This window comes from Anopheles coluzzii, chromosome 2 (genome assembly GCF_943734685.1).
Source record: "Anopheles coluzzii chromosome 2, AcolN3, whole genome shotgun sequence".
Taxonomy (NCBI): Eukaryota; Metazoa; Arthropoda; class Insecta; order Diptera; family Culicidae; genus Anopheles; species Anopheles coluzzii.
The window spans coordinates 14,685,596-14,810,380 of NC_064670.1; the positions used below are offsets into that span (position 1 = coordinate 14,685,596).

General features: G+C 46.1%; 2 protein-coding genes across 5 annotated transcripts; both read left to right on the forward strand.

The window, feature by feature from the left end:
• The first annotated feature begins 56,690 nt into the window (after positions 1–56,690).
• On the forward strand, positions 56,691–106,280 carry LOC120951496 (zinc finger protein rotund). 3 transcript variants are annotated; one of them, XM_040370262.2, is made up of 5 exons: positions 56,691–58,070; positions 82,653–83,225; positions 90,054–90,140; positions 90,392–90,718; positions 103,129–106,280. In XM_040370262.2, the coding sequence occupies exons 1-5, from the start codon at positions 57,942–57,944 to the stop codon at positions 104,521–104,523; spliced, it is 2,511 nt and encodes an 836-aa protein (XP_040226196.2). In that variant the 5' UTR covers positions 56,691–57,941; the 3' UTR covers positions 104,524–106,280. The 3 variants fall into 3 exon arrangements, with proteins under 3 accessions (XP_040226196.2, XP_040226194.2, XP_040226195.2); XM_040370260.2 differs by lacking the exon at positions 56,691–58,070 and adding an exon at positions 80,104–82,254; XM_040370261.2 differs by lacking the exons at positions 56,691–58,070; positions 90,054–90,140 and adding an exon at positions 80,104–82,254.
• A 2,173-nt stretch (positions 106,281–108,453) lies between these two features.
• Positions 108,454–121,654, forward strand: LOC120947454 (glycerol-3-phosphate acyltransferase 3). Of its 2 annotated transcripts, none has more exons than XM_040362781.2 (6): positions 108,454–109,237; positions 113,846–114,487; positions 114,843–115,079; positions 117,719–117,834; positions 117,912–118,052; positions 118,129–121,654. In XM_040362781.2, the coding sequence occupies exons 1-6, from the start codon at positions 109,085–109,087 to the stop codon at positions 118,424–118,426; spliced, it is 1,587 nt and encodes a 528-aa protein (XP_040218715.2). In that variant the 5' UTR covers positions 108,454–109,084; the 3' UTR covers positions 118,427–121,654. The 2 variants fall into 2 exon arrangements, with proteins under 2 accessions (XP_040218715.2, XP_040218716.2); XM_040362782.2 differs by lacking the exon at positions 114,843–115,079 and adding an exon at positions 117,287–117,520.
• The last annotated feature ends 3,131 nt before the right edge of the window (positions 121,655–124,785 follow it).

Consider the following 124,785-nt stretch of genomic DNA (forward strand, 5'->3'; position numbering starts at 1 on the left):
GCGGTTGTCGGGTTAATAGCTTGGGAGGCTTTTTTTCCTTCCGACTGAGAAGATTTGTGTTTTTTGGGTGCTTTTTTCAATGCTTTTTTGTTATGTTTGGTAAGAATGCATTTCATTCCGTACAGACATCCGTTCTTCAGCGCCACTTGGTTGAGGTAGGTCATTTGAATGCCAGCGTTTATTTGGGGGACCCCAACTGTTGGGGGAAAGTGTGGGCATGAGATGTCCTTGCAGGATCCAGTTCCTTCCTATCCATTAGCTCACCGGGTGTTTGTATGGGGGTGTTGTTTTGTTTTTTTCTTTGTTTTCACTCCAATTCTTTCTTCCTTCCTTCCCTGTATTCTGTATCATGCGTCCATCGACAGGGTGGAAGAATTAATGGGGTATCATACCAAAAAGTCGTGTCCTGGAACTGTCGGAATCAATCAGCTCGTGTGCGTGGTGCCATGTGTGGCACTCGGGGTGATGAGCATCGATTTCGAAACCGGCTTTGATGGCAGAATCGAGAAACGAAGGCGTAAAACCGGGGGGTTTTAATTATTCAACAGGAGCTCACACAGGGTTCACATTAATTGATGTGGGGAAATAAAAAGCAAAGGAAGCGTCTTTGCTTTGCAACTCTTCCAGAAGTGTTGGCCGTTTAATGTTTTAAAACTGCATGGTGTGTATGTGTGCAAAAAAAAAAAACAAACAGTCCATCCGTACAGCTCACCCATCATTAAGGTGTGCATTATTGAGCGGAAAAAGCGTAATGAAAATGTTGGAAAAAATTGCTTTTGATTTGTTGTAAATTATTTCGATCCCCTTCGATCGTTTGCTGTGAGTGGCAGGAGAGGGGGGTTGGGAAAGGGTGATTTGTAAACGAGCTCTGCTGTTAATTGTTAATAAGCCAGCCGCGGTGGTGGTTGATGAATAGTAAATGTTAAGCAAATAGAGAAAATTATTTTAATCGAAGGCAGCTAAATGCGATGATGTTACTACATTTTGTTCAACAAACTACCTTTCTAAAGTGTACACTTGCAGTACACTTTTCCCTTTGCCAATAGAGTTGTCTTGCATTTCTGCCTCATTTTAACTACTTTACTTTACCTTAAAGCTGTTTATGTTGATGAATTGTAACTATCGTTGGAGACACCGCCGAGCCGAGTGAAAACATCGCTCTACACGGGCAAATAAAACGAAAAATGTCGCTCGTAAAAGAAAGCAACTACATCGGTTATTCACCTGGGTAAGGATACAAAAGCACTCTTATACCTACGAGAGAAATTCGTAACATACCTCACATGCGGCACCTGTTAGGTCAGCTGTGAGGTCCAGTGACGTCTTGGCTAAAATGTATAAAACTACCATCACAAACAACCATTAGATGGTCAGTTTCACGGAGGCAATTTCTTCGCCCATCCCTTTCCATCCCCCACGATCGCCCGCCCATTGCTTCATCTTAAAGTACGGAGTGTAGTGAATAAAATGTAATTTTAATTAAACCCCATTTGCCACAAACACGCTCATAATGAACACGTGTCAGCAGTAAAGTTGCGGCCGCGATCAACTTCACCGAACGGAGCTTTTGATGGCTTTCGTCAGGATAGCGGGGGATTAAGTGTGTGCTTTTTGGGAGGGTATTTTATGTTGCTTCCCCTCCCCCCCTCTTGGAAGCGGGAGTTTGGGGGTTTCATCCAAACTCTCCAAAACAAAACAAAACAAAAAAACAACCCTTCATCCCAGTCCAGTTCGTCCAAATGATCTTTCCCTGATCTAATAGTTTTAGAGTGTGGTGCGCACGAGCCACGACGCAAGGGTCGGTAATTAGCAATTACCGGTGACCTCTATTAATAGATTCCTTCTGCTGGGGGGGGGGGGGGGGCACACTAAGCACGCTTCTAATTTTCCTCCCGTTTGCCGAAACTGCGTTTTGTGGCCGCTCGTGCGCGTTTTGCGTTGCAGGTGGTTTGATTTTTGCGCGTAATTAAGATTGTGCGGAGAAGCTTGACCAGGAGGTCGGAAAGCGACTCGGCCCGTCAGTATTGCCTTAGAGGGAGGGTTATTTTACGGGTCACCAGGCAGATCCTTTCCGCTTTTGGTTGGGTTTTGGGGTGGAGAGGGTGGTTGGGGAGTTGGAGGATCAGTTGAACAAATTCATTAGCGCAGCGATGATTAAAACAGTTGTTCTAGGGATGAACCTAAACTACTGGAGAAGAGGTTGTGATTTGGCGGTTGGTAATTATAAGTTTACAAATTTGTTTTGCTCTCAGAATCTTAATGACTTTCAAAGGTTTGAATAGGTATACATCAGTAGAAAAGGGTATAAATTGCTTTGTTTGCATTATGTTTAATACTTAAAACACATTCTAAAGTTTATATTTTTTACTATCGTTCATACATCAATCCGCCAAAGACTCAGTTTGACAGCTAGGCTTAATGTCGTTAATAATGCACTTCAATAGTTGCTCTATATTGTAGGAATTAGTATTTAATTCCACTACAACTAACACCGTGCGTAAATGTCGTCCTCGCGAAACAGACTCTATTAAATAACTTAAGTATTTCTCCTTGCTTACAAACACATTTCCTACCATCACCCAGCGTTGCTTTAATGGAAACGTGCAAGACACATAGAAAAAAAAACTCCTAATTTAATTACCCGACTATGGCACTGAAATGTTTGGCGCGGAGTCCAGAGCCCAGAGTCGGGCAGCATGCCTCACCATGAAGCATTTCCGTCTCGTGCAACGACGTTGAGACGCCAAGAGGCAAAGCTCGAAAGTGTGTCCGTCAACCGAGATCCACACTGGCAGCACGCGCTGTAGAGAATCGTTTTGTAAGCCGTCGTCAACTGTTGTTGATGGTCGTCGCTGAGTCGTCTTGGGTGATGGGTTTTTAACGATTCTGCTGAACTGCCATCATCGCTTGCCTTATCTCGGGCAGGATCAAGCGGTTAGAAGAAAGCACCCGGTGGGGAGTATGAGGGGTTTGGAGTATCACTTTGTCCCCATCAAGATGACCTTGGTGAACTGCTGGCGACCGGGGAAGATTGCAAAGGCAGATCGCGAACTATAAAACCACAGCACTGATATGATTTAAATTCGGGAAATGGATTTGAACCCCGCTTATTGTGCAACTCTGGTGTCAAGGTGTAATGAGATCATTCCAACCTTGCCGGGTGGTCTAGATAGAGCCTATCAATTTATTCTACCTTCCTCGCATCATGCGCACTGCAAACGACTTCCTTTTGCGAACTCGTTCCATTGCAAATACAACTGATCCCGTTAGCCTTAGGCTTGGTTCTCCTCTTTTCCTCCAAGCAGGGGGACTAGAATATGCGTCAGAAAGATGGAAAAAGACCGATACCGGTTAAGATGTTACGAAAGATGCTAAATAAATGGGACCTCAACTCATTCTCCTTACAGCGAAGGTAACGCACACACACCGGAGAATATGCGGAGGGAAGATATCCTTCATCCGGCAGCCCATAATGAAGCCTGCAGCCTGCAACGAAGCGAAAGCCTCCAACGCATGGGAACGCAGGTTTGCACCGAATGCATCGAGCGCATCGGCACTGCACCGAAAACTGGTTTGCAATCAGCGATGGAAGCGCAACGGAAATGGGCAATGGAATGATGGCTTTCGGTGGTGCGGTGGTTGGTTTCTGTTGCTGCGTTGATTTCTGCGGAAGTAATTTCTCACACCAACGACCAGCCACCAGGCACAACACGATGAAGATGAAGCACAGGTCAGTTGGGAAACGCTTGCAGGTTAAGAGGGAGGATAGAGTAAAAACATTGCTGTTTTGGTAAAGGTGTACCACGCCCTGGGGTGGAATTGAATGTGTTGCGATTGTTAAAGATTTAGACGGCTCGTTCTCAAATAAAGTAGATTCAGAAGTGTATTTTAAGTGTGTATATATGAAATGAATAAAAAATAGTTAAGAATCTATTGCTTTTTTTATTTATAAAAAGTGTTTCTAAAATGAAGTAAAGGAAGTTCTAACAGAAGAACCACCGTTCTTTTTTAAATTCGCATATGAATGCTTCGAGAAAAAGCCTGCAGATGGCAGTAGCGAGCTTACAACTATGACGTATAGATGGCGCTATCCGTTACTCAGAGACAAATAGGCTCCTCCCACTTTTTTCTCAATAGTCGGAAGGCACTATGGAAAACTAGCTGACAAATGTACAATTTTGATATTAATTACTGGTAGTGTTTAATGACATATTATTTTTATGATACTTACAAACACTTTGCTTCAATTTTACACATTTAATAAATATTTTGGAATATTTATGTTTTTTATATTTAATAGTATTATTCAATTAAAATACATTAGTTTGTAATTCATGAAGATGAAGAATAAAATCAATATCATTCATATATATTTTTTTCAAACACCTAACTTTTCACAAAAGTCTGTCCTGTAAGATTGATTTCGTCGAGTATAACCTACCCCTTACCTTTTACCCCTTTCCATCTAATGTGCAAAGCAGTGAAAGTCAATTTGCCTATGATTTGCTGCCGGAAAAATCCCGTCCAGTCATGACGTTCATTAATTTTTAGTTTAAAATTAGTCTAAAATTGTTTTCCCACTTGCGCACGGAGGCTGTTGGCAAAATTCATTAGGCAAAATGCCTACCGCTTGATGCGAGCATGCCGAGATAGGGGAAAACTAAAATCATCCTCTGTACGGGCGTAGAATGTGTTATTAGCATCATTCTCATACCCCCACGTGCGGCGAGTGAAGAATGACAGTACGAAAAAAGGGGTATCACCACCACTCGAGCACTTTTCCGTGATTGATGCTGGGAGGTAAACAAAAACCTTCCTTCTTACCTTGCGTAGTACACGCGGGGGAAAAGTCACCTTTGCGCAATGTGGACAACAACCTTCACCTCAGGGATGAGTGTCAACAATTTTTAATCCAAATCCCCACAATTACCTTACACTGGTTGGTTTTGCAAACTGTCCGTCACCCGTAAAGCCCCCTCCGCTTGGGTTTAAAGAAGCCGCAGCCGGACATCTCACCAGCATGCTCTAATCAATTCATCTTTCCGTCAGGCTAATCCGTGACCCAGTGCCATGACACGCGCGTGTGGTGTGCTGGAATTACATGGGGATTTTTTTGTTGTTGCGGTGCTTGTGTGTCCCAAGGTTTCCACGTGAATTGGGAATGTCAAATGGTAAGTCCCCCTTCTAGGATATACTGAGTAGGATTAGCTGTAGGCAGACAGAGAAAGAGAGAGGGAGCAAGGGAGTGCGAGAGAGCCAGACAAATTATCTATTAAAGTAATTTAGGTTAAATGTATTTGATTGTTCACTGTACTCGCTCACCTCCCTTCCGGGTGCTGCTTCCGGGAGATGAACATGTCCTTTCGAGCATCCAGCGGTGTTTGTACACACAGCAAGGAAACTTGTGCAAATTGACCGCTCGAGACGGTCAAGCAGGATACCCAAGTGTGTTTTCCAACCGACTCGAGGTTAGGACAATTGCAGGCATGTTTTGGAAGGGGTGGTTTTATTTTTCCTCCCCCAGTTAAGGGTCCGTTCGTATACGAAACGAGGGATTCCAGGCTCTAATGACACAGGCTCGATACGCTTTTCCACTTTTCCCCGGGAAAACTCCGAAGGGATAATGATGCTGGCGGGATGATAAATGAAAATGATATACGAAAAGCACGGTGGTAACGATTTCGGATCATTACCTGGCCAATGACCATCAGCCGAAAGAGCGTAGGGGTCGAGCTTAGGAGGCAGACTGAAGTGGTGGTGAGAAAGTTGAGCATCCGGCAAATACCGTACAGGTGTAGGAAGGGTAGGGTAACATTTTTGGATGATTTTATTTGTGGCCATTTGCCATTCTTTCCTGGCATCCTTGTGGAACGGCTTCATCCCTGTAGATGCTGAGCAAGGAGGTGATGTGCAGTCGCTGGGAAAAATAAACATTTTAATCATACCCAACTGAATTAGCAGCCAAGCGTTTCCAGCCTCGACTTTTATTTATTCGAATAAAAGTCAAACCTCACTAGAACTGGTGTGTGTGTCTGTGTGTCACTGGATGCGAGGACGTGATATTGGGCAATTGGTGGTCATGTTGAGTTTTTATCGCCCATGTTCTTCTGTTGTTTGTTTGGGATATTTTGGCACATCTACATTTTTTTTTTTGGGTTGTGTGTGGACCTTTTGGTGGTTAAGTTTGAGCGCTGATTGTTGGCAGAATGTGAAATTGCCGTCTGTTTTGAAGTGGTAGTATCATGCAGAACAGAAACAACCGTTTACCGAGAATGACTAAGAGTTGAAAATTCTTGATTATCGTCCGTTGATTAGAAATTCAATTAGCTTTAAATGGCTTTTATATTATTTTATCAAGTATTTATATCGTGTTTAGCTTGTTTGTTCTAAATGATTTAATTATACACCAAAAGAGAAGATTAGGTTCAGATCTAGGACATTCAGGACCGGCCCTTCCCTTAATACCTGTATATTCTTAGTGACAAGTTGTTTAAACACCTCATCGAGCATTACAGATGCACTACTCCTTCCAAGAGTGGCTTTAGAGTTCGTTTCAATTCTTAACGTAAAGTTTGGTGATAGACCTGAGGGAAAAATCAAAGTAGATGTTCAGATAGTAGATAGTTCAAAGTAGCGTCAAATATTGTCCTTAGACATCAATCATTAGTCAATCTTCAATGGTGAGTTACAGACACCATTATGAGGTATTAGTAAAGCTTTTATCCCTCTCATCACCGTCTCAACTGTTGCTAAACCGGTTAAAATCTTGGCTTTCATATCCCTAACTGATTGATTTGATTGATTGATTCGTGTTTCTTGTTGTTTCGATGTATTTTTTTAAAATAATTTCTGATATTTCAATTTTAGTTCAAGCTTAACATGAAGTGACTGCAGCGCGTTAATTCTTGAGACTAAGCTTAGGGAATTTGAATCCATAAATAAGCTTTTAGTTTACTTCTTAGGCTTCAATTCTCTCTAAAAACTGCAATAGAAGAGACCTCGGGATACACCAGCTTCAGTGAAGCACCAGTAAAGGTTTCATGTTATACGCGGTTAGTTCAGGAATGGATCCGCAAATTGCGTTTACCAATACTTCTTCTTCTTGGGCTCAACAACCGTTGTCGGTCAAAGCCTGCCTATACCACTTGTGGGGTTGGCTTTCAGTGACTTATTCATTCCCCGCCATAGCTAATCCTTCTTATGATGGCACGGTCCATTTGGGGCTTGAACCCATGACGGGCATGTTGTTAGGTCGTACGAGTTGAAGACTGTATCACGAGACCAGCTCCAAGTGTGTTACAGATACAGATTGCATTAAAGTAAACCCTTTTGACCATTAAATTTTAAAATTGCCCAACTCTTTTCACTACCATCTTGTAGTACTTGCAAACCAAATAATGCACTGGCCTCGTTTCCCACATTAAAGCAACTTATCAGTAGCCCACCCTTTTGTCCCGTACGGACAGCCGGCAGGGTCAGAGATCCCGTCAGATCCTCGAATCCTTCTTTTCGCACTTCTTTCATAATAAATGGGCCCCTTTGCACATGGGCCACGGGAGCATAAATCATCATAACCATCCACACGCCTTCACACGAGGAAGTAAAAAGGTCGTCCAGAGTTCGGGCCTTTCGGTGGTGAAAGTCAGAGTGCCACAAATGCGCATAGTAGCAGCAAACAAATCTGACCATCGCATATCGTACATATTAACACACTGTACGGTTTCTCTTACCCGAAATCTGAGTCCTTTCTTTACGTGTGTTTGTGGGTTTTTTTTGTATCATGCTGATGCTTCCTGTTCCTTTCCCGTTTAGTGCATCAAAAACGTGGCAAAGAAAGTCATTCCGGTTAGTTTGAAAGACACAAACGGGGGAGGGGGGAGGAGGGAAACCCCCATCCCACAGCTGGGCCATGTACAAATTTCACACTTTCATTCGTGCGGGAAAGAAAGTTGGGATGTTTTTTTACTCTCTCTCTCTCTGTCTTTCCTGATTTTCGTGTTTGTTCTTTGCAGAGAGTTCCCGGCACTGGACAGTGGGTGTGTGTGTGGCAGCAAATTTCCCATGGCAATATGTGCGCGTTTAGGGAAACGTTTTGTGGTACGGTGTAATAACTACTACCGCCATTTAAACATAGTTTGGACATGTTTGGGGTTTTTTTATCCTCCTTTTTTTCTCTCTTTCTATTGTTCTTACAGGACTCTTCTCTTCCTTTCCTTATCACTATTGGTTCGGTCTTGACCACCAGCATTGTCACCGGATTGCCCTTTACGACGTGGAATTCTTTTCTTTCCTGTAGGGATGCTTTTTTAACGAGAAGTTTTCCCCCGTTCAAAATACATTTTTATCGGTTTTCTTTTGCGGAAAGTCATGCGACAGACCGATTTTTTTTTGTCATTTCGCTTTTTGTTGACTGTTTTGGTTGTGGTGTGGCTTAGTGTTGAAAAAATCCGCCCATAACGTACATTACAGTGAGGAGTGATATTATAGGACAAAAATACTTTTGCGTTTAAATTTCAAATACAATTCAACTAATTCTGTTCTCTTTACTCTATGTGTTTGTGTTGTAATATTTTGTTCCTCCGATACTTCTATAGTAAAATGATGAAACATACATTATCATTACATTTTTATTAATTTTCATTTTCTACTAGCATGATGCCCCACACTGTACTGAACCTCAACATCTTCCAGCGTCCTTTTATCAACCAATATAATGTTGGACAAACATTTGTCCCGCAAATGGTGCAAAAATATGTGGGAAATCGCATTCACCTCAGCGGTCAGTGTTCCTTCGCCCTGCCCTGCCCCGTGCTTTGTCTATTATTCATTCTGTGTTGATTTTTTTTTACCGGGATTGCTTCTTTTTTTACTTTCCCAGAATTTCCCGTTCGAATTTGTTCACACAAGCTGCTGCTACTAAGCAGCTCGCTGAAGGATATGAATCGATGGATGTATCGCACGTGATGTGGTTGTGATGATACGATAAACAGCAAATCAAACGAGTCCCTGCATTCCTCCCTTCTTCGTACCATCTACCACCACCTACGGGATCAAGAGATTTGCTGCGGTAAAGGACTGGAAAATCATCCGCAACCTCACACAACTAACCGCCGTCAGCTGGGCTGAGCTCGGCTGCTTATAAATATGTTTTAACTTACGAACGATACACGGGGAGTGTGTGTGTGAGGGTGTTTTTATGCTTCTTCCGTCTTCACTAGGGTAGGTGCTGTGGTGAAAGTGGTAAGTCCTGCATGATCGGTTCTTAAAGATTGCCCACTTCTTTTTGCGCCCGAAAGCGAAGAATTTTGAAGTGATTTTCCGCAAAAGTTGTCTCTTCTTTAGTGACTTACTGACCACACATATGACAGGATGGTAAGTGGTGGTGGAAGTTTGTCTTGCGGCTACTAGACTCCCCGCAACTGGCTGCATGATTTATGAGTGTTTGATAATCCGAAGGACAGGGAAGCGGATGCCCTAACGTGTACGTGCCACGTAATGCAGCCGAACCCAATATTATGATTGATAGCATTAAAATCTGGTGCCCAGGGTTTGAAAGCAGATTAAATCGGTGGTCAGCAAGTTCTTAAGATCGTCCTAAGAAAAGGCTTTTGAGTTTGGGATGTGCGAGGTTTGACTTTTTGTGCACTTTTAAGCTGATTAGTGTAACTTACTCAATATTTAAACAAGCCTGCTCTGTGGGCCTGCTGCCGAACGTACGGAACAGAGGCGACAAAGACGATGTTTTGAAATTCTAAACTCAGTGCAATACATTCCCAAACCTTCCAAGGTTCTGCCCAAGATGGAAGACGACGACAAGAAAAAAGCATAAACACAGTCAGAAAGGAACTCAAATCCCGCTCCTTCTATCTCTATCCTTCCTCGTTTGCAATTGATTCCCCCAATTGATTGCTCGAATTTTGCGGCCCATCAACGATTCACGTGACATGTTTCGCTCCCTTCCTGCCACGACAAGTTTTGTCGTTTCTGCACTTGATAGCACCAGAGCAGCAGGGAACACTCAAGGGGAAGCAGGGAAGAAAACGGGCGAAAACGGTTGATGGAATGCCAAGTTCTGACGCCAAAGTGAAGCCTTGAACAAGTCTTCCCCGTTGGCCGGAGAGCCCCCGGAAAGCCGGGTCATTTACAGCTGCTTCTGCTGCTGCTCGTTGCTGCCGGTGTCTGCCTGGTGTAGAAATTGAAAGTCCCGTCCCGGGTCAAGCGGCAGCAGAAACCGGTGCGGACACGTCGAACGACATCCTTGATCGGCGCGGTTTCTCGATCGATCCCGCTCTCTCAGGGGAATCAACGGTTGCCTCCGGGCCAAGACGATACGCCGCCTCGCGCGGTGGCTTGCGGTGTACACGGGGCAGGATGATTAATTATTGAATCACATTTTTCTGCACCTCCTACCGGTCTTTCGGCAGCGTTCGAGGTTGACGGGCGCAAAGGAGGAAGGCGGAAAGAAGCGACGAAAAATGGGAAGAAATCGGTTCGGACAATCGATATCGAGCTCGATGGGAGGACGTTTCGCCTTTTCGTTTCGTGGCAGCCGCGCTTAAAGACGCTCGTCTGCGGTCGTTACTGTCCTGTCTTAAAGCAGAAGCAACAATTGCCAACGCCAAGATTAGTATCATTTCCCTTCTAATAAAATTAGCTGTTTTTCCTTCCTTCGAATGGTTGCTCTATCACACACAGCGTCATAATGTATATCTCTGATCGCTGCACGATCGCTGTACAGTGTACAATTGTCTGAATGCCGCACAATAAAACAATGTACGGGACCTTCAGCACAGCAAAATGGTCGCTCTGCCCTGATTGCTGATATCTCCGATGTTCTCCCCTTCGTTGCAAGCTGCATCGGGAGCAGATTTATCGCAAAATTAAACAACGATGACGACGGTGTGCACCGGTGCGGCAAAGATGGCGACCGCGTTTGCAAAACGGGCATTGGTCGTTTGGCTTTAGTCTGGTGTGTCCTCCTCCGCCTCTGTGCTGCACCACCACATTTCATGGTACACAATCGATACCATTCGATCAACGGCAATCGTTCCGCCATTGAACGGCATTCACGTAAAGCCACCCAACCGAGCAATAGCAGGGAAAGGGGTAGACGGGAGGGTAATGCGTGGAAAACGGGTGAAAAATTTAAAATTCATCCATTTATCAATCAATCAATCTCGAGACTCGTCCGATGGGGTGGACGAGAAGAAGAAGAAGGCAAACTCGATGCGACAGTGACAAAGATGATTTCAACGATGAAAACTGCTCCAAAAGTCCATCTCTCTCTCTGTCTGTCTCTTTCCCCCTGTGTCCCCCTTTTGCTATGGACGATTTCCATCTAGGGAGAAGCGCATCCAAAAGCGCATCCGCACAAAGCATGCTCGAGGGGCGGTCGACGAGCTGGGCCCCTTTTTCGGGAAGCAGAAATCTGCCATTATTCTGTCGCTGCGATGCGCGATTTTCTAAAGGACATTGGGGCGGCCACGGGATTTCAGCGGGATGACCAAGTTTGGCAAATGCGAACAGTTTTCGGTTCGTTAGCGTTGTTAAGATGTGGGTTTGCGATTGGGTTCTGAGGGGAGGATGGTAAGGAAACTCCCTGGAAGGGGGTAGTCTGGGGGTGGAGGAGGGTTGGGTGGAGATTAAGGAATATTTCATGGTTACGCTGGTTGGGGTGTTGTTTTCTTATATTTTGGCGCATTTTGGTGTTGCATTGGATGGCGACTTTTATAGCAAGTCGATTGTGTGTGAATATGGGATATTAAGGGCTGAGTGAGTGCAAGAACGTTGCTGTACTTACTGTATTAACTTAGAGCTTACATTGATTAAAACACAGTATAGCTTCAAAAGACGATATTACATGATTTAGTTCAAATACCTGTATGCATTTTAAGGTATTGCCGGTGCAATACCTTAAAATGCATACAAAGACAGGCCAGAACCATCACAGTCCGTTGTATAATGGAGGACGCATTGACTTCTATAAAGCCTAACGTTCACGTACGTACGAACATTATTGTAGAATTTGGCTCCTTAGGACGTTAAGTTTGCCGACCGCTCGTCTAGTCCGATCTAGTCCGATCTAATCTGTGCCTATCCTAAGCCAACATAAGACGGATTTTGATATCCAACCAGAAGTAATTAGAATAAGAAATATAAAAAATCCAATTTACTATTAAATTATTTGTATTTATTTTGGCTATTATTGTCAATATTGCACAAGAGGATGATGATGAGGCTCACGTGTGTCACTGCATCCAAATACCACAAGGAAACAACTCCCAACGGTACACAAGTATGCTGCGATGAGACGTACAAAAACCAACGTACCCAACACTTTCTCCAAGTGGAACACGCAGCGCATTCCTGTTTAATGTGATAATTGACCTATAAGTTTCAGAATTTCGCGTCCAACCAAACCGTGTGTCATAAGCATCCTTCCGGGCCGGCTAGAAAGCGCTAATGCTCCGTTCGGCGCTTTATTACGCTTCCGGAAGGGTTCCATTTCCCACCGGCTGGGTGCGGAGGTGCAAAAAACACCAAAAGCGACATGAACTGAAGCCAACACAGCATGCAAAAACTTCACCATCAAATATCTCGAATTATTCAATTACACTCAATTGCAGTCGATATTAAGCCCGATGCCCCTTTGCGTTGTGGGGACCCCCGGCAGGGTCACCAGCGAGGCCCGTGGTTTTCACTGTTTCGCTTCTTTTTCCCCCATTAGCATTCCTGCTAGCCTTGTTTGTTTTGCTTGCCCCAGAGCTTCCAGTCATAAGTCGGACCGCGGTTCACACTGCACATGGAAAATGAAAATGTAGCCAACGAGCAGACCAGACGGACCGGGGCTGGGTGGGAATTATCGGGGAGGCTCGGTCTTTTTTTCTCTCACACACAAGCACATACCTCGTCCCCGGCATAATACGAACCGGAAACGGTTGCATTTGGCCGTACGTCCGTGGCACGTGATAAGCGACAGCTTGGACGGTTGAAAAAACGGCAAACTGATCCACTGCACGGTACCAGACGGCGGAAGCTATTGGAGTGCAAAGAGGATGCAACAAAGGCGAGGAGAAGAGGGTGAATCGAAACGTGTTCGGCGCACGGACGAAATGATAGAAGGTGTGTGTGTGAGTATGTGTGTGGGGCATCAAAAGTGCATCACAAACGCACACGCGCACCGTCGCGCAGCTGCGACGGGACGACGACTGTTTGAACTGCACTTTCGGGCTGCACCATCATCAAAGGCGTGCAATAAAAACGAGGCGTGGTCAGGATGCACGATTCACGGGGCTTAAAATTGCATTCGCCCGTAAGGCTGGCGCTTAATCCTGTCGCGGTACACATCCGTCGGCCGTTGCCGGTGCATGGCGCTGGAGTGCAAGTGGGCGAGAGGGACAAATAAAAATTCTTACCATATTTCGTAGCCTCCGGTGCCCTCCGTTTGTTGCCGCTTTCGGTGTGCCAAACGAACGATGACAAACGGGCAAGCTTGCAATGTCTTGGCGAGGGAGAGGGTGTGAAACGTTTGCCAATTCAATTCCCTACCGGTGGCCGGTGAGCACAAAAGGGGTTGAAAAACAGGGGAAATAAAATAATTTTGAAATTATTTTTATTGGCCCAGGCGCTTTTTTGTTTTGATGCCAGTATAAGGACGGGCAATGGGGGCTACTTTTGGGGTTGCCGCATTGCATACTAGCTAGTTGCATGCACATGCACTTTCCTGCCCATTGTGTGAGTAGGAACCGGTGGCCGCAAAAATCAACAAAACGGGACAAATGAATAAACGAAGCAAAAACAACGAACAACAAAAAAAAGCGACCAACCCCACAGTAATGGCTGCCATTTGGACCATGGCGCTCTAGAACGGCGAACGGCGAAGGGGCAGAGACAGCAGCAAGCATGGGTTATGGTAGACATCAAAATGCAATTTCCCTACCTTGCAACCGGGACGATGGCAGCAGCAAATGGGCCACGGCAAACTGTATCAGCCGCGCTGGGTCAAAAGGGCAGCCGCTTTGTTGGCGAATGCGTCCCGGACATAATGGACATCGTTAGGTGTGCGCGTGGGCTGTGGCGAGGATCGTTAACTCATTTGTAGCTACAAATTGGCACTGATGAGGGACGCATAGACGCATTGCCCGGGAACGAGTGGACAGTGTGTATGGAAGAGCTGCATGAGTGGTTTATAAAAGCTTTTCTACTAATCAAACTACCAAAGACGGACAATAAAGACGAAATACATACATACAAAATACCAAAGTTGGTTAAAGATACAAAATACGGGTAAAATTAGTAAATTAGTAAAACCAACGGCATTTAAAATGGAGCTTCAACATTTCAATACTTCAAGTAAGGTCAATGTAGTTGGTTAGTAACCTATTAACATTCAATGGTCTATTCCTAGTATTGAGTCATCTCGACATCGATTTATTGAGTGATTGGTAAGGAAAAGCTAAGTTTGGAGTTCAAATATAATCGTGTCGAATATCACAATACAATAAGTCTGACTACCCCTTTTTACAGGAAGAATCTCTGAATTTAATATGTTTCGATCGGACGAAGTACTTCGAAGTGAGCCCTACACAATACGTTAACATTATGTACGAAGTCTGAAAGAAACTCCATTCTAGAGCTAGATCGACATTAATGTGTGTGGTGAAGAAGTTCGTCTGTAAATAGCAGAGTCAAGTCACTAGAAAAAGAGACACACTGAAACATTCGAGGACGGTACTAAGAACAAAGATCATTAGGAATCAATACAAACGTAAAGTTCAAACTCAAACATTTCCATTTTAATATCCTTAGAGCATTAGATACTACAAATCCTCCACAGTAAACTAAAGAATGCAGCACTCACTACTTTCCTCAAACAACTGGCACAATTTCAGCATTCACTGCAAGGCTCTTTAATTAAGCCACAAATCTTCTCCCAATAATATACTGAAACTGCAACATTCTGCCCATCTGCTATCATCATTAGCACTACCATCATCACCATCATCATCATCATCATGATCTTGAGCGTCGTGTCCGTTAACCCCAGACCAAGGCCAACAGTTTGGAAAAATTCCAATAAGCCATTAGACACGCAGAGCGACATTTTTCCCAAACCCTGGCTTGGCTGGCTGGCAAAAAGTCCCACAGTAGATACTTCCTTTCGGGTAAGTAACCTCGGCAGCTACTACCGTCACACTCCGCGCCGCCAGCTTACTGGCGGTAATTGTTTCATTAGCAAACGGGCAACGCACCTAGAGAGCTGTCCCATCGACCGACCGACCAGTGCTCGGCGTTGTTTGCTAATGGTAGAAATATGATAATTATCCCCAACCTTGCATTTTGTTCTGCCCCTGTCTCGCATCTGTCTGGTGCCCTGTTTGCCCTTCTAATGGGTAGGCCCCGAGTTTGGAGTTACCCCACCGCACCCGTTTCGCTACGTTGGACTATGTTTCTGGTGACTATCGGGTGCCTTCAATCTGTCTAAAGCGGGCCAGCGAAGGTCCAGTAATGTCGCATTGTCGGACGGTTATGCGGCATCTGCGTGTGAGTGTTGTTGCAGTGCACCGGTGACGGCATGTCGGCCGGGTTTGCTGGTCGATAAGGAAATCGGCTGCATACTCTCGGGCCCTGTCGGCGGACCATTCACGGTCGTTGCGCTGCTCCAAACACGGGAAACTGTGAAAGCGCTAAAGCGGGAGCGAACAGGGTTACTGCGGATTCCATTCGCTTAATTTAATGAGATGTATCGCCGGAGGAACGGTCATAATGCGTCGCGCGGATAAATGGGCGAGGTTCGGCACGCGAATGTCCTTGGCATAGGTGGGCTGAGAAATTCCGCTGGGGAAATCGTGACCAGAATGCAAGCACGCTCGGAGAGGTTGGGATATAGTCTTCGGGATGTTAATGGGGCGGCAAGGATATGTCTTATTTGAATTGAATTTCGGAGTTATGAGATGAGAAATGTAGTTCAGCGATCGATTTTAAGTTGCCTATCTTAAGGCCCTACCTCCAGCCAGTCGTCCAGATGGGTTTATCTCGTCCATCACACTATCCAAATGGAGTCCAAAGTTTGACTCTTGCTTCATGTAACGCGCATAGCGTTTACTGTATCGGACAGCTCATAATGATCCCCTGTTGCCATAAAGAACAGCGCTCCGATCGGATCTGTCCCAGCCCTGCGCTCCACACAAGGGCAATGGTGAAATATTTCAAAAATGTTCCACCCTGCTGCCCACCCTGCCACATGATCGTACCACCGTTTCCCAATTTGTACTGATTTAAATAAAAATCCCTTGCCAAACAAATTGTGTCCCGTTTGCGTCGTGGGCCCACGGGTTGTACGATGTAACGACCCAAAGACGTACCCAGTTGGCAGGTGACTGCTTTTGGAAAGTGTGTGGCCGGTTCGCCGGTTGGAATGTTTCGCCGTATGTTACGCCCCACCTCTTCGTTCCCGGTCCCGAAAATGGGCAAACGTTCTTGGGTCACTCGTCACTCCCGCGGTGGGCCAGTTGACATCCGGCGAGGTGCACGCGCGCGCGCTCGCACTCTCGTTGACGCAAATGGAGCGTGGAATGTTTCCGTGTTGGGTCGTGAAACGTGAGAATAGGCCACGCCGAAGAACTGGGTACATTCACACAGACACACTCACACCCATGCTCACGACACACCGGAAAGGAAAGATAGGCAACACACGGCTCACTTGTGACGTGTCGAATCCGCAGGAATCCCGGTGGCAAAGAGCGGGTGTTGATTGGCTCTCTAATCACTTAATCGGAGCACCGGAGAAAGGTTTCGCGGCTCAACTCTACGCGGCTGTCTGTGCTGCAGCTACGGGTAGGGTGGTGTTGCTGATTAAGCCATTCTGGTGGTGCTTTACGGAACCGAAACGGAAGGCTTCCGGTCCGGTACCTTCCTACCCCGGTTCAAAATCCGTCGTTTATCTTGGCTGTCTTGGCCATGGGATGGTAGTGCGGGAAAGGCAGGCGCAAACAGAAGTCAATTATCATTATCGTTAACAAATCGCATCACAACGCAATCAACGATAATCGAGCCAACCATCATTACTCCCTCGCGGGCACTCGAGGCACACACACCATCCGCCACACATGTGTCGGGATACAGGGGAAACTTAATCATGCTCCACAACTGAACATCTTAGCACCTATGAGCACAGTGTGTGTGTGTGGGGGGGTTGGTAGCGCGGGAGTTTCACAGCAAATCTATCTTTCATTGGGCAAGGTTAAGGATGAACTGCTGTGCAACGGTGTTAATTATTGCGGCACACCTGAGCCGTCTTGGAAGACGGTTGAATGTGAGTGTGATGATGTGGAGAAATGAAGGAGATAGGTAATGTTTGATCGTTGGTTTGGTGAATGTTGGATTAATGCTGGAAATTCACTTATCAAAAGTTCTACAAAAAGATATCTTGGTTTGATCATATGAAAATCTTTGTTAATGAAATTATGCATGATGTTTTTTATTCAGGAGGAACGGCATTGCCGTATTGTTAAATTCATGAAATTGATATTTATATAAAATTTGATATACGTTAACTATTAATCATAACTCATTAGAAGAGCGGTAATGGTGAGATTTTGTTTGATAAAAGATATATTAAGTATATGCATTGGTTTTTTCTCGTTTGTTGTGAAGTTATTGATTTGTTGATCGCATTTTTATTAACTTTAACAAGTATGGAAACAATTATCGATGATTTAATTAGTTTTTATTACTTTGTTCAACATTTTTGGTAGAAAACATGGCATTTGAAAACATTATTCTTTAGTTTAAGTTTAAGGTTTATTCATCTTTTCAAATTTAATCCCATTAAACTCATAGCCTTAAACCAGCAAGCTCTCTATGATATGTATAATTTTTCATCAATAATTAGAGTTTAATTCGGCTATCGGCTTCCAATTTAACGTTTTGTCAACAAATACTCAAAACGAATGGTATGTTGCATGACTTTGTTACATTAAAATATTATCCAAAGATGAGGAATCATTCCTTACTGTCTAATAAGTGTAACAAAACATGGTTTGGTTATCCAATCTGATGAAACCCAACCTCTTCCTCGGTACGATTGTATCGCTCCATGGTTCTGTACCGACCGCTGCAAACAAACAATCAAATGCACGCAGATGCATCATCATTAGAACGCAAGTCCTTCCACCGTACAAGCATTACATGACACTCCGGAGCGCTTTAAATCTCGCCACCGTGTAAGTTCCATCTCTGTTCACTTTAAAACTTCACGCCGCTTTGCACCACCTTTGAAGGGTACACATGCAAACGGGGTAACGGATTACAAATGTGTCGTCATTAGCTACAATGTTGCATTCGGTGTTGCCGCCCTCCAGAGCCACCCGGTGCACGGTTCAAGATTGGGCTGCTCAACCAAACGGAGAAGGTGTTTGCACTTGAAATTGAAGTGCAATTGCATCGCAACTGAAGGTTTTTGAAGAGTATACAGTAATCCTGTGGCAGGGGGAGGGCCACCCAGTAAGCCTTTTAGCTGCAAAAGTATGGTTGGAAGAACACAAACGTGAAGCCACACAAAAAAAAGAAGGAAAAAGGTAGATTAAACGCCCAACGAAGGATAGGTATGCGAGACTCCCTTGGTAGAAGATTAAAATGATAAACCGCCGTTCGGCGTTGTTGACGATCGTACGGGGCGGAAAACTAGGAGCCATTTACTGTGGGGGCTAGTTGGGGACCACCTTCCAACCGTCCACCACCGGCAGCTCTGAACCATCGCATTCGTGCGCAGACGCAGACGAACCCTTCCGGCCCTCTCCCCATCACTAGCAGACCCCAAACGGGGCTGCACCCGTGCTCGGTGGAAGGGTTTAGCATCGTTTATGCTACCTCCACGCCTCCGTGACATCATCATCGCGATAGTCGTGTACCGGTTTTGGTGCTGGGCTTCGTGCCCGGGCATGGGGACGTCGTATCATTTTCCACTCCGGAGCCCGCTTCTGGCGGCCAGGAGGTTGGAAAACAGCAGTAACAACACCCGGAAACATTGATTGTCTCTGTTTCGGGTCGGCCGATCGGCATTGTTCAGCCGGTGGGGGTTTGGTTGGAAAAACCCGAGCCAGCCAAACCGAGGGGACGAGCCATGTAGCCGTGTCGCTTTGCTGCACGTGCTGGAACGGAACGGGAACAGCTTTGGGTACCTGAGTTTTCCCCCGAGTGCTAAGGTACTCCGCCCCCAAAACTGGGCGACGAGAGTAGCCCGCTGGTATGGAATAATCAATTGAGTGCTTGAACGGGGGGAATAGATAAGCGTGCTCGGGTTAGGAGAAAGGTAGATTGGAGAGTGAGATGTGGCGCATCGGGGAAAAAACGAGGAGAACCAAATGATTCACAACGACTTTTAACAGGGAACTAATAAATTGATTCTAGCTGGTGTGGATACTGTGCTCCTTTGCATTAAATACAGTTTTAGTATTTTAATCATGCATCGTTCCTACACCTCTTAAGATTACTTATCTAGAGAGTACAATCAATCTCACCTCAACTCATGCACGATATTGAATGATGTCCACTAGGAACTCCTGCATCATCGCAATTCCCATTTTTAGCCCGCAATAATCCAATTTCACCCTCCCCTAGCCCAAGGCGTCAATGAAATTGAAGACTGACCGTAGTCTTCCCTTTTGAAAACCTGCGACTCACACCGGACCATTGTTCCACCGGAGGAGTTGTAATGAAACGCCCCAAGGGAACCAACATGCGAGCTTCCGAAATGTATCGCTTTGATTACCCAATTTTCTCGCGGAAACTCAACCGCACCAGCCTCAGTGTGAGGCTGGAGCCGGGGCCGAAGGTGAATTGAAGACGGCCGCCAAGAAGCCGCCGCTATTGAACGATTACGCTTGATTAATTTCGATAATGGTGACCGCGCGGCCAGTGTACTGCTGCTGCTGGTGCTACTGCTGTGGGCCAAGCAATCGATCGATCAAGTCGAACGAATTGGCTGATGCTTTCGGTTTTGGGGTGCTATTGTCGGTGCTGACTCTGGCTTCCGGTGTTGTTGCTGTACTGTGTGTGTGTGTAGAGAAATTTCGGGGTCACGGTTAGGTTATGTTCACACTACTCTGTGTATGCCTTTCCCGGGTAGATTGATTCACCAACACGGTGGCAAAAGCACACACAACTTGAACAATTGGGAGAAGCAAAGAGGAGACGAGGTTATGTGTAGCTGATTTTCTGATGCGCCTAAAATAAAGTAATTCAATCATTTTCTTATACTGCTGTGTGTTTGATTTGAAGAAGATAACTCCATCTTCACTGCAAGGTGATCTTAAATGCTCAGTTCCCATAATTTGTCACACAAAATGGTCCAAGAACGACCGCCATCCAAAATTGCAATAAAATAAACACAGAACAACGGCATAACCACCACTCAAACTAGAAGTTGGCACTTTATAAGGCTCTTCCGGGCATTAACTTGGCGCGGGAGAAGACACGCAACCCCACGCATCCTCCACTAGCGTGTTTACGTTTGCGCCTCTACCGTTGGCATTTCCGATCCGGCGATGCTCAAAATGCTTCAGAAATTGTTTTCAATTAAATTCTAATTAAAACATTCCTCACCCTCTCTATCTCGCTCTCTTTTGTTCTTGTGATGGCTACAGAAGGAAGGAGTTTCCCAACGCACCTCTCCCTTGTGCCAAGGAACCACTGAACGGGAAAGGATTTGGCCCATTTCGTCCGCCGGCGGAACGTTCGCTCTTGAGCGACTTTCACCACGAGCGCCGGCCGTTGTCAGTACCGTTTTGTCCTTGCTTTAAAACAGGCCACTACCGTTAACTTCCGCCGTGTGCGTAGAATCTTCCCCCACTGGACAGGCGAAGAATGGAGTCAGTGGTTTCGCGCCGAAGCATCGAAGCATTTAATTGTTCTGCTGAAAACTATTCCACTGGTGCGAACGAATAGGTTGGAGATGGGCAGATGAGTTGGTCATTTTTTTTTGCTTTTCAATGCTCACCACCGTTGCTGTTGTTTCTTTGCGAACAGGCCGGTCACACTATCGCGAAACAAGTCGCTCGCGAGGAAACTGCAATCGATCGGCGATGACTTGTCACTTGCCGGTGGTGCAGGAAAGCGAACGTCGCTGGGAACGGAAATGACTGGGCTACGGCGACGGCGACGGCTCGCGACAGGAAGTATCGGTTGAGAGTTTCTTGGTTTTCTTTTTCATTCTTTTTGGTTACTGTTTGGAACTGTTATTTCTTTTTTAGCGCTAACTATCTATCCCATCTTTGCGGCAGGAATTCAAGCAGAACGGCATTGACAGTATGACACCATTTCGGCCTCCTCCCATCCCGGGGTACCACATTCCAGATGTGGATGTTGAGCAGAGCGATAACATTAGACCAACAAACGATGAATGACTGTGAATTTTCCTTGATTTGATAAGAACCGAAGCCACCCACCACCGGCCACGACACTGTACTGGAATTTGTGGCTTAATTATTGGCCACCGAGAAATGAACTTCCCGATCGATCGTCGACAGTTCAACCAGCGTACCAGGGCAATCGTTTCCTCCAAGGCATGGGCGTAACTTTATAATCAGTGTGGGAAAATCCAAAAGAAATTTTTGTTTGTTTTTTTTTTCTTCTGTCCAAATTGTGCCAAACCGAAACTGACAACGAAGAATGTTGATATGAGAGTTTGAGAAAAGTTGTACTTTCCGGCTATCGTTTTGTTTCCGGTTTCCATTGATCTGATTTCGTGTGTGTGTGTGTGGCCGTGGGTTGGAGAAACTGCTACAGTCTTATTATTGGAGCCAAACAGGAAGGCAAAGTGGAAAAGCCAAAGCGCAAAACGTCGACAAATCGAGATGGGAAGGAGTCGTTTTGGTACTACCAGCAAACAATTGGCAGTGGGAAGTTATTTTTCTTAAAAGGGACTTCTTCTCTACGATTGTATGCTTCTAGCAGAGATCTAACTGTGTGATTTGTGATTTAGGAATGTGTCTTGTTCGTGGTACAGCTTAGATTCTCTCTTCAAGAACAAATTATAACATCCCGAACACACCATCCTTCTATTACCATTCGAACTTTGTTTGTCTCTTTATAGGGAAAACTATTCAAGTGTAGAGTAAGAAAAGGAAAATACACTTCTCAACACCCAAAATACCCTTAACCATATCAACTCTTCCCCATCTTTCACCAGAGAAAAGGGCAATTTTCCTCATAGCTCATGGCGTTTATGGCCGCGCGGATCAATGAGCGGCGATGGTTTACCCTCACGCGCGCCCGAAATGTAGCCAACTTGTTGGATAACTTTTTAAACTGTTTTATTGACTTTCGATAGATTTTTTATGGCTCTGCTCACTCCACACACCCGGGAGTGTTTGAGGTGGAGGGAAATGGTGGTCTCCTTGCTACAAGAAGGATGTTTCCATTTTATCGCATCGAAGCTACACAGCGTCCCCTAGTTTGATTGAGCCGCCTTGATGCTGTGTGACAGTGCGCTGAACGGGCAAGGGGATTACTGCCGTTGGTGTGAAATTATTCTCCCAGGAGCTGTAAATCCCAAGTTTGTTTTCTTTTGCAGGCAAGAAACTTCTAGCAAAGTGTACCGCGTACGCGACCTTATCGGCGGGCGGTGGAATGTTGAGCGTTTTGGGGTTGGAATGTGAATGGATGAGTTCACGCCGAGGACACCATTAACCTTCAAAACGGGTAAAGAGACGGGAGAGTTGCTACAGCGCGCAATCATGAATGTGATGACATTCCATTGAATGGGAGTTGATTGTGTGGAAAAACATTTCCATTTCGTCTTTTTGCTTCATTTACGCCTTAAAGAAACAATCGTGTTGAGAGATGGGGTGTGTGTGTGCGAATGTGTTTGCTACTGTGAGGCTGGCTGGTGATCTTTTAATTCTTCTAAATTAACCGTCTGTCAACCGTCCCCCGCTCTTTCCGTGCAATGTGAAAACATAATCTGTACGTTCCTGGTTGATTTTCCTTGCTTTTGTTTTTCAGCTTCTTTTCAGCCATCTTCATCCACAAGGACAGCAGCTGGGCAGCGCAGTAGAAAAAAAAAATCCCCGAGTGACGAGATATCACACACGCAGAAAAAGTGTTGAATGCTCATCAGATGAAATGCTCAGGTGGTTGCAAGTGCATGTACCGTCATACCATTAGCTCCCCCGGTATCGTACATGCTTTCCCTCACTTTCCGTGTTCGGGGTGATATACGGATGGCGAGCGTGGCCACGACCCGTGGTCAGTTCGATGAAATTTAATGAATCCTTCTACCTCCAGATGGGAGCTACCGGGAGGAGGAAGGGCGAGTGCCGATGAGTGCAAGAAAGATGAATGAGTTTTAAATAATTATCACTCACTGTGGAAAAACTCGTACACAAAGAGCAGCAGCAAAAACCAAAGAGTTTTGAACAAATACGCCCAAAGAAACCCAACCAAGACCGGCGCGGCGTATGGCACGTGAAGGGAACAAGAACAGTGTTGAAATGAGAACGAAAAAAAAATGGACAGCATTCCACCGCTAGTCGTACGAACACGACACCGCACGACATACCAACCACTACCGCGTGTGATGCACCACTCCCCGCTGCACTTGATGCATACGATGGATGGGTAGACACACCATCACCAAGGAGTAGCTGGTGCCAAGGGCATGGCTGCGGGAGGTTGGACCGCGCAATTCCAGTGGCATAAATGAAATATTAACGTTAAATTGAGGCATCGCATCATAATTTATCATTTTCTGCGCGGCTCAGTCTGTGCCATCACCACCGTGTCCCGTTCCCGGGCCACTCGTGCGCGCCAGCAGCAAGAAGCGGTTTTCCCTTCGCTTAATTTTTGCACTACCTGTACAACACACAAAGGCGCTTTTCTTCTGTCTTCGCTCGAAGGAAAATCAACCTGCTGTCAGCGCATGCAGCATCAAGCCCTCGCCTCCACGGCCTGTCTCACCTGGGAAAGAGGACGGCACCGAATGGGGAGCAGTATGCAACACACTCCAGTAATGCATTCATTCATGCTGCCAGTGTCGTCGTCGTGCAGCAGAAGCCACAACAGCTCTACAAGCAAATGAAATGTACATATTTATTTTGCGAACTTTTGTTTCATTAAACTCGATTTTGGCCCATTCCAATTAGGCTGAGTTCCGTCCAGGAGGAAGAACGGGCAGCGAAAGCCCTTGCTGAATGGCCGATTGTTCCTACCCGACACCCCTGCACATCGCCCGGAAGCGCATCGTGCATTCCCCGAAGCCATGCGTTCGAAGTGAGTACAGACGAAGCGGAGAACGGGGAAAAGAAAGCAGCAGCATGAGTGCATTTTTATCATTTTACCTTCCGTGCGAGCGTAAAGACAAGCGAAGCTTAATTTATTTTACAACTTTCTGATGAGCTTCACACCACCACGGCAGCAGGACACCGGGAGCCTTTCGCTGACCTGACCAGCGGTGCTTGATTTCTATTTATTTATTCGATTAATCAACAGTAATTTATTTTAATTTTTAATTTCATTTTTATTGACCAACGCACCAGCAACGGAAAAAGCACCGTGTAGAAACTGTAACCATTTTTTGTTTCGCCATTTTTTTTGGTTGGGCCACCCATCATTGAAAGGGTGAATACTGCATACATTGGATTGCCATTTGCCAAAAAGGGTGGAAAATTGGTAACACATAACAGTGAAATTAGCATTTCCCGTGTGTAAAACCAACAAGCAACAGAGCAAAAAAGCGAGCAACAATCAAGAAGCCTTAGAAACGGCGCGGTAGCGCAGGGAAAGCCGGGCCAGTAATTGAAACATAGCAGACAGTAGTGCATCTTGGAATGCATATTGTTCTTTTCAGCCCACTCCAGCCCGAGACCGCCCAGCCGTGCCGTGTAAGGGAATTAACAATTAATAACGATAAACGACCGTTCCCATGGCCCGGGACGTATGCAAATCCCAAGTTGTTTGAGCGGCCGGCAACACAGCGTCGTCTTCGGCATGGTCTGCTCTTGTACCGCTGTCATGTAAAGTTGAAGCTATTGTTTTACCACAGCCACCCTCAGCAACGGTAGGTAGCCGTGTACTGCTGTGCCGACGACAACCCATTACAAGTGACCCGGATTGCGTTACATGCAAGATTCGCTGCGGAGCGGTAATTGTCGTCGCACACAACATAATCTCCACCAAGTGCTGTGCTACAGAGCCCGGCTTCGACACTAGCATTGAAAGCGGCATGGCATGGGAGTTGGTGGTGGAGCTCTCCCGAAACTCCCGAAAAAGCATGTCGATCTGCTCCGATTGATCTGTTAGTCGCGAAAAGGGGTAAACAACCGGCCCAAGCAAACCGCAGCAGCGCGCAAAACATAATCGATTTACTTGAAGGCACAGCACAACGGACGATTACCATACGATTTGCCAGCCCGGGCCCCGCATCCGTTTTAACTGTGGCCATTCACAGCTTATCTTATCGTGCCGTCCAATCGATCGAGCAGGGCTGGAAAGATGTTCTGGAACCTCCGCGCGGTTTGCCGATTTCCGGATCTTCCCCCGGGTTGTGTGTTGCGTGCAACAATCGCATCCCTTTGTGGTGCGGATCCACGGCGGTCCCCGGACATTCTCTACTGGTGGCGGGTGATTATTGCATATTTACGGCTAGCGCCATCGCGATTGCCGGTACGGATTACGGGCCCCCGTCTTAATCTTGCCCTGAAAGGCGGACGACCACGACCAGGGCAACGATGCCTGTGTAGGGCCGTGTAGGGTGGTTCCCTTGGCTCATTACACGCAGCTCGCGATGGTGTCCGACAACATCGCGACGCAAAATGTGTGGTTCTTGTGACGGTTTGTTTGGCAATGTTTGTTTTCGTTCGTTCGTTCGTCCCTTGCGGGGTGGGAGTTGGAGGAGGGAAGCGAAGAAAGAATTGCAAGCCGGTTGTGGCAGTTCCCTGTTTTTTGTTACAATCTCGCTTTCTGCACTTACATCTCTTCTCGGGTGATGTTCTGTACGAGGCACAGATTTTGTAATGTCACCAGATATCGATCACCATTGATGGTGATTGGTGGTGGATGAGCCAGAACGATAAGCTGTATGTGTGGGGTGAGCCAACAAACCAACATTGTTTGGATTTAATTGTTTTGAAAGCGTCAGAGAACTGTTTCTCTGTTATTTAATTAGAAACTGTTTAATAACTTAAACAGTAAATAAGATATTCTTCTAAAATAGCACATCATTAGAATGAAATCGGATAACCGCAACAATGTTGATGGTTGCTCACATTTGCTAAGCATTTGTTCACAATCGGACCCTCTTCCTCTCGAAATTACATAATTTTGCAACGACTTTTCAAGAAACGCCCCTCTAAAAAACAAAACCAAGCAAAATGCACTGATGAAGGAGGGTCATATCCGGGTGGTTTGCGTTGCATCGTCTGGGCCAGTCGTTTCCTTGCCGTCATTAGAACGCGGCACATCTTTTTGAAGCTGCACAACATCACACCAAATGGGCACCAAATTTACCACCACCAAAGCCAACCGATGGCACCGAATAATCGCACACACACAGATGACACCGACAGACAGACGCACAGACAGAGAGCCAAACGCCACCGTGGGCATATAATCGCACGGCGTTATGCCTTGGAGTCTTGTGATCGGGGCTGACTGTCCCTGGCCGTCCGCTTCCCGCTCGACTGCTGACGATGATCGAGTGGCGTTAAAAATGAGACAAATAGGTTTTTAATCACCACCACCACTACCACCACCACCACCACCGGACTGTGCACGGCAAATGCTTGTTGTCAGTCAGAAGATGGGAAGGCATTTATGGCTCGTTTTCGGCACCACTTTGACATTGTTTCGACGCTAAATTGAACTTAATTTTCCGCCTATCCATCGGCGCGGGCCAACCGCGGGAGGGAAAGGTGGGAAAATCTCCCCGTCCGCGGTGTGAAGATGGCATGAGTTCCGCTTGTACTTGTGTGACGTTTTTTTCCCCATTGACAATTTTACGTACCAAGTGCTGTAATGTCTTGCCAGTTGAAACCGTTCCTATGGATGGCGGGGAATTCACATTGAGATGCAAAACTACTCGGCGGGCTCGGTGGGACGTAATAGCGTTCATAAAACGTAAAGAAAAGTTTCCGGACCCGTCCAAACGCCCTGTTACGGTTCAATGATTTATGCTGCCGAGCATGAACCAAACGCACCAATTGCTCACGCACACACACACTAAGGTCGAGCCCTCCTCATTCCCTTCCTTGCGCACAGGTCGAGCGAAACGGGGAACCGTACTGCTGTGTCTTGTGACTCTGTGCCCTGTACCCTTGGTAGATGGGAACTTATTTACCACCACCCACCCATGATGCTGGTAGAGTTTTTTGGGGAGAGCTAAAATTTGAAGATTTATTTCGTTACAATCAAAAATAAATAATCTACAACTTTCATAAACAATCGTCGCTACTTCAGCTCTTCCTTTCCGGATATCCCTAAACGCACGGAGTAGTGGCGTTCGCTTCATTTTCTTACGATGGAATACGTATCATGGCAAAAAGGGCTCCCTCTGGGAAGATCCGGTCCTGGTAATATTGATCTAGCCACGGTCACGTTTCAATGGTAAGCAAATTCAATTTGCAGCACAATGCACAGCAACAACCTGCACACTAATGGACAGAAACGATTGTAGAAGTAGGAGTCGGAGTGCAAAAACCAACACATCGCCCGAAACCGAAGTGGGTGGGTGGGTGTTGCTGCTGGACTGATTTGTTCCCGCTCGGCATCTATCCTTGACACGATCTCGGTCAGAGCAGAGAGCAGATAGAAATTGGCCCGATTCGATACAGTTTGCGTCTGGCAGGGCTGATAGATAACCACAGCACAGGAGAGCAGAACCCGAGCAGAAGGATGGACGGGAACAAAGTTTCTGTTTTGCATCATTAGCATTTTGCACGCAAATTTTATGCAAATTTTCGTTGCCGAGTTTGTGGTGCATCTAACAGTCAACTGACGGTGTGCGCGAGGACTCCTAGAGGAAGCAGGGAAATCCTTAAAAAGCTGTGGGAATGGGTCGAATTTGTTCATATGATTGTTAACTTAATGTCTATTAACTATAGAGTTAATATTAATAAACTAATTTCCCAGATACAGGAGCGTATCAACAACTCTTCAATGCCACATTTTGTCAAAAATTGAGTTTTTCTAAAATTTCACCAATTTTCTTCGTTCCACAAAGATACAAAAATCGAAATCAATCGATGCTTTGCTGCTTTGCATACCACGAGAAACTAATTCGTAAGTAGCACAGACAGAATGCGCTTTAAATTTGTAATTTGTTTACATTAAAGCGATCGGCCGAACCGCCCTCCTCCGAACTGCAAATCGCCCAAGATCAGACAGGGAGTTGATTCGCTGTGTGCTTTTGCGCAAAATCTTGGAAAGCCAAAATTATCTCCAATCAAGCATCGCCTTCAGGTGATGCAGCTTTGCCCAAAATGCACCTGAAATGCGTTCACGTCTAATCGTTTAGCGTCAGCGGCATCGCTCCCAGCTTAGGAAGAAGAACGACCGAGTGCCGAGAGGTTTTCGGGCGTTGGTAGCTAATTTAAGATAGCGGTGAAAAGCAACGGTACTTTTATGTTTTCGGGGCCAGTTGTTTGGCTGGACTGACTGAGGACGTATTAGCTCTGAGCCAGCCCTCCCTAATTTGGAACCTGATCGGAGCGAATGATCATTAATTGTGTCTGGTAGCAGAATCGTAAGACTGGTGCACTCTCCGCTCGCTGCTCATTATGATTTTTTGGTTGTGCGCACTGCATCCTACAACCGGCAAAACCATTCCTGATGCAGTTTTCGGCAAGCGCACGAGAAAGCCTTCATCACAAGACGGACGAGGGAATCGTCGCATTTTGTTTTCTTTCCCGTTCGCTTTGGTGGTTGCATCAGACACGTCCCGGTATCTATCCCGAAGAGAAGGGGTAACGATCAATCTAATCCAACCGATTGATGTATGGCTGCGGTGGCCACCTCGCAACTCATCTTCCATCATGCGCACGAAAACACGACGTTCGACGACGGCTCGAAAATCGTTTCGGGAGATTAATTTTTGGTGCTGTTTTGGAGATACATTTTTGGTCCGGTAAAGACATTCCGCCGACAAACGACGGTGACAACTGAAAAATGCTACCGGTTTTTCGCTACCGTTGCGTCCACCTGTGTTAGAAAAAAGGGAAGGGGCGGGATCATGCTCCAGATACGTTTGGATGCGTTCTAGACGGGCATCGTTTTTCGACCGGCCCGGTCTGTTGTGCGTTTCTGTTCCGAACGGACAACACATCCTACCGCGTCTAAGGCAAATGGTAAAGAATGTCAAGGTGATTGCTGTATCGATTAGACACGATTAGACGAATGGGTCGCCACTGTTTCGCGTCTCTAAATTCTGGCTGGTGCTCCCGAAACTCCCTTCACAGCTTCACAGCGCAAACACACAAACACAGCAATCCGCTGTCAAAGGGCGCATCCATTCCATTTCCCGCTTGCGATCCGTCAGTCATCTTGAGCGCTTCGTCTTGGCCGCGCTTCTTCTGCACCCCGTGCGATGGCGGTGACTAATTCCTTTGATCTCGTACCGCATCCCGCGCCAGTTATACGGCGCGAGTTGCATTCGATTTCCTTTGGGGGTCGGCTTCGTCGGCGGCCCCGGTCCAAATTTGGAGCAGCCGCCCGGGCAGACGGTTCTGACCCGCTGACGATGACTTGAATGCACCGCTTGCTCAGAACCGGAGCTGCAGGAACGGGGTGAATTCATAAATAATTACAACATAATGTTCACCGTGATTCGTCCTGCCGACGATGAGGGGTGTGTTTTGGTGTGGGCTTCGTCGTGGGACTCGAGAGATCTTTTGCTGCTGGAGCTGCTCAGGTAGGTAGGTCCTTGATTTCTTGTGGCATCGACGGGAAGGTTGAATCTACGCGATGCACACAACCCGACCCGAGTGATGATTTTTCGCGATGCTCTCTTGCCCCGATCCCGGTAATTAAGATTCGCCACAGACAGAAGCTATCGTGCCAGGTGGTACATTATCCCCTTTTTGAAAATAAGACCCCATCGTCACACAGCCCTGTCTGGGGATATCGCGCAAGCGATGTGGACGATCGAGGCATCGATCGGAAACACACATACACACAGCCACACACATGCATACACATCTCAAACAAAGAAAAAAACGAAACTCACCAAATGACTTTATAATGACTACAAATGACGAATCGGCCGTATAATTATCATTTGCTCAGTTCGATGGATGATCCTTCCCCGAAACGGGAACGGCGGCGCTCACGCTAGCCACCGATCGATGCGCGTAAGTCCGGTAGTTCGCCGTCTTTCGATCGCGTCTCGTCCTGCGAAATGGAGAAATGATATAAAAACAAAACTCGTGCTTCGTGCGCTTCGTCTGTAGATCTCCTCTTCGGTATCGATTAACGGTTCTCATTAGGGTGCTGGTGGCAAAAGTTCTAAAAATGATGGTCCGTTTTTTTTTACAATCGCACAAGATCACGGATTCGTAACATGGGCATGCTAAACACACTCATTTCGCTGTTTCGCAACAGGATTATTGGTGTGTTAGGCCGGTCGAACGAAATGGTGGAGGTGCTACAGATTACGTCAATTACTAGCCTTATGTGATAATGAAGTTGAACGCCGATCGTTATATTATGGATTGCACCCGAGGGATGATGAGACAGTGTGGCGATCATGGTATTGATCAGAATCGGAAGAATTGTGATCCAACGTGCGCTTACAGATTTCCAAAAAGATGTCTGTAAGGCAAAACTATATCAAAACAGTCATAAAGTAGTAAAATCATTTCATTCCTTAAAAAAGCCCAATTTCCGGAAACAGGGAAGCAGCAGCTTAAGAAGTTAAGAACGATCAGGCGTTAAAAATGAAACGAAATAATTCGCTCCCGATTTCGATTATTTCATTAATGCTTCCTGACACATCCAACCAGCTTCCTCGCTTACTCATCATTCGGGTAAGAGAAAGAACCGTTCATATCATGCTATCAACAGCATCCCTTCAACCTCATGACAAGCTTCATCTCCGGCAGTCATACTCCTGCAGTAGTAGTAGTTGTGCTCCAGATGAAATAGTTTATTTTCGGCAATCAATAATTTTTAATGATGCGGACGTGACTTGAATGTTTTCCCGAGCCGGAGATGAAACGTGACGCCAACCGCTTTCGGCCACACGCTCCCGGTGTGCTTCTGGTGGTCGCAGAACCCACCCAAGAGAGAGGAAAAGAGAGTGGGAGAGCGCCGCCTCCGGATCCGGACCTAAAAGGCGTCTCATCTATTGAAGTCTGCGTCTTGCGAAGCAAAGCACACACGTTGGTGCGCACGCAAGTGCGCAAGCACATGCTTCAGGTGAAATTAAACACTTAATGTTCGATGCCAAAAGCCAGCAGCAAACAGTGCGTAATAAATATGGATCACGGAGTCGTTGGCATCCGGGGTTCGATAAGAAAAAAAAAGAAGCAGCAAACAGCGTTCCATTAGCGAATCGAAAGGTATCAATTAGTGTAAAGAACGTGAACTTTTACAAGTGGTAAATTCGTTTCGGGACGCTCAAATATGTCCGGTCCGGTGGGCAGGTGGGTTCGCTTTGGAAGGGAGTGTGTTTTCCTCTTTTTATCCTTAAAACAAACTAAGTCTGCACCCAAAAACACCTTCTGGCGGCTGACTTCGAACGTCGTACGCCCTATTTCGGTCGTCAACCCACACAGCAGGTCGATCTCAGAGGGGCGATGAGTAGGTATGCAAATGATGAGACGGCTCAACACCTTCTTAAGAAGCCATTATCAACACACATATACGTCATTTATCTTGTGTGTGCGTTACGCCTCCCGCCCGACACAAGTGCTCTGTGTTCACTGAAACTTTACAACTTTCTTCAAGAAGTTGGCCAGGGAGGAGTTCTTCTGGGGTGTGGTAGTTGTGATTGTTTGCAGAGCATTATACTGAAGGAAGGAAGTGTAAACTAGCATCCTGTTTACTAGGGGCAAACAATGTTGGATCATCATCATCATCATCATCATCATTGCCATCATCGTTGCAAAAGGAATAATGTTGTTTTGGGAGACGATTACGATCAGATGATGCGGCTAAGATGGGAAAAAAAGAGCATATCACTTACCGTTTCGTGTGTGCGTTTAAAGTTAATCTTACCTACAGTTGAAAACAATTCACAAGAATAGTCAGACGGTTAGGAGACCGTCCAGAATCTTGTAGCATGATAACTAAAAACATTAATAAAGTAGATCCTTTTTCAATCACAGGCTGTGATTCACAGCATTCTCACGCATTCAGTAATGCTCGAAATTGGGCGCATATTAAATTCCTCAACAGATGCTTTACAGCTAATATCCTTTGCAAAATGAAGCAGACCTGAACAGACAGGAAACGTTCCAACGGGCCAATATTGTTCCCCGGTCAGCACGCGATGCTCGTTAGAACGACGCAAGCTAACGGTATCAAATCATGTTCTGCAGCACCTTCATCGACACTCCAGGAATACCCGCCAGACACGCATAAACACAGGTCGACAATCGACCCGAATTAATAACATCAATTCATTACATTTCCCGTTCCAGCCGGTCAGATTCTGAGTCCCCTATCCGCCCCATCGTCCTCGTAAGAAGGTGGTTTGCGTGTCAGCAAGCGGCTGAACGGTACCTTGTTTTCTGCCTCGAAACGCATCCTAACTAGTGATGGGAATGGTTCCAAAAATTGTGGAACGGAACGAACTTGACAATCTGGAGAAAAAGAACGAAACGCGGAACGCAGGTGCAAGATAATCTGCCATGGTTTTGCCTTTTTCAGATGCTCACTTTACATATGGATAACTTGAAAGTTTCCATTCAATATTTTGTAATACATGTTATTTTAAATAATCACCCCGTTTCAGTTCAAACAGATCTAAGTAATAGTTTATCGAACGCGTAAATATATTCTACTACTAAAATAAAAACGCTTAATTTAAGCGACCCGCTATACATTGCATTGCAAGTCAAATCATTCTGTGGTTTTTGTTTTTAACACATTTCGATGATTTTTTTCCTTTTTCAATAGTAATAATCAGGGCTGCAGAATGTCACTGTCAATGTCATAAAAACTCTGACTGAAACAAATTCCATGTCAGCGTACGTACTCAGGTTGGTAGCGGTGAAGTTGGTTGGCGAGCTTAGCACGTTTGGAATGTGAGGTTAGCGAGTTTAGCGAGTTAAGCGAGTTTAGAAAATGAGATTGGCGAGGTTAATTGGCGAGGTTAGCGAGTTTGGAAAGTGAGGTTAACGAATTTCGTGAGTTTGCAAAGTGAGGTAAGTGAGTTTAGCGAGTTTGGAAAGTGAGGTTAATGAGTTTAGCAAGTTTGGAAAGTGAGGATGGCGAGGTTAATTGGCGAGGTTAGCGAGTTTGGAAAGTGAGGTTAGCGAGTTTGTAAAGTGAGGTTAGCGAGTTTAGCGAGTTTGAAAAGTGAGGTTGGCGAGGTTGGCTGGCAAGGTTCGTTGGCAGTAAACGAGTTTGAAAAGTGAGGTTAGCGACTTTGGAAAGTGAGGTTAGCGAGTTTGGAAAGTGAGTTTTTTGAGTTCATTGAGTTTGAAGAAGTGAGTTTTTGAGTTTATTGAGTGTGGAAAAGTGAGTTTTTTGAGTTTACAGGGTTTACCAGCATAATAAACAACTGTCCACTTGTTTATAACAATAGTCGTTTTGAATAGACACCGCTGTCTACCACTTGCTCACACGTCAGATGGTGTAAGCTACTCTGTCCTATTCAATAACACACAATGCCCAAGTGTTGAAAAGTCCGCTTCGAACAAAGTGTTATTCTACCTCGATATATGTAAGCGAAACACTTTACAGCAAACCGGCTCATCAAATCAAAGAGAGTAGAATGTCGAGCGTTCTAAGCCAGATCGTAAAGAGCATTGAGAACAACTGGCCCAGCACAGATCACAGAGTACGCTGAGAACGGCCGGTTCAGATCGGACCGATAAGATCGTTGATAGCAGCTGGTTTAAGTCGGATCGCAAAGAACGGTAGGAGCAACCGGTTCAGTTTGAACCTACTTGGATTAAAAATAAGGATCGTGGTGTGGATGCTTGCATGCTGGAACGGATCGCACCTGGCAGGTTCGGAACGCAACGCACATCACTAATCCTAACGCATCCCCTTCGGCCCAGCCGGCCGGCGAGAAAAAGGGACGAAGCAAATATCCGGTTCCCCAAAAATCGAACACCCCGCAGGAAAACATCACAAACAGGCGGGCGTTTAGGTTTTGGGACGCTTCTCTGGCATTACCATAACGGGCGGGAAATTAATAACAGGAAAATCCTTAAAGTCTTGTAGACAGATTGTTTACGGGATTGTGCTAACGACAGTGAAAAGTGTTTGTGTTTCGGGGTCACGATTAGCGAGCGGGAAACGATGTTTAATGGGAAAGGAGTTTATGTCACTCGAACGGCAGCAGTTTGTTTTTGTTGACTTTTTAAAGTAATCTTGGAATTTGTGAGATTAATTGAGTGTTTCTTCATTCAAATAGACATTTGATTTTTACACACATAAGAAACAATAGTTTTTATCAAAAGAAGATGTAATCAACATGCTGACGATGGCAGCTTGCCCCAGAGCACCGGCAGAACATCCATATATCCCGTGTAATGGTGTGTCAGAATTGAGTGCTCTATAGCATGATAGATAATTGTTAATAGAAATGTACAGCGAGGATATTTATTGGACACGAACGATTCCGCGCAGTGCCCCCGCCGTAAAAGTATTAATATTCATGAACGCACACTCACTCACACACCCGTCTTGGCGTATTTGGTCGTGAGCACGCTTTTACGTCACGCGGGATCAGCTTAATCAAAGCGGCGCGGCAAACAAATGACAAACGTGCACATGAAAGGAGAAAAAAGCAATCCCTCTCCATCACATCCACTTTTCCTCGTAGATGAAAAATCATGCGAACGCAGCATCGCCTCTAGTTTCGGCAAGCGCGGGCCAGCAACGTCCGCGGGTTGGAGGTGGATCAGCACGCGTATCAGCATATCTTATGCATTACTGATTTATTTCGTCTTCCGCAGCTGGACGCATTTCCAAAACGGCCTTTCGTTCCAGTGTCACTGTCACTGTTCGTCCGTCTGGGCCGTACCGTCTTCGGCCGCATGAATGCGAGAAAGGTTTCGCACCAACGAGCCAACGGGATCCCTCCCCACCAGAGCAGGCAACTATTGGCAGTGGTGAAGGTTTTTGGGAAACTATCGCGGTGGAAGGGAGCGGTGATTTCGCACTCGGAAGCCGATGGCGTCTTGATGCCGACCGATGCGACAGAGACAAATTCATTCCCTATTCAATTGGCTTGGTTTATCCTGGTTGCGTTTTTCGCCCGGACCGGGGCTGGTGAATTGGTGGCCGATTATGGGTGGAAGGCCCAAATGGTGGGCGAATTTGTGTACTACGGTTTTGCCTACTTAGATGCTACACTGGTGGGTATACGATTGAGTGGAAACGTCGATTTACTTCAGCATCAAGAAAAAGGAAACCGAAGCCCTAATTGATACTATACGAAGATATTAATTACGTCAGTGATACAAACATTACAAGTCGCTAACAGAAACAAAACACAATAGAACCTCAGTTTATGTACCCAAGGTCCAAGCTTTAGAATTTAAAGGATTTTTACTCCTTCGTGTTGATATCTTCCGCTAAAAGACATCAAGTATAGGGACAATCTGCTACTCGTAATCGAACATCCCACACTGTAGAAACGGCGCACGGGTTTACATTTGATTCCCTCGATGATGTGTGATTCACGGCACAGTGGTTGTTTACTCGCTTTTGCATCCATTCATGCCTTCGTTTCGGTTCAACTATTCACAAAAGTACATTCACAAAGCCCATCACCCGTCGGAAACGACATACAACTCTCGCGCGGTGAAAAAAGAATAAACTTTCCTATTGATTTCTATAAGTATAAGATTCCCCATAAATAATGCCAATCCTTAAAACAGTGCCTTGATCAGTGCGCCGAAAAGCAGCCGGTATCGTCCCTTTCTCGCTCCAAAGTGGCCTGCTGCTGCGGTTAACCGGCAAATGTCGGAACAAATAATTAAACCGATAAGCGAGTCCTGCTTAAGGATAGGACAAATGACCTTTTGCCCCGTACCACATCACCAGGAAGGGTGGATGATGAGAGTTCAAAAATCCCTGCAATCATGTTCCTTTCCTGGCAAGGTGCTGACCATGCTCGATGGGTTCGATTTGCACAGATGTAGCAGTCCCCCCTTTGCTGGGAGGTTGCGATTTGCGATTAGTTTCTCTGCCGGCCACCGGTCAAGTGATGACCATGACAAGGGGAAACTCCTTTGGGATAAGAATATTTATCACACCAGTTACTTAGCGACAAGGGGGTTAGTGGAAGGATTGCCGACGTCTGAGGTGGGCGTCCGTAACGCACTATCACCTTGTAAGACTGCTTGTCTTTGGAACGGTCAAGAAAAAGGGTTAAGCACTGACACTATCCAGCCGTCCGTACAGCCTTTTGGAACCCCTATGTAGCTGACTCCTTTGAGAGGTTACTGTGGAATTTGGAAACAAGTCACTCTTCCCCTCGTGGATATTCCTTTTATCGGTAGTGATTTTTGTGCGGTCATTTAAAACATCGTCCCATTTGGGACAGCATCGGGTTGGTCAAGCAGCCTTGTAGATTGGGAAGAAAATTAAATCGTCATCCGGACGTAGATATTCTGTGCATAAAAAAAACCGACACAAGCCAACCCCCAGATCGATTGTGATACCGTAACATCGTGTTTAATGGTTTAGTGCGTAAGCTTTTTCCTAATGGAGCCGGGCCGGGGATCGGACTGGTCGGGAGTTTAATTAATTGTAAGTGATTTGTTACTTTTTGTCTGGGACGTAAAGGAAATCGTTTGGATGGTTGTTTATCGAATATGACCTGCCCACCCGGGGACACTCCGGAGCCACTCAAGGGGTTTGGAGTGTTTACAGTTTAAACAATTCCTTTTCGTCATGGGAGATTGTAGCATCCGGATATCGTTCGGTGGAATTTTAAGCACCTCAGCGAAGCGATGATTAGTGGCAGCTGTAATGGCGGTCTTTTAGCGGACGGAAATATGCAAATCAAGTGCTATGCTATCGTTGCCCAAAACCATTGGTCTGTTATTCTTTCCATTTGGAATGGTTCTAATGTACCATAATTGGGATTTTATGAAAAAAGTCGCACTCAATTTTCTCGTACAAAAGCGCAGTTTCACAACGATTATTTTTCACGATTTACTACGCGATACTACGCGTGTAAAGTAATATCATGTTCAATCACCCAGCCCCAGCCGCAACGTGCGAACACCGTTTAACTTTCTAACCCAAAAACATGACATAACAGCACCCACAAAATTTGGTAAGACATATTTTTATCATCTTTCCTCTAAACTATCAGACACTTTTGCTTGCGCTCCTCCCCCCCCCCCCCCCTCGCAGGAAGCGCAACATGCCTGGGTGGGTTGTGGCAGCGATCGGTGTCAGACCGACCGCGTAGAACTCTTCCCTATCCCTGGCAAAAAGGAAAGGAAAATTTATAGTTTTCCAGTGTCAGTTGACAAACTCTTCGCAGTCTGCTGGTGGAAGCAAACAGCGAACCCCGGTGGTGCCGGAGTGTAAAACACTTTCCCTTCCAAAGCGCCAAGCCACGCCAAGAAGGATGCTGCGTCGAAGGTAGCACTACACACACAAACACACACACTGTGCACGACGCAAACCGACCCCGCAATCATCCTGAGGGTGATTTATTGCACTCGGCACGTTTTATGAGATAACATTCCCTGGGTGTCCTGGCTGACATGTGTGAGGCTCCGGCCGGCGGTGTAAGCGCCCGATGAGGTTGTGCATTTTCCTTCGACCTTCTTGAGCCGCATTGGTGGTGGAAGAGGGGGAGACTAGAGAAGGAAAATTGCTCAAGACGTTTCGGGAAAGAAAAATTTAGCGTGACATGACGGGTTTCTGTCTTTTGCACTGATACACAAACATTACTCTATTTCAGCTCTCTTTCTATGGCTTTCTCCGTCCGTGCTAGAGAAGTGTCCCCCTGCTCTCGAAGCATCCCTATCCTCCTTGTCGCCAACGGCTAACACACCGCACACACACCGTTGGAAAGTGGGTTTGTGCGCCCTAAATCATGCCGGGGACTACCACCGTCACACCCGAAACGAAATGCGTTTGCTTTCGGCTGGCCGAAAGCGCACGCCGTAACGCTGGCGCTGACTCTCCTGACTTTAATAATCATCATTTATAAACATCATTTTTAATGTCCTCTGGCTTCACTCAGCTACCAGAAAACGTGTGGCAGCCACTGGACGCTGGCCGGACGATAAACGGTCTCATGGGAAGAAGCCAGAAGCAGGAGAAGGAGAGTGTGAGTGTGAAAAAACAACAAATGCCAGCGAAGGGACAACAGTTTTCTATCGTCAGGCTGACAGTGTTGTTAGCCTGGTCATACGGTCGCTTTTTTTGGGGAGGATATTTGTTTTCCTCTTAGAATGTAGGAGTCGTTGGTTGGCTTATCTTCAGCCGTTGGTTGGCCTGAGGAGGCGAGTGATACGCGGGGGTGCTGTGTGTTTTGTTCCCTGTCCAAATGTTGATCCAATGCAGGCTAATGTTGATTATTTGCGAACACCATCTAGATGGAAGACGTTGCTGTATTTTCTCCTTTCTGGAAAGGAGGCCCTTAATGTGGAAGTAAAAAAGTGTGAGTCTTAATTGGGTTAATAATCACGAGTTTTTTTTCTACGCTGTTTGATTAAATTGTGCAAAATTTAAACTGTCAAGAAGAATTACTCAGACTGAAATGTTACTGAAATTACTCAGATCAGTTCTATTACTTTCTCACAAGAAACAAACGTGTTTGGAACTATTATTCTAGTTTGTTGAACATTTGTTTGTAAACATCAAATAAACTCACTGCAAAAATAGAAGGCAAAACAACACGTCCTAACAAGTTTATGAAAACTTTGAAACTCAATCGCCCCATTTTTTACTCCAAACTTTACAATTTTCTATCAAAAAAACTGATTCTGATTCCCCTTTTGCAACCAATCCGGCACAGCACGGAACTACTTCCACCCAGCGCAAAACACATCTTTTCCGGGCTCAATTATTCTAATAACAGTTTCCCGCTTGTGTCAGCAGGTCGAGTTTGCTCGGTAAGTTGGCCATCGGGTTCTTTTTTCTTGCTTTAAATTTAAAATTTATTGCTTTTCCCTCGGGGAAAATTTTCTTTAAACACATATGCACACATGTGCACGCTTTGAGACACGTTGGCCTCTTTGCGCTGGTTAGGATTTTCTTGGAAATGAAAAAAAAAACTCTACTCCGCGCCAGTAGTTTGCACAAGTTTTTGTTTGCTTGTTGGGTTCGTCTTTTGCTGTGAGAAAAGAAAAACAAATTTGAAAAGCGATTCAAATGCAAAATGGATTGTGTGCTAAATTTTTCGCCCGAGTTTAAAAAAACACACACACATCGAGAAAGAAATGTCAGCAAAAAAGTAATTGAAAATTGGATTGGATCAGAGCGTAAGATTCAAGAATCAATGCTTGAATCTTTTTAAGGCTCTTTCATGCGCATCACAATAATTCACAATAATACGTCTTTTTGTCAATTTTCTGCAGACAAACAAAACTCCTTCCGAGCGCCTATGTCGAAAAGAAATGTTGTAGTAATTAAAACCTTCTTAACTGGGACTAAAAACGTTACACTTTAAATCCTCTTAAACATTCACCTGTCCTGTGCTTTGCATTTTCTCCAACCCACCCAGGTGAGAGAAACATCATATCAGCATCATTTTCACCGTTTCCCTTTGTGATGTATGTCTTTATTTGTCTTTTTATGTGGTAGGATTTACCAAAACAACCCCTTCCGATCCGAAAATGCCACCCACTCCAAACCACTTTCTTCCTCCTTTCCCCTTAGCTACGGTAGATTAATCCAATTTAAAGAAAATATCACTGCCAACCAACCCGTTTTTCACCCCTCGTTCCCAGACATCCCAACCATTTGATGGTCATTTGTAAGAAGAATTGTTTTCACAAAAACAGTTCCTTACCATCGTGCCAACAGGAACGACGGAGGGTCGAATTAAAATCCCAACGTTTCGTTTTAGGCCATTGAAAGAAAAATGCCTCAAGCAACAACAAAAAAACATAGCACCAAACGGGGGCAAAGAGTAAGGCATTCTTCTACAGGCAAAGAAGGGGAAACAGCCTCAAAAGAATGGCACAAGTTCTAAGACGATGTGATAACATGTTTATTATGGTAGTAAATTAAGCAAATGAACCGTTCCGGCAACTGCGTCGAGAGCGTCGTGCGAAGTGAAATATGTGAGTATGCCATGGCTTGGTCGCAAGGATTTATCTGTTCGGTCGGTTCGGCTTACGGAACAGATTTCACCCAGCCTGTGTGTGTGTGTGGCGCCTGGAGAAAGAGAGCTTAACTTTCTTTGCACGGGGATTGAGTGAAAAACGGGTGGCCAAAAGGACACGAACGCACACACACTCACCAGGTAGCGCGGTGTAAATCTTCTGCCGAAAGGATAAAAGAAGCGATATTTACATCCCTTTTCTTCGAGGTCGTCCGTGTGTGGCTATGGCAAATGGATGAGGAACTCAGGCAGCGGATCTGGTTCGTCTCATTTGGTGCAGCATCTACTCTACCTTCCGCAATAGAGAACGCGCACCACACCACAGGATAAACCATTCATTTTCCACTTCAATGACAATGTGCAAGACGTCTGCAAACGGGGTCTAAGCGAAGAAAAGTCTACCAAAACTCTCTCCAACAACAGAAGGCCAAAGACAAATATTTATCGTTCGTGCCAACGTGGCTCCACTGCGCACGCAAAAAAATAATGGAACTGGGAGCAAAGTTCACCGGGCCTTTCCAGCATTGAAGCGATGGGAAAAGGTGGAACCTTCCGACTCCCGATCCTCACAGCACGATCGGCTACGATCGACGCGCGCTAAAAGAGTTGTGGCAGTGTGGCCACCAAGGCACTCAGTCATTGGCGCCGCGCTGGGCCATAATTTTGTTTTAACTGCAAGGTGCCTCCAGCAATCAACAGATGAACGTTTGTCGATAACTTTGCACATGATTTGTGACTTTGCGAACAAGCGGGAGCTCGGCTCTGCTGGGATAGAAGGGTTTTTCATGTCTTCTTCTCTATCAACGGCTTTTTTATGAACTTCCGCGCCCGGCTGTCGGGGTTTTGGATGGGTTTGGAGCAATTTTATTTTCCCTTCCAGTTTTTGGCCAAAGTGTTGATCAGCGTTAAAGGCTGCGTCTCGTGCTGATTGTGGAAGGAATTCTGGATTTTTTTTTGTGTGTGTTCAGATGGTTGCTGACTTCAGATCGTTACAGCCGGTGAGAACTTACGCCCCTGCTCAACTGGTAGCAGCTGTAGCCGTTGTCTACTGTAGCATAAATCACGCACTTTACGACGGGTGTAGGAAACTTCATCACCAACTGGTTCCCAGGGTTCGATTAGCCTGGCTGGGAATTGATGCGGCGCTCAAGTGTTGATTTCTTGGAAGCGTTACAATCCCACTCCCCCCATAACCAATAGCGATGTAAAACAAAGAGCAAGGATATGGGGTTGGAATTGTTGAAGATTCGTTTTGCGAGGAGCACAAACCACATTCAAATACAATAATCAATTTCCTCTTGGGGCCAACTTTGCTCCCCAACTATTCCTTTTGTGCTGATCAATTCAATGCCTTTTCTCCAAAGGAACTCCTTCCACGACAAATCAGATCCATTTTTCATAGCTTTATTATCATAACTCTCAATTGTTCTTTTCTTGCGCTTGCTCATGCCCAACGAAAGGGTTACAAATTTATAGCATTGTTTGCGTGCGCCCGGGGTCGACCGATAGCAGCAGGACGTCCAAACCAGGACGAATGTGCCGATGATGAGTTGGCAAACTATCGAACGCTCGGGACTAGCTTCCGTTACAGCGGACAATCGACTCCCACTTTTCCCGTCTAGCCCGCATGGACAGGCGTCTTTTGCGCCTCGCTGCCCAAAGACAATCGTAGTCCTCTGCGCTGCATGTGGTCTTTAAATAAACATTTATTCTACCACCCAAAAGCAGTCGCCTCGTCAGCATACAACTGCGTTTGGCGCGCGTACAAACATACACACACACGCACACACAAAAGCGCCAGTCAGAAGGTGTCACATCATTTGGGACAAATTTTGCTTTCATGCTGTAGCCACATCCAGTGCTCCTTTTCTCGCCGGGAAGCTGTTCCGAGTTCGCCCGGATACACTGCGACGAAGCAGCTTGAGTTTGGCGTCTTTGCTGGAGGGATTACTTCTTAAGGAGTCTAGAGGATAAACGGTTTCGGTGGTTGCTCGGCCAACCTTCCGCTTCTACCAATGCGTTTCGTTTGCCAAAAATTTGTCTTTAATAAGTGGTAATATATCATTCGTCTTTTGCCAAGGCAAGAAGCAGACGCCTTACGTTTGCTGGCGTGACACATCTGCGAGGGTGTAGCCAGTAGTTGGTGTATCATAGGGCAGAATGTTTCCAAGCGGAAGGAGCAATTTTGTGGCAAATTGTGGAAACATTCTTTCGCTCCGGATGAACCTTTAAGATAATATTGCAACATAAAATGAAAACTTGTTAAACATCCTCAGTAAAATAGTAAACATACACGCTCATTTACGGATTATCAATTTCCTGAGCAAATTATTGAACTCTGCAATTGATTAGCTAATCCTTCATGCTATCTTCCGCCAGCTCCAAAAGGCTCCTAGCTGGTGAGATGCCACGGCGTACCTTAGCAAGAAAAATGCTTCCTTCAATAATTCTCCCAAAATCCCATAACCAGTTGCACCGTTCGCCGGCAGCCCTCCCCAAGAACAGCCGACAGGAACGTCTTGGCCCACCGCAGCTACACCGCAGCACCGGCATAACTCTGGCCGCCCGTTCGCGTATGGGAAAATTCCTTCACTAATTAAATTTATGATACCGTTTTATTTATGTGCAGCGGCCGTTTAATTTATTTGATGAATTGTTATTATTATTGTTTTATTTGCTGGCTGGCAACCACCGGCTGGCCGGCGGTTTGGCGCAACCTTTAACTCTCCGCAAGCACAAAACCGAACGCTCTTCCCCGTCCGTGGACGGCGATTGTGACGTTTCGATTTCGACTGCTCCCGACGTCAGCGGGGCGATAAATTAGTCTAGAAAGAGATACTACCTCGGGATCGGGCCCGTAGGACACTGTAGAAGGACGGAAGGAAAAAAAGGGCTCCTGATGCTGAACGGGCCAAAAGAATAACCAACCCGACCGATAAGATGTAGAGCGAGCTTACAAGCGGTTCTAAATTAAAATTCAATGTCTGCGGCTACTAGCGTGAAAACTGTGTGCGCACACGCGGCGATCCAAGATCGCGATCGACCCGATGTGTTGTACTTTGCTCGCTACTTTGGTCGCAAGAGGTTGCAAGCGGTTGGTTACAAAAAAATTGATCCCAAGATAAGATTTGTCGGCAGTGAAGGCAGTAAGGCTATGTCGTCGAAATTGGCGGCAATATTTTCGCAAGCATCGCGCGTACACACACACACACACACACGGCAGTCAGTCAGCGCCAGAACGGTAGCTTTATTTCGACTGGACAGAGATTATAAATATGGATGAAACCGATGGAGCATCTTCGTGGGACGGTACGAGCGTTCCCATGATAGGGACACATTTAGAGGGTTTTTAACAAAACGTCACATGCGTAATCTTGAGACTAGATTTTTTTCGTGTGTAAGTCACTTAGCTGACAGTGTGTATTAGTTTTTAAGAGTAGTATTTCAAGTGTACTTTAAGCGTAGAATATATCGAATTTACTCAATATCCAAAGACTTAATTTTATTAGTTATCAAATTATTGATTTCTACCAAACATTTTCACCAAAAGTCAAGATCAATAATGCACCCTTCTCGTGTCCGTTTGCGGTTTCTTTCATTCCATAAAAAAGCAACTTGCGCTTGACGATTTCTTACAATAAAGCGAATAAAAGAAGCAGCAACAACCAACCAAACAACCGATCGATTCATTGTCAACTCCAGCAAAACCACATCAAACCTAACCCCCAATGCCTGTTTGATGTCAATCAAGTCGAAAAGGACGTATAATCGCATCCCCCCCCCCCCCCGAAAACGAGCGAAAACGTTAGTCAAACGCTACCAAATGAACGTCATCCACGCTGCTAAAGTCTGCAAATCCTCGGTCCCGCTCGGGGCAGCTGAACGCAGCAACAACAACAACTGCAAAAACTCATCCCGAAAAAAAACTACGCATCGTTAAACGATCTACCATGGCGTGAAGATCGTCCCCGGGACAACCACGCGGTAGCCCAACAACACCGACCGGTGCAGGACGAGAAATTGCCAGCGAAAGAATGTTACCACTGGCCGCGCGCGCGATGCAACCGCAAGCTGACAGTGAATGATCCGTCGCTCGGAAAGCGAAAGTCGCTCCATTTTCGATCACCGATCACCGTTTTTTCAGGTTTTGTTCAGGCCTCGGGTATGTTTGTTTGCTTGCCCTGTTTACCCCCTTTTGTTTGCTGTATGTTCCGATCTGCCCTGCGATTCTTTTTTTTTCTCCTTTTACGGTCCCACCACCAGCAAGAGCATTTTGCACCCAAAAATCGCCAAAAAATTGAGCGCGGTGTAGAAGAACGAATGGAGGTGAATTTTTTAATTTCACGATCGAGGAACAACCGCTTTGACGCGTAGCTAAAATATCGTCTGGCAGAATTTGAAGCTTCGCCGTCACTCACGAGGATGCACAAAATATGAAAGACGCACGGACATTAGACGAAACGGTGAAGAAGGGATAATAAAAAAAAAAGCCTCTGCAAACCGGGACCGATGGGGTTGAGGTCGAGCCAGAACATCGGGAGAAAAAATCCAAAAACCCCACACAAAAACCCCGCGACGAGAGCCGGATTGTTGCGCTTCCCGCTGGCTGGATTCTCGCTTTGATTGCCGATTCAATGTTGCCGCCGACAAATATTTGACATATTTGTGTTTTCTAGAAGATATGAAATCAATGCAAGGTATGTTGGTTTTAGTCGGGATTTTTTTCCCCTTGCGCCCTCGACTCCAATCATTAGAAAAGCGGTACCGTGGCGAGAAGGTAAAAAGGGTTGAACATGCATTCCCTGCACTATTGAATCGCCTGCAGCGAAAAAGTCAGTTATGTTTACAGAAATCATACAAAAATGTTTTATAGCGCTTCGGTTTTTGTTGAAGCTACTGTTTTTTTCCTCCAAAATAAAACACACACTCACACACTCACACGAACGGTAGGAACTGAAATAATGTGCCTAGAGTAACATCATTAGCAGCTCGGTGCATGGTGTTTGCTAAAGTCGAGACGACGTCGACGACGACGAATGAAGCGAGCGTGTCGATGTTGCCATTGAAGCAATTTATCAAACTGTATTTTTTCGATTAAACCGCCTGTCTATCATTAGTCGCTTTCCACGACTAAAACCAAGGCTTTCGAGGAGGGTGGTGGTTTAGCAGATTTCCTCCGCCCGTTAGTTTGTGCGAAGAAATTAAGCAAAGCCATTTAAGCAGGGCATCATTGACGACTGGCCAAATGAGCAGGGAAAGGAATGATCTGCTTTATCGTGGCGAAGAATGTGAGGGAAACCATTTGGTACACTTTAAGATACGCTTCAATTTTACTCATTTTACGCATACTGCATCGCATATCTTTACTCGTTTAGTTCGCCGTTTTAGATGTCACATCCGCACAAGGCAAACACATACAGAAGATCGGTTGCGTTCGGTTTCGGGTTTCGAAATAAATTAATAATTTATATTCGCACTGATCTGTTGAGGTCAGCCCGAATGCCTTAACACAGCACCCCGTGGCCCCAAACCCACTCCAGACGGGGGCAACGCTCGGGCGAAGGGAAGGGATACACTAACCAACCATTTTCGGGCAAAACCACTATCGGGCAGGATATCCATAACGACTCGCCGAGTCGTCCGAGGACGGAACATGCAATGAATAGCTAATTTGGATACATTTTAATTAAATCCAACTCGCATGAAGGGCCGCACATTCGACAGCACATATCTCGGTGGTCGTGGTAGTGTTTGGGGGAAAAGGCTTGCGAACAAAAAGCAGGCAAGATACAGCAGGAGCAGGTTTCTTTTTTGCTCCGTGCACCGTTTCCCAACGGCAAACGCCATCAAGTGAGGAGTGTTTTTCTTGCCCCCGCTTTATGGACTTGCGGGTAAGTGTCTCGCCTCCTCTGCTAACGGGATAGTGAAAAAAGCCAATAAACAATAGATATCTGTGAGTGTATGTAATCTTAGGACGAAGAATTAGTGCCAATGTGAGTGCTTGCAAAGGTCATGGAACATACTCATGGAACAGGTTGGTAGTTTTGCGCTTACATGTTTTGAATTAAGATAATGGATTAGGCTCTTGGTTTTACAACTGTATCGCTGGTCAAACTTCCCAATCTTTAAAACTCGATCGGAGAAGAGTGCGCAAACTTAAATGTAATGACAAAGGCATTCAGGCATCATTGCTACTCCCCATTGGCGTCTGGAGCGATGAGTTATGATTACCACCAATGTCCAAAAAACTCTGGATTTCCCTCCTGAATGTAAACTACTTCAAACAAGAACAAGGAAATTTGGATATGAAAGCTATTTATTCCAATTTAATTGGGGATTGAAATTCTTCTCCACATTGGACGCTTAAATCAAATGGTCATTGCTAATTATATTATATTTCACACAAATTTCACCCTCACACTTGCGCATCCTCCCTTTAATGAATTGTGTTTTGACGTTTCGGTCGACAAATCAAGCAATGTCGTAAACAACATACTTTATACCTTCTCCGTTGTATAATTGGCTCTTAAGATTCTGATACACTCGAGCACTTCGGGAATCGGGAAGCAACGAAAAAGCAAAAGAAAGTAACAACCCGTTGGATGGATTCTGTGGGAGCTGCATTCTGCAGGAACTCGTCCAAAATGCACACACCACAGGGCACTGGCAGAGCGATCAAAAGCAGAACAAAAATTAAGAAACGACAGTAAAAGGAAAACAATTAACCCCGCACATGGGGAATCCTTTCCCTGCTTTCCTCAATCCACACTGCTACACAGCCACAGCCAGATTGATGAGCATTGGCTTTGAGCGATGGATGGTCAGGAGCAGTACCGAAGAACCGGAGCACAACCACATCATCTCCTCCCGTTTTCGGGGGAGATCTCCTCGCGGGGCGCGTGAAAACACTGAAAATCCGACAGTTAATGAAATTTTTCGTTGTGCGCTTTTAATGAAACGCACTGTGCAGCAACGGCACCATTGAATGGACGTTGTCGGGGTTTGCCTGCCAGCGACGGAAACGGCTACCGGTCGTGGCAGTATCCCTCCGGTGTCTTGGAGGGCGCTCGGTCATACCGGGCAATAGATAGCAATCGTAAAAATCTGCTCAACGCGAACCACTTCATCCCGCCCTGGGAGGGAACGGCTATTCGTCTTCATTTCTCATTTCGGTTCCGTGTTGGAAAATTAAAGCACGCGTATGTATTGGAACGGAGCGAAGAAAGGACGTGCAGTTTCAGGCAAAAGAGAGGAGTCCGATTGTGATATGTTTTTTTTTTTCTTCAAACCATTTGTATTGTAAGGGAATGAGACATCCGGGCAGGACATTCATCACTTTCTTTGTGTTTTAGCTTAATTGTATGATGCACAAATGTGTTTGATGTCTGGCATACATTGTTTCATGTGATTTTAAAACTGAAGTTCAGTAAAAAACAATCTCCTTTTTCTACATTTTTAAAAGTTCAACGTTCTGTAGGAAATAATAAACTCAAAAATGACCAAATTTCCCCCGCTGCAATTACGCTTCTAACAAGATCTCAGGACCACAATGTGTATAGCCCAGAGAGTTTAGCGCCAAATGGCTCCAAAGAGCAAAACCCCACACGATGCTTTCGAGCGTGGTAAAAAAGCCCAGAAGCTTCACAAAAAAACATAAACATGTCTCCTCATTTCTCTCTCTCTCTCTCTCTCTCTCTCTCTCAGCAACTTCCCTCCATTGGCGTGACTTTCACGGCGGCCCGGGTCCCGTGTGGATTATAATTAATGAAAAAATTAGTTAATTACTATTGTAAAAATCACGTTCACGGGTGGCCATTCCACTCCGCACCGAGCAGAGAGCCAAACGAGCGAAAATGAAAAATTGAAACCGCACTGGCTGCATTTCCGCCAGCGCGCAATGGGAGTGACACACTCCGACCGCCATTAATGAGGGCCATTTGGTTTGCAAATAAAATTAAATCTCCATCATCATTACTCCGAAACGACCGAGCCCCGGGATGCCGCTAACGATCGAACGGGGTTAAATCAATAGCCATTTAACGAACGCAGCGCGTTTTCAACGAGCATTCGGTGGACTGTGGGGTGTAGTTTGTTTTGTATGGTGTTGTGTGTTGGTGGCCATGCTTCGTGCGTTTCATTTACTGCACTCACTTGCCCACTTGCTGTACAGGTATTTTCAATGGCATTTTTTTTAAGGGATGCAAATATTTATTGTACTTGCATTAAGGGGTATAAACGTATCGATTTCTTCAGACAGTAATCCGGAAACGAATGGATGCGATCATAAAACTGGAACCCAAAGACAAACAGATTTCCTCGAATCACTCAACCTACGCTTCTTGCTTCCTTCTAACTCTCAAACTTACACAAACACATAGCCTGCATGTGACCGCAGCCTTGAATCCAGATCCCCGAGACAAACTTCCGAACACGCTCCGACCAGCGCCACAACATATCAATCAACTATGCCAAAAATTTCGACCGCAACAACTCGGTCTCAGGGACTCATTAGCTGATTGCTGGTGGCTCTGATCTGCCGCACACACAAGCCAAGTGAGAACAACCCGATGGACATTTATTATACTCTCCACCCCACGTTTTCGCCCACCGTTTCGGTTATTCTTTGTCGCCGCACAGAAGTGGGAAGGATTCTCAGCAGCAGCAGCAGCAGCAGCAAAAACTAAAGCTTATCATGATGGCAAACGTGAGATTTTGGCGTGACTGACCCCGCGCGAACAGCTTCTCGAACACACCAGGCTGTGAGATGTTGTCCGCACGGTGGCATCATGGCAAGATGCGCTGCAAGTAAATGTCCCCACGTCGGCTCTCCAGTACCTTCCCGCAGTGATCCCACCCGCGAGCCACCGTGTGAGTGAAAACAGAAGCACCCGCAATTTGGGGTAATCCGCAATTTGCACTCCAGCCGGGTCGAACCACACGCCCCGCCCCAGCAAAGGTTCCCAGTACGGGAAACATTTCACTCCACCAGCCCGCTCTCTTGGGCTGGTGAAAAATGAGATAAGAGAGATAAATGAGGGCAATCAGTTGGACGTTGTTTCGTTCAAAAATCCTTGCCAAATAGTGCAGCTGATGGATTAAACCGTACCCGACCCTTCCGTTCGCAGCATCAGTGCGCTCTCTCCCTCTCGCTCTCTGCTCCGTACCGGGCGGGAGAAAATCAGGAGAAAATGCCGCTAAAAGACAACACAATTTACGCTCGCTGTGTTTGTATAGTTTAATATCGAGGCCTTTTTTTTGTTCTCCTGCCCTCCGGGATGAAGTGAAAATCTGGCCCACTACTTAACCCCGCACTGGGTGGGGTTACAGAAAATGGGCGCCCGGTAGCTAACAAAGTTCCCTTCTGGTCCTTGGAGTTAATCTTTGCCGATAGTGGACCAGTGGAGGGCACAGGAAGGGGTCGTGAACTAATCAACGTGCAACAAAGCTCCAGAGCTCATCCCGCCGGTCAGCGAGCGAGGTGTTGCTTTTGATGTTACGGCGCCCGGCCGCACTGCTCTTTGAAAGTGACCGCTGCCCCAAAATTCTCCCCCACCCTTCCTTTGCCGGGCTTAAGGAAGGCGGCCTGGAGCGGCTAATCCGCCACAGATTATTACCATGTCGCCGAGAACAGAGAGCTAAACCGCATGCAATCTCATCCTGCGGGCAGAGCAGTGTTGCCAGTTGGAGTAGAACATAACCTTACGAACTTAGACCTGACGTTAAGGTTAACGTACAAAAAAGAACTACTCAATTACATAAAAATCTATATAAATTTTCACGAAATAATTTAAAAAGCTTTGCAGACAAAAACTCCAAAAGTCTGGCAACACTGGTCCAGCATCGCACTGCACTGCAGCTCTCCATTCAGCTTTAGAACGAACCGGCACCAACCTGCCCCTCTCGAGCGGTAGCAACCAGCACCCGGCCGACACATTCGGTGCGGCAATGAATGAATAACAATTTTCACTGTGACGAATCTATTTCATGTTTAATTTCCTTATAATGGAACCGTCGCGCGCGCGCACGCTCGTGTACCTTCACTCAGATAGACATACACACAAACACTTGGTGGTGTCGGTGTACGGCGTCAGATCAGAGCAGATCGATCCGGATTGATCACTTTAGTGCCGCGGCACACACACACACACACACATCCGCTCCACTTTGTCGGCATCACCTTTTGGCCACTGGCCGCCCGGCCGCGCCTTGTTGCAAAACGTATTAACACCGTTAACTGTGCAATTCATTCAATGTGCCCACCGACCTCACATTCGAACCATTTCATTCATACGCGTCTTGGGTGACTTGACGGTCTGATGATGATGATGACGACGACGACGACGGTGATGCTGATCGTCTTGACGATGATGATGAAGATCGTGCTTGAAGGGGCAATTTTTTCAACCAACCGATCCTCTCATCACGATCGATTCCGAAACTGTTTAGCGAGCGATCGGTGCACACACACACACACACAGACCGCGGTGGTGATCGAGAGGGCTGGGTTCGGAAAATGATAGGCTCTTTAATTTTCCCGCTCGGCTCCCTGCCGATCGGTGTGCGTAATACTTTTAATACATTTTTTACAAGCTTCATAAAACGAAAAATCATGCAGGCGCATGGAGCGCCCGGGAGCCGGCCACGTCCTTTGCTGGGTGGTTGGATCGCTTCCACGTTTCAATCTCCTCGCCGCGTTTTTGCTGGCGTGTGTGTGTGTGCGTGTTGGCAAACTGCACGAAACAAAGCCGCTAATGTGTCTAATGAAAGAGTGGCGCTGTTGTTACCTTCCCTCCCTTATGGGTGAGGTTAGATGAACATGTCGCACTAATAGCCCTGTGGGAAATGGAAGTTAGATTGAGCTGCTCCCGGAGACAATCATACGTGACAGACTGGATGGTTGGTTCCTTCCGCACCGACACACACGTGTCCGCCACAACTTATTGGATTTCGTTCAAAAGCAACCTTTTAATGGAGGAATATAGCAGCGCAGGGCGTATTCGGGCGGGTGGTTGCGTTGATCCATCGCAATGACTTGCTCAAATGACCCCAAATGCATTGGTTGGTCCTTATCGGCCAACGCAAATCTCGTTCGAAAAGCACACTTGCTTTGTTTGTCTGCTGCTGCTGCTGCTGCTGCTCGGTACATGGGGCAAGTGGTGCCGATGTTTTGACAGAATTAAAGGTGGTCGAAGGAAGTCCGTCTTAAATTGTAGCACGCCGAACAGTGGCCCCTTCAACCAAACACACCATTCTCACGAAATTTACCATCATTATCCTTGTTCTCGTCGTCATCTTTCACCATCTTTAGTGTGCTTTCGTCTCTCTCTCTCTCTCCATCACATATCACATCGTAATGATTGCAGAAACGCGACCAGAGCGCTGATGTGATTCACGTGCGCGGGGTGAGTACATTCGGGTCACACAGGTTCCAATGACCCAAACACCTGAAAACGGGCTGACTCATGCTCGATTCATTCATTGCCACCCCGTGCCTCGGCAAGGAGTCTTTGAACCGCCGGCAAACAAAGCGGTGCTTTGGGGCTGCACTTTTCATTCACCAGGGCCAGTTCTCACTCACTATCGATTCTTACCGAGACACGCAAGTAATTAGTCGCTGCGGGCAAGTGTATCAGTTTACATGCTTTCTGTACAATTTAGAAACAGCTTACGGAAGGCATTTGTTTTTTTTTCCTCTCATTATCCCATGAGGTGTACACCTAGCAAAGCAAACAATTCCACATCGCTTTAGCTACACGCTTCGATCAATAAATTTGCTCGACTCCATTTTGTACCCTCCTAATGAATGATGCATAACATCAATTTTATTTTTATTTAGAGATCCTTTCCTTCGATAGCGTTTAATAAAATTATGCACCGATACACCTCTCCCCCGGCCCCACGGCCAAGCTAGTTCCTTGTCCGCCTGCCAACGATGTATATTTATGTCGCCCGAATGCATGGCGCTCGGTTTGTGTGTGTGTGTGTGTGTGTATGTGTGTTTTTATGTTTAATTAAATAATTGCTTTAATTGCACGCCCGATGCGATTCTTTTCTACTCATTACGATAGTGTTGCTTGTTTTGTTCTACCGTGTTTTGTCTGATCGTACTCTTTTTTTCTGCTTGCAACCAGCCGTATTGCTTCTATGTCTGTTTCAGTTTCCTTTTTTTGTTTAGCCGTGCAGCGTTTTATACATGAGTTCGGTTTTTTGCCACTGTTGGCTGTTGGTTGGTTTGTTTTGCTGCTGTCTTTGCTGATGAGTTGATGAGCGGACATTTTTCCTTTCGGTTGAGTTGGCGGTACATGCTTTCGTATGCAGCAAGGCGCCGCCTAGCAGCAGCCCTGCTCAGTGCGCTTTGCTTGCAATGCTATGCAACGGGTGTGCCAAAGCACTCAACTATGCAGGGTTAGCGATGCAAGCTTCAGTGGAGTGCAATTGAATTTCAATGTACTGCACTACGGATTGCTCTTTTACGATACATTTGGTGAAACAACATTAAATCTCATTTTTATAATAATTCCCCAATCAATACCACCAAAACAACGAACCCTGTCCATGGTGCTGAATGCAACAAGAGAGACTTCATCGTCTGCGAGAGGCTATAGAGATCTCAGCCTCGGCACTCAACTAAGCTGACCAACACGGTCCCTTGTTCCCCTCCTAGTTACCCCGTTACCCCCATGACCAACCCCATTGAAGCTCCCCTTTTTTTCTAAGCTTCGGCTCTCTTGCCATCCCGCTTCTTCCTAGAAACAGGTTTGCTCTGTATGTTTTCAGCCCTTCTTTTGTTGTTGTTGTTGTTGCTCTTTTCCATCCCACGTGTTTTTCCACCCCACGCCACGCACACACCCCGTTGGCGTGCGGCGCAAAAAAGCGACCAATCGCAACTGGCCACCATATCGGGGCGCTCAGTTTCGGAGGCGGAGTGACGTAACTCATGCGACTGCGCCGTATCAAATTGCCGTCGGAAAACGTGCGGCAAGGTTTGGAAAATTCACGTTCATCCTAGCGGTTCCACACTAATTTTACAAAAAAAGTAAAAACAAAACATTTTTGAACCTTTCCTATCGTTTAAAAAGCATAATTATTAAATGTTTATGTTTATGTCTTACACATGTAAACACTAAGCAAAGAGATTAATAAATACATCTGTTTGTTAAATTAAAGATTTTAACGATAGAACTGAGCTGTTTCTAAAGTAATTAATTTAATATTAAAAATTGAGCTTTCATTTAAAATCATAAGCTAATAAATATATTTATAATTCCAATTGCCTCTTCCCTTGTTTCGTTTTGTCCTATCTCAATCCCTCTATTTTAGAAACACAACCAATGCAAGCTAATGAAATTGTTGCTTTCGGCCAAACGGCCCAACACACAACAAAAAAAAAACCAACAAACTAGAAATAATGTGTTAGTCCTAGACAGCTTTAAGAGTGTCAGTGACACCGATCCGGGCTCGAAAGAAAAACTGCAAACATTTAAGGGGCATAAAAAATCGATGATGACTGCTGTATGACTGATGGGACCCGGTTGTGGTCTCACGTCCATGGGCTTTTTTACATTTTTGTTTTGTTTGGTTTATGCTTTGTTTTTATTGTACCACAACTTTTCCCTCCCTTCAGGGGGGGAGGGGCTTCTTTCGCTAATGGTTTCTTCTTTCTTCACAATAAAAAGCTCGCTCTTCTTGCTGGCCTTTTTTGCATGCTGCACAACTGCACCAAACGGTGGTATGGAAAGTACGGCAGCCGAATAAACTGTCTGACACTGAAATGTGATCAAGCGAGCTTGAAAAAGGCGTCTCAGTGAAATAATTACATTGTTTACCGTAATCGCTTAACTATCGCCATTATTATTGGAGGTGAATGTAGTGCGGCTTTTTTGTGTACAGTCCCGCACAGTTCCGAGATGAATATTTTATACACGATCTTCTGCTGGCACTTTCAAACAGAAGCAAACTGTGTGACAGTTGACATGTATCATTTTGCTCGCTTCATTTGTTAGTATGTTATCTTGTAGATCAACTTTTGCTGCAATAAACGTTGCCAAACGCTGCATTCATTTCTGGAATGAGGTTTACATGCTTCAAATAGTCCAATCGAACCAGTTTTAATACCCCGTGCTGATGTAACAAAACAGAAGCCTCCTAATTTGTCCAACGATGTAATGGACCTCCCATCACCTCCCCTCCAATGTGTCTGCACGTTAGATGGCAGATAAACAAGCAAACAGACAAACAAAAACAATGAAGCAACACTTTATTCTCTCTGTTTTTGCACTTGCACGAAACACATCGTGGAGAAGCAAATGCTTCCCCCGAAAAAAAGCCCCAACATGTACACACATACACTTCCATTACTTTTCGCATTTCGTCTCAACATTGCAATGAATTCAAAGCGATCGAAACTGCCAGACATGCCCCAGCCTCGGGGAGAAAAACAGGCAATCTCACGAAAACAAATTCCAGCGTGGCCAAAAAAAATATAAAGAAAGAAACAGCATCGACGACCCCTCCCGGCTCGTCATTTCCTGGCGAGCGCGTCATATATGAGGGGTAGGTCATGACCATCAGGTCAGATCTGGCAGGGGATTGGGAACCGGTTGGGTGGTTGGACCGAAGCAGAGCCGGGTTGGATGTGCAGGGAATTTAGTAAGGGAATTTTGATGCACCGATCACAAGATCGGCCAGCCCGCGTTTGCTCCATTTGCATAGTTGATTGTGTGTTTTGAGGTTTCCCGCACTTGTGGCAAAAAGGGCAAAAGGTGGAACGAAAAAAAATTGCATTAGGAATGAAGTTGTTACATGTTCAAATTTACAATGAAATTGCTTAAATCCTTCACCTCTGTAGTGCTGCTGTTAATTTCTCATTCCAATTCCTAATGTTCCCACCAAACATCCCATTGAATGCCGTCGCGACACAAAGTCTGCTGCACATTTCGCAGCCACTGCCTCGAGAGATAACGACTGGGAGGACGAATTAATGCCACCACATTTTGACAACGGATGGCAAATTATGCGTCACTTTAAAGAAGACACAGTCCCTGACAGTTGCTGCAATGCCCGACGGACGATGAACCTTTTACCCGATCCCGAACCCCTTACACACACACGCACACACATCTGGAGTTAAGAACAAATGCTGCGAAGCGTCATTCCTTTCTGGGTCCAGGCTGCAGACGAACCCCTTGGCTCATTAGTGGCAGCCAGTAACGTTCTCCAGATGATGTGTGTTTGATAATGTGCAGCAAAAGTGAGAGATGCGAAACGAAACGCATTTGTCGCTACGCCAAAACAGCATCCGGAAGCGATGCCGGTGTGGGAAATTTGCAGCACCAAACCACAGAACCGATGAGTTATGCCGTGAGAAGGGAGCGCATCAGCGCACACATGTAAATGGGGTGGGAATGTTCTGGTTCAAGTTCATATGGACACGGACAGCGAGTATCAAAGTGTCCATATGCCTGATCCACATTCCGAACCCACTTTAAACCGCGCATTGAAGTGTTTAATTGATCGTTTTTAATGCACTGCTGCTAGGCTCCATTTCCAATACTAGGTGGCAAATATTTCACACCCGCGGTATGATGGGTTTGATTCATAATTTTCAGCCCAGCAAACTAGCGCACAAGAACGCAATGGCAGGTGGGATTGATTTGTGTGAGCAGGGCACCTGCATTTTTTTATTCGCTTTTTTTATATTTGCAATCACAATACGCTATTAACATTCTTAAAGTATGTGGTGCCATGGAACCGTGCGCGAAACAATCTATAAATGCATTAAAAAATCCATCCAACATTAAACCACACATGAAAGGGGGTGGCTGATTTGTTTGTTGCAGAAATACGCATAAATAATAGCTCCCGACTTGTTCCCTACCATGCATCTCACACTCTCTCTCTCTGTTCTTTTTCCTCCACCAACCGAGTCAGCAGTCAGTTCTGTGATTCAGCACGAAGCGCTGCGAGTTTGCTGCTCTTGTTTTTTTTTGTACTCCCCAAAACTCCGAAACACTCAGAGAGCTGTGAGAGGCTGCGACGGAACCTTACAACGGAGCGCAACGTGATCCCGTGAGCGACTTCTTGGGGGGGACATACGGTTACGAGCGAGAAAGCAATATGCTGAGCCTGAATGGGTAAAAGAGTACGGCCCTGGTGCGCGCTACAGAGCCTGCGCCCCACCAGAGCTTTGAACGCTCTGGCAAACCCGAACTCGCGCGGTGGGTTGTTGTCAGACGTCCGCAACAGCCTTGCCAGTCGCACTGGGGAGCGCGTGCTAAAAAAACGCCTTTTACCAAACGGTGTCCGTGTGTGTCCGTGTCGTGGAGTGGAGTTTTTAGTCTGAACTGCTGACTCGACGTTGGCGCGCCGGAATAACCGCTCCGGAACCGGTCCATCGTGCATAAGGTGTGTCTGCCGTAGCAAGTGACAAAACGTGACACCGTGACACAAACGGGGAGAAAACGTTTGCGGCGTTTCCAGCTAACCGGAACGAAGACGTTGTGGCGGTGGCGGTGTAAGAAGCGTGACACGAATAACGCAAAAAAAAACGTCCCAAAAGGAAACGCATAGTGGTGTATAGTGCTACTGGTGGATGGGAAACAAGTGTCCAGGAGCTAACTGAAAATACGTGTTAATTAAGCCAAACCATAAATAGTGACATCGGAGCATTCAGCTCTTTTAGCCTCCTATGCAATTTATAATTGCATTCCCGTTCCATGACGGCCACCTATTGTTCTTGCCCAAGGCGATCCCGCTTAGCCGTACCCCTTTCCCTCAAAGTGTCATGTTTTCTCTGTGTCCGGCGAGTGTCATGGTGAAGAAAACAGGTTAGGGTGTGTACCACAAGTGCAGGCGAACGTGATCTAATGTCAACACGGCTAGCAGTAAACAATTTCCACACATTTTCCCCATCCTTCTGCGGCGAGACATCATGCTGAACCGGGTGAGCGGTGCGTGCGTTTTGTTTACACAGTCGATTTGTTGCTAATATGTTTCGTGTTTCGTGTTAGCGTATACTCACTTGAGGGGCTTGAGGGTTCGACTTCTACCGCAAACAAAAATTAACCAGCGCTAATCAGCGAATTGCATGTACTGAACCTATCTGTTACCAGTGAAAATTGCGCACAAAGTGTGTGTCGTCAGGAAGCGGCATTGTGAGCGTTATGATACGAATGTGTAACTTGTGACAAAACTCAACGGTATCTAACCTTTTCGTACTCAAAAGTATTGCCGAAGAAAGTGTGTAGTGTCGTTCAACAAATAGATATTATAAATTGTGTCCATCAGGTGAGGTACACCGTACACCGCATCTCTCGTTTGAAGTGAACGAGATTCTTGTCCCATTCGCCAGGTGTGTGGCACTCTCGACAGTGGCATCGTTTTAAGGCACGATTACAGTGCATGTGCATTCAGTGCAGTGGGTGGAAAATGTTCTTGTACGTTCGTTACCGCCAAGCGCCAGCGTACGTGAGCTATGTATCCGTGGTATAGAGAAGCCCAGCTCAGCGTTGGACAACTCTGCAGTCCCCTCGCCGGACCGACCCCCATAAAGACCGAGAACAACTACAGCGACTGTATGCTGGCAGTGGATTTCCCCAATAAGGTAGGCGAAATTGTGTGTCTATTAAGGATGTTAGCAGCTTTTATTCAGGATCTATTCTAACCTGGTTGATAATACCTATTATCAGGCAATGACGGTATTTGATAAAAAGCAAGCCTGTTCTGTTAAATCGCGCACATGACAGGTGATCCTTTCGTTTTCTAATGTGCAATTGATTACAGCTCTATGCTTACTGATGATATTGTCAGCTCAACCTGCCAGCTGTTTTGGATGTTATTTGTATCAAAGAATACTGAATCGACACCACCAGTCAATCAAGTGATTCATCAGAATTGACCACCTTTGAAGTGCAGAGTTCACCTGTTCCGTTCCGTGCTAGATCAGATCGTACTTTAATGGGACTTCCTTTCATAGCCACCACGATCCACACGATCTTTCCCGTTTCCCAAACTAAAGATGATGGCTCCACCAACAGCCATCGTGTTGCGAGGGCTATTCATTAGCGAAAGGATCCATTTCCGTTGGCTACACGCTACGCCTCTTGCACAGGATGATCTGACAGCGGCCATTGCCGCGGCTTATTAAGTAATGCAGCCAAACACAGCCCCACAAACACACTCACACACACATACACCGAAGCAACGCGCCAAAGGATTAATAAAAAGCCTATAATTGTGGAGAATTAAAAACGGATCGGGCGTGCGTGCACCGATCGTGTGGAAAAATTCGCGAACGCATTGCGCGTCGAGCCCATGCTGGAACTTGGGATGTAGCTACCAACCACTTCTTACTCTTCGCCCCGGTCCGGGGACGGACGCCGGATGTTTAGCAGCGTTAAGGTTAAGGGAAAATTATTACCCTCTTCATGTTGCAGCAGTTTGTGCATGTGTGTGTGTGTGTGTATGTTACTTCCAGTAGCGCCCGGCCGTCGTGCCCTTTTGGATAATAAACGATCGCGAAAGGTAAATCCGCGTGCGCGCGACTGCGGTACAAATGGGATTTTGAACATTCGTGGATCGTGCGTTCGGTGCAACAACAACAAAAAAAACAAGCAAGGCAATGAAACAGTCAGTAGCAACGTAGCAAGTGGCCCGTACGGTGGCCGGGCGGACAGGTAACATTACACAAGCAGTACCCAATTAAAGCGGGGTTTTAAGTATGGGGCGATTAAGCGATGGTAGGCTCGTTTTACATGCAATGGAAAACTAATTTTCTAAAGAGCACCGCTTTTAATGCACAACCAATTATGGTTCCGGGCCCAGCCACAAAGGTGGTCAGGTATCGGCACCTTATCGTGCGCTGGCGGTAAAAATCTAGAGCATGACCTTCCGAGGGTGTAGGATTAAAACCGGATTCTAGAACGCTGCCGGTACGGTCAATTTTGTTGTAAATTTAACTATTTCATTGTTATTTCCCTCTTCAAACAAACAGTAATAGTGCTGCTTCTCTAGTAACAACGTCACTTCCACGATGCCACACAATGACATTGGTGGGTCGGTCACGGTTTTTACACTCGTCATACAGATGCCAAAGTGCAGTTCCGGCCATCCACTGGTCTGTTGTGAGACATCGGGTGCCTAATGAGCCGGATGGTACCGATAAAAAAACTCGACCGGACCACTTTTATTCACACCTAATGGCAGTGTTTGGGTTGGGCGAGCGAATTGCTCAGATCCGTACATTGTGTGTCGCATCTGATTCTGATGTCGATAAAAAGCACTGCCTACACACACACACACACTCACGATTATGTTATTCAAATAAAACTCGCCCCAAATGAGATGATAATCACGTGTGGAAAATGGGTACCGTGCTTTGCGATTCCCCCTTTTTCCAGTTGTGCGGCGAGTAAACACGGCTCAACCGCAACGTCGCAGTGATTTATGATAATTGAATGATGGAAAATAAGCGACGAAACGAGACCATCTAGGCACAGAAACATGGTACAGCGTGGCACAGCTTTGACAAACGCTTGTGGAGCGTGTAAATGGGTTGGGCTTGGGGTTCGTGCGCATTAACGCATTCGCAGCCTTCACACAGTGCGTGCGACGGCAGCTGGCTCGCGCAATGCAATTCAATCGAGTCAATTATTTCCATCACACCTCATGGTTGCGCAATCGGACACTCCTTTTCGGTGAGCATCTACGGGAGAGTACGTTTGTGGCTGTCTTCATCATGGCTGGCAGAGCGTTGCTTAGGACGGGATATCCTTGGCGTATGTGCTAATCGTACGAGTTGAACGCCCATTTGACGCGTGGCACACCTTGCAGAATAGTAAACTACTGAGTGTGCTCTAAGCATCGCCGAAGGATTGCGCTCGTACGTGTGCTATGTAAATGTGCAAAAAAAAAGTGTAATGCTAAGTGAGACAATTAACGTGCCTAGGATTTTACGTTACTAATTACTAATATGGAACGGCATTTATACAAGCTTATTTGCAATCGTGAGCATAAAATCAAACACGAAAGACACGCCACTTGCTACCTTATATATTGTTCCATGTTAATGGAGTGGTTTGTTATCGTTTGAAACTTAAACTCATATATTCCTATCAATTAGCTAACATTATTTTACTCATTATCCTGTTCTAAATTAAAATAGCTACATGGTCTTTACAGTAGATGTGAACATGAAGGAAACCCCTCCCAGCATACACAGGTTTGCTTATCGTTTTACCCCATGTACACTATTAGAGCAATGTTTGCCATTTAACCCTGCTTGACTGGGTTGGCCCTCCCGAGTGGCGCTTACGCTATCCCCAAGCGACGTTTATACATCCCTCCACCTTATCAGACGTCCAACTAAACGTCGGGCGGCGGCGGCGGCACAACACAAAACAGCCCCGGCGAGGACATTGCGCGAGCTCGCGTAAAGCGTATCGATACAACCGAACAGCCGCAGAACAAACGAAGCGCTAACGAGGATTTACCAATCGACCCGATAAGATCTACATCGCTCTGCCATCGGTGTACATGACCAGCGGCAACCCCCGCGGCAACCTCCTAACACCCATCCCCCACTCGCGCAAGGATCTCTTTCGGGCGGGCCAAAGCGAACCGCGTAAGGAATTCGCCCGCACTTTCTAAACCCCTTCCTCGACGCGTACAACACCACGCCAGCCAGCTCCTGCGACCACTCTCTGCTGTGGCCGCAGGGAAACACACCACGAGTGCCCAACCTGGGCCAGCCTGCAGAAAGAGGAAGCGATGGGAGGGAGGAATGTCCAGGTAGAGGTTGAATTGAACCATAAAAAAGCCAAAAACCGGACCACACATCGCGGGGTGTGTGTGTTGGCGGTTAGCCAAATGGATATGTTAATTGTGTGTAATACGGAAAAGGGGGGAATGGAAACACCAAAGGACAACCTAAATAGTAGCAACTTGTGAAACTGCAAACTACGTACACACAAGTACTTCCCTGTCACGGCACCACCACCGGTGCGAATCGTCATGGTTCTGCTGCTTTTACACTCGGACTGTTTATGCATTCATGAGTTGCATGCAGCATTAAAAATTGCAAACCGACCTTTCTTTGGCAGCCGTGCTTTTGGCAGGCAGGAAATCGGGCAGGGATTGAGAACCAGACCCTTACCCCGCTTTTGGGAAGGTTTTTCGGCTCGGTACGACTCGGTCATTGGTGGTGTACGCTCAACGCTGTCTCAACATTTGCGACGCTACCAACCACAAGGAAGTGGCCGGGGGGTTGGATTACACACGTTGGACGTATTTCATGGTGTTGTTACTGCGCCTTAAGATGGAGTGTGTCCAGCGGTGGGGTTTCGAATGCAGTTCATTCTTAAATTCTGCAGCATTTGTGTAATGAGACATGCATGTTTGTCTTTGTTGCTAATAAATGGTTACCAACGACAGCAGTAAAACTGTAGGCTATTGCCAAAATACTGCAACATTATGCTACGAACTTGTTTGCAAGCAATCATTATATTTTAATTTGATAATTAAAGCAAATGTTCAGTGAAGTGTCTCGTTATTTCCTTCATTGGAACTCATGTTTTAAAGCCAATTATTGCATAACCTCTGTAAGACTTCTTAAATGCATGTTATGTTAATAACTAACGAAGCGTAATGGTTCAAACATTCCTTGCTTTCTTCTCATGGATTTAATGTTTTTTGGTAAAACAGATTTTTAAGGAGTTTTAATCTGTAAAGGAACGTACATGTACCTTTTCCCTCATTAAAATACCCAAAATATTGTCTAGACAGCTAAATAATTACCAAACGAAATGGGCCACCCCCAACCGACCGCCGACCAAATGTACTTGCCCAATCCCACTACCACTGCACTTCATTCTCATTGCAAAACGCTCCAACACCATCAACACGCACCGGCGCACTAAAGCGAGCGAAACAAATCATAAACATTAAGCTCGCAACGGACGGTACGGCGACGCACATCGCTTTCGCGTGCGCTAGTGACACCCCTGTGTAGTGCAGTGCGCCGGCGGCTTGTGAGCTAAGCGCGCTAAAATGCTCCTGCCGGCCGGCATCGGCCGGGGAAGATACGTGGGGCGGCACAAATTAATCCTGCCCCGGCCCCGATGCACATAATAACAGTCATTTGCCATCAATTGACCGCACAGCATTAGTGGCGGTGGCGGCCGAAGGAAGCCACCGCCGCCCTTACACGATGGTCGGCGAGGTGTCTAATGAGATAGTTGGCAGGTCCAACACTTGTAATGACAAATTCGCCCGGCGGGCACAACAACACACCGGCACGGAACGATTTTGTAGGTAGCTTCTCGCCGATCAGGGCTTGCACCGGATGTGCATCGGAAGCATAATTTTTGACAAAGCGAGGGCCCCCGGTCATTGTGTGGAGCAGTTTTGGTGCGTTTGTCTGTTGTGTGAATAAGCGAATTATGCTCATGAGTGTAATGAGAAGAACGATTTTCAAAGCAAATGCCGTTGCGGGAATGAGGTGTTTTGCCGCCGCAATTGCACCCATCGCTCGTTAGCTGTTTGTAGTGGGAAAGTAGTATTTACATTGTTTCATTTGCTGTTAAATTTGATAATCATTCACCCCGATAGGCAATACAAAATTGCACGTGTTGTTTTATCTATATAATTTTCAAGTAATTCTGAATATTACATCTAATGATATACAAATACAGTTCGTGCGAAGGTTTATTAGCGTTCATAATAGTTCTACCTCCAGCCACCACTGTCACCTACACTGTCAAAGAATTATGACAAATGTGTCACAACACATCGGTCGCGCTTGAATTTACGCAGCGAAGCATCTTCCCGCGCGGCAAACGTCATTAAAAACACTTTATGTAAATGCTCGTCGTAACGCGCTGCCATGCTACCGCGTACAAATCGATTTATGATAAAGATGTCAAAACTGAAAAGAGGCAAACTAAGGACCAAGAACCAAATAATCTCTTTCTCTGGGAGGGAAAAATCATGCACCGAATGGCATAGGCGGATGTACGAAAATTTGTTAAACCCATTTGTCAAAGAGTTTGCGAATCGTTTCACGTTTTCGGAAGCCGACCCAAATTTTGAATAAAATGCCAGTATGCATATAAGTAGCATAACAAAAAACACACACACACACACACAAATGCCCTTTCGACTCCCGTGTGCAGCGTACGTGTGGATTCACATACATAAACTCACATAAATCATCGCCAAAGCGCGTTTTTTTCTTCTTACGTTTGCTCCTTTACCCGTTCTAACTTTTTTTTGTCTTTTTTATGCTACACAACGCCGGCTCCATCTCTTGGCCGGTTTTCTGGGCCCGAGCGTCGCTCGAGGGCTACGTCGACGTGGCTTTTCAAACGCGACGCGAGGCGCGGGAGCGGGAGCTGCAATAAATTTTCTCAACCATGTCGCCCGTAAATGTGTTGATGATATGTTAGAAATTAATGAGCAGCTCTTTGAGCCGGTGGGAAAACCGCTTCCCCCCTTTCCCATATCAGCAAGCCATACGCACACGCATATGAAAGCAATAGCTGCGGCACTGGGCTTGTGAGCGACGCATTGATCCGTTGACATCGTGATTGCTTACAGATGATGTCGATGAGTGAAGGCGAAAATTAAGTTAAAAGCTTCTTATCAATTTACGCTTTTTTGTTCCATTTAAGCGATGCTCTTTTATTTTAAACATTATGTTCTATTGAGCTACAAATTGTCACATTCATCTGAGAGGAACCTCCTTAACCCGGCGCAGACCACCTGCTAGCATTATTCATTATTTTTTTATGCACGAAAACAACAACCGACTTTGTGGAACATCATCTCCACGCGGTAGAATGCTACGCGTAATGTAAGAAAGCATCAGCGCCCCGACGCAACGATGCGCAAGCAAAATGCACTTTTTTTTGTTTGCTTGCATCGATCGTTCGATGCTTCGTTCGGTTGATTGGTAATCGCCGGTAATGATGGTCATTGGCGGGTGCAGTTAGTTCGTGGCGGCGACGGCAAACTGATTGCCGAACCAGGGGTGTGTGTGTAATACATAGTCGTGCGGCGTCATCTCGTGCCTGATGACATTCGTCGTTAAGCGGGCCGTTTACGCGGTGACGCAATCAGCAACACCACGGCCTGCCGTTCAATGGTGATGATGATGATGAGCAGCATCAGCAGCAGCAACAGCAATGAGTTTGATGGCATGTTCTTAAAGACAACTCAATCGCCGAACTAAAGTGCGCAGCAGTGTGGTTGATTGGTGGTGGACTGTTGAGCAAGTGCTGCTGGAATGATGTAAGGATGTGGCATTGTGGCAGGATAACGAGAGTACAGAAGATGAAGTCTGGAGTCTTAACGAAATGGTTTACAAAATGAGATGAGCACGATTATTTTGCTGCTGTAAAGATTGGCAGGACTTGCATTGTTTTTAATAAGCTGCTACTTTCATCCTAAATATGTTGAAGATTTGGTAAATATTCTGAAGGATATTGAGCTTTAAATGATGAAAGTTTTATGCAAATTGAAGTCTAATGCAAAATCCTTGAAGTTTGTTGTACGATAAAGGGCGAGAGCGCTTGTAAGAACAAAATTGAATTAAACGATACAGTTTGTTCCTATATTCACAATAGTATTAAGAAGTCTAATAGACCGGTTAGGTTGCAAAGAACATTATATTACGGTTTAAGAAGAACTAACGTAAAATTGTCCTGCTGTTCAAGTCTTTTAAACGTTAGATCTATTTTGCATCAAAGACATGAAAAGTTTATTCGTTTCGTAAAGGTCGAAATTAGCTTCCGATACTCTAATAAGGCTCTAAGTTTTGGACTCTACCGTGAACTGTTACCAGCGCTGAAAAGACAGACGTTCTGCCAGGATATTAATTCAATGTGTGTGGAAGGGTAAAAGAGAATACGCAAACGTGACGGTATCTATGAGCTGAATCCGTCATCAGAATGACACCGGTTGGTCGTAGCATCGCTTCTTGGGTCATTTTTAAAAGGGTACGATGACATCAATACATGCACAATAAGGCTGACTGGCCCCCCTAACAAGTCTGCAGTGTCCGGATGCTGTAGTGGTTGATAAGTGAGTCACTTGAACGATAACTTTACTGCGTGTACCCTTTCAAAGCACACACAAAAATACATCTTTATTTGGTGTTCAGACACAGTTCATTGTTACACCTAAGCTTGTAATTAACTTATCAAATCTATTCTACGCTACCCTTATGGGAAACGCTTGTAATCTGATAAATCAACACTGTCTCAACCAATGTTACCGCGCCTAACAACGTTACCATCGACCGCGCGCATAAAACACAATCCGAAGACACATTTCAACGCCTCCGGACGAACCCGACGATTGGCCGGAATGCTGCTGGCCGATCGGTAATGAAACTACACCACTCCTACCCCGCCGCAGCAGCATCAGCATGCATGCATGTGAGTGTGCAGCGGATGCGTGTTGCAATTATCGATTGCATTCTTGCACTAATTCCAGCACCGCCATCTGCACTGGTTGCGCACTTGCGCCTGGGGTGGTGGGCTGTGTGTTTTTCTTTCTACGATTGCCAGCCTCCCCATTTCCAGCGATCGCAAGTAATTAATCAAAACTGTCTCAATCGATCCCGGGCACTCCATAAACGGCCAGCAGCCGTGTACCGTTGTGGCCACTCCATCCCACCCCGCCCTTCGCTCGCCGTAATGAGTGGTCGATTTTTGGTCAGCGAACGGTCGGTCGGATGCCCACCGATGGTGCGAAGGAAAACCTCGGTGGTGCCCAATCCGGTCCACCCGATCGGTTCGACTAGATCATGGGTATGGGTCGCCCTTACCGGGCGGTTCATTTCGGTCTGCGATTGATTTGATCACATTGTCGAGCTGTAAAACCCCGATCCCCATCCAAGATAGAGAGAAAGAGAGAGAGCCAGAGTGAGAGAGTCACACTCGTAGGCGAAGGTGCCTTATTCGGGATCCGGACACTGTTCACCAATCAAAGACAGGCGAGGGTCAACCGCGCGTAATGATATCGGATCGGTTTCGGTGCGCGGCCTGTGTGGCCAAATGCAGACATTAGCACGCAGCGCGCACACCAACAGACCACCACAAGCGCATCACGGTGCGAAACGAGATTGTCTATCGGTGGTGCAAATGCATTCACGGTCACTGTACGCAGCCGGAGATGGACTCCAACGGCTTCGCACGGCAGATGCGACATCATGGGTGACATCCATCCGGCATTCTTCGCCCGGCACCACGGGGGAGTGGTAAACGGGAGTAAAATGTTCTCCCATAACCCCTAAAAAGGAAAACACTGGCTCAATTAATTGACACGCACGTGTTTGCTCTGTACGTGTGTGTGTGTGCTTTTTCCCCTTGTAAGTTCCCGCTTCAGCCCATGCTCGATTGAACAGAGCAATTAATTAAAATCGCGAGCACCGTCCCAAAAATGGGAAACCACCGTCCACCAAACGAATTGCACAGCTAATCATCAACCATCGGGAAGTGCATCCCCCGATCGCGATCACTGGGCGGCAAACACGCACACACACACCATCGAAGGGTGATTTGATTTTAATTACCATCAAACTCCCCACAAAGTGTCAATTGTACATGGGCTCAATTGGAAGTGCCGTCGTTGTGCGGTGGAAGTAAAAACCGAACCCACTAATACCGCTCGGTACGGAATTGCTCGGCTTTTTAAGGCCAAAGCAGTGTTTTGCTACACAGTGTAAGTAAAGAACGCCAGCGTCTGCAAACACGCACAAATCTCAATTATGGGAAAATAATTAGTGCGCGAAAAGGGGCGATAATGGTTCGGGATGGTGGACAATCTACAGGAAGCCACTCACACTCGCCACCGATACGCAACCGAGACTCTCGGGGCTCGTGCTCTCCGAAGAGTTAATTGTGCCCGGTGCTTATTTGGCTGGGGCGAGTGATGTCCTTTTTTTCCTCCCCGCCCAGTGATGGCTCGGAAAGCTCCAGAGCAAACCTTCCTGGGTGGCTCGTGACCGAGAATCTCCATCTTTGGCCAGAGTCACACAATTGAGGCGGGCTTCCATCACCAATCCTCACAACAACAACAACAACAGCAACAAAAACAACGAGAAAATGGACGCGTTCTGTGCGCGGTTCGGTTGTGTTTTGTGTTGCGTGCAAAATCACGCGCACGTCACGTGGGGAATTCGGTGCAAATCGCGCTTGTTTAAGGTTCGAACGGGCATTTTTGCACCCCTAATTAGCTCTTCAGCATCCTCGCCAAACCGCTCTCTTCTCACTCCACCCCAACAGTAGGCACAATGGCGGTGATGTGCCTTTTGCTAACGAGACACATTTTGAGCCTCGGACTGCGGGGATGTTCGCAAGATGAAGTGTGCATTCTATGGGCGGTGAATGCATTCTTGGTCCATTTTCGGGTACTGGGGGAGTGTGACCGAAACTGCTCATTAGAATGTTGCCCGTACCGGTCAAACAATTAGCAGGGTAGGGCACTGAGCAATGGGATATAGAGAGAGGCAGAAGGGTTGTTGTTTTTCTTCTTCTGTGGCATAGCCCATTGGTCATTTGGTTGAACTCGGAGATTGGTTGTGATGGCGAATGTTTCAAATCGTTTGCCGTGAAATAAATGGTTGCTACAATAGAGCAATTAGTGGACATTGCTGGCGTATTCTAACCCCAAAAATGGCACGGAATGTTTTCCGGTGCTTGAGAAGCCGTCCATCAATTACTGTGCGAAATGTAGTGGGATTGCTGAAGGTGAGCGTTTGCTCCATTTTTAAACATTACATTATTATTAATTTTATATTTTAATAAACTTTATAAAACTTTTGGCTATTATCTGTTAAGGCTCTTTGATCATTTCTATCAATCTATCAAAACTGAACCTTTTGTCAACATAATCAAATCTAAGACATTCTTCGTGCTTCATACTCGGAGCCATCTAATTAACAGCTTGTAGCCAATCAATATCATCTAGATTATTAATACTTAATGACAGCAATGCAATCACGGAATCACACACACACACACTCACACGTTAAGAGTACCGCCCCGCTCATTAGCTTGACACTTTTGCATTAAAGCTCATTGCGATCGCATACCGATTATGCAAATGGATTGCGATCAATTTTGCATAATTGTGCCATCGATTGCATGTTCGCGAGATGAGGCGACACCTCTGTTGCCCACACACACACACACTCCACAAACGACGATGTGAAGTTAATTTTCCTCACCTTCGATGTACTTGCCCAGGAAAATCAGGTCCATAATCGAGCACGTGTACGTGATAAAATGAGCCTCATTTTAGCACCATTTTGTGCGCCTCGCCGCCCGATTAGTGGTTAAGTGTGGGATTAAGTTTTAACCGTGCACAGTTTCATCATCGACATGCCGGCACACATCAGAGCAGGGCGGTAAATGGCAGTCTGATTGAAACTGGACATATTTAGTCCTTGTTTGCCACGCCGAAACAAAAAAAACGAGCTGACATTGCTCGAGTTCATCTGCATAAAACAATGTCCATTATTCTTCTAAATTGCACTTACTTAGCACCCATGTAACAGTTCCACTTGCCCTTTTAATAGCGCAACGATTGCGTTCCTTTCGAAAGTCCCACAGCTAATTACAATAATCATTATCGTGAGCGGCAGCAGCAGCAGCAGCACCATCATCACCATCATAATTATCAACTCAGCGTCTGCGAGAGAGAACAATTCGCCGCGATCCCGTCTCATCATAACACTATCGATTAGCAGCCCGGAACTCGAAATCAGCCGGAATTTGTGTGGCCTGTTCTGATTAATTGTTTTCCACGCCACCACCATCCATCGGCAAGGTTAAGGATAGTATGCCCGAATGCCGTGAAGAGTGCACAATCCGACCGTAATGCTCGAGGCATTGCGCGTAGCTGTGCAAAACTGGGGGCGCACCCCGAACCAATATATCATTCCGCCGGGCAATCCGCCGCGTAAATCCGTCATCGTGCAACTGTCATCGATTGACGGTGGGAGGAAGTTAAGTATGTGGTGGAGGGGAGGGGGTGAAGAGAAGCAACGAGAAAAGAAATTTGTCTTCTTATTTTGCACTCCTTGCGTCGCTCCGCCGCAGGGAACGTATTCGTGTGCAAACGCACTTTACGTAATGGAGAGCTGGAACACCACGGATGGATCGGTGATGGGTGCTGGCGGATTGTCAACGTCATTCACTCAATTCCGGTGAGTCGTTATGGGCGTTTCCAGGGGCTTTCCGCGTCGTCCCGATGCACAAGGTTCGTTAATCAAACATTAAAGACGTGGCCCGACGGATGCTGCTGTACTGAGCTCTGCTCAACATGACGAGCGCGTATCGTTGATGTTGATTGTTGCCTTACACTGTTGGTGTTGATAGGACACTTCTCGTACGTAAGGAATAAGGTTAAAGTTAAATTTGCAGTAAAAAAGAAAAAAAGAAGTCATGATAATTTTGTTTAATTCAAAGATCTGTAAAACAGTATTTTCAAACAAGTATTACACTAGCTTATTCTGAACTGCTGTTCTGCATTGTTCTGTATAGAATATCAAACAAAAAGACGCACATAATTGCTTCCATTCTCGAAATATCGATTAACATTCTCAATGTTCTATTTTCTTGCGGGAAACATCTTTATCAACAATTTTCCAAAGGTGCATTCTGCGTGAATTACTCGACCTAACTTCTCAAACGCACCCTGACTTTCTTCCCCCGAAAAAAGATGGATCAACGACCCAGAAAACCCAACGCGCTCGTGCAGCGATTGTTTCACACTGGGCAAGTCTCTTCAAACAAAGCATCGTATCATTAGCATCGAAGACAATTAATCAAATAAAAAAGAAAACAGGAAAGCCCATCCTCATCCTAATCCACCCCAAACAACCCCGGCCCCGACCAAAGCCAGAACATTGAACAAACATTATCTCGCCGCTCATCTCATCTCATCCGGGGGTTTTGTTTTGTCAGCGTGCGAAGGGATACCGGATTGCGTAGCCCCGCGTGTAGGGGACGCAAAAACAAGGCGACGATGGAAAATGGCACAACGTCCGAAAAGTGAAGCAACTCCGCACGGTGGGTGTTTCTGCAAAGAATGGATCCCATCGATCGCCACTCGAGCAGCGGCGTGCCATCTTTGCAGTGAAATTTTGCTGCCTCACTTTTGGGGGCTACCAGTTTGATGCCCTGCCGTAGAACAATAGGGGACACACAATGTGTAAAAGCCACAGAATATCACAATGGAGTGGCTTTAGAAATAACTTTGGAAACCGAACCCAGGGACTATGACATCAACAAAAGAGCCAGCGGAGGGAAAACAGGAACAACACTAATGTCGCCAATGTCACCACAGCTCAGAAGTCACTCACCCTTGGTGGTGGCTTGGGTGAAGACTTGTTAAACAACGCGTCCACAAATAAGACGTTGCCGCGTGTCGTTACACACCAAGCACACCAGTGCCGAACGTCAGATGCAGTCGCAAATCTTCATGCCGATCGCGTAATTGCACGGCGCAGCATCTGTCCTGTCCCGGTGCGTCAGCCGCTTCCGAGCGACTTCATCGTGCGAACGCGCCTGTGCTGCGCCTGCACGGTGGCCAAAACGACGCCCTGATGCACCTGATCGTTCAGCGGAGAGGCTCAATGGTTGGATCCTGCGCATGATTTCGCCAGCTTGCTGCAATGTAACGAACGGGAACGGCAAAACGGCCTGGCCCGCCCTGGCCTCTCATTAGGCCACCCGATCGAACTTTTCCCGCCGGCCGCACGGTGGAGTTTCGTAAATTGCATATCGTTAGGAACGGTTTAAATACGAATTACAATAAATTGGCAATCCTGAAAAGACACAATCTCACTCCACTGTCGTTCGGGGGTATGCAATTGTCCGTCCTCTGCCGGTGTACGTTCTACGGCGTCCTTGCATTTCGTTTCGCTCTTCCGGACATTGGAAAGGAAAAATGCAAAACCAATCCGCCTTGCTTGCTTATTGCTTTGGTCGTTTTTTTTTTTGCAATGCTTCTTCTATTCCAAAGGGCTTCCTGTTCACTGCAACTCTTCAGTTTCTACAGAAGACGCAGAATTGATTCGTTGTACGTAACGTTGTTTTTCTCTCGTTTCGGGAATCCGTTTCCTGCTATCCCCTTCGGTTTCGGCAGTTCTCTTCTGCCTCCTCCCTCCAAGGACGTCTAGTTTGTGCAAATGTAGTGGTGTGGCAGCGCCACTGCCATTCATTATTGAGCGTTTTATTTTATTGAATAATGATAACCGTACTTCCGGCCGTGCAGTTGAAATGCAAATCCACCGTAGCAGCAACAGCAGCATCAGAGGAGACGCAGTTAGTAAATTTGATACACTTTCTTCGTCACGTTTGCTTGTTTGATGGTAGGCTTTATTTCACCAGTGAACCAATTTTTGGCCGTTTTCTTGTGTGTTGTTGCCTCAATTTGTATTCGATCATTATTTTTGGGTCACCGAAGGGACAGCCAAAGAGATGGAATGAAAAGCATGTGATAGAACAGTGTTCTGGCAATGCCGACGAAGATCCAGGATTTCACAATCCAAAGCGCAATAAAAAGTGCAATGTGAGGTGATGCTGTTATGACATGTTTTCCCATTGTAAGGAAATGACTGAGGAATCTTCGAATTGAATTAGTGGACAACATCACTTCTTTGAAACTACCTCATTATTCCATTGAGAATTGGCATCTTACAAACTATCCTTGGGTGTTTACAGGGCTTTTCACGATGCATTGGGCGTTTTACAGATTTTTTGGAACAATTGTATTGAAATCCAGAAGGACGATTCCAATATATCGTGGGAACGATCCAAATATATGTGAGAAATGGTGAATAAATCCTGAGACGAACCCGACAAATTACGGGAAGCAACCAATAAATCGTGAGAAATTCTCAACATTTCATCAAAGTCTTGAGTGCTTAAATCATACTTTTCTTCGTTGCCATTAGTGTGATCACCTCTTTGGGAAGTGTTATTAAACTACGTTTATTGTATCCAACCTAATATTGGTTTTCATCAAATGACTTTCATGAGCATAGTTTAATTGCTGATAGAGTCTAGAAGATTAATTGATTTGTCAACTCAAAAGTTGCGTTCGAGATACTATAGGGAGGTTTAATGTCTGATCTAAGTCTCTATCCAACTCCTGAAACCTCTGTACATTCGACCTCATACACAAACTTACACATTGACCTAACAATTAAATCTGATTTTTTTTAATGAATAAACAAAGCTTTGAACAATATATAGTTTCAGTAGATTGTTTAAGAAAATGTAGATCGATATGAGTTATGTCATCATTGAAATTTAATGGCATAGAAATTCTTAGTATTCTCTTAACAAAGATCATCATCTTCACTATTCTAAACCATCTTTATCTAGTGATTGTAGGATACGATTGTCTCGCTACATCACACTGTATTTGAAGCTCTTCGAAATCATTGTATCACAATTTGATTCTAAAACAAACGTTTGCACTACAAATAGATGCGTTCCGCATGTGTAAACAAGCTCCATTCTGTTCAACTTTATCTTTCAATCACCATGAAAACCGAATCACAACTGTAGTCGAACAAACAACGGACCCAACGTCATCACAACAGCAATTTGCGGCCAACAGTGTAGGTATTCGTTCGCATCCCACATTCACCCCAGACCGGAGATGGTGGTTTCGATGCATCCATGAATGAACCGTTCCTTTCACAAACACACACACACACACACACACACACACACACACACACACGCGCGAACAAAACAATCAGCGTTGTATTGCATCAACCCGCTATACCTAACTGCATCTACCCAGTCCCCCACTTTCAACGCTCACATTGCATCCGGAGCATCATTTAGATGAGGATGCTGCTCACCGGTAAACCGCATTGTTTGTCGTCCCCGAGTGCACATCACCACAGCTCCACCGCCGAGCCAATTGCATCGCCAATCGAACGGAACACGGGGCCAGCCGATCGAAAAATTGCGCATGATTAGTGCACGGACTGATCGATCTTGTTGACCGAAACGTTTAACCGCCGCAACCGACCGACGACACGTTTTTTCCGCACTTCTGACCCGCTTCCAGTGCGTGGTTCCATGAAATGATGATTGTTACTACCCACTACCAGCCCTCCTCTCGCCTTTCTGTGGTCTGGTTTAGTGGTTGGTACCGTTTTCCACGTGCTGCCGGATTGAAATGCACCGGAAATCGGAAGCCGTCTTGGATGACGCTTCCTGTCTGGGACGCTAAAGTGTACCGATTTCCGTGGAAAAATGTGCACCACACACGGTTTATTAGCTTGTGCCACCTGGCAATACGTTGGGACGGCGAAGGAGATGGTGCGGTGTAACGTGACAGAGGAATGCAATAATTGTCACAAAGAAAGTCCCGTCGCTGTGCACGACGCTGGCGAGCACCGTACCCGGGACATTCGGGACGGGAATGCGCTCTTAACTTAAAGCGCCAAACTGTGGAAAAGCCGTGAAAAACGTCCCCCATCAATTATTTCCCCATTTCGGTGATTCGGAGTGCTACCCCTTGAAGGCCTAGCCATCGTTAAGCGGATGGAGGAGAGTTGTGGAAGAGTTTGCAATGGAAAAACAAATGCACTCTTCAAGTTATCCCCGCCGATGGACGCGTGTTGGTCCAACGAGCACACGCCTCGCTCACTCTCTTTCACTCTCTTCGCGTCTCGGGAACTAATGTCTTCCGTCTGGTGTATAAATTATGTCCCATTCGCCAACTGCACGGCGCAACTGCACAACTGCACACCAAAGACACCATTGCAAGCGACACCGGGGAGTTGGGGACGTTAGGAACTGATTTGAAATTCAGAGCTCGGTTTCCGCCCCATACCCTACGGTGGTGCCCTGGTGTCCGGAGCCGGTTGAGCAGGATCCTTGCGGATACAGGGGTCCCCATTGCCGGGTGCGCTCGTGCTGCCCGACATGCTTTATTGTGGAGCGAACGTTTCCTAGCTGCGCAGCTACACCGTACTTTCGGAAGCATTTCTTGGACATTACTCGTTTGCAAAAGTACCAAACCGCAATCATTCGCCGGTACCAGTTGCTTGGAAACGTCCAACGGTCGAAAAATCCAAGCGAACCCATTGTACTGGACTGGGCACCTGTGCTTGAAAGGAGCTGCTGGCACCAGCCAAAAACCACAGAGCTGTTAAAAGCGTTCCATTCATTGGGCGGGCGAGCGGTTGCACGGCGTCCAGAAATTGGTGTACTTATTTCGAAAAATACCAAACCATGCACATACACACATTTCGACAGCTCATTTAGCAGCATTTGCCCATGTGACCGCAGCATCTGACAGACAGCTAATGATACGTGGAAATACCGATCGTTATGCTACTGACCGCTCATTGAGAAGCTTTCTTCCTAAACCATGAGCTCTCCCACTCGAAAAAAGCGGGAAACAAACGTTCACGAAATTGTGGTCTTTTTGGGTAGAATTAAAATCACTTCACACAGGGTAACACACACGCACACAAAACAACAAGCCCAGAGATAAGAAAACGGAAGCTAAATGCTGCCATTCTTTATTAACCCCGTAAATGGCGTGTCGGTTTGCTTGTAATGAGTGCAAATCTTGGCACGAAACCAAAACCTTCCCAGGTCATGCCAGGTGCGTGCCGAGGACTCGCTGTGTGCAACACATCCAAAGGAGCAAACGAATACAGGGGATACACACAGCAGGAGACAGAAACAGTGGCGGCAAATGCGCTGCAACTGCAGTCAGCAAAAAAAGACACCCTCCTTTGTGCGTTGCATGCATCCTCATTTGCTGGCGGCATTGTTCGGTTAGAATTGTGCATGTTCGCAAATTAGTGAGTTGCGAAAATAAAGGCGTGGTGCAAATGGGTTGCAAAACCCGGGGTGCAACAGTGCCAAATTGTTCCTCTGCCAGGACACGTTTCCTTTCGGGCATAGCGACCAAAAGCAATACGCTTTGGGGTGAGTGTTGATGTTGTTGTTTTTTTTGGGGGGCCTTTGCAAAATGAAAAGCCACGCCCTTAGTTTAGACATACGGAGAAAGAGTCACAAAAGTGTGGTGAGCTTTTCCCGAGAGAGTTTTTCCGAGTTTTCCCCCCGGTGGGAATTGAGAGAGAATGTTCGTTCGGCTTTGGAGCAGCAGCAAGTGCCCAACGAATGCTTAGGAACTCACTGAGTACTCACTGAGCAGGATTTGTACTAGGAGATGATACTTCTATTTTCAATTAAATGTCTAAATAGTTTATCAATTGTGTGCTAATATGTTTTGCAAGTAAATGAAATCCTTTGAAGAAATTTCTCTGAAGCTAAGGGAGAATGTACATCTCACTCAAATGAAGTTCAACTGATATGCTGCATTTGAATGCATTTTTCTTCTTCGCTTTGCGTTTTTGCATACATCTACTTTATCACCGTTTACCCTAATCCTTTTACATCTGTATTAAACGCATAACGTCTTCCCGTCCGAGCCAACGGACCAAATGGAATGAAATCATTATGTAACCTAGCATGTCTCGCGCATACAACTACGGCTTTTGATTAAAATGTAAATACGATCCGAGCGTGCCGTCTGACGTTCGAAGGGATTGTAGTTGAATGATGGTAAAGAGATTCTAAAGTAGCATCGAGAGGAAGCAGGGAAAAAGAAACAACCAACACACAGCTGAACGCATAAAATAGTTACAAACAGCACCCCCTTTCTGGACGCTCCAAATCGATCGAAGATAAGACGTACCATCAACTAAGAGTGTTTTTTCTCTTGCTCATATTATGTTACGATTGAATTGACGAACACAAAAAAAACACTTACTAACATACACACACATCGAAAGGCACTCGCTCCGTAGGGATGATGGCGCCTACCGACGGCGACACTGGGTTCGCGTCCCAGCAACAGGCACAGGTGAACACAAGTGGCGATCGCGACGTTTTGCACTCTAAATGCACTGCACGCATCGTATCACGCGTGGCAAACGGGGCAACTTTGCTTCGTAACATAAATGCGGAAGCACGGGAGAGCACAACGGCAGGGTGGGCACCCTAAGGAGAGAAAGAGGGATTCGGGACGAAACAGAAGATCGCCAACGCCTGCCTAACGCACCACCGTTCAATTGCATCGTTATTTATGGTGTTGGGTAAGACAGTTATCTTGACTTGTTTTTGTTTTCGTCTTGTCTATTTGGTTTGTTTTCTCTCTAAACGATTGCTGCTGCTATCTTATCTTCGTGGATCGAAAGGAAACTGCTTTATGTTGAGGTGGCGTTTTTCACCCTTGATCGCGTATCGCGCAACAAAAACAACTCCAGCGAATGATTTGAATTTACATCCATATAATGGATGCATTTAAACATTGTAATTAAGGTGTCTTCTATCTGCCTGCAAAGCATGCATGTTTAATGTCAACAAAAAAGTAAAGTAAAGACGCTGATCCATTAAGGAAGTTGTGTCTATTTGTAGCATAGGATAATAGAAAAGGGTGATGTAAGATAATAAAAGGCACAGTAACATTTAAGCAGAAGAGGTAAAAAAAACTCATTTTTCACATCGTGGTGAAACAAATTGGTCCTTGAATTGTTCACTTTCATTTTGAATTGTGCAATACGCAATCGAAGTTGAAAATTAAAGTAAAAGGTTAATATTAAACATACTATTTTGAAAGTTAAATGAAGTACCATCTCATAATGAGTTCCCTCAACGATGACGAGAGCCCCTGCCTGGTAGAAAACATTGTATAGCAAGTTGCATACCATCAGGCGTACGTGGGCTGTTTCATATAAAAATCAATAGATGGCGCTAACATACATTCAATGTTTGGCGCGTTTAACGGCCGTTGAACTTAACGGCAAAAGTTAAATTTTAACATGTATACATACGTTATTTACATGTTTTAAAATTAATTTACATTTTTAGATTAAATTATACCAAATTATTTTGATAAAAGTGTTGCTAATATTAACTCTAGTATGCTAACTCTAGTATGTTTCAACTAACATGTGTACGATTTAGCAAGTAACCAAAAATTTTGTGCATTTTTTTGTTTGATATCTACGCATTAGTAAGACCATATAAAAACAAATAAATGGAATAGATACTTCTCCCCGAATTTGTATTTCAAACTATCCTCCACCTCATCACAATCTTTGTCCTCACCTCACTCAGTTTGGAGCGCAGAATATGTTTCATTTTTACGATTTTTCCCAACAACTCCGAAATGGGATCTTTTTTTCTTTCTGCACACACTACTACCTCACGCCACTACCAAGCCACTTTTTTGTTCACTGCTCTTAAGCTTTCCATTTCACGTTCGTGTTTCTTCGTATGTTTTTATGAGCATCTTAAACCGTCTCACAGGGAAACAGTGGTATGTACCAAGCTGTAGCTAGCTTGCTTCGGTTTCCCGTTGCTTCAGTCCTGCCTGCTGCCGAGCGCTCTGCAATCTATTTTTGGTTCGATAGTGTTCACATCTTCGTATCCTTCTCGGACACATACACACGTGCAGACAGACAGACAAGCAGAAAAACACACTATATCAATGCATTTCTTGATTCTTTTTTTCTTTTTCTTTGGTTCCTTTTTTATTATTTTTTTTTCGCTGGCTAAATGCACATCGGTGACTGCAGCACATAAGGATTTGCCGAACCAATTTTATATTTTATTTTACTTCCTGCTTTTTGAGCTGATTCCTTTTGGTATCAGTACTATTATTATGAGTTGTATCATCGGTCTGAGTTTTCGAACAAAACGCCAGAAGTGTATCAAAATGCAATCAAAATATTATTTGAAGGGCATTTTTTTCAAAACATAAAATAATAATATCAAATTTATACTTTAACCAAAACTAACTTTATGATGAAATTTAAAAAAACGGCAGGCAGGAGACAACTTCAGCGGAAAAAGTAATAGCTGAATACAAATACACACATTGAAACATTTTGTAGTGATACTCTTCAACTCGCTCCACAAGAAGCATGTGTTGGAAGCTCTTAGCAAAACTATACAATAAACATATCCTACAATGTAATAATGAAAAAAAACATAAAACATTCTTCCCACCATCCTTCAGGGGAGGGGGGGGGGGAAGCAGTGCACGATGGGAAAAAGGCGCGCAAATGCAAACGTGCTCTGCATGCAACAAGGACGAGCAGCCCGTGTGGAGGAGAGTAAAAATCATTCAGCAACAAGAATAAAATAACCCTCCCCCATCACCACCAACCCACCCACTCGGACCAAGAAAAGAGCTTTGTAGGAGAAGAAGGAAAAACAAGAAAACACAAGCTCCCTCGCCCTACACACATACAGCCTCGGGACTTGCACACACATACACACAGGGGTTGGTTGGTTCGACGAGTTTTAAATCAACAGCTTCTGGCGGCTGGCAAAGAAGCGTTCGTATCGATGGATAGCTGTGAACCGATGGACCACACGGAAGTATAGCAAAACGAGCGCGCTAAGCGCGCAGAGAGTGTGTGAGAAAATGCGCGCTTTACGGTGCAGCGGGACCAACCAAGCGCAAGGACCTGCCCGGGTGGAAAGGCAAGTCGGCGGACTAAGCAGAGAAAAAAACTCGTAAAGAAAGCAAAAGAACCTGTGACAAGTGAGTGTAGCTTAAGCACACAGACACACACACATAGAGACACACAAGTCAACATGCAAAGAAAAAAAAAAGCGCAAATCGCCGACAACAACAAAAGAAAAGGGAGAAGAAAATGAGAAAGCCCTAGAGAAGAGCGAAAGCAAGAAATGAGGGAAAAACGCGTTCATCCTTTTAGACACATACAACACATACACAGTCGCTGGTGAATGTGGTGTTATGGCTTCTTTTTTTTTCGTGTGTTTTGCTGGAAGTACAGAAAAGATGCCCGGCACACCGTGCACGCGAAGGAACCGCGAAGGGCATCGTGGGTGGCCAAAGCTAACAACACACCCAGTCGAAAGAAAGCAGCCGTAGCAGCAGGGAGTGCAACATACGAAAGAAAAGCGCCACAAGAGCAGTGCCAACAAACAAGGGAAGGAGGGCGGCATAGAAGAAAAAGAAAAAAACACATCATACCCGGGTTAAGGACTTCGCAGCAGATCGGCAAAGGATTGAGGGTGGAGAGGATGAGGGATGGGGACCCCGTGGAACACATATCCTTCCACCTCCGCCTTGCCCCTATTCAGTCAGACGAGCGCGCGCGTAATACGCGGGAGTTAGCTCGTACATGGAGATAGTGAAGCAGCAGTAAGCGAAAAGGAGTCATGGTGTACAGAAAGGAAGAAAAAAAAACACACACACACACATACAAGCTCCGCCAGTGCACAGAATGTAGCGACAACGTGGCCATGGACGAGCGAAAAGAAATGGGTAGTGTGGAAGGAAAGCAACAAGAGGAGCAAATAAAATGAACACAAAAAAATAAAGCACAGCCACACACCGAACGGAGAGAACCGTATATCCTCAAACCCGTGCACCCCCCTCCCCCCCCCCCCCTCCCACACACGCTGCGCGAGAAGGGGGAAGGGAAAACGGGAAGCTCGAGGGAAGCGGCCCCATCCCATCTAGCTCCGGAGGCCAGTCCAATACTGTGCATACGGCGGGTTCCTAGTGAACACAAAACAACGGCACATACACACACACACAAAAGAAAATACACGACCCAAGAGCCAAGGGGAAGACGGCGGTCGTACCACACACAGTCGTCCGCCTTTACTGGGTGGCTGCGAGCAAGAAGAAAATATATGTGTGTATATATAAAACTTATATTTTTCTCGCAGCATTTTTCTCGGTTTTGTTTGAGCAGCGGCGAGCACCTTCTTCTCCCCCCAAATGGCAGGAATAGAAGTAGTGTTATGAGCGTCAAGACGTTTGCTTCGTTCTGGTCGTCGTTGCCGTGGTCGTAGTCGTAGTCGCCGTCGTTGTCGTACTGGTCGTGGCCGATGCTGCTGTTGCTGTTTCTGCCACTATTGCTGCCAGCTTCCGCCGATATGGACAGCATCGCGGTGACGCTGCGCGCTCCGTGGCCGTTTGGCAATTGTGTCAGAGCTCGATGTGCAAGGATGTGTGCGATCGGTCGTACCCGGTGATCGACAAACTACGCGCGCGTGCTCCACCATTTCCACCATCGCCAGTCGGTGCCTTAAGCTGTGGCTGAACGGAGACGCGTAACCTGAACCCGGCAACTTAACGTTCCTACTATACGCTCCCTAAGCGAACCGTGTGATACTGCGAAGGTGAAGTGACTAACCCATGCACACACACACATAAACGCGGCCACTGATCCACAGCAAGCGAAACCAACAGTTCCTAAGTGTTACCCAACAAGCCTTTATAGTTTATCAATCAACGCTACCCGTGCGCTGTTGTGACGGAAATAGTTTAGCACACATCTTCTGTACTGTGCTCAGTTAATGCGGAAGCTAATCTGGGGCAGAAACCTTCATTCAACATGCGGAAATAGAAATTGTGTCATACGCTGTGCCCTCCAGGTCCACTAATACCCGTGCCGCAAATGAAACGCACTGGGATAGCCGAACTGCCGGAAGCCAAACTAACTTCCTGCAGAAGCAGGTCGGTAAAGTTTACCAAAAACTTTCAACGAGGAAAACTTCCTCGTCCATGTGCGAAAACGTGAGAGAACGGAGGGAAGCAACCGAAAGGATTACGCGAGCCCGACATTATTCTAATAGTTTTACTCTTTGCACGAGTAAATCGTAAGAAGTGACCGGAAAAAGCGAAAGTCCTTATCCTCCCCCCCCCATTTCTGTGGTCACTTTGAAGTGTGGTGAATGGTGGTGTGTTTATACAGTGGGGGCAAGGAGAAGCATCTTAAAATGCAAACACAACAATCGTAGGCTGTTTGGTGAGTTAGTTCCTTGGTGAGCCAGTGGTGAGTTGGTGAGTGTGAAAAGTGAGCGAGTGTTATTAAGTATTTTCACCAGGCGTGTGGAATCGTGAGTAAAAGTGAGTTTGAGGGAGAAGAAAAGAAAAGGAGAGAGAGAGAGAGAGAGAGAGAGAGAGAGAGTAAGAAAGAGATAAAGAGAGAGAGTGAGAGAAAGCGTGAGATTGTATTTATAGCTCAGAAATAAAGTGTGTGGGATCGACCCTGTTCGATCTCCAACGTGAATAAATAATAGTTCCTACAAGTGAATCCAAGGCTCGCGCTATATTCTACACCGATGACGTCGTCAAAGCTGCGCATTAAAGACGATCTTTACAATCGCCTATCTCCCGTTCAAACCGATGAGATGCTGTACAAAGAAACCACCAAAACCAGAAGTAGCTATGGCTACGATCATCAAGATTCTTGCGAGCGTCCACTGCGCTACGCAGAAGAGTGTCCCACACAGACCAAATTCAGCACGAAACATTTAACCAACACCTCCTCCCACCTCCATCACGACGCCGACGACGATGATGGTGACGAGGACGACGACACCACGGACACGGAAATGCCACCCAAGTCGGCGTTCATACTGCGGGCCCAATTCTACCAGAACTTGTTTGCCGCCTCGGCCAATCTGCTCAAGAAGCAACGGCCAACCAAGCGGCATCGTGTACCGGCGCCCGCCTCGGACGGTTTTGAAGCCGACGCGTCCGGCGACGACGCCGGAATCGACGAGAAGGCGGAAGATTTGTCCAGTCCACTCGAGACGGCACTTGCCGGTGTGGGCCAGCTTCAGAAGTGTTTGTTCCCAAGCGCGCCCGCTCCGCATGGCCGGCAGGAAAGTAACGGTGGCAACGGGGCCGCTTCGGAAGTGGGGTGTGATGTTGACACGGCCGATGAAATGCTGGAGGTTAGTTTGAGGTTACTGTGGTTTCCGAAGACAATGATGCCAGTCGGCTGTAATTGCTCCACAATTGTTGATTTCCTTTCAATAAATAAATGTTTCGTTTTTGGATCGTTTCTCCGGGTTTTTTTTTTGTTACATTTTATCGATAAGAGCGCGAAAAGCAAATTAAATCTGTCCATTGTGAAATTCATCTTTAATTCGTCATTCTCCCTTTTAAGCTCCATTATTATAATGAGCTTAACAGGCTTAAAACACCCGGTCCACACCGCAGCCCACCTTTTGTGAGCTGCCAGCAGCAGCATGTGTGAATCCCATCATTCGCCAATTGATTCCCAGCATCCAATTAACCGCACACGCACACATTAAACATTGTTTTCATTCTCTTCCCACTCCGTCTTCAGAAACCGTCGAACGCGTTCCCGTGGCTTTCGGAGGCAACGAACAACAACGACTACACGAAGGGCAACAACAACCACCACGGTACGCCGCCCCATCTGCATCATCCGCACCATCCGCACCACCATCATCACCACCATCACCATCCGCACCATTCCCATCATCTGACCCACTCGGCGGCGGCGGCGGCGGCAGCAGCAGCGGCAGCAGCGACATCCTCTGGCACTCAGTCCAGCGTAGGGCCGGCGTCTTCGAGCACCGGCAACTGTCGGCACCCGGAAGACACCAAGTGCCGGGCGCTGAACTGTGGTGGCGGTGGCCCACCGCAGTCACCGTCCGCCGGTTCGAGCCTAGCGGCCAACGAGGGAGCCACTCCCGATTCCAGCAGCACGACGGCGACCGCCACGGCTATCCCGAACTTTAACCAGATGCCCGTGCCGGGAGGGGTGCAGGGCCAGAACCCGACCCAGGGCCTGGTGCACTGGATGAGCGCGGTGATGGCCGAGCACATGACGTCCAACCCGCACCACGATCCGGCCGCCGTCGGCATGCACTACATGTGGAATGGACCGGTGGAGGTGAGTCCCGGCTGTTTGGGCCTTAGTTTTTGTACCATTTCCTTTGCTGTCTACAGGGACAGGCCAGCAGTTTAAAGCAAAGAGCATTGGCGTTTTCAATCAAGAATTCCAATTTCGCGGCTGGTGTTGAACTCCCAGTTTTCCCCGGCTGTTCCGAGAATCAGCCTAATAATGGACCGAGATTGTCTGGCTTTTCCCAGCAATATTGTCTTGTTGTCATCAATTGCTAACATCAGCGCAAGAGAAATATTTCTCGTGAACGCTTTCACCGCTTTTTCATAGGAAACAGACTTCTGCCCTCCTTCTTTGTTTCCCTCCACTTGCCCCGTTTCATCCACAAGCGTTACGATTCCCATATGCGCATGTGTTTGGCTTCGTATGCCATCGTCCGCATCCGTCTCTGGTAGAAGAAAGAATTTCCGAAGGTGCGAGAGAAAGTTACCTCAGCCATCACCCACAACAGGAGCGGAAAATCTGCCCGCAAAAAAAGACGTTTCCCTTAAGAATCTCTCCCCCCGCTGCTGTTGTAGAGCGTACTAGGTGAAAGCATTCCTCATCCCACAAGAAGGCTGGAATGTCCTTGTGATTCTCTTCCCTTTTTTTCGCTTCCAATCTCTATGAGATTCTACGAGACGGTTGATTACGATGGGCGAGAAAGCAGGCTCAGAGGATATGTAAGAAGGTAGCAAAAAGATGAAGCAGGGGCAGGACCAAACCAACCATACACCAGCGTAACAAAGAATGTTTTATGAAGTAGCAGCAGCAGCAGCAGCAACAACAAAATGAAAACAAACACATTCATGCCATCGTCCTCTCGCCTTTCTCCCTCTTTCTCTCTCCGTCCGTCCGCTTCTGCGAGGTTTCCTGGAGGGTGAATGTGATTTCAACTTTTGGAGCCTTTGCCAACCGACGGCTTCTTGGGGATGGTCAGGATTGTTGTGTTTTGCTTCTACATTTTTTGCCCTTTACGTTTGCGGCTGTCGTTCTGGTTTGTAATTTTTCCTGTGTGTGTGGCCAGTTTATGGAATTAAATTTCATTTCAACCATTTCTCGTCGGTTTGTCGTTCGGTTGCAAAATTGACCGTGAAATATTTTTATTTATTTTACATCGTTTGTAGATGATTTTCCTTTCCATGTAGTGCGGCTTTTTCACAGCGAAAATGTGTGCCATCGCTCAATGATAACGAAATTGGTGTGAAATTTACAATTCGTAAACATTGCCCACATTGCCCAGAACGAAACCGAACAAACTACCATGCACCTCCACCACAACCAACGGCTCTCGACGGTACGAGCACTGCTCACGAATTTCTAACCACGTTCACACCAATACAGACGCAGTTTTTATTGCTAGCACACAAACACAAACAACGCTGCAGCATTCAACCAAGTGCGCACGCTAGTAATATGTAGGAGAAAAGCGGGAAACACAACAGGAATTGCATCGGATTTAGTTCAATTGAACATTAGGACATTTTTTCGAGCTCTCTTCCTCTTTCTCTCTTTCTTTCTCTCTCTCTCTCTCTCTCTCTCTCTTATTCCCTCTATCTCCTTCTTTCTCTGGCACTTGCACTCTTTTCGTCCTAATACTTCTATGTGTTTGTATTGATTTCCCCGCTTTTTTTTCATCACCATGGTTGAATTGAAACCGTTCGATTTCGAAAAGAAAGCAGACCAAGGGAACGCGAACGATTCCGTTTCATCTCGCGATCTGTTTCATTTTTCCTCTCGCTCTCGCGCAGAATGAAAAAAAAAGAAATGAAGAAAAAAAGATATTTCAGTGGCGGGGAAAAATCCACCGTTTTCACTGTATCGTTCCTGAGGCATCGATAAAAAGGAAAAACCACGAAACACTTAAAAAGAGAGGAAAAAAAAAAACACGCTCACTTGCACACTGCCCCATACGCGTCACCAACACTAACCTGCCAACAAATGGACAGTTGTATAGGTGGCCTTTCGAGTCTTGCCAGCACGATACTTTTGCGCTTGGATTTACAGACATCCAACACACGCCGACAAGCTGAAGCGTTCGTTCGAGGGTCGGGTTGCACTGTGCAGTGTTTTGTGTTGTTAGGATATGTACAAGCGATTCAAACCATGCCAAGGGAAACATGTGTGAAATGGACACTTTTAAGTTAAGTAATTATAATTTTAAAGAACAGTTATTATTGATGCTTCTTAGCGATTTTTTACGGAGTGTCGAAATTGTCCAATAATAGTCCCTTCGGTCATTGTAATGTAGTTCGATTCCTATCCTTTTCATTTTCTCATAACAAGAACCGTTCCTTTTGCATCCATTTAAATCAGTGGTTTTCAACCTTTTCCTCCAAGTTTTTGAGCGAAAAGAGTGTTATTAATCATGACAAAAGAGTAAATTTTTTAAAAACATTTTTGCCAGTTATCAAACTGCATAAGTTTCAATGTAAAGAAGTTTAAAATTATTATCTGAAAAAAAATGTTGCACTCTTATAAACGCTTGTTTGAATAAACCCTGACAGATGCGTTTAAAAGATACGCAACAAACCACCCATCGCCATCTCATGCGGAAACAGACTCATGAATGATGTTGGCTGTCATCTAGCACCCGACACAGCCAAGCAAACGTGAGACAAAGCCACGTGAGGCTTCGAACCATCGGCAGCCATTGCTAGCATGCATTTTGAAACCCCCTACATGCTTCGGTACGGGCTGCAAACCTCCTGGAGCGACTTCAATTGCGTCTCCAATTACTACTACGACCGTGTAGCGAGCGAGACGTACACCCGGAAGCTCCATACGAAAGATGACGATTTTTCATGCTCTCCACCTTTTGTTCCAACCCGAACATGGCATGTGATTTGGCCACGGTGCCACGAACCAGGTGTATGTATCTGCCGGGTGCGCCGTATCATGCCTTATCCCTTATGCACCGTGAAGCCGGACAGTAGCGAGCCAAAGCGCCACGTTTTCGGAGGCTTTGATTTCAGAAATTTGCTCTCATCCAATGATTTATGGCCTGCTCGAAGCGTCGAGGATTCATTACATTTCACTGGTCTATTTTTCAATTTTTGCTACCATACGTACACCCCTAGCACCCCTGTGTTTGCTTTTTGTTTTGCCTTTTTTCCCCCCTTTCACCACCTCAGTAGGATCTGCGACCATCAATACTTGCTGGCCGCGTTGGATCCGCATCCGTTCGCGGGCGTTCGGGTGGTACCGGTTCGCGGCGTAACAAAGAGAAAGAAAAATAGACTCCCATTTTTCATGATTAAATTCAAATATTTGTAGTTAGCGAAGCGCTGAGACGCTGTTTACTAACCCCTCCTAGCTGGGTGGGATCATTTTCGGCGCGCTGAACGGTCCCGCGCAAATCGCGATTCTTTCCGGGCGGATTAATTTGTAGATGATGGGTTAGGTTGGCAGTCTAAGCTCGTTTTTTTTTGTATAAATTTTTAAGAGATAAAACTATTTTTTTTAGAGATATAAACTATTCAAGAAATAAGAAGGACATTAAATAATTTGATAATTCTGTAATCTAATCGAAACAGTGGACGGTCCTTTGGAACTGTCGTCAACTCGTACGACGATGCCCGTCGTGGATTCAATCCTGGAATGGACCGGACCCAAGGACTAGCAAGGTCTAGCAAGTTGGCTCAACAAACATTGTAGATCAAGGCCTACCTGTACCACTAGTGGGTTTGACTTACAGCAACTTATTTATTACCATAGCAGGATAATCAATCCTAGGTATGGGAGCACAGTCCATTCGGGACTTGAGCCCATGGCCCATGTCCGCATAGGACGTTACGCCAAATAGAAGAAGAATTGAAAGGGTATGTAACTTATACGGAACAATTGGCTTTTACTGTAAGCTCTGATTCGATTCTGATAAGCTAGAAGTCTTTAAGGTCTACTTCAAACAAGCATAAATGTACACTCAAACATATCATAAAGATCTGCAAAGATTAAATCTAACATTAATTTGCTTTTATTCATGTCAATGAACCATGATTAGTGTGTGATAAGTTGTCATTATGCCTTGAAAGAGCCTTTTATGCAATTGTGGTGTGTTAATCATTGTCACTACACTGTCACTGCAACTGCAACTGTGGAATTACATTCCACCTATTCATGTTCCTCGTGCCATACCATGCTTGTTATTATCATCGCCACACAATTTTTATCATTATCCAAAACTTTTAGTCCGAAACTCGCTGACAGGCCGAACTGGCCGGGGCGTGTATGGCGAAATGCAAAAAAAAATCTAATTAAAACTACGAATTTCAAACGAGTCTGGAGCAAATATCGTCCTGGACACGCGCTCTCTCGCTCTCTCTCTCTCTCTCTCTCTACCTTTCTTTTCGCGTTAATTCCTCCTCAAAACACACGCTGATTGCGTTTCCCACCGGGAGTTTCCGCCCGCCGTTCGCAAAAATGACGGCCGCGGTCGTTCCGGTTACCATCGCCATCCTAAACCCCAGTCACGGTTTTGTGTGGTTGTACGTGTACGCATCGCCATCGTTCGGTTCCGGCCGGAAAAGCGTAGCTGCGAAGTAAATCATTTAATGTACAGCGTACATCGGGTCCAATGCTATTGCCCGGTACGCCTGCAAATGGGTTCCGTGACTACTGTCCAACGTTCCCTGTTGCTCCCATTACTTTCAGGGACAACCTTCAACGGCAAACATACAACACACACCCACACACATAGGCGTGTGTGTTACCCGCCGTCCAGGTCTCAATCCCACGATGATGACGATGATGATCGTTGCCTTTCTCACACAAACGCACACACACATAACGCCAAATTCGAACTACAGACACTGGCGTTTCGCTTCCATTTTCCAATTTTGCTTCGCTAGTACGGCCCACCGAACCAACAGCGTCCACCCTTTTTTGCCCACTGCCCCGTCACCCATCGGTGTGATCGTGCCTTGGTTTAGGTGAAAAATTGTGTCCGATGTATCGTATCCTGTCCGACGCACTTTCCGTGTCTGCCCGGGAGAAAGGTTTCAAAAACTAGAGAATGCTCGGAAAAATGGCGAGAAAGGATCGAAAAAAAATGCTTCCACCATACCGAACCGAAACGGACAAACGCGCTCAGCAGCAGCAGCAGCAGCAGATCCTTTCTATCGTTACCATAGATTCATCAACACGTTTCAAACTTTCCCAGCTCCGCTTTGCCCCACTAAACCCCGTAGCCACCGAAATCCTGGTACGGGGAAGCTCTCCTTCTCTCGTTGCATCCTTGCTATCCTCACCCTTCCATACGGCCAACGCGTCGAACCCTCCGTCAAAGTGAAGCAATCAAAGCGGTGGCGAGAAAACGAGGAGACGAGAACACTGTTCGCCCTTCTGCCCTCGAGCCTTACTGGGCCGGAACACACTAGAAACCCTGAACGCCCCCCCCCCAACCCCCCCACCCTCCTCTCACTACACGGGAGGCAGCATCGAGGTATGGGGAAATGTCGGGGAAGATCCTTTTGGCCACCTTCCAGTTCCGGGCCTGCTTTAGCCGGTTTAATTTTCACCCGCACAACACGGCTACCAAACGGGTGAGTGCGGCCCCCCATGGCAGCACCCCGCAAGCACAGAGAGCGCATAAAAAAGCAGCACACACACACGCGCGCGCACGCCGGCACCGAGGCCGTCAGAGAAAACTGTGCGAAAACGGCCCGCGTTCGTTTCCGAACGCGCACCACGAAAGGGAGGAAAAAAATTCAATTAAAAAATAACTTTGATATAAAAATTTTCCACCCTTGAGCTAATTTTTTCCAGTATTTTAAATAATTTTTCCACCCTCTTATGCTCGCCACGGTCCACCTTTTTGTCCTTGCCCCCCGCTTCCCTCCGCTTTTCGTCAACGCGTGGTAAAAATGCACGGGGTTTTTTTCGCTATTTAAAGAGAAGGGGCGTGTCGGTCCTTTGCCTTCATTTGCAAGGATTCTGTCCCCCGTTTCCGCAACCAAACCCCCGTTCCCCTACTTGACGTGGGGGGGGGGGATCGCGGCAGGAACTTATCTTGGCCGCGCTTGGAAGGCTTTCTTCCGGTTTGTTTTCATTTTTTCTTTTCTTCTTTTTTCGCTCGATCTTTCGCATGGGAAAATTATTCCGCACTCCGTCATCCGCCCATCCGCTTGCAAGTGGACATCATTTTACACAGCGCACCAAAACCCGCGGTTCAGTTTCACTCGTTCGGTGTTTGAGCTCTCTCGACACGCTTTTCTGCGAAGTGCCAGCCCAGTCCTGGCGTCCGTGAAGGGGTTTGGCGGGTGGGAATAATTTTAAACACGAGCACTTATTTAGCGTGTGCAAATGTATGGAACCAAGTGTTAGCTGGAAACGGTCATCTTGATTGAATAATTGTGAGGCGGCCTGTGAAGCTCTACTTACGTTGGCCAATTTTCTATGTTGGGAAGGGTTTTTGGAAACGATTGGATCTTATTATATGTTTTTAGGATTTAATAGCAATGCTTATCATCATTGTTTAAATAAAATATATCAATTTCAATAATTAAAGGTCTTGTTTTGCACATTAGAACCGGAAAGATAACCACTTGATAACATCATTCAAACATCACGCAAAAGATCAGATCAAAGATCATAGTATGAACAATCTTTCACATAACACCATTCCTTTTCTAGCATTTTTACCGTAAGCTGACTAACAAAACCTTTGAATTTTCTTGTCTCTTTTCCTTTTGCTAACGCTTTCGGATTATCAACCGTGGCATACAAATCGGATCTACCAATCTCTATATTCAAATCATATCTGTGCAATGCTTACAACGCACGCCTGCCTCCGCAATTTCCGCACGGTTGTTAATGTGCTGCGATACCGGACGCTAGCAATGTGGTCAGCACACGAAGGACATGGACACGTACGGTGGTTGGCCGGCACCGCGAAACCCAATGTCCATGAAGCAAGGATACGAGGTAGTGTGTGTGTGTGTGATGATGCATCGCATTTCTAGCTCAGACGACTGAGCCATACTTTTGTCGTTCTGTTTGATTGATTCAGTTTTATTATTTATTATATTTATTATTCATTATTATTTAAAGAGCATGTTGCGAAGATGAGTTTAATTTCCCTTAATTTAAATATAATTTATTTTTTTGGTTTTATTGTACATTTCTTCTATATTCATTAAACCATTTTTATTTGCTTCCCCTTTTGTTTTTGATAGGCGAAAATGAATCCGGTCGATCATCACCACCATCACCACCATCACCATCACAACAACCTGCAGAAGGGTCACATGATCGACGATGGCCGGCTGCTGGACCACCACACGATGCAAACGGGCGCGGCCCAGATGAGCCAGCTGTACGGGGCTCGCGGTTCCTCCAGCAGCAGCTCGCCGGGCGGAGGCCTCGGCCATGCCGGTGGCGGACCGACCAATCCTGCCGCCGCACTGCTCGTCGTCCCGCAGCCCATCAACGCTACCAAGATCGGTGCAACCGGGCTGCCGAACGGAACGGGCCGAAAGTATCAGTGCAAAATGTGTCCGCAGGTAGGTAGCATTCCACATTCCTTTCAGCCATCTCTTGCATAATGAGCTACTCTCGACAGGAGTACGGTTTGATCCGCATTTGGGTGAGCGTCAGTGCGTTCACAGGCGCGTCCATACTTAAGCTTCGAACAGACGTCGTTGGTGCCTACGCCAGGCTGTTCGGGCTGGGCTGTAAATAATTAACACGCTTTCTACCGTCGGCTTGAACACAGGCTTGTAGAACGGCTAATTAAAAGCGACCCGGTTAGTGTTAGGTCTGAGGCAAACATACATACGTCTCTTCCGGTGTACGGAAGCGTCCGACGGGTCCGGCGACGCTGTCGACGTGCACCGAAGAGCATGTACTTTAGATGTGTTTAAATAATTATGACGCTCTTAGCGAAGAGATTTGCCGGACAGCCGCTGATGTAATCTTATAATCTACTTCTGTTTCGTGGCGTTACATTAGCTGGCTTTCTCTTATTGAGCGTTCTGATATTAAAAAGAATTTTCAATTATTCAATCGGGTGTATTGGTAATGAAATGGAGCAACATACGTTCGACTAGCCTCACAATATTCAAAGCTTTACCCGCGATACCAGTACAAACCCGCTGTTTAGCTTCGGAAAAGCCTTCATCACACCGTTTTGGGTGTATTTTTAGACTTGCCAGGGAATATTGTCTCTTCCCCTTTTTTTCGGTCTATCCTCTTTCTTTGCCTATAAAATGAAACGGTCCTTCAATTTCTGCACTCGACGCCCGCCAACAGCCCCAGCCGAGCAGCCGAGACAAGCAGAAGCAGGAAAAAAATGAGAAGAAACTCATTATCAACTAATTACAAACACTCAATCAAGCTAATGAAAGGAAACGAAATATGGAGTCCACTTGGCAACATCTTACTTACACTCCTTAAACCCTGGACCGTTTAGCGCAGGCTTCCCCAAGCCAGCGTTGACCGAAGGTCGATTCAAAGCCCATCCCGCTTCCCGTTTTGCTTCCCCCTCCCCGTACTACCCTCGTCCGATCGGTCGTCCGGCCAGTTCGCTTTCAATTTCACCACTTTTTCACGGGGGTTTGTGTGTGTGTGTTTTTTCTTTTCTTTGTTGTCCTTTCTTGGGTTGATTTTCGGTGCCTTCGTACTGCTGGTACCACCCACCCACGTGGAATTGTTTTCAAGATTTTTTGCCCGTGGAGTTGCTTACATTCTTTGTTCGTCGGGATAGGTTTGGGGTGGTCATTTTTTTTGTTGTTGTTTTACTCGAACAAAAAGGAACCCTTCTCCGTTCGATGCAGCCAAGGTGATGGAATACTTTTCTGCAAGAACAAAGAGTGTACTATTACAACGCGCTTTCGAGCGGCAGCGGGGAGCCGGCGTTTCATTGAAAAATGAAGCGAAAGCGGTCTTTGTCGGAGCAAAACCCCAGATTGGGAGGGGGGGGGGGGGGAGAGCCTTTTTAACTTCTTGCTGTCCGTTGCGTTAGAAAAATCAACTTTTCCCAAACGCTTCAAACGAACAAAACCGAACAATTTTGTGCATGTTCGTGTTGTTCGTCCTTCGTTTTCTTTTGTGTTTGTTTGACAGAAGAGTGTTGAAAAATTACTTGCCTGAAATTGAATCAGGTTTTTTGCTTTCTCTTCAAAACGATTTCTTTTGCAATTTTTATTCCGTTGCCAGCAATCGTTAATTGTTGTACTAAAATTGAATAGTTTTGTGCGTAAAATTGCACTACAAATACATGCTCAATTAACAAATAAATGAAGCTTTGAGCCCCTTGAGATAGCACGGCAAAGGTTCCAATACCTGCCGCTTGTTCTCTGGAGTAAAAATCATTTCTAGCACACTTTCCCACGATCCATTCCGTTTCGACACGTTCGTGCGTCACTTGCGCGCCATTTTTTTGAAGGAAAAGTTTCCAATCCACCACACTCAGCATCCACACCCTTGAGATGGGGGGACACAATATTGAAATCGGTAGCAAAGTGTCCAGCAGCAAAGGCGGTGAGTGGCGACAACAACTTCCCTAACGACAGCCGGAAGTTGGTGTCCGGTTGAAAGTGATGTTTCAGCACAAAGCGCAAAGCGGGAAAGGTGGTAGTGTGACAAAACAAAAAGCAGAAAAAAAGATTTCTAGAACCGAATCAATTGTTTTGTGCCCGGGAAAAGGCTACGATTCGGGGCAGCAGTGCACACATAGGAGAAAAAAAACCCTTAGAGCGAAAACTTTCCCCTTTTCATTAGGTGACGGGACCCTTTCGCCCTTAATGTGTGTATGTGTGTAAGTTCATCCACAGTTTTGTTTCAAAATGCAAGGACAGAGCAAGGTTTTTTGTCCCCTTTAATTGGACAAGTCAGCACGTGTGAAGCGTTTCACGAAGACTTTAAATAAACAGAGAGCAAGAAGAAGAAAAAAACAGCACGTTAAACCAAAACCTGATCGACTAACAACCTGCTAAACAAGCTAACTCCGCCACCTAACCCTGCCAAAAGCGGGCAGCGAAATTTATAATTCATTCAATTCATTTTGCCCCGGCTGCATTCGCGCGATTCGTTGCCGGAGGTTTACTACTTTTTCGCGGCACACGAGAGCGGGAGCAAGAGAGAAAAGAGTGTTATGTAAAAATCGTTCTACTGATGCATGTACGTGTAAGGACGGTAAGTCGATGCAGCCAAAACAATTGTCAAAAATTCATTTCATCAGCTGGAGAAAACGGGTGGAGAAAACGGAGCGGGAGAAAAGCGCTAAATTGAGACGGGACAAAACCGCAAATGCCCGGGATGGAAACAGCGCTGGGATACATTTTTCCACAGCGTTTTCCATCGTCACTTTATGTGGTGGAAATGCCCTTGCCAACCAACCACCCTTTCGGTAAGCGCAACGGAATCTGCCGCTGGCTGATGAGGTCCTGTCGCTTTCCTTCTACCCCTTGCTTTCGAAACTCATCGCTTAGACAGGGGCAAATGGAGAAAAAAAGCTAGCAAAAAAACAGAAAAAACGCTGCTCTGTATCGAACTCTTTTCCGTCTGCTTTCTTCGGGGGGCCGTTGATGTTGCCGTTGCGCGGGAACACTTTCCACGAGCTAGAAAGAGCTAAAATTTCCACATCGAAACGTCCCGTGCACGATGTCCGCGGTCCTGCTGGCGTGGAATGGGAAGAAACGTTGGCAGAGGAGGTGATGCACAAATTTGGGAAACTTCTACCAATTTTTCTGCTTCGTGTTGTGCGTGTGTGTGTGTGTGTGTGAGCGCTCCCTTTTCCCTGCTTTCCCATCGTTCAGCTTCCCGAACGGTTTCGGTACCGCGTACGCCGATGGCTGTATCATTTAATCAACTGCCCCGTCCTGTACCATCCCTCTGCCCAAACTTTCCATACGCACGTACATGCACGTATGGAAATTCGTCTCCGGCGTCCAGCTCCACCAGAATGGGTATGCGATGATGAGACGATACGCTCGTTTGACGCACTGGAGCGAACGCACATAGACGCAGGCGAGACGGTGCGTATGGTCCGGTCTCCAACAGCCCCAAAACGGCGAGTGCGTTGGGTACAAATTTGAAATTGCATTTTTTTTCTCCCCCAGCATGCTATTGCACACATTTTCCGCACGCCTTTCTCCTTGTGCATTTGCTGTTTGTGTGCCCAGGGAATGTGGCCGTTTTTGCGTTGCTTTGTTTGACGAACTGGGTTTCGATTGGAACTGCTTCGGGGCAGAATTTCTAGAAAACGGAGAAATATCGGCAGCTTGTCTTTTGTGCTGGAACGCATGATTGCACCGCCGTGTGTGTGTGTGTGTGTTTATGCTGCTGCTGCTGCTGCGCTTCAGATTCGGATTTAGCTTGCATCTAATTTTTACCGGGATTTGGGTTTCTTTTTGGCTTTTTTTTACAGTATTCTAGAAAGATCAAGCCGACTAAGGGCCTCCAGCTAAGGGGCCTAATTTTGGAACACGATCGATTGAAGAAATAGATTGCACCTCGGCTTTTTCGAAGGATTTGGTTGTTTTTTTCTGCTATGAAACTATTTCAACACTTTTAAAAACTGTTTGGTATCCCTTTTAAAAGAAAACAAGAGAGTATTTTTTTTAAGATAGTTGAAAAAAGTGCTTATTACATTATGTGTAATGACATTATTGTCATCCATTTTGAAGGTAAATAACAAAAAACACTTTCATGTTAGATTCGATTCCGTGCTGGATATTATTTCCCATCTCAGGAACTATCTCGACAGTAGGACAAAATCTGCGATTGCTTTATGAGGTTAAATTAGTTAAGTGAAGTTTGTACTCCACACTGTTTCCACAGCATAACAGACAAGTATGCTTAACGTGTACATAAAGATAGTTTAGTTAAATTAACTTTTATGTTTATTTTTGTATATTTTATCACATTTTGGTTAACCTAGGGATATTATGTTGTTCTTATGAACTGTTAAACAGCTAAAAATTTATAGAATAGTTTCCAAATTATTGCACTCACTTCAAACCCCGATTCAATTGCTTAACAACACATACACCCCACCGAATGTGTGCAAGAGAAACACGATGTTTCCCCGTCCCAAATCGTGCTAGTGTGCTGTTTTGTCTAGGCAGCGAGCTAGTGTAGTAAATGGCCAAATAACTACCCCCTCCTAGACCCCCCCCCCCCCCCCCCCCAATTAAAATCCCCACGGAGCAAAACACACATATGCAGCCGGCAATCAATAAGCGCAACATGCACGCGGCAAACGCATCCATCGGCACGCACCGCCATGCGTCGTTTTCGTGCGTCAAACCGAAGCCACATAGAAGCGGACCCGTTTCCCGCAACCCATTTCCCTTCCCATGGCGGACCAGGCCATGGCACCCACGGAAGGGACGCCTGTGTAGAGTCGTGGAAAAAAAGAAACCCAACCGAAAGGCGAACCACGCCAGAATTATCTGTGTTGGTGCAGGTTCGGAGGTGCTGGTACAACCGAGTGCCGCTTTCTTTTGCTCGCTTTGCCTTATCCTTTTGGAGCGAAAATAAAAATTCGTTTTCCCTCCCTGCCGCGCGTGTGTGTGTGTGTGTATGTGAGTTACGGATTGTGTACGAGTGTGTGTGTGTGTGTGTGTGTGTGTGTGTGTGCATGTATTTTTATTTTCTTCCCGCCCGGCACAGAGCGAGGCAGGTTTAGAGCGTCAGCTTTGGAGATCCTTTTCTCGCCCCCAAAACAACAATGCCTCCCTGTGTCGGGCGAGAAAAGAGGAGCAAAATAACCCCTTTTAAAAAAAAGATTTGGAAAAAAGTAGCACCACACTCAACACACACACAGACACAGTTAGAGCACGTATCCCGCTATTCGCTCCATTCGGAAAAAGAAACATCCCCGAATGCTCCATGGTGCGCGCGCGAAACAAGGTGCTGCTGACCAGCATCGCTAGCCTATGTATACGCTAATGTTCTTTTTATTCCATTGTGGCGCAATCGGGCACACGGCACACACCGGGCTGAAACGCATCCTCTCTCGCGGTAGCAGCAGCCAGCCCCGCCACCCAGCGGGAAGCTGGTATCATCTTGTTCGTGCCGTTCGTTTGCGGAAAAGCGGACAGCGTTCGGGGCCGGTCGCGATGCCGAAGCGGCAAGGAAAAGCGAAAAAAGAAACCACGTTACCACGGGGCCGGTGCGTTGCGAGGGTCGCCGAGGGGAGGGGATAATTCAAATTTGACTGCGTAACTCACCCTCCTTCACACACACACACTCGCGCGCACGGTCAGCGAGAAAAAATCCACGCAAAAGTTGGGGAAAAAATGCGCCTCCATCACGCTTACTCGTACGGCCTCGTGCTAGCCTGCACCTGAGAGCAACAAAGAGAGAGACAGAGGCGAAACCGAACCGAAGAAGGATCTATTTTTTCCTCCGCTTGGTTGGCGCGCGTGTTGGGTGGCCGTAGGTAGTATTTTTTTTATTTCTTCCGCGTGTCCTTTTGGTCGTTTCTTGCCAGACACAAACACACACACAGGCAAATACGTACAGGCTCTGGTATTGGTGGACCGTCGTTGGTCCGCCGTTCGGGTGGCCTTGTGCGATAGGGCACCCACAAACATTGCACGTCTGTTCCAGCCTCACTGCACCAACCCCCCCCCTCCCCCCCAGTTTCTGCGCTGAGTGCTGGACAAGCACGACGAGTCGCGTTGGACGTGTTGGTTGCCCCTTTCGTACCACAGACAGACGACGCAACCCGACCCGGACACCGGATGCAACAACACATGCAAAAATCTCGGATTTTTTCTCCGTGCTCTTGCGCGCGGCACATCCTCGCTGTACAGGATTTTTATTTTCTGCCGAATGCCCTGTGTGCGAAAAACCCACCCAGCCACCCACCTGCCGGGAGATGGAGCTGCCCGCTCGCCGTTGGCCTGTTCTTCTGTACCTTTCTGGCTACTCTAGGTCGTTTAGTTCCTTTTTTAATTCTCTCCACTCTACTCATTTCGTGTGCTTCGTCTTCTGGCTATTTCTTTTTTTAATTTGCACTCATTTACGGTTTGGTGAAAAATCGGACACCCCGTACTGCCGGAGAAACGGTATTGCAATCGAGTTTTCTTGTTTAATAATAAACTCTGATGTTTTGTGTTTAATTTTTGCTGCTGTTGAAATATTTTCTTTCGTTTTATTTAATGTCCCATTTATGTTCTATAACTCCAGTAGATTCAAACATACTTTTCTGACAGTTTTTTGATGTTTTACTCTTTGTGTTTTTTTGTGTTTGCTGTTATCTAAATAAATTGCTATAATTAACATCAAGCTTTGAGTTCTTTATGTTTATGTTTTATACTCTTTTCTTTTATTTGTACTTTGTTTTTTTTTTTTTTATTTAGCCATATTTCTGTCATTTATCGACTTTTGTTCTGTTTTATCTACTTTTTTTTATTCAACCACCGTTGTTTAAGTTTATATACTTTCTTATTTCTGTTTGTGTTGATACATTTGGTCATTTTCTTTTGCGATTTATGTATTTATATGTTTTTTGTGTATTTTTTTAGTTTATTTTTCTAAAATTCTATTCATTTTTTATCTGAATTGGATTGGTTTGTACAATCAAAAGTACTTTTATTTCATTTTTCTCTCTTATTACATTTTTTTTTGCTTTGGAAAAGGATTGTGTAGGGTGTAAACTTAAAACTGCAAAAATTGATCACATGTTAATTGATCACAATAATTCCTTTAGTACAATATTAAAACCCCCTTTGCTGCAACATATCGCGTTTGTCAGGTAATGCTCACACCGCTAGGGGCTTTTGACCGTTGCTGCCCAGCTTCGAGTGCCATTTTCTTCGGTCGTTTTACCCCCCCTGCCATCCTCCACGATCCCTTTACAAAACAACCGTTTGCCAGACCAACCCTTCGCGCCGCACTCGACGTAAATGCGTTCGCTGCCATCGAGCGCACGATCGTCGTGTCATCGTCTCGTCGGGTGGGTCTGGTCAGCGCAAGGGTTTCCCGTCGGAGGGTTGAAAAATTTGCACACGATTTCCCCCCCCCCCCCCCATCACTGCCATTCCTACCCCCATCCTAGAGTGACACACACGCACAACTCACCGTTCCGCTCTCGCTCAGTTTCTTTCACGCTCGGTCTCTCCTTCGCTCTCTGTCTCACACTGGCACACGCACACACACACACAGACACTTCCCAGCTGCCTGCACTTTGGGTTCGCCGTAAGCCACCCAATCGTATCTTCATCAGGTCTACCTTTCGTTACCACCGCTCCTCGAGGCCCCAACTCGGGACCGGGGAGCAACATCCTTTCCTTCTTCCCTGTTTTCCCATGCAAATGATACACTCCCAAACCTCCCCTCCTTCCCTCCCTTCTTCAAATCGGTGGAAAACCACGGCAGCATCACAACCCGACGGTTCGGCCAGTTTCGGCCTCGGCTGCTCCTCGGGCAGGCCTGCAAAAGCGGCGTCCGGCCAGCCAGCGCCACCGCCGCCGCCGTCGCAAGGGGTGTGGGGAACGCGCGTACCGAACCGCGCGCGCGTTCAAATGAGACGAAAACGAAGACGATCCCCTGTGCCGTTGCACACGGAAACAAGGCGGCGAGGGCGGCGCGAGGGCGCAGCCATGGAATCCTGGGCCACGCTCAGCCGCTCAACGCTCACGGCAGACGCCACAGCCGCCACACGGCAGCAGGGAGCAGCATTTTTTCGGTGGAGCAAAAAAATCAGTCGAGTTTTTACATTCTAATGAGTAACAGCACATAAAAATTGCGCTCTGCCCGCACGGACGACTGTCGCACGCGGACCGACCGACGGTTCGCGTACCATCGCAGGGAAATCTTTCAAAAAAGCGGAAACAAAGCGACTCGGAAACCGGAACGCGAGCGTTTAGTGAAGGCGCGTGTTGTGTTGTGTGCGTGTGTTTTTCTCGCGACACCGAGTTGTTTTGTGGGAACAGTGGGAACTGCAATTGTCCGGCCGCTTATCTTGAAGGTGAACCATAAGTAAGCAAAAATAGCCGACTGGAAAGAGGCATTTATAAGCCAAAAATAGCCCAAACGCACACCGCGGTTCATGGTGTCATCACACACTCGAGCACAAGGACTGTTTTTCACGACACCTTCACAGGATAAATGATCGCGTTGAGCTACGCGCGGCCACGGTTTGACGGCGAGTGCTGCCACCATGCAGCCAAGCTGCCGATCGTGAATCGAATGCCGATTGCGCGCCTTTCCGCGCGTGTAATTGTGACAACAAGAGGCAGCAGCAGCAGCAGCAAAAAAGCAAACAGACCACTCGCCTGCCTCCACCTGCCCACGAGAGTGATTTTGTTATCGAAAGAAAAAGTGGAAATGCAATGTAGATATAAAAAAACGCAGCAGCAAATCGTGAACAAGAAATGGACCTGCTCTGCCGCCTCCAGTCCACGACCTTGCGAAGAGTCGCGCGGGGCAAAAAGAGTCGCGTCTCGGGGCCTGGTGACGACAAAAAAACACATCCGCAAAAACATACGGCCGGATCGGTATAGCTCGCACCGGTGGTCGGTGGTGGAAGCAAAAGCGGCGCTGTTGGTAAATGGGCAAAAACGTTTAAAGCGCGAGAGAATAGCAATCGCAGTCGTCCTGTGAATGGCACCAAGAAAAACGTCATCGCGCGGGTGGAAATTGCTGTGCTGTGTGAGGGGAGGATGCACAAAAAAAAAGAAAATATGTATATAGAAAAAAAAGTCCACTGAAAATCCAAACAAACATTGAACACACACACACAGACAAAACACACCGGGGCAAAAAGTGAAATGTCATGGCTGGAAAAAAAGCGACAAACAAACGAACGAACGAACAACAACAACCACAAAAAAGGCAGCACGCGAATGCAAACGGAATAGAATAGCATGATAGAAAAGTGGATTTTCCGCCGAACTAATGGTTGGGGTCGCGACCGAAGACAGCAGATCTGGTCGCGATCGCGACTCGCACGCGGCTGCTACTCATTCAACCGTTCCCTTCGGCCGAGCCGGAGGGAATGGTTGAGTGGCTCTCCCGTTGGCGTTCGATCGGAAACCAACTTAGCGCCGTCGAACATAGGATCTTTCTTAGCAAGACGAGTTTTCGCTTAGACGCATCTAATTCTCAAAGTGCCTTTTGCGAAGCGTGTTGTGAGTGTGTGTGTGTGTGTTAATTGTGTGATTGAGAATGAAATGTTGTGCTCGATTGCCTTTTTTTGCGTGAAATGGTGAATTGGTGTAGTGACAAAGAGCAACAGTGCGTGTGAGTTGTGTTAAAACGACTTCAGGCTCAAACCCGATCCAAAGAGTCCAGGAATTTCCATGCTATGCTATACTCTCTACTTGAATTATGTGAAAGGAATCCAGAAATTATCATTATTTGTTCTCAAAAGTTATCATTTTGAAGATCAGCACAGAAGCATAGCAAACGCATCTGAAATAGTATTTAACTCAGAATTTACATATTTGAAATCGCTTAGATGCTCTAGTTCCTAAATGTTACGTTTTGCTAGTCGCTGAAACACATTGCTACCGACGGGAGTTTCATTTTAATTGTAGCAAAAGGCTTTTAACATCTTGAAATGATAGGAAAGGGATTGTTTGCAAAAAGTTATGAGTTCAATTCGGAGGTATTGATTGTTTGCAGTGTTTTGTGTACGTTTTTATTTGGTTTTAAACCTCGGTTATTGATCATATGTCATATGTCTCTGTACAATCACTTATCATATGTCCTTGTACAACTCTTCCAACGTTTATATACTATATAGCTTCCTCCGATAATGACAACGAAAAGTTGGTGAAATATTCAAACAGAATAACTGCAACATCTATGTGAACCATTTCCTCAATTAAAAACAGTGTGTACCGTAAAACAGAACCGTGTGGCTCGTGCATCATTCGTTTGCAAGTGAACGTGGTTGAGAGTGTCTCTTCGCTAGACTCCATCCCTGACCGGCAAGCTGGAGGGACGTGTCGTCGAGTACGCCCGCCCGGGAGGTGGCCTGGACTATCACAATTCGCCGCTGATCGGTGAAATAGCGGCGGGCGGTGATTACAGCCAATTTCATCGCTCGATCGATCAGCTTCGATCGCTCAACGAAAGAGGCATCCTCGCGTCGGCACCGAACACCCAGCTCACGGTTACCTTCACACCGATCCAGAACAATGGCAACAATTCGGCTGTGTTGGGCTACAATCATCAACAGCAGCAGCAGCAGCAGCAGCAGCAACAGCACCCACTTCCAACAGTGCAACAGCAGCTGCCACATCAGCAACACACGCAGCTTCCGCAGCACCATCTGCAGCAGCAACAGAATCAAAAGCCCTTTCTATCGAACGGAATTGTCACGCATCACGAATTTCCACTCAAGTCGTCCAGTGGGCTCAACACGGTCGGTGCAGTGCCCGGCAACTTATCGCTGGCCGTGAACGGACTGCTGGTCGGAAGCAATGGCGTACCGCTCGTGGACGAGCGGCTCAACAGTAACCATCTGGGGGTTGACAGTGGCAATCACCGTCCAAATGCGGGTGTAAATCCGGCAACTGGTGGGCCCATCGTCAGTGGGCCTCAAAGTGTAAATGGTGGTGGTGGTGGTGTTGTTAATAGTGTTCCTCCAACCGCTCAGAGCGGACCATCCACTGCCGTCGGTGGTGGACATAATGCAGGCGGTGCCACGAATCCCGCCAGCGATCAGATCGATCTAGAGCTTAAGCAGTTCATTGTGGAGAAGAAGGAACTGGACAGCTCCTGTCCGTCTTCTCCAGCGAATGGGGTACTGCTGATGCAACAGCAGACACAGCAACAGTTGCTGGAAGACGAGGACGACTTGCTCGATGATAAGGATTCGAAGGTAAGCAGCTGGAAGTTTGGTTCCAGTTGGCAAGTGTGTATAAAGTATAAGTGTGATTATTTAGACGAATAAATTCCCATTAAGCCCGTTGTCAAGATATTGAAAGCAAGACATGGCGCATTATACATGATGCATACTTCAAACTGTAGTTTATGTTATTTTCACCACAATAACAAGCTTATTACCAATTGAGCGTGTAATAAGCGTAACAAGAGCTTCTGTTTGTCCCGCAAATGTGCTCCCAAACATGCCGACAATTGAAAGCTCTCGCACACCCATTTCGAACAGAAAAACTTTTGCACCACCCAGACTCCCGGGACGCTTGGGGATGACGTTTCTGGGTAGAGTGCTGGTTGGTTGCAGGCATTTCAGTTTTTAATTACACCCTCCCGTGCGGAATACACGATGACAACCACGATGGACATGGAAGAACGCTTTTCCGGCTGTGAGTTTGTGTGTGTTTTTTTTTTGTGTGTTGCCCTCTACTAACCGTTCGTATGAGGGGTGAGAAATTATGTGCAAATTCTACCACCAAACGCAATCATCACGCCCGCAATCCGACGCTTCCGGTGGTGTTGGTATGCCGTCGGTAAGCCTTCCGCACCCGCAAGCAACTGGACGGTGCAGTAGGTAGTGGGTTTCGGGATCTTTTTCCGCTATTTTTATGCTATTACGCGCAGCTGTGGGCCACAACACTGGCGCCTGAGTAGTATCTGATGTCTCGAGCTGTAAGTGTTCCTACACCAGAGCGGGGGTTTGAGGCCATGGTGATTCGGATACTGTTCTATAGCTTAGTTGGTATATTGCGTAATGGCAGTACGACATCAACGGACGTACAACAAATAACATCTTGTTAGTCTACAAATGTTTTCGTTGATTGTTGTTATCAGATATGTTTGGTTTAGATATACTATATTTGGAACGAAATTCTTCTAGCCATTTTCTTCTCTTAAATGGCTAGGATCTAACCGTTCCGAATAATCCTGTCATACAATCGTGCTCTTCGAGGTAGCTCCGAGGTGGCTGTTGTTTCCGTTGGCTCCAGTTCCCAGTTCTCATTATCTCCAGCTCATATCTCCACCACTAATTAACGGCCCTTTTCTGCTCCCTCTCCAATTCATCTTGCAGATCTTCACCTCCAAGGCGGACCTGCAGCTGCACACGCAGATTCACATGCGCGAAGCGAAACCCTACAAATGCTCCCAGTGCAATAAGGCGTTCGCCAACTCGAGCTATCTATCCCAGCACACGCGCATCCATCTTGGCATCAAGCCGTACCGGTGCGAGATCTGCCAGCGCAAATTCACCCAGCTCTCCCATCTGCAGCAGCACATCCGGACGCACACCGGCGACAAACCGTACAAGTGTCGGCACTCGGGCTGCCTCAAAGCGTTCTCGCAGCTGTCCAACCTGCAGTCGCACTCGCGCTGCCACCAGACGGACAAACCGTACAAGTGCAACTCCTGCTACAAGTGTTTCGCGGACGAGCCGGCCCTGCTGGAGCACATCCCGAAGCACAAGGAGTCGAAGCACCTGAAGACGCACATCTGCCAGTACTGTGGCAAGTCGTACACGCAGGAAACCTACCTGTCCAAGCACATGCAGAAGCACGCGGAGCGGACGGACAAGCGGCCCCCGATTGGGACGCGCAGCAGCAGCAGCACGGTCAATCTGAGCGCGTCCACACCCGGCAGCAGCAGCAGCTCGGGCAGTGCATCGAACGGGGCCACGTCCAACGGTGGCGCGGCCACCAGCATGGCGGGGGAGAGCGCCTTCTGGCCGAAGGTAAGCCCCGATTCGGCGGCAGCCACCATCAACGACGTCATCAACCAGCAGAACAATCACCACGAGTTCAGCCTCACCCCGAACGGTAGCGCAACGAACGGGAGCACCGGCAATGGGCCACAGTCGAACGGGACGGATCACCCGGGAGGAGGGCCACCACAGCAGCAACAACAGCAACAACAGCAGCACCACAATCAGCGAGACGATGCCGTCGACGAGATGGTAGGACCAGCGGCCGCCCGAGGGCCGCCGGACAGTGTCGTTGGTAACGGTGCACCGAACGGTGGGAATGCAGGCTCCGGTGCCGCCAATCAAGCGTCCGGACAGCAGCAGCAGCAGCAGCAGCAACCTCCGCCCCAACAGCAACACAACGGTACCATGAACGGTGGTAACCTCGCGATCCCGCCCGTCTCGACGCCGATGAGCTACGACACCGGCAGCATAGCGAAGGCGACAAGCAACTCGGCCTTCACGCCGATCAACGCGATGCCGCCGCACCTGAACGGCCTGCAGCACCATCATCAGCTGGCGACGCAGCGGCCCTCCTACCTGTACGATGCGATCAGCTTCCAGAACCAGAAGGCCGCCATGTCCCAGAGCCCCTCGAACGCGTTCCCGAACCAGCTGATCTCGCTGCACCAGATACGCAACTACGCGCATCAGCCGGCGGGTGGGCTGATGGCCGGCGAGCATCTGCTCGGCGTTACGGTCGGTCCGGGCGGCAAGGATAAGGGTTAAGAGGGGTTCCGCACCGGACTCGAATGGATCAGGAAGGTGTACCCCTGGCCCACCAGAAGTTACTTTTTAAATCTGTACATAAACGATCACCTGGCGATCGCCGCCTTGACCATTCCGGGACGAGCAAACCAGAGGCTAAGCGCAGAACTATGGTTGTGTGATCGAGCCGTTGCCATCCTAGACTTTTCGGGCATTCGCAATGGACATATCGGTTTGACATACCGGCGGTTAGCAAGCAAGCAAGCTAGGGTTCCGTCTATCTCCCCTTTGTTAGTGCATTTATTTAAACGATATCGCTGGTCTCATTTCGTGTCCCGAGATGCTGATCCGGACTCCCTTCGGAGAACGCTGTGTAGTAAATGTTGTAGCCATGTACAGCCATGCTCCCCCTTCCTACACTTCCCCAAAACGTGACGATACTTACGTCACGATTGCAAAATAATTACAGGACCGTCCACAGATTGCTTCGTACGCTTGCAAACGTCCAGCTGATCACGTTTCCGTTCCTTCCTTTCGCCTGTAACACAAAGCGTCACGATGTCGTCTAGCGACGATTTCCGAATGATGTTTAGTTTTCCTACATACAACTGTGATAAACCAGCAAGGTGGACAGGAAGGATTGGTCCAGTCTCGCTTGAGTTTCCTTTTTTTCCACTGTGTTTTCTTCCCTTCCTTCCCCCTATTGCGATCTTTACTGTCCTTTACACGAATTTTCCCCGATCGCCGGCAAGTTTAATCAACCATCCTGTAACGGAGGTCGTTGCAATGCTACACATTGCAGTTGCTGCAATTTATTAGTAGAAGGTGTAAAAATGGGTAGCTATTTTCCGTTCAAATTGAAGGAAAGATTAACCTGCGGCACCGCAGTGAATCTTTTAGTATACTAAGCTTTGAAGCAAACAAAAGGTTCCTCATATGGTACTGAATATGAGAGTATGTGTAAAGTTTAATGTGAGCACTGCGTGCGATTTAGGCTACAATCATCGAAGAAATATTGAACCCCTTTTTGCCCACAACATCTAACTTCCTTCGTACGACAACTTATTGAAAATTAAAAACAAAAATCACACACACACACACACACACACATCCCTAGTGGAAAAGGATCCATTCCATTGATGTAAGGGAAGTAAAATAAGTAAACAGGCGAACAGAAGCAGAAGCAGCAGTAGCAGAAGAGAGGTAGAATATGCCACCGAGCGAAAGCAACGAAATACTGAGCAGACACTACTAAGTATAAGTAAGGAAAGGATATAAGTAAAACTAAATCTAACATACAAAACAAGAGCAACCAATCGTTGTGCGTGGGTATGTGTGTCGATGGTGCAAAGCATAGGCAAACCGTGCTGCTGAGTAAAATATATTAGAAACTGTAACTGTTAAGTAACGGAATTTTCTGATGCATACACATAAAAGCAACACCACCACCAGGACCACCACTACCACCATAGGGAAAGAGGGTCTTTGCCGCTGTTTGGCGCTGCTCGATGGTTTGTTGCTCTTGCGTTCGTGTAACGCATCATTAAATGAAGCGTTGCGTTACGACAGTGTAACGCACAAGAGTAATATTGATGGAAGAGTAATAATATTTTATAATTTTTGAATCATTGTATCTGTACATCTCCCACAACGACACAAGAACAAACTATACACAGACATACCAACACATACATAGACAGATTCACAAACAAAAAAGCTCTAAACTATGAAACTATTTCAAAAATCAAATAAAAATAAAATTCTTATAAATGTATGTAAATTACCACAGCCGAGTTGTTGTTGTTCATGTTTAGCCCTCGTGCAAAGGGAAGTATTAAGACTTTTCCTCTACGTCCCAAATCTTTTGTATCCAATTACGCATTGCCAAATAACGGTCATCGAACAATGCGTTACATAAACTGGAAGTCTTCAAACATTTGACCTCCTTAGGGTCAAAGGTCAGCACCGACTACAGCATGGTAGTTAAGTTGCGCGGAAGGATGTTGGCTACTAACCAGACCTTACGATATAAAAAGGAAGCTGTTCACCTCGGCGAGCTTGCCGTAACCGTCGAAGCCCGGAGTATATCGTACCATCATGTTTTTATGTTGTACGCATGAGGCCCAAAGGCGTGAGCGGTTGCAGATACTCCAGATAAAAAAGCAAGTAAGTAAGCTTATGCTGAATAAAGCTTTGGAAATATTTCACAGATTTTTTATTTTGTTTACATTTTGCGTTTCATACTTTAATCAAATGCTTAGTAACTTGTTTCATAATGAATTTGTCGGCCAGGCATTATACATTTTGAAAGGAAATTCCTTATGCTACGACATTTCGATCCGACAAATTAAATCTGTCGTTATGAAAAGGCTCTGAACACTGTACTACAATTGTGCTCTTTGGTGCGCCTCTACCCGCTCTCACGATCCGACTCCGACTAGCGTTAGTCCGATTACGACTCCAGCAAAATCCGAAACACCCCAAGTTCACGTTCCTTTCCTTTTCAAAAATAAACTAGTTTCATTCCTTTTTTTAACGAACTTCCCAACACTAGTCGAAACCATGAATAGAACAGCCCTTGAATGTTTCAGGCTGCTGCCAGACACACCGACAAACCATCGTAGCGATAAAAATAAACAGCCGAAAAATAACGCTTGTTATTTTAAGCAAACAAAAAGTGAGTTTGGATTTCCTTAATTTTGATGAGAATAAATTAAAAACTTAAGTTTTATTCATATTAAATTGCTGTTTTGCGATGCAGAAGCATACAGCGTTTTCGTTGGGATTTAGCCGCGCCAACGGGTAGACCGAAATCGATCGAACGAAAAAGAAAGCGTTACAATGCGTTATATTTCATCTGTAATTTGTTTCGTTACGGTGAGTTTTTGATGTGTCTGGCAGCGGCCTTGCGCTACATCGTCACACATCAGCTTATCGGGGGCTCCCTTTACCTGCCACACATAGCTTTCAAAGAAATATCGGAAATTCAGGTCAATTTGGATTTTCGAACTTAGGAAATACTTTTCGCTGTCCATACCTCGGACACAACTGAAAAGAGCCATAATAGACCAATTTGTATCTGTTCCTCTTAACCAGGACACCGAGATGATGCTGCGTAACGCCAACGTAACGCTTAGTAAGGTACCTGTAGTTGAGGTTTTACCAACATAATATAAACTAGGTTTTAATAAATTAAAGAATCACAAATAAAAAAAAAATCAAATAAACTTCTTTAATCGATATGTTTTATGAAAGGGTTAAAATTGCCAGCTATCGAAATTAAGGATTACATTTAGTGCTTAATAAAACGGTTGATAAGGTCAAAACTGTCACCTGGGAATATGATTCATACTGCGATGTGAACGCCCTCTACTTGCCAGATGTAAAACTAAACCGGAGCGCTGGCTTCAAAACTAAATAAATGTTCATAAAATGGTAAAATTGTTTAACTATGCTTCACTAGTATTATCACTTCTGTTACACCGAGACAATGTTTCAATTTATCACAAACAATTTCAATCACAAACTGTACAATTTTCAATCACAAACTGTAATTCACAACTCGCGGTTCTTTTCTTGTTTAGACCTTTTCAAACTATGGACTGCTGGTGTAAACTACGCGTCCATTTTAAACTATGGGATTGCACTATTTGCTGGGACAAAATCGTTTACTTCATCTGCTGTTTCAACTATGACCAATTAGACGGCCAAAAAATCTCTATCAAAAGACACAATATGGTATATTGGATGTGTCGCATCAAAATTATCTTATTTTTCTTTCTAAAATCTGGGCCTCATCATTTCTTTTATTCATTATTTTCGATAAAAAAAACTATCTGTATGTATTTGATCCAATAAAAAGCGATTTGCAATTTTACCCAAACAGCCCCACACAAAACGCCCATAGTGCCGTCATCATGCGCACAGCTACCCTTCTCGTTTGCTACCACTGTGCCGTACCCGCTGTCATTGCAACGCATATTGTTTGTGTGACGAGATGGGAGAGTTCCATCGGCTACGCTTCAGACCACTGACGACTATCGCGCCATCGGCATGAATAAAAAAACACGGCTTAAAGCATAACTGTTCGGCTGCGGCTCTCCAGACGTGATAAATAGCACGACGGCCAAGGAACAGAAGGGCACAGTGAACCGTGGTGCGTGAACGTAAACATAATACCGTCGGAGGAAGAAGTGTGCGCTGTGCGTTTTGGTGTGAGCGGCTTCGGTGTGTGCATGTGCTCTGCCGCCCAAAGGAAAGGAAGCTGTGTGCACAAAAGGACAACACATACGCACACACCCGGGAGGGGTAAAGGTTGAGTCGTGCTCGTTTTTGGGGTGACGAATTTGGTGCCCCGTGATTGTTACGTGGTGGTGTTGTTCAGTGCTGGTGCGCGTGTGTGTTAGCCCCCCGCAACAACAACAAAAAATCACCGTTTATGTGGGAAGAGTGAGTTGTAGTGTGTGCAGCAACCCTTCCCAATTACGACGACACCGAAGGACGGAGAGAGAGAGACCGAGCAAGAGAGGAAGGGTACCGGCATTATCCTGCGGAATTAGGACGAGGCCAATCGGACAGCAGGATGGGCGGATTGCAGGCGGCCTGGTCCATCATGTCGATGGTGACGCTGACACCGTTCTTCGCCTTCCTATTTTCCATCGTGTTTATGGCATCGATCGGAAAATCGTTCGGCGTGCGGCGGCTCTACGTGAACCTGCTGGTGAAAATATTCGAGGTAAGGTAGCTGCGCGGAGCGCGGCTTCGGGAACTCTGACCCGCTTTCGAAACGGGGACCACGTTCTCGTCGTCCTGCATTTTTGGCTTGTTTGTTTGTGTATCTGGTGCGCCCAACCCATCCCAAAGCGGCGGCTGTGTGTCTGTGTGTGTGGGAGGATGTCATGCGTCTGGAAAGAAAATCAATAATCCCTTCGCTTGTCTCGCGCTAGTCGCGTCGTTGAAAGTTGTCTCAAAGGATACGCGAGAAAGGATGGCGCTTCAATCAACGCCGCCTGCTTAGCTGCCCTTTCTGTGCTGAATTGCACACCGCAGCACAAAACCTGCCAACAGGAGCAGGCAACGATTAAGAAGAAAGCCTCCGCCCGAAACTGTTTTAATGCAGCTCTCCACCTTCCCGTGTCGATAACCAGACTGGACGGGACAATCTTGCCCATGTTTCACACCGTTTGGCCTTCACAGCGCCGTCTGCAGCGCAGCCCGACGGAAGCCGAAGATTATCAAAGCCGGAGAATTGAATCCATAATCGATAACCAACCCCCGGACCACCCGCCCGGATGTGTGGGGGGGTTGGTAATACCAAAAACGTGTCGCGGGGTTGATCGGCGTTGGTCAGCAGATTTAAAAGTTTCAATTTTATTATTCTACACACGCTAGGGAGGGAATCGCTAAGGGCGCAAGGAGAGAGAACACGTACACAGCCACAGACTGTCCATAAACGAAGCGTCCCTAGCAGAGCAGAGGAGTGGAGGTGGCACCGACTTATGCTGAATCATCATTATGCCTTATCAACGGCGATGTTAAACGCTGGAACATGGAAACGCGCCGACCGACCGGGTTTTGCGTTTTGTCTGCGCGCTAGGTTCACCTAAGTTTGCGTTAAACGCGCGACAATGAGCGCAACAACAACGAGCAAGAAGGGAACCTTGGAGGAGGTTCGTTTCACATGGTGTGCTGGTTGTTGTTTTGTACATACACACTCATGTGTGTGTTTGTTTTTTTCTGCTGTGGTTGAGCTTTTGCCATCGTGCATTGGTCGTGCCGGTCGTGCGGGAATTGGGCAGCCAGCACTTTAACTTGCTAATGAACCGGTAATCTTTTGCAGTTGTTTCCAACAGGCAGGCCCGACCCAACGACCAACGAATCTCCCCTATTTTTTGCGGGCGAACAGTTTCGTGATTGAAGGTCCAAAGTGCGACAGTGTGGTAGCGTTTGGTAGATTTGAAATATACGCACCAAAAAGAAACCTTTGCCTCCGGCAGGCAGGGTTACACACGTGTGCATACATGCTGTAATTACTACGCGGAACAGCGATCATACAGCTGCTGCGTCTAGCCCGTTGCAAGGCACCGTAACTGTTTCTTTTTGGATGCAAAGGTTTCAACTAGTTAGCATTGAAGTGACAGGAAGCGTTAGCAACCAGCTGGTGGAAGTGATTCCGTTCGATCGAACCGTTGCGCTGCTGCTGCTGCTGCAGTGCAGTCGTTGTGGTATGCCATTTGTCGTAGCCCTTTTCGCTAGGTCTAAACGGTGGCGGCGGTCCATTATCTATAAGCTTGACCGTGAAATTATAATCGCCTCCCCGTGTACGGACAAAGTCACTACGCTGTTATACAGAGTGCGTGTGTGTTACGCGATTTCTCTACGAAGCGGTCAAGGCCAACGCTGTATGGGTCTGTGAGTTTCGCTGTCGGATTTCACCAACACCACGTGCCACCACCACTGGTGGTGTATACACTCTATGCTCCACCCCACCGCAACGGGGATGGAACAAAAATGCACATTTATTCATCGTTTGTCTTTGTTTTCATTTGCAGATAAAGTGCCAGTAGCGTTCTGTTGTGCGGTACCCTATGCCTTGGTTGCTCCCGAAGGGACACACACACACATGTAGCGAAGCTTCTCCGCAGCAAAGTCAATAATCAAAGTGACACGCTACTGCAGTACTGGTACACTGCACCCAAACGCAACGGGCCCGAGATCGAGCCCCTCGCTGCTGCACGATTGATATTGCTATTTTTGTTGTCATTTTAAATGGCCCGATTGAGGGGGGCAGTACGATTGACGACCCCATCGCCAGTGAACCCGAAAAGCTGGAGTCCCATCAGCTCCCCGATAGTGGCGCACGCAAGGGGAAGGCGCGCAAGAGGGTGTTTGTTTACGCCTCATTACACTAGAACCCAATACCGGAGATTCAATGTCAGCTCCGGTGTTAATGGAGGCCCGGAAAGCTTCGGAACAAGAAAAAGGAAGTCAGTGATAGAGAGCGATTGAATTCATTAAGGGACGGTTATGAAGTGCGCCCAGCACGTGATATTTGTGAACCTAGCTTTGCCCTCCGCAAACCAAGGGTCAATGGCACTGGTGCACTGCTTCCTGGCAAAATGATAATGCCACGGTGACGACGACTATGTGCATAATAATAATGCTGTTAATAGTAGCACACAAGTGGATAAGCGCTAAGCACTTTGGCTCACCCTTTGTGGGCAAACATTTTATCTGGTCGTGCGCGATAAGTTTGATGCACCTCTCACCATGGACCGAGGCATAAAGAATTGATTGAATGGTATTGGCCTGTTTGTTGTGGTGTTTGATAATAATAAACCTTTGTTTTTTGCACTTAATTTATACACGCTGAGCCAAACGCGACGCAAAACAGTGCCGTCCCCAAAAACCGTGTGTACTCCGTGCACCAACGATAAGATTACACTCGGCAGGCGAGGGAGAGAGAGTACTGGGGAGAATGCCATTTCCTTATCAACAGCTTATATCGGAATGTTCGATAGAAATCCTCCACTACGCCGACTCACGCCCTTTACCCGAACCCGGGTTTTTTTGTTTCACATTTTGTTTTGAAATAATAATGCTCTCCCCCCAGAGCACTGTTTATTAGCTTATTGTAGCAGGAGCGAACCATAGCGACAGGCCACAGCTGCCTGGTCTGTACGATCGTTTTGGTGTACGTTTCGTTGCCCATCTATCGCGCATTATCCGCCGTGACGTGCGCAGGTCTGTTATCAATCACCATATAAAAGCGCTCCGTGTTGTTATCAAGTATTTCTGATTTATGATTTCGACAAAATAATACTCTGCAACCGTACAGCATCCAGAACATTCCGCCCTTTTGGGTGGGACAGGGGCCGGATGGGTATACTGTTTTGTTTACTATTCACGGATCATCTTCTCGTTGCCATCGTCACCCGGATGGAACCCTTGCACTCTACCGCTTTTCAACCCGTATCATCACCCCATAGAAGCGGTGGGATGCGCCTCCGTTGTGTTACGGTGGCGGGGTTTCAGTTTACTTACAAATTAGCTTTATTTATTTGCTCCATTACGCGACCCTCCTGCTGAAGCCGGGGTAGGAAGCGTGTCACTCTTCCAACACACCACGACACCTTTACGGGCCTGCACTTACGGCCGAGAGTGGAAGTTCACTGAAGTGTACTTGCATCTCACTGTCACGGAGGCAATGGCAGCAGAGCGCGCAGTGGCGTGATTTTGTTTTCCTTCTCCGACGAGGACTCAGCGCCCGATTGCTACTGGTCCCGTGTGCTGCATCCTTCTTCTCGTGCGTTCTCGAATCCAATCGTAATCGAAAACAATGTTCCACGCTTCAAAACATTGGCGCCGTAGACGGTGGCCATAGCGAGGAGCAAATGCGTACACTGTGTGCTACCTTCCGTGCGGATGGATTGGGTTTTTATCAGCAAAAATAAAATAGTTACCGCCAGACGAACCGTGTGATCGGAGATGTAGACGTCTCGCTGACAAAGAGAGAGAGGGAGAGAGCAAGACGATTGCTTGTTATCTCAGGCACCAGACAGATCAGCTGAGCGGTATATAAATACACGTAACAGCTGGGACTACTAATACACGGTTGAGCAATTTCTAACAACTCTAAACAAACTCTACAAAGAAAGACTTTAACTTCAAAAAGGAAAATAAATCCAACCTCTTATATTCGATAGTACTGCGAACAACCATAACAATCTTCCTTTCACTGCGGATGCTGCTGATGTCGTCATCTGATTGGGAGAGGAGGAGACGGGAGTGGGACATGATGCTGCCGCATGACGCAATTATTAATGAACTGCGTTCTGTTGAAACGCGCCCGTCAAGCACATCGCGAGCTGGCCTTTTCGCTGCTGCTCGTCGTTGACCTCCAAATTCTCAACCAAAAACGTCGCGTCTCAAAGATGATGCCAGATTTTTCGCTCTGTGATTTTGGTTTTTATACGCTTCCCTCCCCTAACACGTAAACGTTCGATCGTACCTGGCGCACGCATGGATGAACGATTTTTTTATTAATTCTATGAGGAAAAAACATCAATAAAGGTTGAAATGAGTAATTAGTTGGTAATTTATCTTCTAGGTGTAAGTCCAGTGTAAAGGGACCAAGACAAAAAAGAAGAGAAAAGGACAAATTGTTGCTTTGCTATATAGCACAAAACAAAGATAAATTTGTGTATTTAATTTTGGTCTTCTTAACGCATAGCTTTGTTCATCGAAAGTGTATACATTAAAATCTTTAAGTATGTGTTTAGTTTTATACGATTAAAATTAACCAACCCTCTCCCTTTCTCTCCCCATCTCCTTCCTCTTTTAGTTCGGTCGTCAGAACATTGAATCGGTGCGGAAGCAGCAGTTTGCCAACATTACACAATCAGATCCAGAAGATGAAGACGCACCCACCGGTGACAATCCTAGCCCGGACACGGCCGACACCGGCGATGGCACGGGAAGCGCCAAAACGAACGGCACCCTACCGAACGGGGGCAGCCACCGGTACATGAACGGGCGCGACACCTCCTCACACATTGCGAACGGTGGCAACACCGTCATTAGCCGGGCGGAATCGCTCATCCTATCGCCGGAGATGATCGATGACACGCGCAGCAAAAGTGCCGAACCGCAGGAGGAGGGCGCGGGTGGTGGTACGCGCGATCAGGGCGAAGAGGGCGACGAGGAAACCAAATCGGATGGGTCGGAGGGCGGCGGCGAGCACGAGGCAGCCGGCTTCAAGCTGTCGAACTGTCTCGACTACGTCAAGTCGGGCATGGAGGCCATCATCGAGGATCAGGTGACGAGCCGGTTCCTGGCGGAGGAGCTTAAAAATTGGAACCTGCTCACGCGCACCAACCGGCAGTACGAGTTCATCAGCTGGCGGTTGACGGTGATATGGATGATCGGGTTTTTGATTCGATACTTCATCCTGATGCCGATGCGGGTGCTCATCTGCTTCATCGGGGTAAGTGGCTGTGTGATTGGCTGATCCACACGGCAGGCACACGGCTCCACGGCGGGTTGTGGGGAACGAGGTTTGGAAGATTGTAACCACCAAATGTTTCTAGCCCTATTAAAAAGATCCATTTTGTGCTGGAAACAAATCTCCCTAACGCTTCCCTACAACAGCCGCCGGATGGATAACGCCGATTCTCTAACGATGCGGTTTATAATGTGCATACTAACTGTTTCTAAATTTCTTTTCCCCCACGGGATGGAATGGTCTTCTTCTGCGATGCTGAAACTAAAACAAAATCTCTCTTCTTCCGCTCCAAACAAACCTCAAAAAAACACACACACACACAAAAACAAAACAAAAGGTGGTCTACTGCGTGATTGGCTTCGCGTTCGTGGGCATGATTCCGACGTACCGGTTGCGCCGTGCGATGAACGATATCGTGTTTAAGCACACGTTCCGTATGATTACCCGCTCGATTTCGGGCGTGGTGCGGTTCCACCACCCCGAGTACAAGCCGAAAAACTGTGGCTTCTGCGTGGCGAACCACACGACACCGATTGACATTGCGATCCTGTCCACCGACTGTACCTACTCGCTGGTGAGATGTTGGGCTTCGGTCTACTGAGCGGCGTTATATAAAAGTGTTTTTGCGAGCGACGATTCTTTGAGACATTCATGCGATCCTGTGCTGGTCCACCGTACTTTTTGGCCGTTGTGATTGTGATTGTGTTCAATCTTCCCATCAGCTCATCGAACGCTCTCTGTATACACTCGGTCTTGAGGGGGTAGAATGATATTGTGGGAGAGTCTCTGCGGAGAGTAGTGCATTTTGTAAATATTCACGTTCATGCACGATCCACGATCGCCTCTGTTGTTTGTGTCGTCAATGTTTCATTATTTAGGAACCTGGTTGTCCTTTGTTTGTTGGATGCGGCATCATCCTTCATTTGGCACGATTACTGTTCACCTTATTTATCGACTTCATTTATCTGGAAATTTCGAAACAAGTAAGCCCGTTTCTGAGAATCTTTAGAGGAAGTAAAAATTAATCAATTTTAAGTTTACTTAGTATTTAGCAGATTACACACAAATCAGTATGTTTGGTCAGTATTTATAAGGAAATGGATAGTCACCTGTTTTAATTTATCTGTATTTTAAACTGAATTAGGTTGGTCTCATTTGATGAAAATTAGATTAAAAAATTTTTCGAATTAAAAGTTGATTATAGTAACGAATTTCAATTTAAATAGGATTAATTGCAAAAAAAAAATATTTCCTCGAAAAAGCACACAGCGTAAACCAGTTTTGGTCAGATTTTCTTTTAATTTCCTTCACAATGCTGGCCCACGTTACTCAAAACTCACTTATCCAGAGGATTTACAAAATCACAACAAAATAATATACCATCACCCCCCTCCCAGACCTGTTTTCCTGTGTCGCGCACTCTCGAACAAATTGCTACCTTATCGCCGAACGGACCGTGTCCGTGACGGTACCCTCCCAACACACTTTCCTTCCGATTTTATTTCCCCCCACTTTGCGATAAGATGAGCAGATTGTTGTAGTGGAAATCAATTTCGTAACCGCATCGCCGCCACTTTGAACTAATGCATGGTAGACGGCAACAGCACACGGGTGGTGGCACAGGTGGGCTACGAAGCAGAGAGTGCCACTGCACTGTACTTGCATGCTGGAAGGCAAAGTTCAAATCAGGTGATAACACAAACACTTACACCAGACGACGGTTGCATGAGAGTGGGCGACAGCATGGACGGCATGGACCTGTGTTACGATGCAGTTACGTTGCTCTGCAACAGACCCTCTATAGGTACGTGAGCATTACTACGAACGGTTGGGGTTTGGCATCGTGACAGGGCGAACGGACCGCGCGAACGGAGCGCAACGAACGTGTTGTTCGGTGAATGAAGAAGCCTTACTCTGTGGCTAGTCGCTACGGCGCATGGTTGCTGTTGACATTGCGTCTCCACTATCGCTCCCAATCGCATCTGTTGCATTTGTTGTGCCGCCAGATGATGGATGTAAAGGGGATGGAGGGGGGGGGGAATGCATTGCCCTGTTTCCTCCGTTTGAGCAAATCTTCCTGCACGTCCTTTCAACTGGATGATGACGTCAAACGTACTGAGGTCATACGGTATACTATGAGCGAATCAGGCAGGGCAATTAGTTAGTGCACGATAATCACGATGGAAAGCTGAATTATCAAGGACGATGCGGATAATGAAATTCGCTGTATTGATCGAAGCAGATGTCTTTCAGGCGGCTTAATGTTTGTTTTACATTTGAAGCTTTCGGCATACGTTAAACAAAACAAACTGAATTTAAAAAAGATGCTTTAGGCTCAACCAGTAAAGTAGTAGTACATGCTACGTGTATATACAAATTAACCACTTATAAGCATTAGAATGTGCACCGAACTGGAAAACAATCGTAAATTAAGTATAGCGATTAAAATTGGGACATACCATCCTCATGATCATTATTCATTTTTTGGAAGCAGGACCAATTTTCAATATTCCACCAAGCTAATAATCCAGGGCAATACGCACAATGTGTACCACCGTTGTGTCTACCACCGTTATTCGAAGACCATCCCATCTTTAGGGCATACTGTAAAAAATCAAAACCAAAATCCCCCAATATCCGTTCCACCCATTGGCATCTGTAACAATTGCACTTAAAACCATTTGTACATATTACCCAACAACTGCACCACCAATGCATCGATTTGTTTCCCTTCTCTCTCTCTCTCTCTCCCACATGATGGCATCCGTGTTCCACATTTAGGTCATTTGGTTGACGCTCTGCACCGCCGTCGTGGGGTGCGTGCCGGAAGGTTCCATCAAGCGCGCCCTGGTCAAGAATGTGCTGATTCAGTGTTTCGGCTTTCTGTCGAGTGCATTATCATCTGTGGTCAATTATCATAACATACAGAATCGTCCATTGAATGGCATCTGCGTGGCAAATCATACCAGTCCCATCGATGTGTTAATGTTAATGTGTGACAATTGTTACTCGCTGGTAAGTACGGCCACAACCGTGTAGGATCTCTCACTCACTCTCTCGGTCTCTCTCTCTCTCTTCTACCGATTGTACATTCTCACCTACGCGCTCGTAAAAATTGTTGCATTTTTTAAACAAGCTTTAACTGAAGTATTAACATGATTTGTTGCATTTTATCCACCGTCCGTTCCTGCTCCTTCGAATGGTGACTGAAAGATCGGGCAACGACATGGCGGATTTTTGGGCGTGCTTCAGCGTGCCCTGGCCCGAGCCTCACCGCACATCTGGTTCGAGCGTGCAGAAGCAAAGGATCGTATCCTGGTGGCGAAGAGGTAAGAGTAACGCACAAACACATACTCTGGTAACTGTACATTAATTGCAATGCCTTTTTTATTCTCTTCTCACACAGGTTAAAGGAGCACGTGACCGATCCGAAAAATCCACCGATCCTAATCTTCCCCGAGGGCACCTGCATCAACAACACCTCCGTAATGCAGTTCAAAAAGGGCAGCTTTGAGGTTGGCGGCGTCATCTATCCAGTGGCCATCAAGTAAGGAGCGTGAGAGTGCTGCTTTCCCCATCCGCAAACTTACTTACCGACCTCTTCTGTGCCTTTTTCTTTTTAGATACGATCCACGGTTTGGTGATGCTTTCTGGAACAGCTCGCGCTACTCGATGATGCAGTACCTGTTTCTCATGATGACCTCCTGGGCGATCGTGTGCGACGTCTGGTATCTGCCACCGATGGAGCGGCAGGAGGGCGAGTCGGCGATCGATTTCGCGAACCGCGTGAAGCGCGTCATCGCCGACCAGGGCGGTCTGGTCGATCTCGTCTGGGACGGGCAGCTGAAGCGCTCGAAACCAAAGAAGGAATGGAAGGAGAAGCAGCAGGAGAAGTTTAGCAAGCTGCTGAAGGGAGAATGACAGTTGGCCTAGCGGTCACCGGCACGATCCTCCCGCTGGCAGCCCCAGCCACCGGGTGCAGCGGATCGGAGCAGTGCTAAAGCGTCCTCCACCCCGTCACCTCAGGAGGCGCCGGCAGTGGCAGAACAAAGGCAGGAGGCTAGTCCGCAGTGAGCGGACCCCGAGTAGTGCGGTAGTTGCATATACCGCAACGCATAGATGCAATAGAGAATGAGCACGGGCGCGGGTGCATTCCGCGTTCTGCGTAATAATCAGTCATAACAGGACAAAGGGGGTCTCCCCTTTAACAAACACACACAGACAGTCACACAAACCAATCAAATTCTCCGCCCTTTCGGAAGTCCATCCGGTAGGGAAGTGAGAGGAGAGGGAGTATGTACAGTGTAGCAACCGTGTGCTCATTGTTGGTGTGTATCATGTGTATCGCACCAGACAAGCTGTACAGAACCCGATGTGCACTGTTTGCCCATGTAACAACACCAACCATCACCACCAAATAACGACAACAAATTGTGTACTAAATGCGCTTAGGTGAAATGATTTTCCTCGCTCGCTGTGAAAAAGCATTCTTAATTTAACCGATTTCCCGTACCTCCTCTTCCCCATACTATACCATCGTTTGCTGCTCGTTTTTAAAGAAGTATATGTAGCATTTACGTTTCAAAAACACACACACAAACACACGTACCGCTTCGCGCGGAGGGGGAAGCCTGTCAGTAGTACACGCAGTGTAGTACAAACCAGGATCATCAGCAGCACAGTATCAGGAACCTTTACTTAAGTAGATCAGCAGTAGCGCCCCCGGTAAACGTAACCAACCAATCAACCAACCAACCAACCAACCAACCAACCAGAGCATAAATAGTCAGGCACCAAAACCAACCAGTAGATATTAGGTAGCACCTTTCTATTATACAATTTTCTATTTCCTTTCGCTTCTGTCATTTCCTTTCAATTGTAAACTTTACTTCTACTATCCTCCTTCGATGTTTGTGTGTGTGTGTGAATATCTTTTACATAAGTTTGTGGTAATTAGTCCTATTTTTCCTAACTTCTTATTTCATTTTTTTTAATCTTCCCTTGTCAAAACTGTAAAAAAAGGGTGTGGATTTGATTGCCACCTGTGTATTGCATGTGTTTCCAGAATGCTGTTTGTTTGTAATTCACTCTTTTTCCTTTCCTTTTGTTAGGACTGCTCACATGTATAGTTGACCACAAGATTGTTTCCTTCCTTCTTTTTTTCCTTGCGTTACGTTGTAACGTTTCGGGGCAGCTTTATCCCGCCGATTGCAGGCTGAAATTGCATGGCAGCTAATCCTATAACCTTCTATGCCACTCACACACACACACAAACATACCCACACCGTTAGATTAGGAGTGGAAGGTACTGTATGGCATGAAAGTAGCATTAATAGTAACTGTATATCATAAGACTGAACCAAGAACATGGTGATGGAATGAGTGAGGCGGTAAAGAGAAGGGACCGGTGGTAGCAAAGACAGTGAAAAGGGAGGGGGTACACACGCAGGACCTTCGTTTGTTATCCTATATATATGTAGGCAGGTAAGGCTGTAGGTGAGCTGGATGCGGTTAATGTTGGCCAATGTGCCAATGTGAGAGGCAAGGAGTGGTTTGATGCAAGTAGATATTTATACCGAGTAAGGAAACCGTGACCGTTGCGCATATCCTAATGGTAGGAGAAACGAGAAGATGTATGTAAAAGAGACAGAGGACGCAGTGAGAAGATTATACCGAAAAGTGAGATTAAATTGTGGTTCGTGTGGGATGGAAGGGAGAAAATAAAAAGAGCAGAAACAAAAAGGAACACGAGTGTCACACTGTGGACAAAACATGCCGTAGTATATCGCACCCTTTTAAAGTAACATCCACAAATTGAAGATTGAACAATCAAGCTCGAGTGAAGTGAAAGACAGCCAGTAGGGCAGTGAGATTTGTCATACCTGTGGTGGTGGTGTGTGTGTGGCGCGCGCAATCGAAACTAAAACACGTGCGCACCAAACACGTGTTTCGATAGTAAATCATTTTGTATGCCTCTGGTTTTCAGTGCTTGCATAATACATAGCTGTCGAAGATTTATAAAGTTAAGCGTTGCGTTACGGTTTTTGTTGAGCAATTTTAGTATTGTGTTGAGCAGTGTTAGCAGTGTTTTTGTTTTACAAATGAAAGACAGACGCCAACGCATATGATTTCGTGCGATAGTAAACAATTGAACAGGCCATTCGATCATATTATGAAACCCCAATTATGGTGCCAACTTTTGCCGAGCAGAAATGGAGGGTTAAGAAAAGCGCGCTCTATAGCTCTGCCATTATTGCATCCTTTGTACATGTGTTTGCTCTGTGTAGGACTATCAGCCCGGCGGGGCAGTGCATTATTGCTTTATAAGGAACGTCCTGTTGCACAGTTGCCTGAACATACATACAAAGAAAAAGTCATACATGCGCAAACAGAATCAAAAGTTAGCCAAAAACACACACACACCTTCTACTACAGTAGCCGGCAAATGGCGATAGCAGGTTAGCGTTTAAGGGAGTTTGCGTTTACCCATTTCCGGTGCACTACACTGTACAGCGCACGAAACAGCAGTTAACCGTTGTGTAGTGAAAGCAATAGAAATCAAGGTTTTGTTTTTCTTCCTCTTCAGGATACCACTACAAAGACAAGATGTAATGTCCGGTATACCTTTACATCAATTACTCGTACACGATTTCAACCGCAAACCGTGCCGCGGTGTGCACTGTGGGGGCTTTTATTTTGACTCCGCTTCTTTTGCTGCCCACTCGGCGATTAAACGTTACTAAGGTCTCGGCGAAGCATAAAATAAAACAGGAACGAAACAATTGAGAGCAATGGACAAAGACAAAGGGGAAAAGCGTTAAAGCTGTGAGATGGATTTAGGTAGTGTGGTGTGCAGACACAATCTGCAATCGAAGAAACGTTTTTGGCAAGAGCAAATAAAGTTAATGGAAGTGTGGGAACAAGATAACATTTGCTACTTATACTACAGTCAATAATATTTATAATTCGAGAAAGCAAACACATACACACACACTCTTACACAAGCTGAACACGCCTGTTCGTAACAATGGATAATCCTTAGGGAATGATTAAGTGGAGTTGATACTAAGAAAGGATGATTAAATAATGCAGAAAGGAAATAATAATAATAAAAAAAAAAACATTGGATCAATTTTCCTTTTTTGTTAATTCGGATTTGTGTTGTTTTTGAAACTTTCGTCCGTAATATCACAAAAGAATCTATAGAAAATCTGAATAACAGAACGTCAGGCTACATCCCTTTATTGCTTGCCTACATTTAGGCGCTTTGCTGCAACCGTGGTTCGAAATTACAGAACGCAGGGGCCAAAGTGTTCCCTGTAGATGGTAACGATAGTGCTTGATTTTTTAAATGTTTACATTTAATTGTATTATCAAACTTAATGTTTATTTGTTGATATTTTACTTTTAAACATGCCATGTATTTTAAAATACATCGGAGCAATAGATGATATTCACTCGGAATTCGTAACATTCAATCGCGAGCGAAATGTATTCGATTCTCCTGTTTCGTTTCCTTATCTTTAGCGTATTTTTGTACATTTACAGTATTATTATACAGCTCTCATTGTGCATGAAATCGTGTTGATAATTTTGTCAAAAAATGTCATTATTTTATACGTGCACTTCTTTCTGTGTATTCTCGCTTACCCAACACTCTCACGTCTCTTCACGCTTCAACAAAGCATGGTGGCGCTCATAAATCATACTACGGACAGCAATGATCTTTAAACCGAAACTCCCAATCCAAACTGGGCACAAGCCCAACCTCGAACCGCGCCGATGCGCTCAAACCACGGAACCAGTTTGATTTTGACCACTTTTCGTTTCGCCGAAACCAGACCGGACCGGAGCCATTGCCATTGCTCATGTACGCGGCGTGTCGGTAACTCGATTTATTGACGGGCAAGCATTACAAAACCTTCCGAAACACCTCCACCGGCAGACTGTTTGTGGTGAGGGATGACATTTAAAAGCTTCAGAAAACGGTCTTAACCAGTTGGACGGTAATACTCCCCCCTCTCCCCCATGCTAGAAGTGATACTTTTATTTCTGTCTCCTCTTTTGGGAAGCTATCTCCTCCCTGCTGTGACGGATGTGACGCATGTGGGCTGGACTGGCTGGTTTAAAATAAGCAATACTGTTGACTTTGCCGCGGATCGAACTTCTAGGAACGTGTCGGAATCAGGGGGTTTCCCTGTCCCTGACCGGCAATTCACTACAAGCCAACCAAACCAACTCTCGATGGCGGTTGCGCCGCACAAGGGGGGTGGGGGATGAAATTCGTAATGGTTCCACCAGTCAGGCTGCGTAAACGGCTTGCGCACGTGACAAACTGACAAACGCGCGCGATTTGACGTGTCGTTCGTGTACCCATGGTAACCACTATTGCTGCAAGCGAATCTTTTCAAGACATCCGATTTGGTAATTTCCATCTGGTCGGTTCTCCCTTCCCGTCGTCTCATACTACTCGCCCCCGGACCGGTTCGGCTCAGAACGCATCGAGTCGAGAAGAGCCAGTAAATCGCTGACCAGCAGACCTTCGGACCCCATTGTGTACGGCAGTGCAGCAGTGTTGCATAATGGTCCACCGGTGGCAGTACATACAGCCCCGTCAACTGTCATGTCATCCAAGCCAGCCCATGCCACTGCATGCGTCATTGCGCGGCATAATGCGCAAGCTTCCGAAATGCGTCCGATAATGCAGTGGGCATGTGGGCATCATTTAAAGGTACAGCTCAAAACTTTTTCAGATGCATAGAGCTTTTGGTTACCCATGATGAGAGGGCGAGAGACTTTACCGTCCACGACACACGTTTGCCTCATTTCCGCTGTCCTTAGGCAGAGTCTATCATCATGTAAATTCTAGGGCCAGTGCTGTGCAAACTTGTTCTTTAGCGTACACAACCGTTGGCATGGCAAATGAACAAAGTTTTGCAAAATTAAAGCTTTCTGCACAATGCCACCTACCCAGGGCTGGTAAAGGTCAGTGAAAAACAGTGAACTATCACAACAAACACTATGCGAAAAGTTCTTCCTATGACGTCAAATACTCCCAACAGAAGCACCTGGAAACTGGTCAATGCCAACCAGCGTGCATTCTAGCTGGAAGGAAAGGAAAATGCTTCCGGGTTTTCATCATTACGCACCGAAAGGTCAGCCCTTTAAGGTTATCACTTGGGGAAGGATGACGATGGCGCTTGGTATGATATTGTTTTCTATTCGATTTGATAGCATTTTCATTAAAAAAAAAACAAGTAACATACAATAAAAAAGAAGAAGAAGTGTGGAAAAGAAAGACAAAAAAATAAATTATTCTACTTCTTCTTTGGCATAACAATCAAAATCGGTTAAGGTCTGTCTGTACTACTATTGAGCTTGACTTTCAGTGACTTATTGATTACCCATAGCAGGATTGTCAGCCCTACGTAGGGGAAGGCACGGTTCATCCGGGGCTTGAACTCATGACGGGCATGTTAGTTGATTTAAATTTGAGAAACTAGTCATATTCTTAATCTCATATTCTTCTCTTAGTTTAAAAAAAACCAGTTGCGTCTTCTCGTTTAAATTTTTGTGATCATATTGTTTTTGTTCGGTTTATTTGTTCTTTTCCTTCTTCTTCTTCTTCTTCTTCTTCTTCTTCTTCTTCTTCTTTTTCTTCTAGTTTTTCCTATTCTTCTGTTTCTTCTTGTTCTTCTAATTATTCTTGGTCTTCTTAATGTTCTTCTTCTTACTTTTTTCATTATCATTCATCTTCTTGAAGTCAATTTTTAAAATTGATTGAATTAGCATGTTCTAAAACTTGCTTGCTCTTTTTTACGATTCCTTTTATTTTCTGTTTTTATACTACTATGCATTGTTCTAACTTCTTTCTTCCTACTATTTTTTTTCTTCTTTTCTTTTGGTATTTGGGAACACGTTTATGTCAGTCTTTGAAGTAAAAATGTTTTGTTTTTTCGGTAAATACCTATTTTCATATCTTACTAAGCTTTAACCCATTAAACAAACGTTTTTTTTATCGTATTTTATTTCAAATGGAAACGTGTCAGCCAGAGAGAAGCATCCACAAAAAAAAACGATCGATACACATGTCGAAACGGTTTGGATGTTTTGTGACCTGTAAAGAAAGCTTTCATTTCCTCACCCCAACAAAACTAGAAACCATCGTTCCTCCCGTTAAAGACAAGGGCATTAAACGATCGTCGTAGATCGTTTAGTCTGTTTCTTCCATCTTCCATCATTCCATTATATGCAAAAATTCACAATTGCAACGTAAAAAC

Bases quoted from the DNA above. Each gene is read 5' to 3' on its own strand.
- LOC120947454 (XM_040362781.2), top strand. From the start codon at position 109,085: ATGGGCGGATTGCAGGCGGCCTGGTCCATCATGTCGATGGTGACGCTG. The intron at 114,488-114,842 runs GTAAGTGGCTGT...ACAAAACAAAAG, and splicing joins TGCTCATCTGCTTCATCGGG to GTGGTCTACTGCGTGATTGG. The intron at 115,080-117,718 runs GTGAGATGTTGG...GGTGACTGAAAG, and splicing joins CCGACTGTACCTACTCGCTG to ATCGGGCAACGACATGGCGG.
- LOC120951496 (XM_040370260.2), top strand. From the start codon at position 81,637: ATGACGTCGTCAAAGCTGCGCATTAAAGACGATCTTTACAATCGCCTA. The intron at 82,255-82,652 runs GTTAGTTTGAGG...CTCCGTCTTCAG, and splicing joins CGGCCGATGAAATGCTGGAG to AAACCGTCGAACGCGTTCCC. The intron at 83,226-90,053 runs GTGAGTCCCGGC...ACCGGACGCTAG, and splicing joins TGTGGAATGGACCGGTGGAG to CAATGTGGTCAGCACACGAA.